This window comes from Lipophrys pholis (genome assembly GCF_963383615.2).
Source record: "Lipophrys pholis genome assembly, chromosome: 3".
Taxonomy (NCBI): domain Eukaryota; kingdom Metazoa; phylum Chordata; class Actinopteri; order Blenniiformes; family Blenniidae; genus Lipophrys; species Lipophrys pholis.
In genome coordinates, this window is record NC_137627.1 from 20,888,751 (window position 1) to 21,029,030 (window position 140,280).

At 42.3% G+C, this 140,280-nt stretch overlaps 11 protein-coding genes across 15 annotated transcripts; 5 read left to right on the top strand and 6 right to left on the bottom strand.

The window, feature by feature from the left end:
• Positions 1 to 510: 510 nt before the first annotated feature.
• On the bottom strand, positions 511 to 11,763 carry LOC308107207 (solute carrier family 13 member 2-like). Its single transcript, XM_080459406.1, has 13 exons — positions 11,580 to 11,763; positions 8,224 to 8,352; positions 7,992 to 8,128; positions 6,655 to 6,908; positions 6,228 to 6,290; positions 5,710 to 5,881; positions 5,240 to 5,362; positions 4,926 to 5,135; positions 4,621 to 4,715; positions 3,316 to 3,431; positions 2,926 to 3,087; positions 1,445 to 1,582; positions 511 to 1,091 (listed from the first exon to the last, which is right to left on the bottom strand). Exons 1-13 carry the CDS (start codon positions 11,679 to 11,681, stop codon positions 963 to 965), a joined length of 1,830 nt encoding a protein of 609 aa, XP_080315532.1. The 5' UTR covers positions 11,682 to 11,763; the 3' UTR covers positions 511 to 962.
• Positions 11,764 to 13,288: 1,525 nt separating this feature from the next.
• Positions 13,289 to 20,956, top strand: slc46a1 (solute carrier family 46 member 1). Its single transcript, XM_080460423.1, has 6 exons — positions 13,289 to 13,615; positions 15,773 to 16,164; positions 16,277 to 16,755; positions 18,304 to 18,387; positions 18,694 to 18,850; positions 18,936 to 20,956. The coding sequence occupies exons 1-6, from the start codon at positions 13,313 to 13,315 to the stop codon at positions 18,985 to 18,987; spliced, it is 1,467 nt and encodes a 488-aa protein (XP_080316549.1). The 5' UTR covers positions 13,289 to 13,312; the 3' UTR covers positions 18,988 to 20,956.
• A 201-nt stretch (positions 20,957 to 21,157) lies between these two features.
• Positions 21,158 to 29,033, bottom strand: sarm1 (sterile alpha and TIR motif containing 1). Its single transcript, XM_080460176.1, has 8 exons — positions 28,176 to 29,033; positions 25,789 to 26,407; positions 25,483 to 25,695; positions 25,080 to 25,171; positions 24,657 to 24,983; positions 24,374 to 24,563; positions 22,963 to 23,084; positions 21,158 to 22,595 (listed from the first exon to the last, which is right to left on the bottom strand). The coding sequence occupies exons 1-8, from the start codon at positions 28,643 to 28,645 to the stop codon at positions 22,484 to 22,486; spliced, it is 2,145 nt and encodes a 714-aa protein (XP_080316302.1). The 5' UTR covers positions 28,646 to 29,033; the 3' UTR covers positions 21,158 to 22,483.
• Positions 29,034 to 30,917: 1,884 nt separating this feature from the next.
• On the top strand, positions 30,918 to 36,703 carry vtna (vitronectin a). 4 transcript variants are annotated; one of them, XM_080459129.1, is made up of 10 exons: positions 30,929 to 31,003; positions 31,749 to 31,868; positions 31,961 to 32,392; positions 33,163 to 33,302; positions 33,385 to 33,541; positions 33,800 to 33,952; positions 34,030 to 34,209; positions 34,258 to 34,596; positions 35,356 to 35,470; positions 36,085 to 36,224. In XM_080459129.1, exons 1-10 carry the CDS (start codon positions 30,943 to 30,945, stop codon positions 36,107 to 36,109), a joined length of 1,722 nt encoding a protein of 573 aa, XP_080315255.1. In that variant the 5' UTR covers positions 30,929 to 30,942; the 3' UTR covers positions 36,110 to 36,224. The 4 variants fall into 4 exon arrangements, with proteins under 4 accessions (XP_080315254.1, XP_080315255.1, XP_080315257.1 ...); XM_080459131.1 differs by having other exon boundaries at positions 34,030 to 34,204; positions 34,325 to 34,596; XM_080459128.1 differs by having other exon boundaries at positions 30,918 to 31,003; positions 34,030 to 34,596; positions 36,085 to 36,703.
• On the bottom strand, positions 36,694 to 45,573 carry scarf1 (scavenger receptor class F, member 1). Its single transcript, XM_080459127.1, has 11 exons — positions 45,342 to 45,573; positions 45,034 to 45,095; positions 44,800 to 44,901; positions 43,083 to 43,623; positions 42,784 to 43,002; positions 41,585 to 41,713; positions 40,586 to 40,692; positions 39,681 to 39,792; positions 39,327 to 39,451; positions 38,430 to 38,567; positions 36,694 to 38,336 (listed from the first exon to the last, which is right to left on the bottom strand). The coding sequence occupies exons 1-11, from the start codon at positions 45,440 to 45,442 to the stop codon at positions 37,213 to 37,215; spliced, it is 2,760 nt and encodes a 919-aa protein (XP_080315253.1). The 5' UTR covers positions 45,443 to 45,573; the 3' UTR covers positions 36,694 to 37,212.
• Positions 45,574 to 46,078: 505 nt separating this feature from the next.
• On the bottom strand, positions 46,079 to 55,519 carry rilp (Rab interacting lysosomal protein). Its single transcript, XM_080459229.1, has 8 exons — positions 54,940 to 55,519; positions 52,850 to 52,973; positions 50,598 to 50,719; positions 49,687 to 49,872; positions 49,192 to 49,358; positions 48,889 to 49,014; positions 48,697 to 48,780; positions 46,079 to 47,943 (listed from the first exon to the last, which is right to left on the bottom strand). Exons 1-8 carry the CDS (start codon positions 55,285 to 55,287, stop codon positions 47,817 to 47,819), a joined length of 1,284 nt encoding a protein of 427 aa, XP_080315355.1. The 5' UTR covers positions 55,288 to 55,519; the 3' UTR covers positions 46,079 to 47,816.
• Positions 55,520 to 57,036: 1,517 nt separating this feature from the next.
• Positions 57,037 to 72,702, bottom strand: prpf8 (pre-mRNA processing factor 8). The gene is made up of 43 exons (XM_080459280.1): positions 72,540 to 72,702; positions 71,347 to 71,464; positions 71,069 to 71,237; positions 70,791 to 70,955; positions 70,471 to 70,689; positions 70,178 to 70,390; positions 69,869 to 69,994; positions 69,630 to 69,735; positions 69,163 to 69,353; positions 68,911 to 69,030; positions 68,645 to 68,834; positions 68,359 to 68,478; positions 67,952 to 68,086; positions 67,664 to 67,793; positions 67,358 to 67,554; positions 66,954 to 67,160; positions 66,458 to 66,621; positions 66,244 to 66,370; positions 65,944 to 66,136; positions 65,610 to 65,797; positions 65,255 to 65,493; positions 64,970 to 65,116; positions 64,651 to 64,861; positions 64,421 to 64,537; positions 64,048 to 64,295; positions 63,764 to 63,943; positions 63,524 to 63,659; positions 63,066 to 63,235; positions 62,763 to 62,892; positions 62,529 to 62,675; positions 62,262 to 62,422; positions 61,918 to 62,109; positions 61,222 to 61,459; positions 60,957 to 61,085; positions 60,632 to 60,745; positions 60,341 to 60,514; positions 59,947 to 60,140; positions 59,567 to 59,806; positions 59,334 to 59,475; positions 58,658 to 58,798; positions 58,388 to 58,527; positions 57,733 to 57,935; positions 57,037 to 57,612 (listed from the first exon to the last, which is right to left on the bottom strand). Exons 2-43 carry the CDS (start codon positions 71,453 to 71,455, stop codon positions 57,458 to 57,460), a joined length of 7,017 nt encoding a protein of 2,338 aa, XP_080315406.1. The 5' UTR covers positions 71,456 to 71,464; positions 72,540 to 72,702; the 3' UTR covers positions 57,037 to 57,457.
• Positions 72,703 to 74,663: 1,961 nt separating this feature from the next.
• Positions 74,664 to 79,112, top strand: LOC308107592 (arsenite methyltransferase). The gene is made up of 10 exons (XM_080460000.1): positions 74,664 to 74,861; positions 75,113 to 75,246; positions 76,001 to 76,151; positions 76,426 to 76,562; positions 76,657 to 76,726; positions 77,338 to 77,419; positions 77,518 to 77,649; positions 77,785 to 77,927; positions 78,105 to 78,227; positions 78,340 to 79,112. The coding sequence occupies exons 1-10, from the start codon at positions 74,826 to 74,828 to the stop codon at positions 78,415 to 78,417; spliced, it is 1,086 nt and encodes a 361-aa protein (XP_080316126.1). The 5' UTR covers positions 74,664 to 74,825; the 3' UTR covers positions 78,418 to 79,112.
• Positions 79,113 to 80,120: 1,008 nt separating this feature from the next.
• aifm4 (apoptosis inducing factor mitochondria associated 4) lies at positions 80,121 to 87,051 on the bottom strand. Its single transcript, XM_080460098.1, has 19 exons — positions 86,895 to 87,051; positions 86,202 to 86,304; positions 86,010 to 86,119; positions 85,807 to 85,916; positions 85,249 to 85,293; positions 85,078 to 85,159; positions 84,797 to 84,909; positions 84,619 to 84,705; positions 84,409 to 84,500; positions 84,016 to 84,146; positions 83,787 to 83,902; positions 83,621 to 83,692; positions 83,083 to 83,146; positions 82,822 to 82,898; positions 82,388 to 82,505; positions 82,179 to 82,277; positions 82,018 to 82,093; positions 81,834 to 81,938; positions 80,121 to 81,101 (listed from the first exon to the last, which is right to left on the bottom strand). The coding sequence occupies exons 2-19, from the start codon at positions 86,300 to 86,302 to the stop codon at positions 81,071 to 81,073; spliced, it is 1,629 nt and encodes a 542-aa protein (XP_080316224.1). The 5' UTR covers positions 86,303 to 86,304; positions 86,895 to 87,051; the 3' UTR covers positions 80,121 to 81,070.
• Positions 87,052 to 91,283: 4,232 nt separating this feature from the next.
• On the top strand, positions 91,284 to 115,849 carry tlcd2 (TLC domain containing 2). Of its 2 annotated transcripts, none has more exons than XM_080460005.1 (4): positions 91,284 to 91,771; positions 92,565 to 92,628; positions 94,898 to 94,980; positions 114,984 to 115,849. In XM_080460005.1, the coding sequence occupies exons 1-4, from the start codon at positions 91,709 to 91,711 to the stop codon at positions 115,362 to 115,364; spliced, it is 591 nt and encodes a 196-aa protein (XP_080316131.1). In that variant the 5' UTR covers positions 91,284 to 91,708; the 3' UTR covers positions 115,365 to 115,849. The 2 variants fall into 2 exon arrangements, with proteins under 2 accessions (XP_080316131.1, XP_080316130.1); XM_080460004.1 differs by having other exon boundaries at positions 91,295 to 91,771; positions 92,546 to 92,628.
• A 5,421-nt stretch (positions 115,850 to 121,270) lies between these two features.
• ccdc92ba (coiled-coil domain containing 92Ba) lies at positions 121,271 to 135,048 on the top strand (the record flags this gene model as incomplete). The annotated part of the gene is made up of 3 exons (XM_080460119.1): positions 121,271 to 121,403; positions 128,032 to 128,079; positions 134,330 to 135,048. 3 exons carry the CDS (start codon positions 121,271 to 121,273, stop codon positions 135,046 to 135,048), a joined length of 900 nt encoding a protein of 299 aa, XP_080316245.1.
• Positions 135,049 to 140,280: the final 5,232 nt, after the last annotated feature.

Here is a 140,280-nt window from a genome sequence, read left to right on the forward strand (position 1 = left end):
CTAAACTATACAAGAGATACTCATAATTGAGCCGCTAGAAAGATGGAGGGACAGTTGGATGGATGGATATATTGGTGGGTGGCTGGAAGACATCTGTTGGGATCCAACTGGCAAAGGTTCATTAGCAGCTTTTATTTTTTAAGTGGAAATGACAGGTGTAAGTCTTTATATGTAGACCTGTAACTGTCGTACATGGTAGTTATGGTTGTTCACTGTAGCTTGTTTTATCATTTAAATTTATTGGTATAACATTATTGATACATTCACTTCTAGAAATGTGTATTTTAATGAAATGAGTATTAGTTTCCGTCTTCCCTCATTCATTTATTTTTTTATCATGACTTCTTGTAAAACAATGGTAAAGGAAAAATGCATGGTTAAAAAAAACAGCAACATAACCCTCCGTTAGTGTCTTTATCAAACACACCCTGTAAATCGGTTTGAGTGATTCATAAAGGTGAGTGTTTTCCTAATAGAATTTATCATAATCACTACTAAGACACACTGTTTGACATGTAAGCAACCTGCATGTTTAATAACAAGAACTCGTAATATCATATTTTACATGGATAATTCATAATATCATTGAAAAACTGCAGACTTTACATTAAATCTCAGGTCCTTGGCGTCTGTCTGCATATGTACAGCATTTAAATATGACATTTTATCCATTAAAACAATCCAAACCAAATAAAAAAAATTGATTTACAAACTGCTGGTGCTTTAACTTCTACTCTCTTCAACATATTTGGTTAAATTAAGAGAAATGTGTTCAACTGAAGCAGCAGTCTGTAAGTTCTCCTCAGCAGATCCAAAACGAGGCAATTCATCTGGTGAAAAGGTGCATTGAGGAATTAGCACTAGCTAAAATAGAAAAGGACGTTTTTAAATAAAAATACAAAGACACCTGCCAGACACACCCAACACTCCTGCTGTCCTGATAAACAGGAAAATGTTTGTATTCAAGGAGCCTTGGTGGCATTAGCCCAACTTGGGAAAGTATTGAGGTCAAACATGGCTACGCCCCACGTGTTGATGGCGAGGTTGATGATTAAGACTCCAACAAAGTTGAGGATAAATCCAGCTTTGGCCTGAAACAAGCAAAAGAATATAACAAACAAAGTAAGATCCTGACCTTGATTTAAGGCAATGCAGTATTTTGCCTATATATAAGTAAGTATAAGTATTTTAATTATATGAATTATTAATCTATGGTCTAATCTATCAGGTCACTGAGGTATGTGTAATCTGCATTTTGGTGCTCTGTCTGTCTTGGCTCAGTTTCAGCGGTAATATCCATTATACATCATGCAAGAAAATAGGTAACAATGATCAGATATAGGGATTAATATAAGCTGCTTATCTGAAAACTCTTATCCAAAACACCGAGTACATATCTCCATGCTCCATTACATGACATTTCCCATTTCACTGAAGGTCTCACCATGTCTATGACTTTAAGGTTGCCGTAGGAGAAGGCGACGGCGTTGGGCGGAGTGGCCACAGGCAGCATGAAAGCCAGCGAGGAGGCCATGGTGCAGGGAAGCATGATGTACATTGGGTGTATCTTAATGGCAATGGCCTGAAAAAAATTCAAATGCACATGAGACATTGAATAAAGAAACATTTATCATTTACTGGTTTGGGGGACTGTGTTTGTTCACCTCCATCTCTCTTTATGTTTCATGCAGACTAACAATGGTAGATTTAATGATAATGGCAGGGTACATGATCGGGGAAGACATTGAGATCTGTGTTGTGCATGAATAAACATATGACATCGCTGATACATATGCTTTTCATAATAATAAACATTATTTAGTTTTGCCTCTTCCTTTAAGTAAATCCCCCCGTCCTCCCAGACAGGGATGATGCATTTAACAGGAAAATATTTAAAAATGGATCAGAAAACTAAACCAAAATCATAAAACAATACTTAATCATATGCACTGTGAATATTAAACCATGGTTATAGAAAAATTTAAAACAAGATTACATTCATATTGTGATTATCAGAAGGGGTAAGAGGGAATCAAAAAGTGGGCATTTAAAAGAGGTCATCACTTTCTCAAACAAAATCTGTTTCATAATGTTCAATACTGGCTAATACTTCATGCAAAGCCGCCACTTACCATAGATCTATATGCATACTTAATGATATTATTTTTCACTCCAAACTGCATCATGTGCAATATTTTTTATTCATTTCCTGTTAAATAATTACTTTTAATGTGAAATACCTCCAACGCCTTTACCTCCATACCCACTGTTTTAAATATTTTGGCACACATTTGTACAAAACTCATAGGTTTATTGTATATCATTAAAATTCTTTATAGTAGAGTGTTTCTCTTTTTCTGTGTATCTTGTCATTCCTGCTTCTTTTTCTCCTGTTGTTTTGCCACAGTGACAAGTGAATTTCCCCATTGTGGGATGAATAAAGTCTAAAACCTCCTCTACAAAAGTTTAAGTCTTAAAGCAAATCTTTAGAAGTGACTTTTAAGGAAGTTCCCGGCAGGTTGTTCCTGAGTGGAGTGGCTTTGACAGAAAATAGATTGTCACTTGCTTTTTTTTCAAGCTCAACTTTGTGATCGTCAGAAGGGCTCAATGTGAGGAGCTAATATGGAGTCATGTACGGGGTTATGCTGGGGGTTAGGGCCAGACATGATTTCAATTTATTAGATAAAACTTCACAATGAATTTTAAAATAACTACAGAGGCAATGCCGAGATACTGAGATTGGGGTGATGTGGGAGGAAATATGACAACTGATTAAATGAGTAAAAGATGGCATCAAGCAACCAGGCACTTGAGCACTTAAAAGTATTTGACTTCATTCTGTCATTCATTGACTGAATGTCACATTCATTGATGATTTCATGTATTCGTGTATGTGAGTGAAAGCTTGAACACATCACGACTCACCATGGAGGCCAGGATGGGTAGGAAGAGTGTTGTGGTGGCTGTGTTGCTGGAGCATTCGGTGAACATCGCCACCAGCAGACACAGCAGGATGGAGATGGCAAATGGGGGGATGCTCTGTAGTGGTAAGAGACATTCTCCGAGCCATATTGACAGTCCAGAAACCTTCATCCAGTGTGGTGAAAACACATATCAGCATCCAATGTTTCAACTGTACGTCTCATTTGAGTAAACATATCTTGTCACAGTTGATATAAAATTACATAAAAGACTATTGTGGGATGATGGCTGTTGTTTTTAGACTCTGCAACTGTATAACCAAGACAATAGAATATTTAAAGTTTAAAATCTATAAATTTTTTCTCCAGTTGTAATTATGATGATCTTCTTTACCTCACTTCCGTGAGCTAATGCAAAACCTCCTCCAAGGAGCAAGAGGATGTTCCAGGGCATTTTTTCATGGACGATGTTCCAGTTGAGAAGGGTTGAATAATCCTCAGCAGTATCCTCTGACAGAATAAAGAGGAAAAAGCAAAGGAAGGAAAAAAAACACTGAAAGACTTAATACCTGACTATTTATTAGGTTGGTACAGTCATAAATAATGGTCTTTCTATACCTGTGAAAATGTGTACCTTTGACAGTCTCCAGATAAAACAGTCCATGAAGACAAAAGGCAACACATGTGAAGCCACCAAATGAGAATTAAATCTTATTCTCAGTTTTATTAAAGATTTGACTTTTCCAAGTTGACGCAAGCACTTTGGCACTTCAAAGTGTGCGTCACACCTTATAATTGAGATCAGTATGTCCCTTCTTTGTGAACTAAACACACTGCTTGTTCACTTTTTGAGGAGTGTTGCTCCTTAACGTCAGGAGGAGAACACGCTCGACTTAAGTTACCGGGAGAGAAGAACTAATCGTTGCACTCATCGAGCTGTTGCACAGGCTTGACCTTGAGGCTATCAGGCCTCAAGTCAGGAAGAAGCAGAGATACGATTTTTTAGAAAGTACTGAATCAGCAGGATGATTTGTCACTGGCAGGTAAAGTTCAAGACTGTGCTTGTGGCAGTAAAAGCACAGATAGAGAGACCAGAAGTCTTCATTAAACCACACTTTTATCTTCATGTTACATCCCGCAAACATAAAAGTGTGACAAAATAAAAATGGAACACTTTCTATTGTGCAGTACAAAGATATTTGTCCTTTTGGAAAGTGCATAGGAAAGATACTTTTTTTTGATAATTTATTTTAAATAACAAAACATGATGGTGCTATTATTATTATTATTATTATTATTATTATTATTATTATTATTATTATTATTATTATTATTATTATTATTATTAATAATAATAATCAGATAATAAATAAACTGAATTAGCTAACAAATTGCAAGATCAACAACACAATATCCCAGTTTAATTTTTTTTAATTTCCATTTTTAATGAGTGTAGAAATAAATGACAAAACATAACATTTTTCAATCATATTTTAATTGTTTAAAAACCACCTGTGCATACTCACTACTGTTACTACTCCCTTCAAACTGGTAACCCCTGTTAAATGTTTTATAATATGATTTCACACCTTTAAAATGAGATGCCAGAAATAGTGCATGATCACTTAATTCTATGCAGTTTTGTTCAGTTGAAGGCAGCTGTTGTAATCATGAAACTATGATGGATTAGCTGACCTACCATCACCGGAGCTCCAGCAGCACGAAGGAAACTTGGACGGGATGCAGAAGAACAGTGACGATATCAGTATGGCCACAGTGCCGTCGGTGACGAACCTATTTAGAAATACAATGTTAAACATACAGTACGTTTCATGTTTTGATGCCACAGACGTAGCTTCCACTCACAGACACAAGTTGCTGGAAGATTCTGGACATATGAATGTTACATTTTAACATATTCCTCGTCATGTCTTCTCACCATGAAATGGGCCTGTTATCTGTTATTCTAATATTTTCAAAGCACCAAACAACAGTTGGACTCACACTTTGTCTTTGTTGAAGAGCACGGTGGCCCAGCCGGGTATAAACCCGGGCTCTCGGGTGAACCACAGCAGAACCAGCAGTGTGAAGATAGTCAACACACAAGCTTCAGCAAAGGTCATCCGGCCCAACTGTTTGTGCTGATTTCTGATGACTTGAAACGCCTCCTGGTCAGTCTCTTTTTTTGTGCCGCACCCAAAGGACTTCTTCAAGCTGACAACCAACAAAAGGACAAAAAACGTAAATCCATTTGATTCTTTTATAACAGATGCTTGTAGAGTTTATAGAGAATGATTGTGTTCTCTGGAGGAACTCACTTAAAGCCCAAAAACATGAATTGTAGCCACAGCCATGAAAATGCAAGCGTCAATACCATATTGGGGAATGCAAAGCCGAACCAACTCGCAAAAGTTATTATTCCACCATTCTCCGGGAAGAGTCTGTAAAAAAATTTTTTTAAATACACGGAGAAATCAGATAAATAACAATACTAACAACTGTCTGGGTTTTCTTGAAAGACGAGCAAATCAACAGCTGCATTTCCATTCTAATGCTGAGTGAAGAATTGGCAATGCATGTTAAATAAATTCCACTGAAAAGCTCTTTTTTTTTTCCCAGTTATTTCGACACCCCTGACATAAAGTAAAAAGTTTCAAACCTTTTCTTTAAATCTAATTGTGTAAATGAAGATAGTAAAAATATGAAGATAGTTGAAAATTGTTTTCCTTTTTTTTAATCATATAAAATGCAAGGTAAGAGTCTCAAGGTAGTCATAGATCTCACGCACTCATCGATCTGGCCCTTCAGGATGACATTGGGAGTGCATCCAGTTAGGGTTGCCGTCCCACCGATGCTGGCAGAGTAACAAACGCTCAGACTCATGCCTTTCGACAACATCTCATAACGCTGCTCCCTCTTCAGCCGTCGCTGCTCCGCCTCTGAACTCTGGTGGCAGACAACTGGAGGGACACAGACGAAACCTTCAGGGATCAAAAGATATCCACAAAGCTCAAGTACTCGGTCTGACATGTTTTGATCAACCTTTGACTCAGTGGAGTGAAAAAAGTTTTATCAAAGTTTGTATTGACATTTTCATATTGACCAATGAGAGCAGGATTCACAGGCAGGCCAATTATGGGAGTGTGTCAGTAAATGTTTTGTTATCAATAGCAGCAAAAACAAATTCTGGACTTCTCTTTTCTTCTACATTATGTTCTGTTTAGGAATTCCTATCTTTATATTTTGTGGGCTTGTTAATATTCGATCACTTGACCAAATAGGTTTCCTCTAAATTTAAAACCTTACCTGCAACAGCATCATTTTCAGTTGTTTCCTTCAAGTCTTTGTCCTCATTCTCTTTATCTGAATCTGCGAACACCATTAACAGCAACAGAAGTGAAGCAACGTCCAAAAGCCAAGGAAATAATATCTAAGTAACTCTAAGTCTCTCTCTCTCTCTCTCTCTCTCTCTCTCTCTCTCTCTCTCTCTCTCTCTCTCTCTCTCTCCTCTCTCTCTCACGCACGCATGTGCACACACATGCGCACACACATGCGCACATGCTTATATACACATATTCTTGTAAATAGTGCTTACTGAGGACCTGATTAAAAGACTCACAAAGAAAGGACCACTAATTCTACTAAATTTAGAAACACAAAAATAACATTTTTAACACACACGCACACAGACACATAGACACACACACACACACACACACACACACACACACACCTATGGTGATGTTGCTGTGCTTGAGTTTGAGCTTTTTGTTGTTGCCTTCTTTGTCGTCATTCATCTCAAATGCCTCATTGTCCTGGCCATCCTTCGCGGCACGCAGCTTCATTTCTCGTTCTTCTGCTCTGGCCTCGGTGTCGGACAGCTGCTGCAGAACAGCGTTGGCGATGGGCAGCATCATGGCGGTGGAGGCTGTGTTACTGATCCACATGGACAGGAAGGCTGTGGTGCTCATGAAGCCAATCATTAGGCTGAAAGTGAAGCAAATGTTTGGCCAATAAGGTTAAAAATGAAGATCTGAGATGACCGATGATTCTGTGCTGTGTCCTCAGATGGCTATTCACATCTCAGGATGGCCAGGCGTAACTGATGCAAGACATTTTCCATGTTTTTTACCATTTCCATTTTTTTTCGGGAGCTTCATCACATTGTTGGCAGTTTTTACACGCAATAATTTGTCACTCAAACCTATTGCATTGCAAAGTATGTGGTTCTGCCAGAAAGTCTCTGGGTTTGGAGGGAGCAAGAACTTGATACCAAAAATGTCAATTGAACCCGATCTGTAACTCAATGTAATGACGATTCAATACCATTTTTTTTGGAGACCGTGGAAGGAAGTTTCAGAACCCAGAAAAGGCTGCACATGCACAGGTAGAAGACATACAGAAAGGATCCTATATAACCACCCAAGACTTAAACCAGAGACTATCTTGCTATGATGCAAGAGTGCTCACCACTATTCCATTGTGCCTCCTTTTCTTGGACGTTCACTTTGTTAGTTTGTTTTTATGACTTCGTGATGCACTGTCTCAAGTAAATCTGCAAAGTAAAACTGCATCAAACCAAGATATATTAGGAAAACTTGTACCAGAAAACATGGCTCCATGGCTAAAGGTGGCAGACTATTCAACAAAGAGTATGACCCTACGTACTATGTTTTGTTAATCATTGCTATTGTAAGAAATGACAATGATAAACTACTGAAAAAGTATTATTTCAACTAAACTTCATTTGTTGCCCAAAGGGGAGAAAAAACATTCATGGACTGTACACATTGTGATCAAATGATCAGATGAACCCCAGATCAGGCATGTGTTGGCCAGGCGTGTGGTTGTTGATAGATTGCTATAAATGTGAAGACCTGGCTGCAGAAGAACTCATCCAGTTCAAGAGCTGATTACCAAAACAAAGTGGCAATCCATTCAATTACAAAGTTTCAGGTTCAAACCACATGAAGAGCAGTACTGTGGCAGTACACTGCATAGATAGGCTGACTTCAGCCTCAGTCCTGAGAAATGGAGTAGAATATGGAGGAGCAGAGTAAAGAAACCTACAGAGAAGGCTTCACGCCCACAATGAGCAAAACTTGAAGGGCAATCCTCTCGTGCAGGTTCCAGTGCTCAACAGCGATGGCAACCAGAAGCCCACCAAAAAACAACATGTTGGAGTCCTTCAGGTACTGGACACAGACCTGGATGAGAAAGAACAAAATGAATCATTGAGAATCATAATAGTGTCAAATAGAGAAGATGGGAAAAAAAATAGCAGTGTGCAAAGGCAAAGTACCTCGGTTGCCTCCATGATGCCCAACATTGGAAAGAGGACGACTGGCAGCAATGCGGTCATAGCCAGAGGAATACACTCTGTGCACCAGTACAGAGCCATGAGGATTATTGCAAAGCCACATTTTGCTTCCTGTGAACACACACCAAGGCTGCTTAGCTTAACATGCTTGTTAAAAACACTTGTTTACTGCATGATGTGCACGACTAGAGCATGTCTGATTGGTATGGATGTTGGCATCTGCTTGTTCCAAAGGAATAAAGACGATGCAGGTAGAACCCTGTAAAACCTCCCCTCAATGCAAGGTCTAACCACTCGCATTTGTTTTTGCTCATTCTAGTTCTTATTGAGTAATTCTAGAGGTACCTCCTGACATCATCAGCCTGTAGCAGTGTGGACGGATGAGAAATTTAGATTTGGGAAAGAATACCAAATAAAACAGAGAGTGGTATGGCTTATGCTGACAATTGAACCAAGAATGTGTTCGCTTTCAAATTTGTGCAGAGGCGCAGATCATTTTGTGACATATGTCCAGCCACATGAACAATCAGATATGGAAATTGGTGTTGTGTTGCTGGGAAGATGCAAAAGTTCTGTGACTGCTGCCTCCAGATGGACAACAGACGAGCGACTCACCATGAAAGTGTCAGATTGTGATGTAGATTTGTGTGTTATGTTGAGCATCTTAATGGAAATATGTGTTTTGTTGATTGATAAACAATTAAGTCATATTCATTTGTGAAATATCTCACTGCTGTGATGCTAAAGACTCTGTATTCTTCAGCCTTGTTGAACTGTTTCTGATGAGTTGTGTTTTACCATCAAAGTGTCCAGTTTGTTAATCATGATTTTCATTTAAACCACCGCCCATGTAAAGGTTGAACTCACAAACCTTCAGATTGTAAGACTGGTGCGCCACTATCTGGATGGTTTACATGAATAGTTTTGTTAAGTGGATGACAGTGACTTGTCGTCAGTATTTTAGTACAGAAGCCTGTCAGACAACACAAGCGTGTTATAAATAGAATTGTTATGATTGACCCAGCAAAACGAATTCAAAACTGACATCATGAAATGCCAGGAATCAAGACACCACCCTTTTGTTAACGTTGGTTTGCAGATATCCAGATGATATGAGAATAAATGCAAGTTGTCAGTTGCTGTATTTTGCAGGTCTGATGACCTGTGTTACTTTCTCAAAACCTGGGAATGGGTTAAACTCACAACCTTCACATTAGGACTCTTCTGTGCTACGCGTCGCCGACTGTGCCAACTGGTCGTCAAACGTTGCCTTGTCATAAAGTGGGTTGATTGTCACCATTATAGCTGTTCACAAGAAAAACAGTAGTACAATAACACCTGACTATCTGAGCCTTTTGTTTAATAGTTTTCTTTCTTAAATACAGGATGAATTTGATGAATAGTTGTATAAATATATTGACTTTCAACAATCGGTCATAATTTTTGCTGAACATGTCTGTCATCCAGGTGGATGAAAACAGTTGGAGCAGACATTAATTAACCAGAAGAATCAACAATGAATAGTTAATAGTTAACAATTTGATTTAAAGAGTAGTTATATTCGTTAATATTTAAAGACCTTGTAAAACCTCATTTTGGGAAATAAATGGTATTTGTAAATATTTATTTCTCTCTCTCCAGACTCTTTCATTTCTTGGCGATCCAGAAAGAACAATGCTTATCCGTGTGTGTCTTTGAGTAACGCCTCTGTTCATTATCGTTCTTCAGCAACTCTGAGAATTTCAACTCACCTATCAGGCACGGTGAGTTTTACAACGCAAGTTTGTGACTTTGATGATCAGAAAAATGACCTTTATACTGCTCAATCCTACTATCAGCTGAGAAGTGGCAGTTGCAGTAGGTAAAACAAAAAAAGTCGTTTTTGTACTCGACTTTAGACTTTAGACTTTAGACTTTGCGTTATTTATCCCTTGGGAGGACTCCGTCAGGGAAATTTAAGTCCCAGCAGCTTAATAGAAGAGGAGCAGCACACAGAGGACAACAAAGATAAGTTACAGAAAAAGGTACAAGGTATGATACAAACTCTTAACTAACCTTAACTTAACTAAATGTAGAAGTGGCAAAAAGAATAAGACTCCGAGCAAAATATAGTACAGAAAATAAAAAATAATATAAACTCTTAACTAACCTTAACTTAACTAAATATAGAAATGGCAAAAAGAATTAGACTCCTAACAAAATATAGGAGTGAAAGTGGCAGATTTTGCACTGTGGTTACAGACAGAATTATTGCACAAGTATGATCATTTGCAGTGAATAGACAATTAGATATTGCACAGTTTTGCATTATGGTATGTGAGATGGAGGATGGTGAGGTGGATGAGGTGGATGGCGGCTACTACTGCTACTTCCTTTCTGTACTCTGTCACCTCCTCCCCCCATACTACTGTTGTACATTGAATAAAATCATGAGAGGAGCAATATTTAATTTTCTCTGCATAACTGCTGATGTTTCAAGAAAAGAATCTCACCTGAAGCTGCACTCACCTACACATCTGTCATAAAAAAGAACATTTAGAACAACAGCAAAACATTCGAGGTCAAGCAATTGTTGTTACAAAGCCAAGTACTGTTTACCCAGTGAAGGACATGATTCAAATGCAATGTCTTCAGAACACTTCTTGCAAAACGATCCAGCATCAGATGAAGAGGAGAAGATAAAGTGGAAGCAAAAGAAGAAGAAATAATAAGGTAGAAGAAAACAAAGTAGATAAGGAGACGACAAATGGGACAAAAGTTAGAAGGCAAAGGTGAACAAAAACAATGTTATAAAGTGTTGAAATTTGCATTATCTTAATTACATTAAATTAAATTAAATTAATCGCATGACAGTGAAGTCAATTAAAGTGTGATGATATGAAATTACTGAACAGGAGGGTTGTTTGTAAGCGAGTTGAATCTGAATGTATTGTGAACTTGACCTTAGGATTCGATTAAACTTCATTTAAAAATACAAGAAAAGAAATAGCTTCTCATCTCATGAGAGGCTACCAAAAGGTAGTTGATCGATGAATTGTGTCTAACTCAGAAGGTAATCCTTGAGTTAAATGTGACTTGATAATGTAATGTATGTTTCTGTGGAAAAGTTCAATTGAATAATTACAAATTAACAAGATCGCTTAATGAAAAACACACCAGAAACTCAGTCTTAGTCCTACACATGTTCAGCAATACTTGCCTGCTTTAGTTACCATCTTGATCAAGCACTGTGAGTTAACCTCATAACCAGAATGTAATTAAGCGTCTGAAAACTATCTAAAAATTAATCCTACAACAAATTAACATACATTCTCTTACACTTGTGTTCATTTTCTTACCAGAGTGGGGATGATAATTGGCAGAGGTAGGAGTAAGAGAGGAGTAAGGATTATTACAAAGTAATTCCTGTAACCCCACAGTCTTCTGAGGAATCCAGCCATGACCCACACAGAGTGATGGACATAAAAAAGAATGAGAATTAAAATGAAAATAAATGACGGTCGAAAATCGACGCACTGTATTAAGAGCGGATCCTGTTAAAGGTCCAGGTATATATAGCTGTCCATAAAGGATGTCCCCCTGACAAAATGATTAAAAATTAACTTTTGAGTGAGGTTAAGTGAGAGGACTGTGGAGCTTCTAGGCGACTCCAGTGAGTCAGATAAGGAATGTAGCAATCCCTTTGATCTCTTTCACGGTGTAATAGAACAAGGTTGGTTTGGGCCTTTCTTTTTCTTTTTCTTTTTCTTTTTCTTTTTCTTTTTCTTTTTCTTTTTCCTCTTCTTTTCTTTTTCTTTTCTTTTTTTTTTGCCTGTGTCAGGGGAAAATGAAGTTTAGGACAGGAGATACCACACATTGAAAACGTACAAGACCTAAATGAAAGAGTTCTTCATTAACTGTGGAAAAAACACTGCAAACACTAATATAACAGCACGCCTGTCTGAAGTGACTTTGGTTTACATATGATTTCGTGACATACTGCAACATCAATGAATCTGCATAATCAATCAATCAATATTTATTTATATAGCCCTGTGCTTCACAGTGAGAAACTGTTCTTAAAACAGCAATAAAACATCACAAAAATATTCATCTAAATGAAATAAAATAAATAATAGTATAGTAATAATAAGTTTTAAGAAGTTTGATGAAATAACAGGCTTGGTAAATACTTTTTTTTTAACTGCTTCATTGTGAGAAAATAAGAAATAACATGATTGAAATAAATAAAAAGAAACAAAGAAAGATAAATTAAAGACTAATTGCATGAGTTGAAATGTTTAATAACAGACATTCATGTGTGATAAACCATATTTATATTATTATAATTATTATAATATTATTTGCTGTTTATTTCTGTTTAACCCTTTAACGTTCTGCTCGACCAAACGGTGGAGCACACTTTGACACAGTATATCTTTAAAAAGACTATTCATTGTTGTTATTTGTGTCCCAAGGAAATAAAAAAAATACAAATAAATAATGTTGCCATTGCTTTTAACTTGGTGAGGACTTTAAAGGATTAAGGGGAAACAAGTTTATTAATTTAATGTATTTAATCTGGGTGTGATTGTAAAGATATTTTTGTGATTTTGTGTGTTTAATATACTTATATTAATACTGTAATATTGTAAATATTACTGCTACTATGTGTATTTCCCCCCATCTGGGTCTCCTGTACTTTCTTGTGTATGTATACATATATTTATCTACTTATATATACATAGTCTATTGTCTTGTGTGCCACTATCCCAACTATCTTGTGCGATGTGGAGCTGCTGATGTGATGACCAACTTCCCCCACGTCAGATGAATGAAGTCTGATCTAATTTATTTTTAAGCTTTAAAAATTATAGTGTAATTCCCCTGTTCGTCCACATGAGGTTACTGAGTCCACGTCTCTTCCTTCATTGAAGCCAGTTCAACACAAAAGAAGTGTTTCTGTGCGCGCTGCAGCGCGGTGGAGGAGATTTGACGAGATGCGCACTTCAGCTGCGCCTTGTGCGCCTCCCGGAAAGGTCTGGTATTCGTAGTTTCGTGTCACCGTGCAGCCTGCCGGACCTGCCGGGACATGGAGGAGCTGGACACCGCTGCGATCCTTCCCGGAGACGCCCTCGGCGCCACGTCCACCCCGGAGGACACGGAGGAAGCCGGGACCGGCTGCTGCGGAGGCGCACGGCCGCCACTGAAGTGCTGCCGGCTGCCGTGGCTGAGCGTGGAGCCGGTGCTGCTGCTCTCCATGTTCTCCTTGTCCATGCAGCTCCCCCTGAACGCCCAGTATCTGTGGGAGCGCATCAGCGAGGACGTGGGCTACAACGGCACCAAACAGTCCGGGTGCAGCAACAGATCCGCGCCCCCCGACCCCCTGGAGGAGGTAGACCCACTCACTCATCCACTAAACGATGCGCGCAAACTCCACGAAACATCTTTGTGTCTTTAAAGTGTTGTTGTTGTTGTTGTTCATTTGACCAAGGTCCTTTGCTCCATGTTGCGGGAGCAGTTTATACCTTTTTTGAATTATTCTTCAGATCTTGATCACCCCCTATTGATAATAGTTCAGTTCAGACAGCTTTATTTGTAATAATAATTATATTGATAATAATGATAATTATTATTACTATGCATTGTATTTGTAATGTATTTCTCAGTGCTACAAGAACATACTCAAAAAGAAACAAAACAAACACTCAATATTACAAATTTATAAAGAGTCTATAAAGTAAGTTAAAAGCGTCTTTTAAATGACTTTTGTGCTCGTGTGCTCTACAAACCACACAGTAAAAATTAAGCAACATAAAACTTAAAATTCCAAACTTAAAGAGTCCTCAGAGTGAGTTACATCCCACAAGGGGCAACACATTTGCTGCTACCCACCTCCCAGTGTACATGCATGCATACAGTCAGTCGCAACATAAATAAAAAAAAACATCAGTCCGTCAAAGACGCAAATTTAAGCAGGAGACATGTCACAACATTGTAAGTTGCCCATGTATATGAGTCATAGAGCGAGAAAAAAAACAGATCAAATAAAAGATAAGGAATATGAGGTAAAAACAAAGCAATATAAAAACAGTGATGAAAAACGAGAAATAGATCATTTCATAGGAGCACAATTTCAATATATTGCACATAGATTGTATTCAGAATGCAGGATGCCAAAAAGAATGGAAAACTTAGTTTCAATCTAAAAGGATGCACACAGCACAGCAGCTGAGGAGCAAAAGAGTTTCAACACAAACTGATGAGATGAAAAGGGTTAACTTTCTCGGAATTGGGGGGGGGGGGGGGGGGGGGGGGGGGTTAAAATGGGTTTCTCATGAACAACTACAGAAGTCATGTCTTATGTAAACACAGTGGGAGAGTGATGGCTGAAGCTGTGAAAGTGAAAATACACACAGAAATTCATAAACTTCTTTTAGGTCAAAAATGAAAGCAATAACCAAAAAGCACCAAGAGACATGAACAGTCCCGTCAAAGAGAAGTGTAGAGCATCTCTGTTTTAAAGTCCATCATCCTGGTGGGAGTTCAGTCGCTGCCGTTGTCGATCAAGATCAAAATAACATGCTGAAGACGTTCCACAGAGAGATGGAGATCTGAAAACACACCTGCTGAGGAGAAACGTGTCACCTGTAGTTGATGCTCTGGTCTCCTCGCTGAATCGCTCCAACTAGAAGCAACAGACTCACTCTGAATCTTTTGGACTTGTTCAGATTGCCTGAAGTACAAAATCAGCGTTTTAAAAGAACAAACATTGTAGAAGTGAAGCCAGAAGCAGTTCCACAAAGAGGAAGAGCGGTCATGAGTGGAAACCAAGGCAGACGGACGTGACGAGCCTCCACATTGCAAAATGTTCAAACTAGTTTGACCGGCGGTCGTCAAAGTGTGCAGTGGGAATTCCACCAGGGGTCTTGTTTCCATTCATTGACTCGAGCTTAAAACCATCAAACAAGTGTTTTTAGAACGGACTATATTGTAAGTATAATCAAGATGTTAAAATCACAGGCTGTGGTGTATATTTCTGAGTGTAACCAGATTTTATATATATATATATTATTTTATAAAAAAAATTTACATATTTGCTAGAAATTAAATCTTCATTCATTCAAAATCATTAACAATTCTGGCATTTAAGAGGCTTTATAATATTTGATGCTGCCGCTCCCACTGTTATGTCGTGGCGCAATATAATCAGGGACTGCATTCCAACTCAACTTATTACATTTATGTTTCACTCAAGGTCGGATGTATTTTACAGAATCTGGGATCTTTATTTACAAAATGTCAGACCCACAGTATCGTTGACGCTCTTGCAGGGATTCCCAAAGTCAACCTAACTTAGATACTTCAAGGATTGACATAGATTTGAGTCTGAATGAAGATTGTATGTGAGCTGTTGTGTTTTTGCTGTGTTTGTTGTTTAAATGAAAATGTAATAACAATATTCTTTTTAAAACAAAAACAATTGTTTGTCCACATTTGGGCTCTGGAGCATCTCTTCTCACGACTGTGGTTCCACTTGTGTGTTTTCCAGCAGGTGCAAATCTTGACGGCCAGGTGGAATCTGTACATCAACCTGGCCGGTTTCTCTGTCGGCCTGTTGACGGTCCCCGTCATGGGCTCGTGGAGCGACCTGGCCGGTCGCAGGCCGGTCCTCATTGTGGTCAACCTGGGCATTGCCCTGCAGACGGTGGTTTACCTGGTGGTGATGTACCTCAAGCTGCCCGTGGCCTACTTTCTGCTGGGGAAGATGCTCAGTGGCCTCACGGGAGACTTCACCGCTCTCCTGGCCGCCTGCTTTGCGTACGTGGCTGACGTCAGTGACAAGAAGTCCCGAACGTTCAGGGTGGCCGTCCTGGAGGCTTGCCTGGGCTGCTCGGGGATGGTGGCTAGTATTAGTGGGGGGAAGTGGCTGCAGGCACAAGGGTAGGAAGAGTGTTTGTTTGTTTGTTTGATTGATTTATTCACTATAAATATCTTCAGAAGAGAGCAAAATATAAATCCATTTTTTTTGTTTGTTTTTTTGTTTCTTCTTCAGTTACATCAACCCGTTTTGGATGGTGCTGTCCACCAGCTTGGCCGCCGTGCTGTACACGTACCTGTTTGTGCACGAGTCCATCAAGACGGACCCGAGCGCCAAGCTCTTCACCACACGCCACCACAAGGCCGTGTGGCGCCTGTTCAGGACGGGAGGCCGCAGCGACATGGCTGCCGAGAGGTTTCACAGGTGCAAGCTGTGGCTGTACACGCTGTGCTTCTTCATCGTGGTGGGCGTGCACTTCGGCTGCAGGGACCTGTACGTGCTGTACGTGCTGACCTCGCCGCTGTGCTGGGGGCCGTACCTCATCGGCATCGGGGCCGCGGCTCAGAACCTGTCCTTCCTGACCAGTCTGCTGGGCCTGAAGGCGCTGCAGCGCTGCCTGGAGGAGTCCTGGGTGGCGCTCCTCGGCCTGGCCTCCAACATCGCCGGGCAGATCGTCATCTCTATAGCCGACACAACCCAACTCATGTTTACAGGTCAGACACGGGGTTCTTCAGTCTTCGAGTAAATTCACCACCGTCAGCTGGGAATTTCTCCAGCAACCTTACGTTTCATACCGCAGTGTAGAAGATATGTAGATGTATGGTATTTGGCTCATTGCCCCTTTTATGGTCAAATCTAAAAAAGTTAAAAGACAATATAAAGCATTCAACCATAATATCATAACTACTTGAGTTACAGTAAGTTACATGATTACATTTACTCTACAATATTTAAAAGACATTTATAAGAAAAGTTCATTAATTCTCGTGTGATTTAATTCTTTAAAATATCATGAGATAATGGAAATTTGATCACCATCCATTTTATCCTTCTTTATTTTTTTTTTTCCCAAATCCAACTTTTTTTACTGTCATATGTTAATAGACACTCACATGACTTTTAGTGTCTCCTGCAGCCATTACACAAAACTGCTGGTGAGCTGTTACCCTTAAGCCATAACATGATGACTCAGTGCCTTGTATAGTCTCCCGACAGCTTTCTATCAAAACCAGCTTTATCTATTGTGGCAGCCTTGATTTCCTGTTGGCTTTTCACAAGCGCACTGCTTTTTTTCTTTTTCTTCCTTGGACAATTTTTGATAGAGGCTGACTGTGTTGGGCTACATTTCCCCCCAAGGAAGTCCTTGGCACAGGATCCTCTCAGGAACTTAAATCACTCTAACTTGATGCTGGACTTGATTGTTTAGAGCGATAGTGTAAAATGACTCAAATAAGAGCAGAACAGTTTGTAAAAGGATGTGTTGTTTTTTGTTTGTTTGAAGGTTTTTTTTCTATAGAATTGTACACAATTTAAGAGCAATTATAAGTCTAATACTCAGTGGCGCTCAGGAGGCTCCAGCCTGCTGCACACAGGTAATAGTCATTTAACGGCTACCCTGGCGACGTGTTAAACATTGACCAAGAAGAAAACAAACATCACAGCAGGGTGCACAACGCCAAAAAAAAAAAAAGCTGTTGAGTTCAATGTCTCCTGAGTTTTATTATCATTTCTTTTTATTGTTCTTTCCCTGCTGCTCCACTGGCAAAAATGATTTTACATTTCTTTCTTGGAAAACTTCTTTTAGGAGGTTTCAGTGAGCAACAGGTCGAGTCGACCTCACACACGTCAGCAACTTTAGTTACAAGCCAATAAAAAAAGAAACACCCGGGACTGCTTTTACTTTGAGCCTTTGGAAATCATTAACTTATTCCAACTTTTTCAGCCAAGCAGGAAAACTCCATTATTGTTCATGAGTTACATTTGAGGTTTTGCCTTTTATCCTTTTAAAAGTAAAACATTCTATTGAATTAAACCATCTTTGACTTATTTATGTCATGATTTGTTTTTCAAAAATTAATAGGAAATCATAGGTTTTAATTGGCCCCAATTTTTTTTTTTTCCCTTCCTGCGACTCTCTGGCCCAGAGGAAGCCCACCCACTCTTAAAAATACACCAGTATGAAATGTTTTAAAGAGTTCTGTTTACTTTCATGTCGAGCAGTTCACTTAATAACATGAAAATGTTATTATTTTTCCCTCCAGGCTACGGCCTGAGTTTTCTCTCCATGGCCGTGACGCCGGTGGTCCGAGCGAAGCTGTCCAAGCTGGTGGACCCGTCAGAGCAAGGTCAGTGCTGAGGATTGTGTGTAAAACAGATGATCCACAGGTTCAAAACGAGAGGCGGCTCAGTGACGCAGCTGCGCAACGAGTCGCTGTGCTAATTAGATCTGCTACACAGCAGCGCAGTTTGATTTGAAGCGCATGTTTGTGTCACGAGGGACAGCAGGCAATGTTTGTGTGTGTGTGTGTGTGTGTGTGTGCGTGTGCGTGTGTGTGTGTGTGTGTGTGTGTGTGTGTGTGTGTGTGTGTGTGTGTGTGTGTGTGTGTGTGTGTGTGTGTGTGTGTGCGTGTGTGTGTGTGTGTGTGTCCCAGGTGTCCTGTTTGCCTCTGTGGCTTGTGTGGAGAGCCTGTGTTTCCTGGTGGGCAGCTCAGTGTTTAACTCCCTCTACCCGGCCACGCTGGAGTTCATGAAGGGCTTCCCGTTTCTGTTTGGCGCCGTCGTCCTCCTCATCCCTGCCGCAATCATCGGGTGAGTCCGCTCATCCTTCGCGGTCTGTATTTTAGTCGTATTCATTAGATTAAAATGCTGGATTTGTGTTGGTTTGCCTCCACAGGGGCCTGCAGTGTTTAGAGCGGAGGAACCACAGAGACGTCGTAGTTTCCTGAGCTGGAAGGAGGAGCAGGGCGAGAGACGTTAAAGTTCATCCTGGTGTTGAGCCCCTCCGACGTGAAGGCCTCCTCACAGCTCTCTGTGACGGGCCGGACGGGTAGTTTTCCAGGATCGATAAAGGGATTATTTTATCTAGTCACACCAAAGAAATTAAATCCAACGTACCAGCGAAGATCAACCCCCCCGATAGACGTCACCGCTGTCTTGGTTAGATTAGGTTATGGACAATGTCGCCATGTGATATCCTGTCTGGCCTAAATTACTGAATTACTGGGGTTTTTTCATGAGGGTGAATGAACAAGATTCATGCCAAGGTTTACATTTTACATTTATGAATTTACAGTTTATGGGAACCACTTTAGGTTTTTACTAAAAAAAAGCTTAAGACCATTTTAATACATTATTCTTGCAAGAAGAGACAAATGTCACAGTACAACCTTGGCGGGAGGTTCGTCTAACAATGAAGTCGTAAAGCGGTTTCTTAAAGGCTGAATTGTTTTGAGAAAGATCCAAGTCCAGACCCAAGATCCAGACACTGAAGGTCACAAAATTGCTGACACAGCTCGTCCTTGAAACACTAAATGTGAAATAACACTTCATTCTTTATGAGACTAAAGCGAGATTCACTTAAAAATGACATCCAACACTGAAACATCTTCTCTCTTCACAGTCGATTATTATTGTTAGAATAGTAATTATCGACACATTAAACTGATGTTTTCTTACTGAAAATAAAGTAAGAAATGAAAATACATCTAATGCTAAAATCAACATCCTGCCAGCCAATAAACAATCTAATAATATGAAGTAAAAAGGGATTTTATTTTTTGATAAGGGAGATAAAGTCCCGACTTAAACAGTCTCAGAACAAAATATGTGAGAATTTTACTCTGTACTTCATGAGACCTTTTTCAGACCGAAAAATTTACGAGGTACATTTAGTAAGCTCTATTTCGCAGCATGTAACTCTGCAACAAAAGTCAAAACGTTTTTCTTTCTCTTTGCTTGAGCGTCATCTGCAACAGACCGTGTCACTGTGTTTTTCACTTTGTATATTACTACCTCATCTAAATCAGTCAACACTGCGGGTCGGATAGTAACGTACTAATGCTACGCTACAATAAGGCGGAAAAAGTAAAGCTCGTAATTTCAGCGTAAAACCTTTTCAGATAATAAAACCGTACAGTTGAGGATTCGTTATATAGAAGTGCATCTCAAAATTAGAACACAATGTAAAAGTTTGGGTTTTATAGTTGAATACAAAGTGAGAGTTTTAATATATATTTTTTTCACATAAAATGACAAATTGAATGACTTTGTTTAATCTTGATCTTGAAGCTTAATCAGAAATACAGTATTTTATAATGTTACACTATTTTATACATTCGGGTGTTTTTGCAATTATATTTTTGGGCCAGAAAGAAGGGATTCTCAAAATGAACATAAATGGTTGAAACGTTCTAATGCAGGGGTCTGCAACCTGCGTCTCTGGAGACACATGAAAACTTTCTCAGTATTGGCTTTTATGAAGTACCCTGAAAATTACATGTATAACAATTTTCATCTTATTTATATCTTTTATTTTTTTTCCATTTATTATGTGTACACCTAAAATTACTATTTACAATAAAATTGTTGTTATGTCAACACAAACATATCATGTTATCTGGTTGTGAGCAGATTGTTGGTCACCAGAAATGTCCAAATACACCACAGCACAAAGCTGAACTGCCCCTGTGGCCAGAGGTCAACCCTCCACCCATCATTTGGCCTCTCCATCAAGCAGAGTAAAGCCCACGTCCCGCCATCACCGACACGGGATAGTCCCACCGCGCAGGCCCGTTAGCCCACATGCACAGGCGGGGTCACGTCCCGGCTGCACAGCGAGGGAACCGAAGCCGCCGCTTCGGCTTCAAACTGCACAAAGGGAAGTTTGGTAGGTTAAGTGAAGTATTTAAATGAGCTGCTGTGAATTGATCGCTGTTAACATCAGAGCTGCAGGTCGGTCGGCTCGGGTGTCCAAAGCCACTTCTTCTGTGAAAAAAATGATTTCTACCCGAGCTCATCGGGAGGATTTTCTATCGTTTCTTCACAAAATGTTCTGACTTGAATAAAATACATTTACACATTTGTGTACAATTAGTTTTATTTTTTTTTATTATGTTTATCATTCAGATTTAAATAACTTTCAGAACACACGATGGAAACAAATGGCTCCTATCCAACAACAACAAAAAAATAAATACATTGAATTAAAGCAATGAGCATTACAGGCAAATTATATTAAGGCAATATGAAATGAAAGCACTGAAAGGTAACCGTATTCTGGTTTTATTTTGAAAAACCACTGACATCCAGTACAATGCAACAAAAAAAAAAAGTCCCAAGTTGTTATGATTCAATAAAATGACAATAATTCTGATTGCTGCCTTGTTGAATGTGTGAGGATAACAGTTCAGTCACACATCGCACATCATCAAATGAAGTTGAATGTTACAATACATGAGATGCATCGATTGCTGGATTTGTTTTTGGCTGACATGATTTTTTTTTTAAGTTGCCAGGCAGACAAACAGTTACTCACCAAAGTCAATACTGTAGTAAAAATAAATCTCAAGTTAACAGGAAGAAATGATAGTTTGCTATGTGACACTGTGGTATTGCCGGTCTGTAAACCATAGGGAGCGGTGCAGGTTAGAGTACTGAATGTTACTGCATGTCAGGGTCACTTTACTGGCAGAGTGATAATGGTAATACTACATGGATATGTTGAATGTTTCTGCTTTGGTTGTAAATGTAATTCTGACTAAATCAGTGGTTTAGTCATCCAAGCGTCACGTCTATCTCGTCTCACTGGGCTGTGGCATTTCACATAATGCACAGTCAGCATTCATTTTCACCTGGAATCATACTGAATTTTTGAAAAGGGTTTGAGACACTGACGATTACCGAGACTTTAGCAAAACATTTGCGATTTAAGATATTTTTGCAAAACAAATTCCCAAATTGTGTTTTGTGCTTCTTGCGGCAGCCCAGTGAGATTCAACCCTCACTCTCGTCATGTCGATGTCTTATTTTGAAACCCTCACACAAAGACGACCGGGTTATCAATAGATCCTCTGACCTGCTTTGCTCCTTTTGACTAAACAGAATGTTTGCATACAGTTACTTCTGTTGCTGGGTGCCGCTGTCGGCCGAGCGGTTACTTTTCCTGAGATACAGAAGGTGTATACTGTACCTGAACATCACACATACAGCAGTATGAGGGAGCGACACATTAAAGGCTTACAGTTTATTATATACAATCTACAATGACCTTTGTTGTTTATATTTCACCAGGTCTAATATTAGGCGTTTGTGTGGGCTTTGTTAATCTAAACACAATCAAATTCAACATGCATGTTTGCAGATTGTGGCGCGCTGCCGCCAGTTCGCCACAGGGCATCAGGAATTTGGCATCATGATTAGTTCTAGCCGAGGTTATGCGAGTGTTTATTTCTTCTTCGGTTCTTTGGCGTCGACTGCTCTGTCCGTTTGGTCCTGTTGTCCCTTCAGGAAACGTAGTATCTTCTCGATGGAGGCCTCTTGGTATTCATGCGACCACCTGTTTGGGGAGATTGCAGCAGCATGATGACGTCCATAATTAATATTAAAGCTCCCTCATGCCCTGTCGCAGACGTCAGCCCTTGTACTGGGGAAAGTGCTCATGAAACATGTCGTTGTCACAATATGCCCTGCTGTCACCTTGCTCAGCGCTGCCCCCTGCAGGATTCCCAACGGCAGACGCAGAGCAGAAACAGCAGCTCATCGAATCCAAGAAACGTACTAACTTTCTACGAAAATATATTCATATGGAGCAAAATTTACAGTTCAGCCATTCACAGTAATCCTAGTTTTCCATGGTTCCCCCCCCTGTGGAAAGTTATTTCCCCATAGTAAACACAAAACGCACTGTCCTATCAGAGACTCACTTGATGCCGTTGAAGTTGAGAATAGCTCTCATGTCCTCTGGTAGAGACATGGGATCAGGCCACAGGAAGTTATCTGTGACAGGAACTATGTTCTTCTTCCCCGCCAGGGCGGTGACGATCTCCTGCAAGACACCATCAGTTCATGACATTTAACATAGTTGCTCTTTTGCACCACTTTGAGTTTTTATCTTCAACTTGTATGAATGTTAATGTGTGATGTTTATTTTGGTGGTGAAAACATCTGAAAATCTAACCTTAAAAAAAGAAAAAAAAAAACTGTTGCATGAACCAATAAAGGTCTGAGCTGCACTGGAGTCAAGGTTTTTTGTAGGGATGTGCCGATCACACTTTTTTGCTCCCGATACCGATCCGATTTTTCAGAATTGAGTATTGGCCGATACCGATACTTTCCCGATCCGATACTCACATTGCTATTGCAAATATACTCAACTATTTTTGGAGCAACTAAGATGTCTGAAGCTAAAAGCACTATTGGCAGAAGCTTTGTTTAGCTAGGAATTATTGTAAAACTCACTTATTGAATCAAAATTCTTCTCAGAATGACTTAAACATAAATGCTCTTAGGCAATGTAACTTCTTTGTGTATTAAATTTCAGTTTAACTTAAAGCAGTATGAGAGGTTTGACCTGAATTGTCACAAAACATTTACATTTCAATGTGAATTATAAACACTTAATTCCACTTCAAAGTGGTAAAACCTGTTTGACAAAAGTAGTCTGAACATAGTTCTCTCAAAAACTTATTCACAATATCCCAGTCTCCCTTCAAACTAGTGTAACCTTCTGGGTTATTTTTTTTCGCCATATCGCTCCCCTGTGGGTACTTGTCCTTTATTTTAAAATACTTTATTTTAAAGCTTTTTCTTTAGTTGTTGTTGTAAACTGAGGGTACACCTACACGACGAAAAATAACAATCTGTTTCCTCCCTGACCTTCTCCCAAAAAACCGTCCACACCTCACTATGAACACATCTCAACTCGAGGCTTCAGGGCATGTAGTACACATGCCAGGCCTTTAGGGGCGCTGTGACTCACCAAACAACAAAAACGCAGAAGAAGACAGACCACAACAAAATTTAGAAGTAGACTTCTGCACATAAACACATAAACCTAACTCTAACATAACTCTAGTTTTATAGGTCTATGTCCCCGCTCCGCCTGCTTCTAGCTTCTGCAGCTCGACCGGAGCTTGTAGTCCGTGGTTGTTGTGGTTATTAGGTGACATTGCGGACCGTGTTTATTTTATTTTTTTAGATCGGCGGGGTGATCGGCTGGATTTGCCGATTCCCGATCACTCACAAATCAGCAATATCGGCCCCGATCCGATATCTACCTATCTGATCGGGACATCCCTAGTTTTTTTTTGTTGTTGTTTTTTTCACATATCTGACCTTATGCACCCAGTCCTTCATGGCCGTGTCCCCCATGCACTTGTCCAGAGCGTTGGCAGACAGGACCAGGATGAAGTTACGAGCCCGCTGTACACTCTGGATCAGTTTGTCCTCAAATTTCCCAGCCTCCAGCTTCTCCACGTCGATGAAGACGCTGTAACCTCTGACCTGCAGGTGCACCTTCAGAAGGCTGTGGGCGATGGAGGGGGGCGGAGAACGACAAAGTCAAAAGATGCACACAGAAGAAAAATCCTGTTTTGACCCGACACGCTCTCCGCCTCACCTGGCCAGCTGGGAGCCGGTCGTTCGCCGGTAGCTGATGAAGACGTCGGGCCCCGCAGGCCGGGCGTCCGTGTGGCAGGGTTTCAGGGGCCGGCGGGTGGACGCCAGGATCTTGGCTCTGTGGACTCCGTTGTTGATGAGGCAGTCGTGCTGCAGCTGCGGGTCGGTCAGGTGCTGAATGTTGTTGCGATCGACTCCTGACTGGGCCAGGCCGTACGTGTACTGGCGGAACCGAGGATCCACCTCCACTAACCAGTCTGCCATGTTGTTTGGGTCGCACGTGGCGTAGTTGGCGTACGTTTTCAGCACACGCAGATCCCTCAGGAACCTGCACAACGACCCACAACACAGGGAGTTACTAAAATAAATTAGATCAGCGTCATATTGCTTATCTTCAATTCTTTGTACTGGATGCTCTCCTTGCCTCTTGCGGGTTAAACCTGCAGTCATGCCCAGATCAGAGCTCAGATCCTGATCAGTGATGTTCAGCAGCAGGTCTCCATCCACCTGAAGCTCCTGTGTAGAAGAATCACAGTCATTTCACAGGCAGACCACCAGTTAAACTGGTGGCAGATTAGGTTTCTTCCATAGTATGACCAAGACTCTCAACCAAGGAGCTCAACCATCTGGAAGAGACTCAAAGTGAGGCTGCCTCGTCTCAGCAACGAGACGAGGCAGCCAGCATTGGAATGGGATGCCCTCTGGTCACCTCCCATTAAAGGTTTGACTGAAACTGACCAAGAACTACAGAAGACTATGTCTTTATATTCCCGTGTGGACGAAGCGGGGGAAGAAAATGGGTGGAGTGTTGGTAATATGTCACCCACCTGGAAACGGTCACAGTAGGTACTAAAGCCGATCTGCTGCAGCCACATCCGAACCTCACAGGTTTTCCAGTTGGGGACGCACGACAGGATCCGTTTTGGGACTTCCTCTCCCATCATGCTCAGCGCCCGCTTGGCGAGGGCGCAGGCCGTGCCGTTGCTGGAGTACATGACAATTCTCTTCAGGCTCTGCACGGCTCCGATCTCTTGGAAGATCTGAAAAAGGGGCCAATCAAAGCTCGGTCACAACAAAACTACCAGCATTTGATGCTATTTGAGGCTTGACTTTTCTGGGCCAGCGGGTTGTACCTTGGTGTTGCGCTGACGGGACTTGATGCTCGCCTCCACGCACAGATAAAACGCTGCGATGCATTTCCCCTCCAGCCGAGTGCCGTCCAGCAGTGGCAGCAGGTGCTGCAGATCAGACGCGGTTCTCCCCTGCATGGAGTCCGTACTGTCCAGCAGGCTGCGGGCAAAGTCATCAGGATCCAGAGAGGCGATGAACGGCTCCACCAGCTCCAACGTGCCCGACTTCACCACCTCTTTCTCGATCTCCCGGTTCGCAGCCAAAACGGTGACCGCCAAGCAGGCGTGGAAGCGAATGAGTTCGTCTTCTTTGGAAAACGCCAGCGGGAAGAGCCACTCGGCCGCCTGTTTCTCGATCATCCACCTCTGGCAGCGGTGGCCCCCGTACATGGCGCAGTTGGCCAGGGCCACGGCGCAGTGACGCAGCACGGTGGGGTCGGTGCCGCGGCACCAGAAGAGCAGGGCGTCCAGGGCCCCGTTGGAGATGAGGTGCACGGCCGTTTCCTCGGTGTGTTTGAACATGTGCTCCAAGATGCCCGAGACGCTGCGGGCCAGCTGGGCGTCGTCCTGCTGCCGAGACAAGTTCAGGATGACGCCCAGGCCGAGGCGAGCCACGTAGTCCCTGTGTTCACACAGAAAATGCTTTCAAGAAAAATGTTTTTTATCTTTGAAGGAGAAAAATATTAATCCTAAAACTCACAGTGATCTGTTTTGTTCTGTGTGTTTACTTTGTTGTTGGTCCGTTAGTTTCTACATGTACCAGCCTCATCATGTGTAAAATAAATCAAGGTAATTAAAGGTTTTCGGTTTAGATAATCTGAAATGTTAAAATGTCATAGAAAATGAAAAAAAAAAAAGTACCTGGAAGAAGTTTTAAGATACATTAGATTTGCAATACCTAATTCTATTCTTTTCAACATTTGGGTTTACAGCAATTGAGATTTTTAGTTTTGGCATGAACAATTACAAAATAAACGTATTACTGTTTTTAAGCACTTTTTTGGAGTACAAATGAAAAAAGTACAATTTACACTTAGTAATGTACTTCTACCTTCAAATCACAAATTGTTACTAAAAACTTTTTCATCTGCATTTTTTTAACTGTTAAGTTTATTGTTTTAACAGTGAAAATTCCTGCTTCATGTCTGCAGTTCTTTAACACAATGTCTACATTTTATATCGGTTAAAGAATGATTTGTCTGGGAAATGTGTTTGTGAATAAATATAAGTCATTTCAATCAAATTCCCACTGCTGGTGAGTCAAGAATGTGGTTTTAACTAATTCACTTAAGGAATGTAGTCGTGCTTGAGAATAGATTATTTTGCCTTTGCTTTTACTCTGATGGTATTTTGTTGAAACAACAGTGAGTGTCCACCAGTTCTTCTCGGAGCCCAGAGCGTGGGAATGAAGTGATTAAATTGTGGTCCCTCATTACTGATCAGTTATTGCATTCCCACGTCTTGTTAACTGGTGGCCACGACCTGATTAGGTCATTCACTGGCCTCATTAAGTTGTGGCCGTGCATTAGTGAAGCTTGGTAACTGTAATGATCTGGACTGAATGTCACTGAACACCTTCACCATTTAACATACTTTGAGATGATGGAGAGATTTTTTCTTTTACCACAACAAAGCCGTAAGGAATTTGTGTATTAGCTCAATAAAATGTGTATTTCAGAGACTTTGGGTCTGTTGTCGAGTTCAGCTTTATCTAAAAGTCTACGGTGGCTCAGAAGGGCCAACGCCACAATACAACTGCAAAATCAATAATCCTACAGAAAAAACAAAACAGTGAAAAGCCACAACACAACAGTAAAAACAACAAGACAACAGCCAAAAAGCCGCTGGCTGTTGGTTTGTTTGTTGTTTTTGCTATTATGTTGTTGTTTTTGTGCTTTGGCTTTATTGCTGTTGTGCTATGGGTTTTTGTTGTTTTATGGCTTTATGCTACTGTGATGTTTTTTCTGTGGTGTTGTTATTGTTATTGCGTTGTGGCTTTTTGCAGTTGCATTAATGGATTGGCACTTCTGGGCCACCTTCATTCACATAGTTTGTGTCAGTAGAGTCCACCAGGAGCCTATGTCTGGGTTTGTTTGTTTGTTTGTTTGTTTGTTTTTTTGTTTGTTTGTTTGTTAGGTCAAATCAATCCATACTGTTGTGGTTTGATGGATCTGGCTCATTTAAGTCCCACATCAAGTTTTAAGTATCTGAATCTTGTTTAAAAGCTGTTTACATTTTAAGAAACCCAGTTCTTGTTGAAGAGTCTCAAGACTTCAGTTTGAAGGTCATGTTGTTGTAGTTGTTGATCTTAAAGTGCTTTCAGATCTTCCCCCTGGTTTGTTTGTCCCCTCTAACATGTCCGATGGAACCATGAGGTTTCTCGGCTGTACCTGTTCTCTGCGATGAGGATCTGCTCCAGCAGCTTCGCAGACTCATAGGTGATCTCCACCGCCGGGGTCTGCTGCAGCTGGAGCAGCATCTCCAGGCCTCCGTCCAGCCGGATCCTGTTGCAGATCTCCTCGGCCACCTGCCGCCCCACGGCGGGTAACACCCAGGCCTCCTCCACCAGCTGGTAGATCTCGGCGATGGCCCTGCGGGTCTCCTCCGGCCCTCCCTGGGGTGTCTTCAGGCTCCTGATGGCGGAGCGCAGCGCGGGCAGCGAGGCGTCCAAAACCGCCTGCACGTCCGCGTTGATGCCCGGAGACACAGCCCGGGGGTCGGAGCCGCTCCCGGAACCGGAGCCGCTCCGGCCCCGCTGCAGCCGGCTGACACACTCCGGGACGGTGAGTCTGTCCGAGCTGAACATGTCGGAGAAATGCCGGTAGAGTCTCCAGAGGAAGAGCGCGAGAGAGAAGAGCATCGACCGTCGCGTGCGTCTGTTGTCAGGGCCGACAGTCGGTCCAGTAGGAGAGTCTGAATGGACCGAAAGAACTTAGGAAGAGGAGCTATATTCTAAAACCGGCTTGATATTCAGCAAAAATACAAAATCTACTGTTGTCTTCTTCAGTTTTCCAGACAAAAGAGGCCTGTTGTCCTCATTGTTTATCCCTCCGCCGACGCTCCGCAGCGGCTTGCTTTCCTCCAGAGTTCCGCCCGGCGGACGCTCCCGGCCTGTCGCATCCTCCGGTCAGTGAGCTGCTCGCATCTTCAGGGGCCCTGCACCGCCCAGCGGATCCTCCGGATGCTGCCCCGAGATGTGGAGTTGAAGTAGCCGACCTCCCTTTCTCCCCTCCACTCACTGGTCTTCTGGCGGTACCCGGTGATCAGCGCGCCCCCTGCTGGAGGAGCTGCAGAAGACCCCAGGCCGACACAGGACTCAAACTTTATCACATTAAATAAAACTCTAGTTCTTTCTTGACAAACATCCTGTTTGGATAAAGACACTTTATATCAGGGGTGTCAAACACATTTCATTTCATTGGTCATTCACAACCCAATCTCATCTTGAGTGACCCGAACCAGTAAAATAGTGTCATAATCACCTATTGAATTGAATTCAATTGAATTGAAATAGAAAATATTTGATCAATCCCAGGGAGAAATTCTTGTAATAGTGCTAGAAAAGAACATAAGATAAATAAAACAGGCATTCAAATATCAATAAAGTAAAGTACAGGTAACATTCAATAAGTCATATTAAATGTTAATATATAAGCAGAAAGATACAAAGACTATTTACAAGAAGGATTAGTCTTATTGACACAGGCATGAAGGGTCTCCTTTGGTGCACTTCGGTGAAGGTGTTTCTGCTGCTGACCAGGACATCACTAAATTTAGTCTTTAAAGTTTTTCTCTGTGGTGGTGCAGAGTAAACATGAGAAACAATGTCTGTATTTGCCCAAAATAATCACAATTACGACTTAAAATGACTAAAATCCCAACATAAGTGTAATTTTAATAATACCTTCTTGTGCAAAATACAGCGGAATATCCAAAAAAAAACACAATCGAAAGTCCAAAAAATCGTTTTCTTTTTCATTTTGACAATTTGCTTGGTGGTTTTGGCGAGCTGGATTGGAGCCAGTTTTGGTACAGGGGCCTTATGTTTTGGCACTCTTACTTCAAGATCTGACTTCAGTGGAGTTTTCCCAATTTATTCGCAGCATTAATAATGTTTTTAATGAACATCATCTGTAGTGGCTATGTGTCTATAACAAACAAAATTAAACAAACTTTTCAAATGGCCACTGAGGCTACGTCACGGGTTGGCTTTACGCAGTTGGACAAATCAAAATTAAATCAATATCCATACCAGAAAGTCCATTTGAGGTGTTTACTTAATCGTTGAAGCAAGCATACAGATGACATTTTCTGCAGCCTCCTTGTCGCCGTGTTAAAAAACCGTATGCCCTCCACTCATCTTGACCCACTTATATAAATGTACCTCTCGAAAGTGACCAATAAAAAAGCAGGTAAATAATGACGGACTTTAGCAAAAAATAGCATAAATCAGCATAAATGCAAAATAAAGCAAATTAGCTTTAGCAAAAAAAAAGAAAGAAATTAGGCTGTAACTAAACTTCAGTCTAAATTAAACAAATCACAAATAGCTCCACCAGCATCATCTGATGAGCTGCACAAAGCTGGAGCAGCCGTCAGCGTTCTCACCTCATAGCGAGAAGTTCTGGGATCTAATGCAGACAGGTCAGGCCTTTCTGTGTGGAGTTTTGCATGTCCTCTAGAAAGATTGTATTAGGAAATATAACACTGCTTTTCTGGGACTGTAAAACATCCAACGTCTCGTGAGCTCAGTCTGTATTGAGACTGTGCAGCAGATCGTCGCTGAAGCTGAAGGTGACGGTACAAATAAGGAGAAACGGGGTTCAGTTTGACCTCAATGACTAACAGTCCGTCTCAGGAAGGTTGTGATATGAATGACACAGAGAAAACCACTGTTCTTAGATATGTTTATTAAATTACCATGAAAATCTCCCCAAACAATCTTGTTGAAGGCTCACGTGTTTTCATAAGTTTAGTTTCTTATTGATCGTTTTTTCTTTCTCCTGCCCCTGTTTATTTTCAGGGGGAAAGAAGAGGTTTCCTGATAAGATTAAAGCAAACAATGAAGAGGGTTGACTGACACATGCTTCCAATGATTGGAAACACACAGTTTGTCATTACTCTCTGACTCTGTCCTCCGACACAACCAGAGGCAACATGAGGCTGCCAGCCGTCCTGCTGCTCTGCGTTTTGCTCGCGGACTTTTTATCAGCCGATGGTGAGTTTTACATCAAAAATCTGCTTTAAAGTTCAGGAAGAGCTTGTTTTAATTCGATCATGGAGGAGTCAGAGGAGTATTTCTCATTTTGTTTTCTGCATTATGCTATCTTGACTTTATTTTGAGGCCTGTATCCCGGGCTGCATCCCATGGGTAGTGACATTTTCTTTTACAGAAGTAACACTAGATCATTAATGTTAAATAATGTTCTGTAGAATCTGATAGCCCTGTTCTAAACATATGTATTTAGTCACTGTTTGTATGATTAATACATTGAATTTTGAAATTTAATGCAATTATTGCATCAGAAAAGATTACTTGTGTTGTTTTTCTTTAGGCACATTCCTATTCCACTGCTCTTATTGACTTTCATTGACGTGTTTTAAGTGTTTTATTTTTGTTTTATTTTTGTTTTTATTCATTTTTATTACAGTTTTTTGAAGTGTTTTATTGCGATTTGTGATTTGCAAATGTAAAGTGCAATAAAAATATAAATGTATTATTATCATTATTGTTGTTGTTGTTGTCAGCAGGAACCTTCTCTGTTGGAATTGTGGGCATACTCAGTAAAGACTGATTATTTTAAAAGTAATTTACATTGTGGAAACTATGAGTAAGATTATTTACCTGAAAAAAAAAATACATATATTCTCAATATACTACTTGATTTGGAGTGTTTTGGACTCTTCACTTCCCTGTACTGCAGTGAGTGAACTTTGAACCAACTGTGTGCTTCCTGTTGTAGAGTCCTGTATCAATCGCTGTGAAAACGGCTTCGACTCCCAGAAGCCGTGTCAGTGTGACTCCATGTGCAAGTATTACAAGTCTTGCTGCTCTGACTACGAGGTGACCTGTGGTATGACGAGTAAGAGAATCTTTGCTTCTCCCATGTTGTGAAACACTCCAGATTGGACAGAGAGAGAAACAAGGTTGCATCAATGTTTTCTCTCCTCTCAGCTCGAGGAGACACTTTTGAGTTGGCCGAGGATGATGATGAAGAGGTGTTGCTTACAGGGCCTACTCCATCGCCCGTACCCTCAGCGGACAACCAGCCAGTCACAGCCAGCAGCCGGCAGCCAAACCCCACACGCCGTCCTCTGCCAGACTTCAATCAGAGACCCCCGCAACGTCCACACACCTCTCTGGAAATGACCAAAGCCCCCCGCCGGACGGACACCAGTAGAGCCGATGTCACACAGAAAGCCCCCATTTCCCCCACAGTTCCCCCCACAACGCGTGAAGCTCCTCAGACTGATGCAGCAGTTGAGACCACGACTGCTCCCATAGCAGCCACCACTGAGGTGCCGGACCCCGACGCTCAGGTCTGCAGCGGGAGGCCTTTTGACTCCTTCATGCAGGTGAAAAATGGCTCCATCTACGCTTTCAGAGGTGAGTGAGAGGCTGAGGGTCAAAGACATACAGACTCTTCCTGCTGCCTTCACATGTCTGTCAGCTCACAGGATTCAGACAGTCTGACTGATATCAAGCTGGAGGCAGAAGACTGATGAACGTCATTCACTTCTTATAGATTCAAGACTGAAGACTTATTTAGTTTCCATTGCAAAGACACAACAAAATTCAAGCACACTATAGTGAGACGACAATAATCCCCATTCATACCAAAAAAATAATGTACCACTCCCGTACGTATACATGCACAAGCAGTGCCAAACATGAACAGATTATATAAAAAAAAGTCATCATCTAGTTATGCAGTGGCTTCCTTCAGATCTATTGTGTGAATTCTATGAATGTTCTGTTTCACTTTTCCAACAAAATTTCGCCAAGAAGGTTATGTTTTCATCTGCGTGTATGTATTTATTGGTTTGTATGTATGTATTTTAACAACTTTAACAATAACTACTCAACTGAATTGCATGAAATTTTCAGGGATGATTTGTCGTCATCCAGGGACCAACCAATTACATTTTGGGTAAATTAACGACTAGCTGTTTCCAAATAAATCCCCAAAAACTGCAAGAAGTGTTTCCATTCAATGCGGATAAGAGGAGATCAAATGAGATCAGCATCTGTTGCCATGGAGATGCTTCCTGCTCAGTGTTTCACACAGTGATGTAGCTACATGACCTACACAGTTAGCATCAAAATGAGCTAACGGCTATCATACTGAAGGTCACAGTTTTATAAATTTGTTCCAGGGGAGTACTTTTTCGAATTGGACCAGAAGTCGGTGCTGCCCGGTTACCCGAAGCTCATCAAAGATGTGCTGGGCATCAGTGGACCCATCGACGCTGCGTTCACCAGGGTCAACTGTCAGGGAAAGACCTACATGTTCAAAGTGGGAGCATTGAATTTCACCTAGTTTCAAAATGAACACCCTGTCTCCCTTCTAACTCTGTACGTATTACCTCTCTCATCAGGGAACCAAATACTGGAGGTTTGACAACGGCGTGCTGGATGAGGACTATCCTCGTGACATCAGCGTCGGCTTCGACAGGATTCCCGACCATGTGGATGCGGCGTTCGCTCTGCCGGCTTCCAGCCACAACGGGAGAGAGAAGGTGTATTTTTTCAAAGGTATGGCCAGACGTCACACAGTTTATATTTTGAATGCTTGCACTGTCGACAGGATTTAAGATTAGGTGATACAACAAGTGTACTAAAGTCATAGGTGTGACTTCCGTGCCAATATGTCGGAGGGTTTCCGCTTTTAGGGGACATGATCAAGACATTTGTGCTTTATTGTTTAACAATTATATGGTTTTCTCAAATGACAAGAGATGCCTCCCTTTGAATATCACGTTTTATCTGGTATTTTGTTGGTTTCTTTTCCAGGGGAACAGTATTACACCTATGAGTTCTTGCACCAGCCGTCCCACGAGGAGTGCATCAGAATGTCTGCGAGGTCTCCGTCCGCACTGTTCAGGCGCTACACCGACGTGTACTACCACAACTATGAGCGTTTTTTAAGCGAGCTCTTCTCCGACTGTGAGTCAGTGCTGTCAAGTCATATTATGGTTGAAGCGGATGCATGTTTCCAGCTTAATACCCTCTTTCCTCCGTAGTGCCTCAGCATCATGACAATCACCACTTTATCAACAAGGACTGGAAGGGCCTGAAGGCGCCTGTGGACGCTGTCATGGCGGGAAGAATGTACGTTCCTCCGTGGAGGTCACGCCGCCGCCATGACTACCAGCCCGACCAGCCCGACCAGCAGTGGGGTCGACAGCAAGGTCAGCAGTGGGGTCAGCAGTGGGGTCAGCAGCAAGGTCAGCAGTGGGGTCAGCAGCAAGGTCAGCAGTGGGGTCAGCAGCAAGGCCTGCAGTGGGGCCAGCAGTGGGGTCAGCAGTGGGGTCAGAGGAGGAGAAGCCGGTCAGCTTACTGGAACACCATGGCCGAGCGAGGAATGGCCATGGGCCAGGAGTTTGCTGAGCGAGGTATGGACATGGGTATGAGGCTGGCAGAGAGGAGGATGGAGATCGAGGAGAGGCTTGGACGAGACTGGGACAGACGGTGGGATCAGGACTGGGACCAGGACAGGCGGAGAGATGGGTACCGACAGAACAACAACAGAGGCAACTACGACCTCCAGAGCGACCTGCCCATGCAGAGCGTCTACTTCTTCAAAGGAGGTAAATGGACATTTGTAATGTGTACTTAAAGGTGAAGTACATACATTTTTTATCCAAAACACCACCAAAAACTCATCACAACTTTATCGTACCAAATCTAATCATTCTCCTAACACTCCTTTGCACCACAAGATGGTGCACTGAGTCACTCTACTACTTGCACTCTATTGAGTTCAGGTGAAAAAGACTCAAACTGAACAATTTTAACAATCTTCTAAATACATTCGTTCTCGTTAACGTTCCCATGTACTTTTTTGATGCGTTTTGCCATTGTAGCCGCAAAGCATGTATTTGGGTGTAGCACTGATCACTACTTCATCTCATACTGCGTTTCTATTGGTCAGTTAGTTGGCGTAGGTCGCAGCAGCAATCATCGCCCCAAACTTTTGATAGTCAAAATTTAATCGCAGATTGTCTTTGGTCACAAAACCATGACAACGACAGTCCTCGAACCGGTGTCACAGTGCAACGCAGGACCACCGATTTAGAGCCAAGAACAAAGATATCACCACAATTCTCACACCATCGTTATCTTTCGTCCGGGAAAATCTCACAGCCTGTAGCAGCCTGTTGAACAGACCGTCTCTGAAGTTCTTGACTAATTCTAAACAGTGACCCACTACTGCCACCCAGTGCACAAAAGTATCAAGACATAAATGATACTTCTTTAATATATAGGAAACAGGAACTGATAAAACATTAACTCGAAATGGCTTTCCACTAATGCAAAGGTGACTGGCTTTTTTGCGTGTTTTCCAGATAAATACTACAGAGTGGACCTCAGGACCAAGAGAGTGGATCCCGCTGTGCCTCCCTACCCCAGATCCATCGCCAAGTACTGGCTGGGCTGCTCAGACGCCACGGGCTCAGAGAAGTAAAGCGCTGCACATTGAATGAACATTTTTCTCTGAAACAATCTTTGTTCCATTAAAAGAAAAGAAGTGCCAAACATGTTCAGTGTAAAACTGCCTTCTTGTCAAGTAAATACTGGAGATAAGTGAAAGTTCAGCAGGAGCACATGGTCAAAGTTCGGCAGGCTGATTTTTTTATTTTTGTTATCTCATATGTTCCCAACATCAGGTGACCAACCTTATTTAATCCAGCTGGGATGATAACAGCTGCAGCCGTCTGCACACAGCCACTGAGCCCAGGGTTTACTTTGACCTTTTAAAATGCTAATCTGCAACATTACAAGGTTGAATGTTTTGTATATTCACTGCTTTTCAAAGCTTCGTTCCCACTGACAGAATAATCCTGGTTTTGTACCTTGTTTTCAAGAATAAATCACTCATATTTACAAAATGCAACATGTTTATTTCTCTCATTTTTCTTCTTTAACATACATATACAGTCTATAACAACATGGAAGAAAGACTTAACGGCAGTTCTCTCTGCTTTGTGTCACTTTGTGTTCATGTTCATCTCACAAGGTGACAGCAGGTCGGAGACGTTTACGCTTGAAATTCAGCCCTTTGTTTGTCATTCCAGGTCGATTTTTGGCGATACCTGTTGACTGACAACTGTTCAACACTGAAATTCAGAGTAACGTCCGGAACTATGACACATTTTTACAAGATAGGGGAGGGTGAAGATCCGGTGAGGACCAAGATGATGAGAATGAAGACCAGGAAGCAGCGACTTGTGATAATGTCTCAACAGAGGGGGGAAACAAAACAAAAAAACAAACAGCCTGCACAAGCATGCAGAATAATCAGTCAGTTATCAACGCTGGCATTTCTTCTGAACAGTAAAAGCATCAATATATTCCTCCATACTGATCATATCAAAATCATTCACATTTGAACAGTATTTTCCTAAATTCCTTTAAACCTATAACTTAATTTTGTCTGTTCATTCTTAATGAACCGGCATCGCCTTTCCATCCAACCGCTCACATTCACACCGAGGAGCAATTTAGCGAGGAAATCCACGCACGCACAGGGAGAACATGCAGACATGCTGTACTTGGATGCATTTTTTTTTTTTTAAGCAAATTAAATAAAAAGAGTACAACTTGTAAATATTTCTTGCATATTACACGAAATATCTGGTTTTGTCTTTGGTTCAAGTGTATTTTCAATAAAAGATTTATTCAACGTTAGTGTCTAAAATGAAAAGTGGAGTTAACAATATTTTTGTTGCTGGATTAAAGCAACCTTATGAGCTGCTCTCACACAGACCAAATGACAAAAGTTGTTTTGATTTTTAATTTCTCTTGGGGCCTCGAAAAAGAAAGAAAAAAAAAAAAGTTTAGTTTTTTTTAAAATCTGCATTCAAACTAAAGGTGCTAAGAAAACAAAAATCACAATACTGAGACTAATTTAAATTGTTATTTTTGACATTTGAATAAGATTGTCATCTCTCTCTTAAACTTTTGAAATTACCCCTCCAAGTTTAGATCTGTTATTTTCAAAGCAAATTTAGTTTTTCTGAAAATCTTGAATCCAGAAATTAAAATCATCCTTCTTTAGTTTTGTTTTTCCTTTTTGTGATCCTCATTAACTGCTCATCTGATTTAATGGAGGAGTGTTTGCATCTGGAGGAGTAAGGCTGCTCAGTAATACACATGCAGTCATATTTCTATCAGACCTGCTGATGTAGTTTCTGCTGACGAGGTTATGAGTGTTTAATCAAGACGTTTTCATAGCAGGGTTCATCTGTCATGCTGGCAATGGCTCCTTCATTAGTGATGACCTCAGTCAGACTGGCGGCGCCCCCTGCTGGCCCCACAGTCAGGTAGTTACTCTCTGTTTCTGCTCCACCGTGGTCCCCGTCCTGCCTCCTGTCTCCTCCAGTGCTCTGATCTGACCCCGGGGCGGCTGAGGACAGCTCCGGGACGCTCTTCAGAATGGATGAGAGCGGCCGTTTGGGAGTGACGCTTTCTGGGGGCGGAGCCTCGCTGGGACTTTCTGTATCAGGAGGGTTGTGGGAGGCCGGCTTTCTCCTGACCGGCTTGCATACTCCCGCCTCCCCTCCAGACGGCCCGCCCTGCTCCCACAAGCTGGCCCGAGTGCCCAGCTTCCTCCTGGGTGGTTTGGCGATCCCCTCGCCTCCCTTCGGTTTGGACTTGCTGGGCTCCTGCTCCCTCTGTCTCTGCAGGCTGCCCAGTCTCCTCAGCATGGCCTGAACCGGACCCTCGGAGCTCGGTTCTGTCTTGGTGACGGGCTTGCCTGCTTTACCCACAGTTACGTACACTGTCGTGACTTTATTGGAGGTGCCTGCCGGAGCGTCAGATCCAGATGTTGACTGCTGTGTCCCTTTATGAGCTGCTGTGTTGGACATAGTCCGTTTTCTTCCCGACAACCCGGAACCCTGCGAGGTGGCTTGAGACGGGTTTTTGTCTTCGTCCTGGTTCACTGCGTCACACTCCGACTCCTCGTAATCTGTTTGGACATCCACTGCATCCTCCCTCTCCTCATTCTCACCCTCCTCCTCCTCACCAGTTCTGGCTGCAACTCCTTGGCCCTGCAGGGCCGACAGCATCAGGACCCCCCAGGGCGACTTGGGTTTGCCGCGTGGGAGAGAGGCGGGGTCCTGAGCGGAGCCCCGCCTCTCTTTGGGACTGAAGCGAGTCCCCTCGGCGAACGAGACGGAGGGCCGCTTGGATTTGGCGATGCTGGAGGTGCGAGGGATGTTGAAGGGCGACGTGATGTCCTCGCTGCTGAAGCCCGAAGGGTCTAAAAACATGTTGCACTTTGAGCTCATCTCCTGGAACTCTCCACCCGCCACCGCCGGGATGTCTGTCCAAGAGACAAAGAACAGGAAATCAACCGCATCCAGGACAAAAACCCAAAAGAGGAGCGATGTAAAGTTCAACGTAGAACTGTTCCCACCTTCTCTGGGAGGGACGCAGTAGAGAGCTTCCCCCTCCTCTTCGTCACTGTCAAAGGACGAACCCTCAGTCACCCAGCCGGAGGAGGGCGGCTCAATGAAGCTGTGGTTGAAGGTCAGCTCTGGGTCGTGGTGAGATACTGCGTGTGTGTGTGTGTGTGTGTGTGTGTGTGTGTGTGTGTGTGTGTGTGTGTGTGTGTGTGTGTGTGTGTGTGTGTGTGTGTGTGTGTGTGTGTGTGTGTGTGTGTGTGTGTGTTGTGTGTGTGTGTGTGTGTGTGGCATAAAAAAAGGACTCAGTCACATGAAAACAAGGCATGTAACTTCAAACGTTTCCTGTAATAAAAATTCCATTATGTTGGGAAAGGAATCTGGAAATCAGTCGAACATCTCAAACAATGAATTCCACGTGAATGAATCAAAATATTTCACCTCCTCATCACTAAGTTATGACCTATTTGGATCAATACAGTTTTCTCTTCTTAATTATATTCAGTTGAGAAGGTGAGTACCAAATAAATGTAGATTCAATATGTAAAGATGATTCAGATTTTAAAAAGATGAAAAATAAAGATTTTAGTAAATACATTTTCTCTTTTCATCTCAGTTGCAATATATCCTAATCTACAGACACAAATACTCAACTTTATACCCTGGTATTTGCATCTGCACACAACAAAAAACAATTAAAAATGTTGTAGTATACAAAGAAACCATTTCTAAGGAAGAGCTAAATGATAGTGTGTCATGTCACATGGGTTTTCAGTGACTAATCTAATCAAGGAGGCGATAAATAGTTGCGTAACTACACTTCACTTTCATGCTGCCACACCTTTTACCGAGTTATCTGAACGGTGCAGTGTGACTTCATAACTCGTGCTGTTTGTGTGTGTGGGATTCACCTGTGACACGCGGCAGTCCAGAGGACCAGTCAGAGACACAGGGCAGGGCGGCGCCAATGTTTGCCAGGACACTGTAGACGTGATATTTCATCCGGACTGACAGGCCGCCATCAGCCACCGTCGCTCTTCAGACACAGAGAGAGAACTTGTCTTGATTAAACACTTTATTTCAGTTGCACAGTCAGAACCCCTTTAAGTTCAGATCTGTGATGCAGTTTGATTTTCTTTCTAAGGAAGTACAAAAATCATTCAAACTGTTTTTCTATTTGTTTCTGTTTCAGTCTCTCTATTTAAAATCAGTCCTTGCTGTATTTTAGGTTCCTTTGTAACTTTGAAAGTTATTACGGTTATCACCTGTCTTTGCCATGAGCTGGTCCTCCTCCGCAGCACAAACAGCAGCACAGCACAGCGAGAAGCACCAGCAGCAAAGGAACCAGCACTCCGGCCAGTATCGCACCTCGGCTACCTGATACACAAACAGATGACATGTAGGCCGGGACCCAGGTCCACTGCTCGTCTCTTGTGCTACCTTATCGCCACTATTATTTCCAGCTCGCCTATATCATCACAAGTTGATACCGACCACTCCCAACTCTGGGCCGTTTGCTCTCGGGGGCCACAAGACGTCCTTTTAGGGGAATGTTTCTGGCAAAAATTATGTAAATGAAAATATTAAGGTTACTGCAACTGCATAGACGGTCATGAAAGTATGACATTTTGCATTGAGTGTTCTGACACATAGGGGAGACTAGCAAAACCAGAGTTTTTGGCCGTGCTACCTTTCTACTTTTAAATGTCACCTTGAAGATACACAAAAGGACAAAGAAATGTCTGCGTCTGACAAGTTCTCATCCAAAGAGATTATTTTCAAGCACTTTATGTCACTTAATTTTTAGATAGAAAGCCCATCTTGGCTTTATAAAGTGAAGCTCATAACCTTGAAAAGGAATTTTTATAATCTATTGGGACAGTGACATGCTCAATAAACCGCTTGGAAATAATAACTTTTAATGAGAACTGGTCAGAAAGTGGAATTAGATTTAAATTGAAAAGAAAAAAAAGTGAAAAAAAGGTAGTAAAATCATCCTGAGTTCTGCACCTGGCTCCCAGACTAATACTTCAGGCCCATAACCACACACACACACACACACACACACACACACACACACACACACACACACACACACACACACACACACACACACACACACACACACACACACACACACACACACACACAGATGAATGTGTGGACGTACTGTTGGGGCAGGAGCCAGTGACTGAGTGGCAGGCGACTCCTTCCCCACAGCCGCAGACGGAGGAACAGTTCAGACCAAACTGCAGGGTGGGGCAGCTGCTGTTACAGCTGGAAAGAAAAAAAAAAAAAAAGAAAGCAGAAAATCAAATAATTACATCACCAGGATGAACAAAAAGAGCCTCTGTATGAACGCTGAATCATCATCCATTTTTAAAATGATGACTCTGACGTCACAAAGAGGAGAATTAAAGTGACCACAGCGGAGGTTTCAACCTGGGGAGTTCCCTTTTGATTCGTTCTGAAACTTGTATTATTTCGATGGGACAGATTACAGAAAGCTCCTTGTTTTAAATGCTTCCTCAAGTTAATGAATCCAAATCATATAATGTAATGGTTGCCATGAGATTTAACATATAGAATCATGGTTAATGACTGCCATGCTGTTTGAGCTTGGTTGTTTAGGGGCAGAGTGCAGAGCAAAGAGACATCATTGGTCTTTATACAGCAATGGAGAAGTTAACTTTCACTTCTACACTCAAAATATACATGCTAGAAAGTTTTCGGTGTTTTTTGTTTTTTATTGAAAGAAATCAGGAAAACATCTGTTTTAATGAAATATTAAAATATTTTCTCATTCCTTGTTTTCGATTGTTATAATCTAAAGGAGAAAATTACAAAGAAAAACAAAAAAAAGACTTGAAATGTTTCAGTTCATGAGGAATAAATGTAAAATACATGGGATTTTCACTGTCTGAATACATTATTGGAAAAAATATTATTGTATGGTAATTTTGGGGGATTCAGCTTTAATGGTCTGATATTGTGATAATCCAAACATTCAATATGTGGAGATGTGTCCTATAATGAAATTAGTGACTGTAACATGACAGTCACAATTATTTCTTCAGTATAATACTTCCTCAGTGTATGAAGCACCCCGATGTCATGCAGACTGGACTGTGTGTGAATTTGATGTGAAACAGTGGTTAGTGTGTGTCACCTTTCTCCCTGAAAGCCCGGCTGACAGACACATCTTCCTGTGACGTGATGGCAGTTACCATGGATACACGGGCTACACAGGAAGTGGCATGCGTCTCCAAATGTCATGTCGGGGCACGGCTCCTCACACCTGCATGACAACATGAAATAGTTTGTGAATACCGCTCTCAGTAAGACTGTATTTCTATATCTCAGGGGAGTGTCTCACATTCCTGTGTTGGAGATTTTGGTGAGTCTTCTGCATGGCTTTAAGAGTTTTGGTTTTGTATTTCTGATGGTTGCAGCAGAATCGTTTGGATCCGGTGAACCGACATATGTTACACTACACCACTGTGTCCAGAGATTCATCAGTTGTTGTGTGAACTATTCCTCCTTATGCGTCGTTTTCAGTGACTCAATAAAAAATCTTGTGGTATCACAAGACCAGAGGTCTGCCACCTTTATGACCTAAAGAGCTGTCAGCATCCTTCACAAAATAAGATTCGTCTGGAGCCCCAAAACATATGAATTAGGTTAAATTAAGCAAAAACTTCAAAAAACTAAAATCACTGAACGTACAAAAATCTGGGTTGTATTCATGAAGTGTCACAGGTACAATTATTTAGATATAAGTGATCACATTTAGCTTTTGTAGCTATTTTTTAAGATTTTCTTGAATTTTCCTGTTTAGACCAGTTCACCCCCCCCCCCCCCCCCCCCCCCCCCACACACACACACACACACTTTTTATTTTTTACAAATTTTTATATTTTTCCTTTTTTTTTCGTCTTGTCTTTTGTTTGTTTTTATCACTGTCTTCTTTCCTTCTCACTTTTTAATTTTTCTCATTATTTCCTGTATCATTATTTTGGAAGTATTTTTCCACCATTTAATTCATTTTTAGCAACCCCCACTATCCTTACTGTTTTTTTTCTGTTTTTCCTAATCTAGCTTTTCGTAGGCTGGAGATTATTTGAAAAATCATTGCGGTATGCAAATAAAATAAAAATAAAAACAATGATTATTTGAAAATAATTATCTGAAAGCTTCAGGGAGCCGCCACAGAGGAGCTGAAGAGCCACATGTGGCTCCAGAGCTGCGGCACCATGGAAAAATCTGCTGACTTTGGTAGTTATCGCAACTGCAGCTTGTCATTTGAGGTCATATGCTGTATACCTGTATTAAACTAAATCTCATATGTTATTCATATTTCGTTCTGACCTGGGTCCGGTCCATCCGGGGTCACAACTCCAACATTTCCCAGCTTTGGGGTCGCAGGGTTCATTATTCCTGCATCGGGGGCATTTCTCCTTGCAGCCGTGGCCGTAGTGACCAGACGGGCAGGTGCGGTCACACCGTGTCCCGTTCCAGCCGGGCTGACAGGCGGCGCAGGCGCCATCGGTGGAGGAGCACGGCTGCTTGTCTTCACAGTAACCACAGCTGGAACCAAGACATGCAGGGTTCTTTAAGTGCTGCTGAAAAGGTTACTAATGGAAACCTTTACCTCCGTACGTCCATACCTCTTTTTACAGCCATTACCAAAGTACCCAGCTTCACAGGGGGTGTTGCAGAGGTCGCCCGTATAGCCCGGGTGGCACACGCACTGCCCAGACGTCGGGTCACAGCTGCTGTGCGTGAGGTCACAAGTGCATCTCTGGTCACAGCTTGACCCCCACCAGCCCACCTCACACTCGCACAGCCCATTCCGCTGATTACACGGCGACTGGCTGCAGTTGCAGGTGAAGGTGCACTTCTGCCCCCAGTGGCCGCGGCGGCACTGACAGCGGCCCGTTAGCTGGTCGCAGCTGGCGCTCGCGGACCCGGCGCTGGAGCACTGGCAGGGCTTGGCGCACGTGGACATCCACCAGCCCTCGTCACAGGTGCAGTTTCCATGGGCGGGGTGGCAGCGGCCGTGGCGGGTGCACTTGCAGGTGTTCTGGCACAGCGGACCCCAGCGGTTGGGGTAGCAGGTGCACTCGCCCGTGGCGGCCTGACAGCGACCGTGTGGGTAACACGGACACACCTGACGACAGTCTGGAGCCCAGAACTCAGGAGGACAGCCTGGTGGCAGCCAAACAAACCCAAAAAAATAAAGAAATGCAACTGTTGAAAACAAATACATTCATGCAAAAACTGGACTTGTGTGTAAATATCTAAGTGTCAAAAGTCTTGTTCAGCGTCAGATGGAACCATAATCAACCGTTATACCATTAAAGATAGTATGTGTCTTAACTCAGAACGTTCCTGCCGCTCGCTGCGGACTAGAATTCCCTCCATTTTGTTTTTCACCGTCCGCTTTGACTGGTAAGTTTCTTTGCGATTTCTTGCAGAAACAGTTTGCCGAATCGATAACAAGGTCATATCACACTCCTAGGTGCAGAGCGAGTTACACACTATGACTTGAGTTAATGATTCAGCAAAACCGTTTACGCAAATATTGCACAAAAAAAACTGTGGAAAAAGTGGCCAGTCAATGCGGATGATATTTTGGTGAAAACCATAGTTATACCAGCCTTTGTGGTATGATTGTTTCTGGTGTCTTGGTATATTGTTACTTCTTGAGATTCAGACTGTTTATTGACTAGACCAGCGACCTTTTGGATATTTTAACTCATTTCTACGAAGCAAAAGTAGAAACAGCACTGAAAAGTTGTGGTTAAATAAAAGTGCTGTTTGATTGCTCAAATTGTATCAATTACACAATAAAAAAAAAACACAGTCGGCTAAAAATCCAGTAAAATAAAGAGTACACAGAGCGCTTCTCTAAAACTATTTAAAGTGCTACTAGCTATCTAAATATAGTATTGCATAATCAGTAGAGACAAATAAATCCTGAGCTACAAACGTGCAGATCAAACTCAGAAGTGTCTTATGATTATAGAAGGAGCAATGAGTTTACGAGGTGTGAACTGTAAGATCACATACTAAGGAAAGTACTCATCATTGTGTATTTGTAATTCATCTTTTCCAGAAACATTTAAAACAGCCTTTAATTGCAAATCTAGTGATCCTTAGTTTCTAAATGACTTCTCTCTCTGTGTGTGTGATGGACTGTGAATGTACAGAATGTACCCTGACCCTAAGTTGGACAAAGCAGATGAATGGACGGATGGATTATTGTTGTTGTTGTTGTTGTTTTTGTTGTGTAATCTGTACTTTACAGAAACCTGAAGGAAATGGGTTATTTTTCTATCTTTTTTGTCGGCCAAACAGCTGCTGGTGTTTACGGTGACTCACGTGTTTTACACTGCGCTCCGAAGTAGCCGGGCGGGCAGCGACACACACCAGGGTACACACACACCTCGTCCTTCAGGCAGGCCTGCTCTCCCTCACACACAGCTACACACAATCACACACACACACACACACACACACACACACATAAGACAAGAGCAAAAAAAACCCCAAAAAAACCAGCAGTCATAAAGGAACTGATAGAGAGACTTCAGTCATTATAGTCTTCAAGCTCACGTATTGTGCACTGGTTTCCTTCTTGATGCCATCCAGTACAACACACCATGGAAGACGGGTCCCTGAGTGACAACATCAAACAATCAGCCTGATTTATATGACACAAATCAATATGTATGAAGACAAGGATTTAGCCTTGATTCACACCAAAGGAGCTGTTTGGGAAAGTGTTAAGCTGAAGAGAAACATCCTCAAACCAATCACAGAAGCTGTATTCACACATTGATTTGATCAAAACGGTGCCACATGTCTTTGTTCTGTAAAAGTCTGGGCCATCATCAGTTGTTGAAAGTGAAAGTGAAGCGTACCTGGTGTTGGGGCAAACATTCTTGCCAGCAGGATCCAGAGAGAGAGCAGACAACAGCCAGCAGCAGAGCAGAGCAGCCAGAGCTCTGAGGAGAAGCTCCATCTCCAAACACCAAACACCGCTCTGTCTTTACCTCCCCGGCTCTCCTCTCCGTCCCAACTTTTGTCTGTCCTCTCTCTTCACTCTACAATGAGGGGCACAATCTCTCCCCGTCGACCCTCCACCCTTCCCTCCTTCCCCTTCCCCCTCTCTCTCCCTCTTTTTTTCTGCGGTGAGTCGTCTTGTGGCTCCAGCACAGCCAGAGAGGTCGAAGCCCCTGGGTTTCCTCTTCCCATATCCTGGGGAAGCTTGAGCCACTTCCTCCTATTCAGTCAGACACAGAGCTTTTTAAAGATGGTCGAACACTAAGGCCCAAAGCTCGCTGGGTGCGTACAAACACAAACATACAGCCCCGATGCTCACCTTTTTCCCAGAATCTATTGTTGAATGTCCTCGGGGAGGGGCTGGGTGAAGAAAACCTGCATCCTCCCTCTAAGTCGGCAGGAATACAGTCGCATGATGAGTTTTCACTCCGACGGCATCACATGAAAGATTAGACTCTGTAAGAGGTGACTTTTTTTTTTTTTTGGAATGTGACATGAAGGTTGTTTTAGAATATAGATTGGGAACACTTTCACTGAAAAGTGATTGTTCTTATCAATAAAGGGGGGAAAAAACAGAACTGAGATGATTTTGTTTCATTTAAACGTTCATGGATTTTATTGAAATCTCAGAGTTTCAGGAAATCGTCGCGTTGGTTTTTACAAAAACTGTACACAAAATACACTGCGGCGGCAATTCACATCTCACATGTGTTTTCATTTCAAAACCGCTCTATAACAAACATGCTTAAATATATATATATATATATATATATATATATATATATACAGTAACACAGATTTTCAGAAGGTGACGTTGTGATTGGAGGTTCGTATGTCGTCGATAAACAAGTACCACTGATCTGAGTCGTACTATCATCAGATACTCAAAGGAGAATTGGAGGATGGCTTTAGGGTCAAATGAAAGGGGCGGGGCTGAAAGGGTTCCAAAATAAAGCATAGATTTCCACTGAGAAGCACATGATTACATGTTAAAGAGCCAGTGTGTGACTGTTAGCAAACTGATTCCAGGATATAAAGAAGACGTTCATTACTAGATCATTACTATTATTCATCCATTATCAAACTAAAAATCCTTGTTTTATAAATCGAAATTGTGTCTTTTGTGTCTTCAGTCGAGGCTGCAGCTCAAAGCTGAAACTCTGACCCTTTCACCAGTTTCATGACCATCGTACAGCGACTCGAAAAAAGGAGCATCATTAAAAAGTGAATTTCTTCTAGACTTAAAATGTAAAAACTATAAAGTGTCTAACATGTCTTGAAAGTGTATTTGTGATAATGACTGATTGATGTTATGAAAAATGGTTTTGAGTTTTATGACTTTAAAGTTAAAATTATTACAAATAAAACATTGTTTGAAAACATTAAATTATAAGCAAATTAACTTTTCCATTGTTTTCCAAATGTTGTGCGATGGTACTTAGATGGAAGTATTTATTAATATTCATCTAGAACAATATTGCTGGATATTCTAAATTCTCCACACTGATTCTTAAAATTGTTCAGATCAGTGCAACTAATCCTCACATAATCCTCACAATCCTCTGGCACGACCATCAACTGCACACCGGCCCTGTACTTTGGCTCTGACTGACTTTTAAAAATATATATTTCTCACACAAGCAGCACATTAAGGCATCGAGGGTTAAATTGCACTGGCTGCTGGAAGAGGAAGACTCGTACTATAACTTCTTTTTTATACTTTTGGGTTAAAGTGCTTAACAAATACAAGAGTAAACACATGGCTTAAAATAGTCCTGATGAGGTCTGAGATAAAACTCTCTGTGACAAAATACTTTTAAAATGAATACTTTATGGCCCTCATTGATCACATTGAGAGTCAATCATAATATACTTGTTAGTATTGTCTTTGGTTTGAGCTAAACATGTTAAAGCAAAACAGTTTTTCATGCAAAATAATTTCAAATGTTACCAAATATAAGAGCTTATTTAAAATAGTGGCATGATTGTAGTTTCAATACATCAATCAAATACTATAAAAAAAGTGTCCCTTTGATACTTTACTGAAATGTACACGCTGTTGTTTATCACCGCTTCATGCCTCATGGTGGGACTGAAAGAAGCACAGAGAGGAATTAAAGTAACCTTGATTGAAATAAGTGATGGTTTGGTTTGAAAAGCCTCACTTCTCTGTCCCCACAGTGTTTATGTGATACACACTGAGTTTTACAGTCCGTTTGACCTTTTTCCCGAACCACGAGGTTTTCCGCTACGAGCCGAGGGACGAGTCACAGCCGAGGACGCGAAGGCAGTGGGACGCACCCGGGAGAAGTCTCACAGTGTAAACTCGGCGGTCAGGGAGAAAGCCGGTGCTCCGCCTCCCCGTTGGCTTCCGAGTCTCCGATGATCTCCCAGGCGGAGGTGGAGCTGGTCATGTGGGTGGGACTCCGGCTGTTGCCAGACCGCGACAGGAAGCCGAAGCTGCAGCCAACACAGAGAAAGAGGCACGGCCATGAGGTCAGACCTGGAGTCGGGGATTACTGCTAAATATAGAGCAGGACTGAGGAACATCTCAGTGCGGCGGCAGTGAAAGGGATGAAATTCAATTAGTGCTGAGGCTGAGGTCAGCAGCATTACTTTATTTATTCATATTTTCTCATGCTTATCATATAATCAAAGTTATGTTGAAATGATCTGCAGTTATTACTGTTTCTCCACCTTTACTTTGACTCCTTTCAACAAACAATAGATACAGTTTATAAGTTTACACATGCAAGAGGAGCCAGACAGATAGATAGATAGATTTGTATTTTATTTTGTTTTCATTTTTTAACAATCACAAATATTTTGGTCCTCGATTTTACAGTGTAATCTTATATACAGACTTAAATATCTTATTTCAAGATTTCTTATCATGTAAAATTTACTATAATTTCACTAGTTTTAAGTAATTTTCTTCTAAAATTTAGAGTTTATATCTTATATTTTGGCTACTGTTGTTTTGCAGTGTAGATATTTTATTCATCCAGGATTTCATTTCAGGATGTAAAACTGAGGTAAAAAGTTTACTAAGAATTGAAGCTGGTTTATGTGCAAAGGGCAGTTACACTATATAGTAATTGCCTATTTGTGGGGGTGATAAACAAAAATAACTACTAACACCTGTTCTTCAAAAGAGTTGTTACTGTTTTACATATTTATTACATTTTCTAGTGTGACTGGTGCAGTACTCACAAGTTTCGGATGCGTGATTCAGCCGGCTTCACCATGCCGTCCACTTCTGTTTGTTTGAAGAGAGACGTCCTCTCTTCCTCATCACTGGTGAATAAAGAAAACTATTAGTGAATCTTCCTCTTTGAACACGTTTCAGAATCTTTCAATACTGATAACTCTGAGTAGGAGGAACGTGTTGTGTGTAACAGAGACCTGCTGCTGCAGTCGTTTGCAGGGATCCCGAGCATCTTGGCCTTGATGAGCTTTCTTCTTTTCTTAATAGTGGATCGAACGGCTTCTAAAAGGAAACCGGGACACCTCTCCTCACTCAGTATCTCCCTGCAGGGGTTAAAAGAACAATTAATTAATTTACCACATAAAAACCTTTGGTGCATCAATGGGAAAAAAAACAAAACAAACATCACCCATGTAAACAATGATTCATTTGTGCCTGAATTGTTCAGCTTGGTAACAAATAGAACAGAAGACATGCGCACAGAGCACACGAGATCGTACCGTTGATAGTAGTTGAGCTCCTCCTGCACCAGGAAGAGGTTGGTTTTCAGTTCATTCCTCTCAAACAGGATGTCACGAACCTCCTTCTTGGTGAAGCACGGCTGATCTGGGTCTTTCTGGTCAGGAGGCTTTTTCTTCAACTCATGTGTGATTTGAGTTGGACCGGACTGATGGGAGGACAGACAGACATCAGCCTGATCAGACTACTAAGACATGAAGCCATGGGCTGTATAGACCATCTAGTTTAGGGAAGGCGGAGTCAATTAGTCATTTTGAAAAAGCTTAAGCTTGTGTCCTCTACCCATACAAAACGATTGCAATCCTATTGTTGTTTTCTTTGTTGTTTTTACAATTTGGGGAAAACTGGACTTCCTTCGTGGGACACATTTGTTCCCCGTGCCCCATGTTTTACGCCGCTACTTCAGAGTTCATTCACCAGATGAAGTTAGTGTTGTAACCATGCATGTAAATCTCATGTGTAAGAGGGCTGCATACCAGGCTGTTCCTGTTGGTTCTGTCCAGCACTGCCAGAAGGTTTTCTATCTCTCTGCTTTTCTCCTTCAGGTCGGCCTCCATGTCGGCCTTCCGCTCCACGGTGCTCGTCAGCTGGGCCTGCAGCACGTTCTGCTTGTGTCGCAGCTCAGCGTTCATTTTCATAAAGCGCTCCAGCTGCTCCTGGAGCTGCTCACACACACAAACACAGAGAGAGAGAGAGAGAGAGAGAGAGAGAGAGAGAGAGAGAGAGAGAAAGAGAAATTAACTTAAAATGTTGAATTTGTCTGAGAAATAGCTGGTATTATCTCTACCTCAATGGCTGAACATGTGGGGGTAGCAGAGGGCAATAAACAACACAGTGGCCAGACAAGTGCTGCATTCATTTCCAGGATGAAAAATATTTTAGGAATTTGTCTGACCATACAAATGCAAAAACAATCCATGCTCCATGCTATAAACACTGACCAGGAAGCAAGAGTGCATGTCACCTGACAGGGACTAAAGAGCGAAGCATTAACAAACACACCCAGCTGGGCCTGCTATTTCAATCATGTGGGTTGACACACATACAGACACGTGCCAATGCTCAATCAAGAGCACACACACACGCACGCACGCACGCACGCACGCACGCACGCACGCACACACACACACACACACACACACACACACACACACACACACACACACACACACACACACACACACACACACACACACACACAGAAACTGTGTGCAACTGCAAACAGTGCCTTGGCTTTTTTTCTGAAGTGCAGATTAAATCCTCCACTGGAGACTACGAGGATAATCTCTGGCCTCTTTTTCTCACAGTCAACACACTGCATGCTTTCCCCTGTTTGTCGGTGCACTTTACATGATGAGTGACTCTGCTGTGTCTGAGGCGCTCTTACCGCCTCCACCTCTTTGGATATGGTACCAATCTGCTGGACTTTGGCCCTCAGCTCATCCCTCTGCTTGTCCACGACGTCCTTCAGCTTTAACATCACTTCCCGCTCCTGTCGCTGGACGCGGTCTAACACACACACACACACACACACACACACACACACACACACACACACACACACACACACACACACACACACACACACACACACACACACACACACACACACACACACACACACACACAAAGCAAAACCAAAAAGATAAAGTGAACAACAGGGGTATTATTTCAGTGAGAACTTTTCTGTCCCTCTTTGTAACAATTTGTCCAACACTACGCATGAATACCGTGTTAATACCGCTGCGATACAAAATATTCAACATCGTAACGGGGTTATGGTGAGAGGATGAGCTACACACTCCTAACTCACCTCACACCAAACATGCCATGTCTTAAATCAAGAAGTACCTTTTGGTTGAATCCTGTACTTCCTTTAGTTTTGCACATCATAATATATTGTTGGCAGACGAAGAGCTCCACAGGCAGTAAAAAGCATAACTCTTCTTAAGCAGACCAAATACTTTTAATTTACAAATATTTGGTAGGTCCTTATCTGTTATCTGTTGAACTGTTAAACTTTTAGTTTTGCGTCAAAGCTTACTTCATCATTTTGATTCACTACATTGCATTTACTATAAACTGAGTTCTGTAAATGTGTGTTTTAATACACACTAAATTATAATGATATGAAGCAATCACCAGCAATATTACACAAATATAGAAATTATATGTTTCACACCATGAACAGTAGATTTTCTTGAGCAAAGACGTCTATGAAAAGGTGCTGTATTATTGTGTTTTTAATATAAACAGACAAACAGGTGACTCCCTGCTAATGTCTATTGTTTTAGGATAGCCTCTGAGGTATGTCTAAACTCGGCCAATTAAAAGTGAGCTAAACGTGAATCATTGCATGAGATTCTTATGAAATGTCTCTTCAAACATACAGACAAATACATGGTGTGTGTTTATCTATATACACTTCAGTTCCTTTACATAAACTGGCGCAGTCTCTGGGAGATTTGATCACATTAATAACATAAAAATATAGAGCTTCACCTGCCTCATCACCTCCTGTCAAATAAATCACTTTCATATTTAAATTAAATCTTTTTCCTCTCAGGAAAGGAAAATGAAAGTCAGCAAAGAGACTCCACCCTTTGACACTGATTAACATGATGAACCATAAACAAGCTGGAATCCGTCAGCGATATTAAACATATTTTTTTCACTTTTACTTCATGATCAGTTTTTTCTTTTATGATGTTATGATTTGAGTTTTGTTTTTGTGTTTTCAGGGTAAACAAGACATTCCGGGCCTCTTAGAACTCAACAAACAACAATACCAGTTGGACCACTTTCTGCCTCGGGGCATGTGAGCGTTCACCTGCCAGCTTCGTTCAATGTGGTGAAGCCACAGTCAGTACTTTGTATTTCCTGCTGCAGTGTTGACGAGAATCATTACTATACCCGAGTGGTTTGGAGACCAATCTCTGGGTCAGCTTTGAGGCCGTTTGAATGATCAGTAAGTTCAGTCACATTAAATTTGAATGACAATTTGTCTGTAGGAATGAGTTCAGGAGTCCCCGCAGTTTAAACTTCTACCAAAAGGGAATAGTTTATGAAGCTTTTTAGGTTTGTTGGCAATATGAACTACTGTGAGCCATCAGTAAGTCACCCAGGCCTGAACATCTACGGTTGATTCTGTTTTCTAGTGTCACGTCAATGTCGTAAACTGGGAATTGGGACTTTCTCAACCAGTAACTATTCCAGTTTCCTTCTGCATGAACACAGGATTACTGAATTCTTTAAATATAATTTCAGGCTGGACTGAAAAACACAAACAACGTATGGAGGAGAATATAAGGCTGACTCCGCCCCCTTCAAATGACTTTTTAATTGGCTGAGCAGGGGTAAAGATGAGTTGCTAATAAAATTAGGCTGCTGACATGTTAGGTAATCCCAAATTCACCTGGGGTTTTTGTTCACCCCATCATCTGGGTGTTAATCTGGGGGAGAGTTGCTGCTTACAGTCTTTAAACTCCAAAAGGATACAGGAGTTTATTCCCACATACAAGAAGCCTACGTAAGCATTACAAGGGGACGAGGAGTCGATATTAGATTTTAAAGCTTGCAGGGATAATTTATGGTACAGTTCATTCGAGTAAACACGAAGAATTTAATCTGAGGCCATACCATCCTGTGCGTTGTTGCCCTTTAGCTGGCTCTGCAGCTCTTCTCTGTCCTCTTGAAGCTGCTGGACGTGAACCTGCAGCTCCTCACACCTCCTCTTCCACTGCTGCTCCTCCTGCAGAAACTCCTGTTAAAAATGGATGAGAGCCAGGCTGTAAAACCATAATGTCAGAGGCCCTTCCCTAAATAATCGAGGGAAAAAAAAAAAATGATCTGGTGTAAATGCTCAGCAGAAAATCTCTTGAGTGTTTAGAGATCCAGATTCATGGAGCCGTGTCCAAACGGGTGTGTCTTCTCATTGTTAAGTCATCACAGATGTTCCAAAAAAACATGCAGTAACATGTACTTTGCACAAAAGCAACACATCTCTTTTTAGTAAGAGAGTCTTTAGTAAGAGAGTGTGGCTGTATAAAGCTGTATCAGGGTCAGCAGTTGAGCTGCTTCATGGCATGTTAAGCAAAACATTCCATGTTAGACATGGAATTTACTAGATGAATATTTAGTACAAGTCACACCCCACATACACACACACAAACACACACACACCACCGCCAAGTGGTGCAACTAGCAGATCTAATTGCAGTCAAACCCAGAATGCATTGGGAAACAATCGCTGTGATTCACATGTAAAATTACATGTTGTGACTTAATGGTTGACATAAAAATAAACCAGCTCTTGTGCGTGGCAACATTTGACTTATAATTTATGTTTTGTGATTCATTCAAGTTACTAGCAAGCAATGACAATGGCTGTGAGTTCATTAAACAAAGTCTAATCTGTAGTGACGTACAGCTACTTTATGGGTATCATCTGTCGGAGGGCTACTTGATGGGTATGACCTGCTGGAAAATAAAGAAGCACTGGACTTCCCACGCTCACTAGACTGATCAGAATGAGTGTTCGAAGGGTTTTTATTTTTACCCTCAGATGTACTTCTTTTCCACACTGTTTGACCATCAATAAAAAGTACAAACAACAACACATGTATGTACCAGTATGACATGAATGCATGAAACAAAAAATCATGTTTAGCAGTCGTTTCATTATTTCTGAGTATTTAATTTTAATCTCCAGTGTGTGTTGCTCTGCGGATGTTTGTAGACTTGTTGGCCACATGATAGCTTCTTCGTTCTATTTTTCGTGTGAGCAAAGGACCACTATCACTATCCATAAAGCATGGCATGAATGACAGTTTCCTTCATCCAATCAACCTGCACCCAACATCCCTATCAGTCAAAATCGTTCATGTACTCTCACGAGAGAAAGCTGCGATATATAAAAGGGTCAGATCGAGCTCTGTTTGTTTAGGTTTTTTTCACAATATCTTTTAATAGATTTAAAGGCAATTTAAGGGAGACTGGCTACTGAGAATATGAGGCGATGAGTCCTTTAATAAATTATACAGTTTGAGCAGCAGTCTTATTTTTGGAATATTTTGACATTTAAATATAATAAAAGCTTAAACTGATTTTCAAAATCATGTTTATATTGAAGTAAAAAAATCACCACCCCTGACCCCAATATCGTTTGACGGTTGCCACCCTTCTGGAACTATTTGCCCCCTTCCCCTACTCACCCCCCAGGGGGTAATTAAGCAAACTGCCACTATGTAATAAGTCAATGGTTGCCATGACTACAAGCGAATAATGTTAATTAGATGTCATGCCACAGCCAGGGTGTTTTTGTTCCCCAAATAAAGGCATGTATAGAACTATTGTCATATACTTTGCTTTCATCTGCCACTTGTAGCAAAAAAAAACAAAAAACGTTATATATTTACAATGTGTGAGCCAGTGTGACAGTTCTGTTAATGTTATAGGTCGTTAAACCTGAAACGCTCGAGTTCCACCCTGCGGGCTTGTTACACTGCTGTCACGTTGTCGTTACACACACACACACACACACACACACACACACACACACACACACACACACACACACACACACACACACACACACACACGCACACACACACTCACACGCACACACGCGCACACACGGGGGGAGTAAATACAGTATGTTGGTACACTGTTGACAAAATGGTGGTAGGACCGAGCGCCCCTGCGTCCTCCCCCAGTCCCGCTCCTCTCACCCGGGAGTCGTGTTTGTCGGCTGCCCCGTCGCCCTCCCTGCCTCCTCCTCCTCCCCGCTTCTTCTGCTGCTGCAGCTGGATGGACTCGAAGGTCTTCAGCAGCTCCTCCTCGCGCTGCTTGTGAGCGTCGTTCCTCGAGGCGAAGCTCTCGAGCAGCTCGAGCACCTTCACCATCCGCGGCACGAGACCCTCCACGCTCTCCCTGCCATAGACGTCGATGAGCTTCTCCACCTCGGCGCCGACCAGCTTGGCGATCTCGTACACGTCGTGGACGGTGAGCTCGGAGACGGTCCTGTCAAAGCAGGGCTCCAGGCTGCCGCCGCCAACGCTCCCCGGCTGAGTCTCCATGTCCGAGTCCCCCGCGAGCTCCTCTTCACATGCTCCGCGTTCACTATCGAAAGCGATAACGTGAAGTTCACAGCGCGTCCATGGCTGAGCTCCACCCGCTCGGACTTATCCACTCACTCAGTCCGCGTGCTCACGTTACAGCAGCTCATTAAGAAGAGAGTGCACGCGCAGTCCCGAGCAGTAGCGCGTTATTACAGCTCGGGCCAGTACTGAGCAGTGTATGTGTGTGTGTGTTGTGTTAGAGAGAGAGTGTACCCACTGCAGGATCCTCCTCCTCTCCTGACCAATGTAATGCAAGTACACACACACACACACACACATGCATGCATGTACAAACTTGCCTGCCAAGTCGTGCATGCACGCTTATGCAAGCAACAGAGCACGAACGCTGTATTTCCTGTGTAGAGCTTCACTGAAAGAACAAAAAAAAACTGTCTTGTCAGATGAGAAATCAGGTCACCACGAGTCATTTTTATAGTTGGGATGCTTTTAGGTTTAGACCTTTAATGCACTGAGCCTCCTTCTACTCCCTATATAGTCACATCATGCATCAGTATTGCAAGTCGACATTTGAGAGGAGAAAGCACAAACTACAGAAAAGAGCAAAAGATGCTGACTTCGAACTTTCAACAACTTCTTCTGTTCTCTCTCCCCTCACTCCGACAGGTGCAAGCAAAACTGGGTTCTCTTAAGTTGTCCGCATTGCATTTGAATAGACTGAAGATTTATGTCTTTATTCTTACTGCAAGAATAATTAAAAAAAAAAAAAAAGATAAACTTCCAGATTTACACAGCAACTTGAGCCCCTCCCCAATGAATCCACAAGGTGGGAGGCAAGATGAGAAGAATCCCTATTTAAGAGAAGTGGCGTCCTCTCAGATATTAAAGTTTCCCATGCAAATACTGCACTTGTGGAGTTTGCATGTTTTCCTAGTTACTTCAGTTTCTTACCAGAGTCTAAAAAACACTCATATTTGGTTCATTTGAGGACAAATGGATGTTAAAGTCAAACTCAACATTATTTTTGACACCAGAAACAACCTTTTAGCTGCCTCATGTTAAACTTTGACCAGGAAACCACCTATTTTTTTTTCCTGTTCCTGTATTTTATTTGTAGAATTTACAACCACATGGAGGATCACAAAACGTCAGTGAACAAGACTAAAACACAGGGTGGCACTGTTAGAGGCGGCCTCTATTCTGGTATCAACAGTTAAAGAGCAAAACGCTGAAACCAAATCATGACTGATGCATTAGCGCAAAGCAAAATCAACCTTTCTTCTCTAAAAAGAGGGAAGCAAGCCAGTAAAGTTCCCCAGTCGGGCCACAACAAACTGAAGTACTTCAGTTCCCTCCTGCTTACGTCACACATGCGGCGCAGCGTGAGATTTTTAGGACGATTTCATTTTACGCGACAACGTGAGATTTTCTGATTGGCTGCAAATTCATTCCGCAGCCGAGGATCTCAACCACACAGTAATAAAGACGACCTTCAATATTAAAGAAGAAGGGGTCCTGGAACCGATAGTGTGGCTCCGAAGAGATCAGAAGATCTGTACATGTAACGGAATCAGACACCAAGTTGAGAAAGCAGGGGAAAGGGCAACATGACCTGCTGGGTAAACCCCTCAAGACTGAACCGACACGTCACCGTTTAACTTGTTCCCACTCTCACACCTGCCTAAAACTTTTGCACGATTCTGTGAATCTAGAAGGGGAAAAAAAAAAACGAAAAACCCCATACCAAAGTAATGTTTCTAAAAATTGTGATCTTTATTTAAACCTCACGCTACAGAGTCACAGGATGTATACAAAGATAGCAAGAGGGCATGAAAACACAGCTTTCACTCCGACTTCTCATGACAAGAGGAAGTGAGTATTTTCCTTTAAGAAAGTATGTCAACCATCAAATATTTCAAAGTTCTGTGTATTGCTGCACACTTATGCACATTAGATGTACGAGAAGCCACGTAAATCAAAGGAAGCTGATGTCTAATAAAAACAGAAACACATTACGACATTTGTAGAAAAAAGAATTAATAATTTTGAACCAATCCCCTACGCCTTCACATTGAAAAAAACTTCCACAGTTACAAGTGATCAAAGGAAATATTACAGAGCCTGTTCTTGGACTAGCTCCTCGCGATATCTACAAAAGACGCGTCAGCTCTCAGGCGTACATGTCCTCGCGGTCGGCGTTGTAGATCTCGCCCTCCTGCAGCGAGGCGAAGTTGAGGAAGTGGGACGGCCGATGGACTTCATGGTAGAACTCTTTGGGGTTGGCCAGCTGCAGGTCGTACTTCATGTTGGGGTCGTGGCGCACGCCTGGAGCGGGACGAGCCAGAACAGAGCGGAAACGTCAATGCTCGGGGTCACGAATGAGGACAGATCTGTGTCACAGCCGCAGCTCTGCCAATAACAACGATCGAGAAACTCTGCACTCACCCATGAAGTTGTAGTTCCATGACACTTGTCCGGGGACCATGAAGAAGCCCAGGAAGCGATCAGACAGCAGCATCTGCACCCTCTCGTAGTGCGACGGCAGGTAACCTTTGGGGTTGTTGCCCTTGTCCGTGTTCTGACGACCCCATTCGTATCCGCTGGGCGTCAGCTTGTAGGCCGTGAGCGTGCACGAGCCTGGGGTGAAGCTGGAAACCACAGACGCATTTCATTCAACCATCACTTCATAACAACTGAACCACGGTGGGCTTTACATAATAGCACAGGCCCTACTTTTTAAAATGAGTGAATTGACGAGTCTTTACAGATTACAAAAAACTGCCCTCTTCATGCTTGCAACATCTTGTTGACAATCCAAGGAGTTTTTGTGTATTAAATCAAAGAACGTTGGGTTTCCAAAGTGATTTAATGGTCTAAAACAGTCTACCAGTGTTCTGTGCTTTTGGACATTTTGCACGGGGATCAAACTCCAGAGAATCAGCTGTTGTGCTTTTAGTTGTATAAAAATTCTTAAGTTGAGAAGGAATACATATGTCCACCTGGAAATGTGTTATTATGGTTACAATCCTGGAGAATTGCATGTCGGATCAAAGACGCGCTCTCTGGCGGAGACAAGCAGACGCCTCCTCAAGAAAAATACCTGCAGGTGATGATGATGGTCTTCTCCCCATCCCACGAAGGATTATCCGCCATGATCTTCGCGTGGGTCGTGACGTCCTGCGGGGACAGCTGTGGCGACTCATTGGGCTGCGTGTGGATCCAGCCGAGGGGCTCCATTTCCTATTCACCACAAGGAAACCAAACAAAACATAGACTTTAGAACTGATAGAGTTTAACAAGTGCAAGTCAAAAGTATTCTTCCTCGACTGTGCAGTTCAAGTTTCTGTATGAGTGTGTCTTTGTGTCTTACTTTAAGGTATTCATGTCCGGGCAGCTGGTTGGGCAGGTGGACAGTCTGGTGCGTTCCCCACTGAGGCACCATGACGATACAGCGGATCTCCTTCACCTGGGGGTTGTCCGGTGGGCTGGTGCCATACAAGTATCCAGCAATCTGGAACAAAACGCCGTGGTCAGTATGTACAGGTGCAGACTGGTTTTTTTTCTCCTCTTGGCAAATTACATGAATAAATATCTTAAAATAGTGGTAGTGGCTTTGTAAGCTGCGGGAAAAATAAATTAAAGGTGAAATTCATATGTCATCGTTGCATATCATTAAAGTGGTGCCCCTCTCCTGTAACCTGTGCTCCCCCACCCATTACCTCTTTCTATGGAACCTCCTGGAGGATCTCTGGCTGTTTAGCTGGAGCTTTGGAATCTGTGCTTCTCACTCCCATTACTAACCCTCCCAAGTCCGCAGCTTGTTGATTAATTTGCCGTTAACCTATTTGTTCCCTCTTATTAACCACAAATTCCAAGCAGTGCAGCAGGAACTTCTGCCATTTAAGTCTAGATCTGTTGTTAAAAGTGAGTTTTTCCATTCTACTGTCACCTACGATTGGCCTTATGGAATTGTTGGGTTTTTGCCTGTATTACATTCAAATGAACAATAAACGGGTGTTATTATAAATAAACTATCGACAACGTGCCTGTGCTCGTAGATCTGAGATGCAAATGAACTTCTTGAGGACGTTTTTGGGCAGGATGTAGGTGTAACCCGTCTCCTTGATGTCATCCGAGGACACGTAGATGTGGTTGGTTCGGAGATGGAGGTTGGCAGCAGAAATGGCCCTTAAGGAAAATGAACAGTGACGATAAATAATAAATATGTGGCTATTTGCCAAAGTGAGTTGATGTTTATTTGGTTCATCTGCCAGCATACCTGACTCTCCACTCAGTCTTGGAGGAGAAGGTCTGGGTCTCGTAGTTGGAGGTGGTGGAGGTGATGATCTCGTCTCCGTGCTTGTTGACGGTGCGGGTCTGTGTGGCGGTGAGCTGCGACTGCTCCTTTGTCTGCTTCTCAATCTCAGCGATCTGCTGGCGCTGTTGTGACGGAGCGGAGATTTCCATGCCGAGGATGATGTCACGGATCTCGGACTGCGTCAGTGAAGCCACATTCACGCTGAGTGGACAGAAAAGAAACAACTATCAAACGTTTGTCTGGTCTGAGTCAGCTGCACTGAAGACCATTGATAGAATGCCAACAGCTGTTTAAGCTCCACGCTGCTGTAGCTTTATAAAGAGAAAGAAAACTCAACTTACTTGTTCTTTTTGCCATAATCAGCCAAAATGAGATCCTTGAGCTGAACTTCCACTTTGATCCATTCCTCATCAGTGAGCGTGGGCCAAATGTGATGGGGCTCTGTGATGGTGGTTTTATCGGGTTTCAGGATCACCTTGGCGCGGTCGTTATTGACGTGGAGCGCTCGGAGGATCAGGATCAGTCTGGAGAAAGCCTAGAGCAAAGCAGACGACCAAACAAACTATTTACACAGAAGAGTAAAGTTTAATAGTTGCGTCCTGATGATTCTGACCAGAGCTTCATCAACCAAAGTCACAATCACAAAGAACTGCTTGCCTACAAGTCAATCATTTTTTCAGATGAATAATGTTCCACGCAGATGGTTCCTAACTTTCAGAAAAGAGTGAAACTCACAGTGTAGGACGAGATGGTCTTCAGCCAGTCGTCATAGAGGTTGAACAGCACCATCTGTGGCTCCGTCGCTTTCAGGATGAGGTCCCCAAACTTCTCCACCTTCAGACAGGCCTGGAACGGCAGCTGCAGCTCGGAACCCTTGATCACGATGTTGGGGAAGTCGAGCAAGTGGACCTGCACAGAAAGACCAACAAGATGAGAAACAAACAAAGGGGTGTGCAGTGCTTTTATTTTCCAGGAACCACACCAGGGTGATGCGTGAAGCAGGAATGATCAAAACGCGAGTCCTACCTCCAGAGGATCCAGCATGCCCTTCCTGGTGACGATGATCTGTTTCGGCTGCTCTTCCACAGGGAGGGAGCGAATCAGGGCAGCCACTTCTTCAGCTGTTTTCCATTTTGCCAGCTACAAAAAAGAAATCTGCATGTTTAGTGAACAAGAATGTGCGAGCATTGCTGTGCTATTATACTGAGTCCAAGTGGCCATTGAAGTAGTTGATGGCTAATAGAATCGGGACAAATTGATTTTATTAAAAAAAAAAAATCTCTCTCTATATATATATAACTAAACAATCAGTGGCACAAGCTGTCAGAGTGAGAGGAAAGCCTTTCTGTACCTGTCCCAGACGCTTCTGTCCAGCCCACACAGACGTGTGAATGATCTTGAGGAAGAGCTGACCTGTCCTGGGGTTGAAGATAAAAATGGCTCCATTGATGGGCTTCGTGGTCAAGTTACCCTCAAAAGTCTGTTGGGAAAGATCACAACTAAATTCAACGAGTTTTATGCAATTATTTACAAAACACTCGAGTTAAATCATCATCATCAAGACAGTCTAATAATCAGTGTTCCATTTGTGAGAGGAATAAAGTGTCAGTCCTCACCTTGTGGATGGTGACTCTGTAGACGTTCGTGTCGTCCACGAACCAGATGATCTGGTTGGAGAAGAGTTCACCGTAGTTCTGGGAGGAAAGGTACGGCTCAGTGGGCTCAGAGGAGTACAGCTGCAGACCTTTACGGATGCGCTCCCTGAGCACGTACAAGGCGGGGTTGGCCTTCATGATCTTGGCCATGGCCTGCTGGATCAGAGGCTTGCTTCCAGGGAACCAATTCCCATATGCACTGCAGCAGGAAAACAATCAAATAAACAGTTCAGGGCCAAAATCACTTTTTTCCCCAAAGACACATAGACAAAAAACATGAATCTAGTGTGCAGCTGATAGAAAACGCCATTGGAGCCACTTGAAGTAATTCAGACAGCTGTGTCCATGTGCAGTTATTTGTGACACTAGTGTGAAGACTTAAGAGGTGTCTGCAGAACATTCGTGATGACATGAACGAGTAAGTGTGAAAACCCAGGCAAGACCGTCAGCATTTGACTTTCAGTTGTAACACTTGAAATGCATTTGGACTCTTTGTGAAACGGATTGAAAATCCTTTTTATTATTTTTTTTAAAGGCAAAAGGAACATGAAACAAAAATGTTAATTTTAAGTCTAGTAAAGGATGAATGTATGACGTTTACATGATTCCTGTAACTACACTAACAACTCTTGCATTGACTCATGTACACATTCTCACCTGTGGAGGTTGTAGGCCAGGTCGATAGCGATGAGCACTCCAGTGGGGGACGGGTAGATACTCATGTTGTCCGTGGTGTAATCCAGGAATTTCGCTCTGGCGTAGCGCTCGATGTCATGGGAGTCGTAGTCACCCCAGCGTAGCTGAATGTCGATCCAGTACTTCTGAGTGGTGGTGCTGTCCATCACATCCCTGCAGCAGGAGAGGAAACATTTAACTAGAGCGGTGCACAGAAACAATATGGCCCAGCTGGTACAACTTCTAACAATCAACAATAATAAACCCCCACTTTAAATTCTGGAATCAAATTTCAAATTATGTCTATTTTGCTTGAAAGTTCATACTTTGAGTCAGCAAGCAGAGATGGCCGAGAGACGTTCCACTTGTAAGATGCAAAGAGGAGGATATCTGCACAGGAAGAGTTCATCTTGTACGACTTCCTGGGGTGAATGGTTTCCTTCTGCACAGTCTCGATCTCCAGAGCGTCCAGCTCCTGGTCAAACACCTGGAAAACAAAGAGGAAACCATTGGACTCAATGTAAGGAGGGTGACAAGCATTTCTCCGACCACACGGTTGCATAAAACCACTTTATTAAACCAACAGGACCGACCTGACAGAGATCCATGACGATGCTCTCATGAATCTTCTGCCACAAATGGGCTCTGAAGATCTGAATGAGGGAAATCTTCAGCGTTGGGATTTTTCCGTGCATGAAGATTCCTGTCAAATCAAGTTGCACTTGGAAACCCACGTACACCTAAAAACAAAATGTTTGAGTCAGTCGCAAGTTTGAGCTGGAAAAGCATTTTGTTTGATATTTTTCCCAGCTGCTGGTTGTACTGACGTTGGCTCTGTTGATGGTGGGCGACCACCAGAGAGTGAAGCGACGGTTGGGGATCTGGTTGAGACCAGACCTCTGGGCATTAGTCAGCTTCTTCCACTTCATGGACTCCTCAAAACCACTGGCCTTCTCCCTGAAACCACGACAGACATGTTCTGTTTTCTTAATGCAGTCAATACAAAGCACCGCAAATTAATTTTTAATGGCAACGACACGCTCAAGTTAATTATTCAAACCGACCGGCAAGCACCACGAGGCGCTCATCAAATATTTCGAGTACAAAATCTATTCTCATCTTGTTCTCACCAGAAGAGACCCTCCCAGGTGGGGAAATAAGTGCCTTTGAACAGAGTGTGCTCCAGGATGCCTTCCACACCTCCAAGAGCCTGGATCATGTCCGTGCGGTAGTTGTTCAGATTCCACAATTTGCCGTCGTGCCTCTGGTGAGTCCACCAGAACGGATTCTGCTTCAGCACCTTCAATGGCAAGACAGAGAAATCAAACGATCAGAGGTTGCAAAGCATTTTTGATATGTGAACAATAATTAATATGAGTCAACATCCAAACATTCATCTGGTGTTGCATTGTTGGTTAAGTCAAGACGGCTTGGTCAGTGTCAAACTAATAACGTCTATTACTATTTTTATTAATTACTTTCAGGATGGCAAGACAAAACATTCCAATAGTGAAAGGCACTCTTAATTTTAAAGTGGCAAAATGGTTTTAGGACATTTTCAATGATCCAGGAAGTTTCTCCATCATACCTGGTACTGTTTGAAATCTGTTCTGACTCTCCAGCCTTTGTCATAGGCCAGCGTGTGTCTGTCTTTCTGGAAAAGGGTGTTGATGCGAGGAATTCCTCTGTCCCACGAGTCCTCCAGATCCTCCAGAGTCAGACGCCTACATCGCAGATAACACACTTTTGAGTTTTAACTCCTAGCAATGTCTTCAATTTTATAAAAACAGCAGATTCCACCAACACTTTGCTCTAATAAAGCTCATACCTGTTCTGTGCAATAGCCTCCTGCCTCTTGAGGGCGTACTCGGCCCAGACTCTCTGGGAGTCGATGAACTCGCTCTCCCACGGCTGGATGTAGCGATACAAGTTAGGAATGAGCTGGTCTTCTTCGTGACTCATTCCAGACCTGAAGTGAGTGATTCCCACATCTGTCTGCTTGGACCAACTGGTAAAGAAAAATAAATCACAATGTGGTTAATTTGCCGAGACATCATAGCTGAACAATTATATAAGAAGTCAAGCAATCACAAATTCGCAGATCAAACTTACCGCAAGTCTGATTGGGGAATCAACACATGACCCATGGACAACATGCCGAGACCTCCCAATTCTTTGGGAGTGTAGAAGACGACAGGAGGGAAGCGACTTGGCATTTTGGAGTTCAGGCCAATCTTGATACGCGTCTGAATCTTGTTTTCACACTTCACCAGCAGGTCCAGGAGCTCCTGAGTGTTCACCACAGCCTCGCGGAAGTACGTCATCAGACCGATCAGAGCCGTGTTCCACTTGTTCACAATCTGGAGGCATCAGCAAGACATACTGAGATATTTTGGCAAAGGAATCTTCTTTCCCTCGTCTTTTTTATCCATTCATACTTTGATTGTTTATACTAGTATTTCCAGTAAGAAAAACTTCTTCTAACCTTTGTGAACGTTGTGGATCCGGAGGCCATGAGGATCTGACGCACTCTGTTGTGGAAGCGCTGCATTGATTCATCATCCACACGCAGGAAACACTGTGCCGTCCTCTCTTTTGTTACCTGCACAAGCCAAAATAAAAATTAGCTTAAAGCAGAATTTGGGGGGGAAACCGACAGTACAGGAAGTCTGAAATGTAAAGTCTGTTTTCTTTTTGTTATTTTTTTAAATGTACCTCATTCTGCAGATTCCAGACGCCATCCTTGTGAGTGAACTCTTCGTAGCTGGTGCGGCACTTGGGGAGGATTCGGCACTCGAAGCCGCACATGTTGAAGAGCAGGTTGGGGTTGTCTTTGCTGTAAACCGACACAAAGCTGTTCTCCCATTGGACTGTGGTCACAGACCTGGGCAGACGATTCTTGATGTCCCAGAAGACGGCACGCCCACTGAGAAAAGTCAGATAAAGCACATGTTGGAAATGTTCTTTGATTGTAACGACATCTCGCTGGACAATTCAAAACAATGTTGAATTAAAGACGTGCCGGTTAACTCACAGGTTGACGTCGTGCTTCATCAGTCTCATGCGAGCGTCACGAGGCCAGCACTTCTTGTTGTTGTAACCCACGATGTTCTCATTGTTGGGGTCTGGATGCTCCGTCAGGTATCTCTGGATCAGGTCACGGGCTTCATCAGCAGAGAAACTGGAATAGGAAAAAAGGAAAATTAGATTAATCTGAAATCAGTGAAAATGTCATAAAAAAATGGCTTAAAGTTACAAAAACCCTCTCTTCTAAAAAACTTGATGAAACTGTTGCACACTCTGCTGGTGACAGTCATACCGGAAGAAGATGTGAATGCGGTCGATGTAGCGGCAGTACAGCCGAATTGGATGGGCGCTCTCTGTGGCGGTGTCTTGGAAGCTGAGGAAGTCGTTGGGCATTTGAGGCGGGCCGGCCATCTCGCTGGCGCGGTGCAGGCCGAGCACAAGCAGGTCCATCACCAGACCGTAATACTGCACGATGAACGAGGCAAACTGGAGCCCCCTGATGATCCCGTAAGAGTTGGTGTGGTTCATGTCCTATTTAAGAAAGGACTATTTACTCAACAACAATGAAACTGAATTATCTAAATATGTCCATATCAATCCTAAAACTAGATCTTAAAAAATATTTAAAATAAAAAGACCCCACTCACTTTGTAGTTGATGACCACGTTGTTTTTGGCTGTCATGTAATCAGCAATGTTGTGGTCCACAATGAGACGCAGCAGCCTGTTGAGAAGTGTCAGATCAATCTTCTCATACATTTTCTCATAGCGGGACTCCAGCATGACGTTGCATTCTCCCTCTGAAGTTTCCCACACGTCCTGTAAGTTGTTTATGCCTGAAAAAAAAGAAACAGTTGTCAAAGGCCTAAAAAAATAAAAAATCAATAAATTAAAGCAGGACTTCTTGTGGAATATGTCACCACAAAAATGATTAGAATCACTATCAACGTTCTATATGAGGAGAAACCTATTAAAGACCGACCTTGGCACCACTTGTAGACCAGCAGTGGAGGTGGCTCAGTGTCGGCGGGTTTGATCCAGGGTGGAAACAGGCGCCTCTTGTCTGCTTCGTACCACAGATACTGGTCCAGGTAGGCGTCAGTGATCTTCTCCAGGGGCTCAACATCGTACACCGGCACCAGGTGGCTGTACAAGTCCATGAACTCAATTCCCACCTGCAAAAGAAAACAAGGTGAGTAATCAACTACTTTGAAAGAAACCAAAACCCGTTTGAGTGAGGAAACAATCAAACATTGTGTTTTCAGTCTTTCAATCCGCCGACCTCTTTGAAAGCTCTCTGGGTGAGCAGGTGACGCTTGATCCTGGAAAGAGCCTCGTGAGGATTGTCGTAGGCCTGCTCGATGAGCCCCAGCTCCTCCCTCTGACTCTGGTTCAGGCGAGACTTCACGCTATGGAGACACAGAAACGCACACTGAAAAATGCACAAAGCCAAGTCTGCAGATGACGACGGGCGGTTATGTGCTCAGCATATTTACCTGTACGCCTCTTTGAGCCTCTCCAGGGCCAGGATGAGCAGTTTGGTGTCGTGTTTGTAGGACAGCGGAGGGAAAGGGATGGGTGAGAAACGCCGACTCTCCAGCCAGTGCACAGTGGTGGTGTAAATCGCTACAGCCTCTTCTGCAGTGATGTAGGGACCATCCTGCAAAGAAATGGACACTTGAAAATGTGGCAAAATGTTGAAGAACCCAGGCAAACGTATTTTAAACATTGAGATGCTTGTAGGTAAACTTGTAATAAATTCCATTGTTATAAGTGATTGAAAGCATTATCTGAATAGCGAAAAGCAAACTGCAAGTGCAGCCAACAATAAAACAAAACGCCATTCATTTTATTATTCCTCCAGTTCTTACGCACAGGCAAGCAAACCAATGCAAGTGCGCCTTTGTAAGAGGACTACAAAAAAACTTAACACTCCTTAGTGGTGTGTATTTAAGGACCAACTTCCTTTATGAGCCTTCTCCTGTGTGTTACCTTCAGGTAGTTGTGCTGTCTCTCCTGCTCCGCCTTCAGGTAAAGACGGGTCAGTCGGCCCAGGTTCTTCTTGCAAACGGTTTTGTCCACAGTGGCTCCGCGACGAATTCTCTCACGGTTGTAGTGAGCCGTGTTGGTCCACCAGTCGGCTTTGGCCTTCACGTATCGCAGGATCATGTTCTCAATGGGAGTGGGCAGACCGGGCACCTGTCCAGGAAAACATAACAGTTTGTCATTCAGTCTTAAAAGTCAAATGTCAAGCTTACACTTCAGCAATTAAGTGACATATCTTGATATATCATAGAAAACTGAACAATCTCAGAGTTATTCAGTCACGTTTGTGCACACATCAGAGCACTACCTGCCTGTATGAGACTCAGTCACAGTGAAAGTGATGTACTGACCTTCCAAGGGATGTTGGCTTTCCAACACCTCCAGGACTCGCTGAGATGCTGCAGGATGGTCCTGGCCTTGTTTTGTTTGATACCCTCAGGCATCATATCCAGGATGTCGTGCATGACCGCAGCACGCAGCTCCAGGTCGAAGTGCGACTCCACACGCTGTTTGGTCACAGTCTTTGCCACACCCTTGGAGTGTCGTCCTGTTGAAGCGGTCAAAACAATGTTACTGATCGGAGCCAGCACAGTTCTCTCCAAAAAACGCATTTGATTTCATGTGTCACAATTAAACCCTGAATCAATGAAGCGTACCTTCAAACTGCCGGGCCAGCAGATTTCCCAGCCACCTTTCCAACAGAGGAGTGATGCCCCTCATGAAGAACAGCCACACTCTCCAGCCGGGAGCCCAGAAGCCACAACCAGGACCTTTTCCCACAGGACCCTGATTAAAAACACACAATAAGCATGGAATTAACCAAAAAAAAAAAAAGTGGATATTCCATTTATCATTAAGACACCTACTTCAAAAACAATAAACCTTTCATTAAGTGAGGACATTTCAATCTATAAGTAAAATAAATACATCATGTGTTTGCTTACGGTGTTGAAGCGGTAGTAGATGAGATGTTTCAGGTCTTTGCACATGCGGATTTGTCTCATCAGCTTGTACTTGTAGCGGTACATGCCAGTCAACTGGCCCACGTGAGCGAAGATGTACTGCAGCCCATCAGCCAACTGCAACAGAGACAAAACTCTGAGATTAACCAAGTGTAAGATCATCAAGTGATATTAAAAAGATACGATAGGATATGACACACAGCCAGAGGTGATCTCAACATCTCCTCCATAGCAGAAAGGAATAAAACTACTTGGTTTAGTTAAAATAAAAAAATACAGACAGTCGTAGAGTACCAGTGCGCTTATCTCCTAACAGTAAAATGTTTTCAGAATTGTCACAATGGGTCTTATAATGAAATGTGGACATGTTGCAATAGACGGTTGCCCACCTGGAAAGCATCAACATTTCCCAGTCTGTACTGCACATGACTGTCCACCACCAGCTTGCTGAGACGCAGCACTTCTCTGCAAAGATGGAAGGCATTGCCGAATCTGGACTTCTTTCGCTCCTGTGGGGAACAAACAAGAACACAATTTTAGATGAAAATTAATTAAATGTGGGTTTACTGTGGGGCATAAAAATACATTCGGCAACAACAAGCTTCCCAATGCAGAACAATAGGAAAAGTTCAAGAAGCTTTATATGATCAGATCAAAAATAACTGTGGCCTGTACCTTTGTGGTAAGTGTCTTGACAGGCTTCAGGTTGAAGTTGTAGTCCAGATGCAGGTAGTTGAGGTTCTTACGGTGAATAAGCAGATTGAGCATGTTGTAGCCCTGCCTGCACACCTGCAGGCCCACTTCCACCCAGTCCAGCTTGGTGGACTGGAAGAACTTTGTGGCTTTAAATGAGCGGAACAGATACCTGAAAGACAGAGGGCAAACTTTAAGTTTAAAAACCAAATCCTTTATTCCCAGACACTTCACATGATGACACTGACCTCTTCTTCTGAGCCTTGGGTGGTCTGTGTTTGAGAGCATTGAGCACATAGTACTTCAGTAGTTTCTGGTAGGACACACGCACTTTAACGGGTTGTCCTGCAGGGCAGTGCTCACGGTACCTGCAAAATATACCATATATCTCAAACTGCATCGTGTTACCTCAAAATGACACACAAATTTTACATAAAGCTCTGCCTTGAAATGATGAAGACTGACATAATCCCTCTTCAACATGCTCATAGTTTCCTCACCAGTTCTTGATCAGAGGGATATCAATGGCACGCCTTGTGCGGCCAGATCGGAGGTTGAAGGGTCTTGGTGCCCACAGCAGAGCGATGCCATTGGCCGTGTTGTCTGTGTAGAGTGGGGTCTCTTTCAGGAAGGGCTCCACATACTCAGGAAGCTCAAACTCCTCATCATCATCCGGCAGAGGCTCCTGACTCTGAACATGTTGGAAAATAGAAGCGTTTATAAACACTGACTCCTTATGAACCACTTAATTCATTGCATAACACATACTTGGAAGGATTATCTGAACAGTGATGAGTAAACTGCAGCTGCAGCCATTAAAGAATCATAAGTCACCGTTCATTTTATTATTCCTCAAGTTCTTACGCACAGGCAAGCTGGCCAATGCAAGTGCGCCTTTGTAAGAGGACTTCATTGTATTGCGTAATTGTTTTCCAAATGCAAAATGGGGTCAATCTGCACCACTGACCTTGACAGAATGTCTGTGTGAAATGGGGTTGATCAGTGGGTCAAAGTAGAAGGCTGGAAGATCTGGATCCTCAGTCTTGATAAACACCACATTTGGTGTATGGTACCTGCAGAATAGAAATCACAAGTCTCGAAATCCTGAAGCCACAAGGTAAAACAATCAGCAGCTTAATGAATAAATAAGGCCACATTGCTAGAAAAAATGAGTAATGAAAAAATCTTTCAAAGTGCACTTTTTACCATGTGAGGTGGACGTGGTGCGGCAGGTTGTTGTACAGGTAGGGGAAAGCGATTTTGTACTCTGTCCTGATGGGCTGTCGGATGATGATTTTGTTGATGTCATTGAACTCGTTCCAATCTTCATCCCTGCACAAGGAAAAAACAAAAGCAAGATCTGAGACACAAATCATCCAGCATCTCTTATTTATTTTTGTCCATAAGACACTTATCAAGTCATTACAACAAATATTTACAATCAACAAAATAGATCAAAATGTAGATTCTTAAGTCATCAGAGTACATCAACTCATGTAGGTTAAGAGTACTTACTGCAGGTTGATGTCTCTAACCAGTGGCTCAAACTTGGGTCCTCCAGGGATGGCCATATTTAAAGCCTTGGAGGTGAAGAAGGCTTTCAGGTCAAACAGATAGAAGTAGTTTAAATCCACCAGGTCTGTCAGAAGCTGATTGGCCAGTCGGTACAGTGTGGACATCATGGGCAGGGTGAACTGCCAGCGGCGATACGTGGTGCCATTTACAAACCTGAGCAGAGACCAAAATGGTTACACAATGTATCCAGCAATATGTCAGCATGACATGTTATGTTTAGAGTGGGGGATTACTTGGTTGTGTCTTTGAGGGGCTGATGTTCGTAGAGCCACTCAGCAACAGAAGAGTCTTCCTCGTTGTCGAGCTCCATCTGGATGGCCTCCAGAGGCTCCACATCAAGGATGTTGTCAGCATAGTCCAGCGGCGGCTCCTCATCATCAAAAGGTGGAAAACGCATCCGCTTGAAGTGTCGTCGGTCACGCTTCTCGCGACGCATCATGATCCACATGGTGCTGGAATTCAATAAGGGCCATCATCGATTATAACATCTGCTTCTGGGGTATAATGAAACCAGGTACACACGCCTGGCATAAATGTAAAGCATAGGCCTTACCCCCACTGGGCGATGTAGACTGGCTCTATGACCCATGGGATTTCATTCACAAAGGAAATGGCTCCAGTGATGTGGTAGAGCACGGGCACATCACGAATCTGCTCCCAGGGCATCGGCATGTTCTCCAGGAGTTTCAGCACTGCGTGGGGCATGTACTTGAGGGCACTGTTTCAACAAAATCAAAGAAGAACAGTTTGCAAATAAGTCTTATAAGTACATGCCAAGCCTAAAAAAAATTATTATTTCAGACTTTATAAAAGCAGGATATGTTTGGTTACCCCAGGTACACCCTCTTGTCATGGCGAAACTTTCTGTTGGTCATATCTCCATGGTCCCTGATGATCTTGCGCACATGCTCAGGAGGCATGTCTTCCTTCTGAGCATCCACAAAGCCAAACTTTCTCTTCTCAGAGTAGCGCTTTGCCTGTAGTTGCTGCCATTTTCTTGCTGTAGGATAAGAGAATTATATATTGTTATTATAAGTTTTACTCTCCTGGAGTATATATTTTCCATCTTGCATCACAAAGAAGCTACAATAATTGAGACAATAACAAACCTTTCTCTTGTAGTTTCTCCTCAGACATGTAATCTGGAATGGAAACAGGAGGGGGCACGCCGGGTGGCATCGCTGCAGGCACCCCTCGATAGGGAAAAGAAGCTGCCATGGTGTCTCACTGCTCAAAACAAAAACAAAACAGAATTGGTTTTTTTTTACAATTAATACCAAGTACAAACATTTTCCTGTAATAACATTATTTACACTCAAATAACTGGGATTACGGCAATGCAACACATACAGTAACCATGCACCACATTTTGCACTACATCTCATAGTTTCTTGTGTTCACGGTTAAGCCTCTTTAAGGCTTGTCTATAGATTTACAAGCTAAAGTCTAAATTCAAAACAGATTGAAATTAAACATTTATATACTTTGAAGTTTATGTAAAAATAAAATAGCTCCCAAACAACTGTTCATTTATTTTGGTATTGCCCAATTGTGAAAGGGTTCTGGCAAAGGTTTTGCAGTGTGATCCATGTCAAAAATTCATGATCCTTTTGTTTTATTTTGGAGGAATGTATTGCTTGGTCACTTAGTGAGGGGTTTGCATAACAATTCTAGCGTGTACTTCATAACTACATTTCTTGTTATGGCTAAAGGTCATATCCATACATGCGAATTTACAGGAAGAAACCCTGCTTCATTGAATTCTCTGGCGAGTTCAGGAAGTACATCCACCCCACCCAGGTTTTTCCAAAAAACAAAAAGCAATTAAAACCGTGTCTGTGTGTAAAATGTTCATGAAGTTGACAAAGATAACCCCCCCCCCCTTTGTTAATTTCTTTCTTTGTTTCTCTCGTCTCCTTTCCCATATTGCACTTGCAATTGTACTATGTGTTTGTTGTAATTGTATTTGCTCTTTTTCTGTAATATCACTAACTTAGTGACTATGTGCAATAAAGTTTAGTTGGAGGGGAAAAAACGGGTTACGCTGAATTTTCTCAACATGGCTTCCTCAAAGGCACAAACTGTACAAGCATGGAAAACCTCGGCACCATAATTGTTTGATTACGGTCTTATTCGATAACGTTTGCACTAAAACACAGATTTATAAAAACTATATATTATCTTAAAACAGTTCACATTCGACACACGATTGTGTAAAACGGGACTTCCGAGCAAGGCCGAGCATGGATGAAGCTAAGCTAAAGCGGCTAACGCCTAAGAGTTTAGTAACAACCACACGTACCCGTGCTGCTTCCGTGTATACTGTTATTGAACGTTGAAACAGCCTCAGTCCCCACACGCACATTCAGCTACCACCACATCTTTCGTCGCAGAGGCCTTCTATTATTTAGTTTTTCGTTTCTGCCTCTGTGTCCTCATTCAACTAGCACACGCACTGACGACGGCGGCCACACGATCCACGCACTGAGGCGGAAGTCACAGAAAGCAAGTACGCAGTGTTTACGTACGCGCTAACGGCAAGCTCCCTACGTTGCTGTTCATCTACGGCGATCATTTACGCAAACGTAGCACAGGCGCAATTGTGAAAACCCCGGATGATCATGATTTGGACGACACTGCCCCCTATTGTTTCGGAGTATAACTACTACTACTACTTCTACCACCATAGACATATAAGTACAGGTACTTCTCAAAAAATTAGCATATTGTGATAAAGTTCATTATTTTCCATAATGTAATGATAAAAATTGATGATTTTGGCAAAAAAGTAAAGAAAAACCAAAAATCCCCATCTCAAAAAATTAGCATATCATGAAAAGGTACTCTAAATGAGATATTAACCTAATCATCTGGAGCACCACACCCACCCTTGAATCAAAGAATTAACTCTAAACACCTGCAAAAGATTCCTGAGGCTTTTAAAACTTCCCAGCTGTTTCATTACTCAAAACCGCAATCATGGGTAAGACTGCCGACCTGACTGCTGTCCAGAAGGCCATCATTGACACCCTCAAGCAAGAGGGTAAGACACAAAAAGACATTTCTGAGCGAATAGGCTGTTCCCAGAGTGCTGTATCAAGGCACCTCAGTAGGAAGTCTGTGGGAAGAGAAAAGTGTGGCAGAAAACGCTGCACAACCAGTAGAGGTGACCGGACCCTGAGGAAGATTGTGGAGAAGGACCGATTCCAGACCTTGGGGGACCTGCGGAAGCAGTGGACTGAGTCTGGAGTGGAAACATCCAGAGCCACCGTGCACAGGCGTGTGCAGGAAATGGGCTACAGGTGCCGCATTCCCCAGGTCAAGCCACTTTTGAACAAGAAACAGCGGCAGAAGCGCCTGACCTGGGCTACAGAGAAGCAGCACTGGACTGTTGCTCAGTGGTCCAAAGTACTTTTTTCGGATGAAAGCAAATTTTGCATGTCATTCGGAAATAAAGGTTCCAGAGTCTGGAGGAAGACTGGGGAGAAGGACATGCCAAAATGCCTGAAGTCCAGTGTCAAGTACCCACAGTCAGTGATGGTCTGGGGTGCCATGTCAGCTGCTGGTGTTGGTCCACTTTGTTTTATCAAGGGCAGGGTCAATGCAGCGAGCTATCAGGAGATTTTTTAGCACTTCATGCTTCCATCTGCTGAAAAGCTTTATGGAGATGAAGATTTCCTTTTTCAGCATGACCTGGCACCTGCTCACAGTGCCAAAACCACTGGCAAATGGTTTACTGACCATGGTATTACTGTGCTCGATTGGCCCGCCAACTCTCCTGACCTGAACCCCATTGAGAATATGTGGGATATTGTGAAGAGGAAGTTGAGAGACACCAGACCAACACTGTGGATGAGCTTAAGGCCGCTATCAAAGCATCCTGGGCCTCCAGAACACCTGAGCAGTGCCACCGGCTGATTGACTCCATGCCACGCCGCATTGAAGCAGTCATTTCTGCAAAAGGATTCCTGACCAAGTATTGAATGCATAACTGAACATAATTATTTGAAGGTTGACTTTTTTTTGTATTAAAAACACTTTTCTTTTATTGGTCAGATGAAATATGCTAATTTTTTGAGATGGGGATTTTTGGTTTTTCTTTACTTTTTTGCCAAAATCATCTATATTAAATCAATAAAAGGCTTGAACTACTTCAGTTTTGTGTAATGAATCTAAAATATATGAAAGTCTAATTTTTATCATTACATTATGGAAAATAATGAACTTTATCATAATATGCTAATTTTTTGAGAAGTACCTGTATATGTCTATGTATTACCACTACCAATAGCACACACACACACACATTGCCACAAGACATATATTCATCTATGAATATTCACCCTCAAATGTATTTGCGTTGTTGATCTTATTTACACAAGTCGAGAGGGGGAATAGAAGCATGAGCAATGTAATAGGAAACGTTGCTCCACTTTTATTCTGAAGTAGTGGAAGTTGCAGCTGAAACGGGGAAGAACTGCAGACTTTCCTTTGCCTCTGACCCACATTCAGACAAAATAAAAATCGTCTGAGAGTTTCGTTCCTGGGCACACTGTAGTTTACACTTTGATTCACGTTTCGCTGCAGAATGGAGACGAGTGAAGATGTGCGGGACAATGTGAAGGTACTGACCCTTGTTTGGACTTAATAGACTAAGTTAAAGACTTTGTTCGATCAGTATTATGCACGAGAGTCTCGTTTTTAAAGCGTTTGATTTGAGTTGTTTTCTTGCAGTAAGTCAAATAGGTACTTTGTATCAATGCAAACTTAGTCACTGTTAAGCTGCGTTGTAACGATGCGCAGTGGTGTGTGGCTGGTGGAGTGCAAAAGAACATGTAAACACATTTGAACCATGTTAATGTGTCACATCTGCAGAAATACTATGGCAACATGCTGGAGTCCACCTGTGATCTGCAGACCAATGCCTCCTCCTGCAGTCTGGCAAAGAGAGCCACCAGCAGAAGTGTCACTGAGGCTCTGAGCCTGGTTCACCCTGAGGTAACTAAAAGGTACAGGAAACCTCCAATCACTCTTCTAGTCACTTTATTAACAGAGATCTTGATTGCTCAGTGGTATAGTGGTGAACAGCCTCAACGTGGCAGTGGGAAATTTCTGGTTTGAGTTCCAGTCTGGACAGCGGTCGTGTCAGATGCTTTTTGAAAACCTTTGTCAACGTTGAAATATGTAATGGAATTTCTGATTAAACAAATATATGAAGAGATTGCTTTGCCTCTATATAAAATGCAATCTCTTTTGAAACGTGATAAATTAAGTTTAATCTGAGCAACAACAAAAAGCTGAAATCTGGTAAGAAAGATTAACATTTTTCAGAATAATTATTTATTGAAATTTTTTGATTCATGCTGTCTGCAGCCTCGCGTTCACAAACATGAACTATAAAACTTGAATCCCTCACGCTTTTTTATATAAACCTTAGAGAAAAGTCTTCATACATTCTTTTCTTAGATTTAATTTTATTATCATCACCTTCTGTTTTTCTTTTTATGCCTATAATAGTTCACAACACTCGGTCTCCATCTCTTTGTCCTCGTATAACCTGTGGCTGAAGTTACACGTCACCACATGGTTTATTAAAAGCTCCAACCCAAAACGATTCCAGGTTAAAACAACGGTGAAACGATATTGCTCACATTTCCTGACCCTCTCTCACCCGCAAGTTGCACATTTGTGCATAACGTGTTAGAAGAACAGCACATAGTATCTGATAACATCTAATCTGTTACCCCCCCCCCCATCCTGCAGATTCTTTGGCTGTGGTCTTCCATTCCCTGCGAAGCTGGAGGGATGCAACCTCCTGGACCTCGGCAGCGGCTCGGGCCGGGACTGCTACACCTTCAGTAAACTTGTAGGACCGAACGGACACGTCACCGGGATCGATATGACCGAAGAGCTGGTGATTGCACACATCAACTTGTCCACACAGTTTGGTTTAGTTTTTCACTGATTTAAACAGAGTTAGGTAGGAATTACATGTAAATACTTTGTTACAGCACTTCAGTGATCTTCCAGGGTTTCTGTATTTATTAAATCCATTTCACTTTCATCAGAAACAGAATTAAAAGGAAATGTTTTAGCTTGTTGACACAAAAAATGTTGTATTACTCTTTGCTTTGCTTTTTTTTTTTTTTTTTTTGAGCCATTTCATGTGCCAACGTGTATCCCTGCAGATCGCAGTGGCTCGTCAGTACGTCGAGTATCATCAGAAGAAGTTTGGCTATGACAAGCCCAACGTCACCTTTGTCCAGGGATACATGGAGAAACTGAGCGAAGCCGGCATACCAGGCAACTCCATCGATGTTGTGGTGTGAGTTTGAATGAAACCCCCTGTTTATTTAAAAGAAAAAAAACTATTTTGATTTGTATAAAAAGACAAATTTTCTGTCTTATTATTACTTCAGGTCCAACTGTGTGATCTGTCTGTGTGCGGATAAAAAGCAAGTGCTGCAGCAAGCCTACAACGTCCTGAAGGTCAGTGGGAAGATCGACGCTGTGCAAACCAATACAAAACTAGTTATTAATGAGTCACTAGTAGTATTTGGATTACTTTCCGAGTTCTTGGAAAAACGTAACACTCTTCACTTGTGCTGTTTTACAGTGTTGCAGTCAGAAGTTGAGGGTGATCGATCAACCAATTTGCACTTTATGGAGCGAAAAAAAACAAAAATGTATTCACTAATTAGAACAAGATAAACAACAAATGTGCAAATATTAACAGTAATGTTTATTACTATCAATGCAAAATTCTAGATATAGCCTAATCGTTATTCTGTTTATAGTCAGACGTCCTATATGTTTGTTAAAGGGAGATTTCTGGATTAAGCAGACACGCTTCTTCCAGGAAACGGTAGTTTTATGAAAAAGTAACCGTCAACCGCTTTAACTAACGTTACCTGCAACCGTCAGCTCAGCCGACAAGTCTCAGGAAAGTTGGTCTCTTATGAAAACGTTCTGTTCGTTTCACAGAGAAATGACAACATTATTTACAAACTCTGCCGAAGAATTTCTACAAAATACGGGCAAACTGACGTGAACTTGTCCCGTAGCACAGCGTTCATGGTTCCTCTCGTTCCCAAACACAGGAGGGAGGCGAACTTTACTACAGCGACTTGTACGCCAGCAAAGTCATCCCCGATCACATGAAGCAGGATCCAGTCCTCTGGGGTAAAGTTTCTCTCCCACTGATGTTTGGATTGTGGATCAGAGAAGCTGCCCCGCTGACACGTCGTGGCGACGATCCTTTTGTGTTTTTTTTGCCGCAGGTGAGGGGATGGGAGGCTCTCTGTTTTGGCAGGATCTCATCTCTCTGGCCCACAGCGTCGGCTTCAGCACCCCGCGCCTGGTTTCGGCGAGCCGCATGGTGGTCCACAACGGCGAGCTCATATCAAAAGCAGGTGGCCCGCTACAGACCGCACATTTAAAACAATGACGATATCATCGAAAAGTCAATCTTTTTTTTGTCGGTTATTTCGACACGCATCCATCTCACGCCGCTGATTGAGGAGTCTCGTTTTTTGTTTTTTTTACAGGTGACATCAGTTATGCGTCGGGCACCTACAGGATGTTCAAGCTGCCCGAAGGCGCCGCCAAATCAAAGGCAACTGTGACCTACAAAGGAACGGTGGAGGATTTCCCGGATCAGCTGAACTTTGATTCCACTCAGTCTTTCAAGGTATCAAAGCCACTTCAGATGAAGCCAATTAGGCCTTTGTTGATTTATTCTATCAACTCCACTGGGATCATTTATTAACCCGGGAGTGTTTTGTTTCCGTTAAAACATTCTGCTCCTGTTGCAGTTTGCACTTTCACAAGACGTCCAGCTTTAGCGCTTTGCTTTTACCTCACGCAGAAAGATGTGGCTGTCGAAGTCGACGGAGAAATGGCCGCCATCCTGCAGACTTCCCGTTTCTCCTCCGATTTTATGATACAGATGTTGGATTCGCCCGAGTGTCAGTCCAAGTCGACGCCACAGGTACGTGTAATTATGTACGTGTAATTATGTACGTATGTATGCGACGAAAACACAACAAAAACAACAGTACACATTTCTTCATGTCCGCTCTTCGTGCCTCTTGTTTTCTCAGTACTGCCACCTGAGTCCATTCCTGCTGGCTGACAAAGCGGGATCATCTGTGAAACAATGCTCCAAAACCTGCAAATAAAAAAGGGCAGCTGAACCGGCGGGAAGCGGGCTTGAAGACTTTGGATCAGAGACGGAGGAATCGTCCTGACAACAGACGGCCGAGGTGTGATGTGGCACTGGGGGGAAAATAAAGATATCAAACGATCGTGGCTCCGCATGAAGTGAAAATAATCTTTATGTTAAGGTTAATAGATCAGCATGTTTATCTTAAAGGATTATTTCATAAATGTGAGTACTTACAATTGTTAACACTTAAAATTCAGTTGTTGAAATAACCCACTTATTCAAGTCACTTTTGAATCTACTTGTCTTTGGAGACGAGAGGAGGGACCGTGGTCACATGTAGCCCAGAGCTGCGTCTGTCCACTTTATTCACTGCACTAACCTTTTCATACTTATTTACTGATTTAATTTACACTTTTTTTTCTTTGTTTAAATAAATGAATGCAATGTTGTCAAACAATCTCTTAGATGTCTGACATATGTCCACAGTGAAATGATGGCACATGTGTCACTAAACTTTACAGACTTTCAATAAAAAAAACTTTCTGCAACACAATCACATGAGGTGAAATAATTCACAATTTAATACCTGAGCTGTGAAGATAAAAGCTCCATTCAACTTAAATAAATTCAAAGCGCGTATGAGTAAACTAAGGTCTGTCTTGTGTCTGATGGATAATTGGTGAAATAAATAAATAAGATTTCACAGGAATATTTCTGCTTGTTATCGTTCCTGATCAGTCGGTCTCTCCTGGGTTTAAGTCTTGACCTTGTGTGTGAGGGAGCCGGGCTCCGGGGTAACTGCAGTACAAACACTATCTAAGGCTGCAGTGCAAGCGGCGATGACTTGCTGTTTCAGCTCCTATCAAAAGGGAGCAGCGGAAACAACAGTGTAATGTTTACAAGAGCTTTTTTTTTTTTCTTTTTCTTTTAAATCATTGGTAAGCTCAATTTAAAAGCGAAACGTAACAATCACACAATAAAAGTCTCAACTGGAGATGGAAAGTTCACCGACAGCCGACTCGGCGGATAAGAGTGATGCAGATGAAGCTACAGAGATTCTGGAGAGGGCAAGCAACAAAACGCCGCAAAGTAGGAATGCATTCAAAAATAAAAGTGCCACACTATTCCATTATGGATCTTCTTTAGAGTTTAGATCAGGGGTGTCAAACATATTTTAGTTCAGGCGCCACAAATCTCATCTCGAGTGGCCCAAACCAGTAAAATATTGCCATAATAACCATTAAATGTAAACGTTAAGAGTTTTTCTCTGTAGTGGTGCAGAGTGTACGTGATGGAAATGTCTATATTTTCATAAAACCAAACAATTATTTCAGATAATGTTTACATTCTTGTGTAAAATACAGTGAAAAATCCCCCAAAAAACCTCATTAACAAGACGGCATTCAGGCTAATTCTAGTCTGCCATCTTTCATCGCAGCATCACAGATATCTCAGCAAAATGTTAAAAAAATAAATCAGTTTTCTTTAAAAATATATTGTATTTTGCTTAATAGTTTGGCCGTGGACAGATTGGAGCCTCCTGCAGGCTGGTTTTGGTCCACGGGCCTGATGTTTGACACCCGTCTTAGAGGACATTTTATGTTTGGGGTGTGTCCTCCTATCAAATGTCTTTATGTCACTACTTCATGGTTTACAACACACTTTTATAGTATGACCCAGTGATGTATGTTGACACTTGAGACTGGAGACAGAAATGTTGAAATATCCAAACACACATTTAATACCTGAGAATTCATTACATTTCACAAAAGCAGCAGCACTTTTTCTTTTCTTTTTTTTAGAATTAACAAAAATCTGCCCACCCTGATGGAATCCTGTGTTTTATAATGATTTCAGGCATGTAAAAAAACAAGTTGGCATCATCTTTAATGTGTCCCCCTTCAACCTTATTTGATATGAGAGACAAGCATGAGCATACAACAATAGACACCCATCGTCACTGCCAACGTACAGAGCACAAACACAATGAAACAACAATAACGGTCCCAGTTTCTGCCAACGAGTAAAGCTTAATTTCAAAAGCTTTTACAAAACCAAATACTTCCTGAAATTTTACATCCAAATATGGAGTGTCTGACTATTTACCAGTTTTAGGCAGGACAGAATGTCAAGTACCTGTTATATGTGAGCAAATAAAGCAGAATTCTTCTCATTAACTCTGTGAGAAACAAGTAGCGTTAAAGATTAAAAAAACAAACAAAAAAAAATAATCAGTGGCCACAAACTACCAGAAGATCTTGATCTTTACAACATTTAACTGGATTAAAGAGTATAAAATGTGTTTCTAAGGTTGCAGCAACTACAAAAAAAACAACTAATCAGAATATGTATTGCGCCTTATGACGTAAATTAATTTCTATTGCCTCATAAAAGCAACCTGTCTGTGACTGATCCGAACAAAAGGTGCTCCTGATAGCGGCAGTTCGAGCTTGAATGAGATACACGGCCTATTGTGCTCTTTAGAGATCGATCAGAGGTCACCAACAAGCTCAATAAAGCCTTTTTTGGCTGCCATGGCAACAGCACTGTTCTTTCGGAGCAGAGCAGAGGGTCCGACTGGTTTTCCAGGAGGCCGGAGGCACTAAAGAGAGCCGCTTGGCTTTGGCACTGTACGAGTAGAGCGAGAGGACACGTCCCTCGTGTGGTTACATCTGGAGCCAGCTCAGGTCATCAGCTCTGAACGGAAGAGGAAGAGAAACAGCGAGTAATCAGAAACAGTTTGCGTCCAGCTTCTTACTCCGATTTTATACTGGCATTTAAATCTTTAATAGAAAGAAAACATTCACACATATATAAAGGTAATCCGAGTATGTGTGTTTGTCCAACAATAATTTCCCAAATTCAACAGTTTCATCCGGTTGAACCACGAGTGTCTCGACTATGATCCATTACAGTGGTGAAACCCCTTTCACATATTACAGTACCGTCATTTCCGGAGTAATGAGTGCACCTGAATGCTGCACCCAACAAATAATTTTTTTTTTTTTTAAATTAAAAAAAAAAAGGAAAGTTCGGACTTACGTGATGCACCTGAACGCATCACTGGCATGAAGCTCATAACCTTAACATCCATAAATTAGCGACGTCATTGTTTAAGCAGCAGGGTTCAAAGTGTGTGAAAAAGTAGCGGCTTATAGTCCAGAAATTCCGGTACCTTCTGCTTCAAAACATTAAACAGGGATTGATGTGAGAAAGGAGGATACAGGAGAGTGTGGGTAGTGGAAGGAGAGGAAACTGTGGAAAGAAGCAGCGTTTCTCTCCAGACAATGTTTTTTTTTTTATCCTGCTTCAAGACGCATTAAAATACATCCATGGAGTTCTACGAGTTGAATTCACAACCACCTGCCTGTGATAACTCAAAGGACCCATGAATTCAGTAGAGGAGTGGATAGTAAAGCTGTGACTCACTGAGCCTGGGCCTTTGTTACGGTGCGTCCGGTCGCCATCAGCTCTGCGATACGAGCGACAGCGGGGTCGAACATCAGGCTGGCGGCAGCTACCACCACCTCATCCCTGGCAACAAGAAAGAAACGTCCCACCAACGTCACGAGTCACCTCTCAGCCGAGTGAGAGGTTTTCTACGTACACTCACTTTATGTAGAACGCCAGGAACTTCCTTTCTTCCACGGAGCCTTTAAATATAATTTCAGTGTATCCTTCACCGTAGCCTACAAAATGGAGGACTACGATTTAGTATACCGATATGTCAGTATTGTTAGGTTAGGGGACGTTTTCCCACAGAAAACACACGACCTGTGTATCTGATGCTCTTCCCGAGCAGCACGGTCCAGAAGAAGGGGACCGACTGGATTGCTGTTGGCTTGTTCATCATGTTCAGAGCCGCGACTCTGCCTGGTGAGGAAGACAAATGTGGGAAAATGTGACGCGCATGGCGACAGAAAGGAGAGACGGCCGGACAGAGCTTCGAATCAGAGCTGCGTTTCTATGTTTCAGCCTCTTACCTTGAGCTTGGGACATTTGCCAGTGACCAATGTGGACGCGTTGGTCGTCCCGAATGGTGAGAGGGAAGGACGTCACATCGCCCGCACTGAAAACATCTGCGAGGTTGGTCCTCATGAACTGTGGGACAATAAAGCTTCGACTTTAGAGGACGACGTGCAGTACGCAGTACAACTGCAGTACACCGTTTGTGAAAGTTCATCGCAATACAGGAGGCTCGGAAAATGAAATGAGTGAAGAAATGGATTGTTTTGTTGGTTATTTTAAAATGAACATAGCAACGGGTAAGATTCCAGTCAATTTAATTCTAATTGTGATAATCAGGGCCTCAAATTTAAAAAAGAAAAAAGTGTGACCCCCCCCCCCCCCCCCCCCCCCCCAAAAAAGGGACAATTGTTTGGATGTGGGATCTGCTCCCCCCGAGAACCATGTTTACCTTGTCGACAATCACAGCTTTCTTTGAGTCCACTTCCACCCTGCTCCCAGCCAGGAAGTGGGAATTGGGGATTACACCTTTAAAAACACATTTAACACGGTTTAATATTCGCAGAACTGCTCAGAGAGAAAACCCGAAATACTTGTAGATCTTACTGGTGGAGTCGCAGCTGAATGTTTGCAAATTCAGACAATCTGAGCGTGTTTAAGATTTGATCATTACGACAAAAAAGGAGGTAGAATTTTTTTTTTTTTCGTATACCTATTCCAGCAATCACCACATCAGCTTCCAGGGTGGCTCCACCTTTCAACACCACCTCCTTAACCTGCATAAAGAAGAAAAGATTCAACTCAAAGCTTTACGAGATACCATAGGACTGTTTTTCTGCAGTAAGATGTCACATCAGAATTAGAATATACGGGAAACTCAAAAGTAATGTTTTAAATGTTTGACAGACGTGAATTCTGCTTATTGTTCAGACATGCTCAGTATCGAGAGTTTAAATTGCTGCAATGGCCGATAACCGATATTTACCGATATCTCGCAATATTAAAAAAAACGTCTCCAAAACGCAGCTTTTGTTGATCCTGAAAAATAGACATCAACAGTGAATTTGAACTATGTTTCTTTGTTTATTTCATTGCAAAAAGAAGTGTTCTGCACAATATTTATCAATAAAATATGGAAACTGAGCTATTTCCCGAGCTATTTGACGCTGGCCTCGCTGGAACTGCTGGTAAACTTCTTATCGAGATCTCTGCCCGGAGGTGATCGACAAACAGGAGAAAGGCAGACTCACCTTTCCGCCCTCGCCTCGGAGCTCGGTGACTTCGTCACTCATGTAAAACTCGACATTCCGCTCCTCCAGCATCTTCACAATAGAAAGGCGATTTTTGTCTCGACACAGGCTGAGAGAATCGATCCCACGGCTCAGTGACATCCATGCTGTTGTCTTGGTGTCTTACCCGCATGCTCATCTTCCCGATCTCCAGCCCGAGAGAACTCTCGTATGGGAATCTGGTCCTCCCGACAACCGCCACAGCGGCAGCTTTGTCTGACAGGTAGGAGGCCAACTCCATACCTGGAATACAAGATTGAAAGATACAAAAGCACCATATCAACCTGGTAATCCGGCGTTTGTGTTAAGAGAGGGACGACGCCCGTTCCAGTGGGTAAAAGAAGAAGAAGACGCACCGATGAAGGACGCGCCGACGATGACGGCTTTCTTTCCCAAGCATGACTCGTGAATCTCTTTGGCGTCCTCGTGAGTCTGCAGTAACTTCACCCCTCTCAGGTCTGAACCGGGACAGCCGAGCGGCCGCGCTCTGACAACCACAACAATAAGAGATACCATTACATAACTTACTCAAACTAAATTTAGCCCCATATGCATATTTTTGGACTGTTGGGGGGGAAAATAAAAAGTATTCTCAGAGAAGCTATTCATGTATTCGTGAACCAGGAGCCTCCACCGAAGCCCAATCAGACCTTTGTATGTAGATTACGCTCCATTTTTTTGATCATTTTAAAAACAACCAGGAGCTTCCTTTTATATATAGAACTGAGTGAAAAGATGATTTGTATCACCTGCAGCCTGTTGAGATGAGAAGTTGGTCATATAGCTGCTCAGTGCCGTCACTCATCTTCACCACCTTGTCAGCAGAGTTTAATGACACCACCTACAACACACGCACACACACACACACAATTATCATATACAACATAACAAACAAAAAAAAAACAGAGACTGACCAGGATGGTGCGATGACATAAAAAGCAGAGTATATAATTGGTTACCTCTCTCTGAGTCCACACTTCGATTCCGTACTGTTGATAGAAATCAGCTGATCGCAGGAGGATGCTGCCGCTGTCCACGTTTAAGGCCTGAAGCAGGTACAGATCAGCGCACTCAGAACTTCAATCAGGTGGCGAAAAAAAACAAAAAGAAGAACACGCGCAAGTCCCATCCTCTCACCTTACTCAGTTTGGGCTTGTCGAACGGAGGCAAAGCGTCCTTGGTTATGATGACGATTCGGCCCTGGAAGCAGTTTTGCCGAAGAGTCTCGGCGCAAACTAAAGCGGCAGGACCTGCAATCATCAACACGATGCTCAGCGCGTCGGCTTTCACCCAACGACCAATTTCACCGTCTCTCCTAAACCGTAGCATTTTGTTTAAAAAGGGGGCGGATCCACAAAGTGCCAGTCGGTTCACGCAGAACGACCCTTAGAAAGTCACGGCCACATTGCAGGCCTCACCTCCTCCGACCAGCAGGACGATGCGTTTGACGTCTGGTGACGTCCTGCACATCGCCTTCACGCGCTTGGTCAACGTGAGAGACTGTGGAGAGGCCACCATTTAAATGTTAAAACGTCAAACGAGCAGAAACTTTTGACCATTTTAAGCGACTTTTACTCGACGTTGCTCACTTTTTTGTTGATGGAGACATAAACCTTACCATCCACCACTTTGACCTGTTCAGAAAAACACAAGGCGAAACATCAGTCACGGTTACATAGAAAGTAGTAGAGTTATCACTTCCTCTTAAAGGACTTCTGGGGAAACAAAAGAAGAGGAAAGAAAAATGTAAAAATGCTTGGTGTGTGTGTGTGTAAGTATGTAAATGCATTAATGTCTCAATCCTGTATGGACGCCGACATGGTTGAACTCATTTGAAGGTGTGCAATATATTGGAAGACTGTCAACACCGTATGTCTTTGTGTGTGTAGCCCAGCTGCTCATCACTACGTGGGAGGTTGTCAGACAAAGTCGGTGTTGACATACGAGCCCACAACTTTATGGCAGCCAGTAAGCCATCCCAGTGGCTATGAATTGCTTTGTAATTATTAAAGTATACAGTGTCCAGTGTGTTTTAAACTATCTTATTGTAAAAGTCTTGCTTCAAAAATGTCATTAAAATTAATATGTGTGTGATTGTCTTTACTCGTGCCAATATTTCAGTAAGTCTCAAGAAAATGTATTTTTACCTTATAGCTGGGCAAAGAGTCCAGACCTGGATACTCCTCGATGTCTCCAGTTTTAACACTGAAACAAGCCCCGTGGAACGGACATCTCACTCTGTCGCCCACCAGTGCGCCTGTAAATACATATATACTGTATAAATATATATATATACGGTGTGTATAAAACAATGTAAAATAATCTGAAATTTCAAGGGAGGAAGTTTTACCTTTAACCAGAGGCGCATTGTAGTGGGAACACTTGCTTCCCACAGCAAAGTACTGACCCTGGACACGCACTAACAACACTTTCTGCTCGGCCACGCTGACTTCTCTCATTCTTTCAAACACACAAATAAACATAGAGAAGGTATGAAGCTATTAGTCATAAAGATTGATAGTTATAAAAAAAAACAACTTACTGTCCATCTTCGAGGTCAGCCTCCTCACACACCAGTCCTGTCTCCTCCTCCTCCTCCTCCTCCTCACCTCCATATGAACAAGTCTCCTGTTTCAGAGACATACCTGAAACAAAACACACAAAAACAAAAACCACCCCTTATTGTTTTACTGTATGACTTGGATTTCAACTGTCTCGGTGCGAACGGGTTTTCACAAGTCAACCTACAGGCACCACTGTATAATGATCCTATAGATGGATTTGGTGAAACATTCATGCACAATATTCCAAGTTTTCCAGTGAAAGTAGACGATTTGCAGCAGATGTCATCTTGTTTGCAGATGGACTTAAAATGACACCGTATGAAAAAGACGATTGCACAAACACAAAATATGCTGATATAAATATACAATAAAATGCTGTGTCATTGTGATAAATGAATTCTTCAGACGCCTCCAAGACAAATCAATTAATTGTATCCCCCCCCCTCCGACCGCAACTCTTGTTCATTGTGCATCTTTAAACGAAATTCTTCTCATCATGCAATTATTAGTCATTACTTTTGAACAGAAACTCGGAATTGTCTATGAAACAACTAAATTAACACGTTCCATGTACAGTGAAATTTGCTCCATAAAATAAAATGTATTTAGTCTCAGGCGTCACAGCAAAACTGAACGTAACAGGAATGGAGTTGAAGATATGAGAAGCTCACCTGCTGCTGTGTTGTTGATTTTGTTGTTGTTGTTTTTAAAAGGGTCAATAAAGCTGGACGCTCCTCCTCTGGTTGATCAATGCCGGTTAAAGGAATCAGAAGCAGAGCCGCCCGCGTAACAGTCTGCTCGAGTCTCGAGCCCCGACCACATGACTCCGCCCACTGCCTACGGAAGCCGACAGGAGGCTGTTTTTCCTACGCCTATTGGAAAAGGAGATATAGTTTAGTCGTTTTTTGAAATAAAATCACTTAGATTTCATACATATTTGAAAAGGTCGGGATTGGTGAGCAAAGCTTTAGATTTATGAGACAAAGTCATAATTCTGAGACATTTTGACGTTTTTTCTCTCGATTTAAAGTCAGAATAGAAAAAAGAAGTTATTTACCCGACTTTAAGCTCATAATTCAAAGTGTAAACGTCAGAATTACAAGAAAACAACAGGTTTAACAACAGGTTGCCTGCCTACATGCCGAAGTGTCCTTGGGCAAGACACTGAACCCCAAACTGCCCCCATTGGAGTGACAGAGCCTTGTACGGCTGCAGCTTCCAATGGTGTGTGAATGTGTGTGTGAATGGGTGAATGTGATGAGCTATGTAAAGCTCTTTGGGGCTGTTGTCAGTGAAAAGGCGCTACATAAGTGAGTCCATTTATTTATTTAATTTTAGAGCTGTAGCTTGTGTTGCATTAATGAAGTTTAAATTACAATTCAGAATAGTAAACATTTCATGACATTTCCAGCTGTTATTGTAATTTATTTTGGACAATTTTGACATTTTAAAATAGAATAGAAGTACTTTATTCATCACAGAGGTACATTTCTTTAAGCATTGCCCCACACAGAAAAAATAGAAAGAAAGTTAAATATCAAATAAGACAAGATAAGAATTGAATAAGCATTTACTTTTTTTTTAATATGTACAAGGCTTAACGGTGACTAATACAAGCACAAAAAGGATTAAATAGGGGGATATAAAGAGTTTTAAGTTCACAAGAAGGAAGGCCATTTTATGTATTTAACCATTTTATCTCTTTTCTAAGCAGCTTCACTTCCCCCCATTTGTCTATTTTTTTCCTTTTTAGAAATTCTTGTCATTTGAAAATTTTTAAAGCCCGATTTTAAATCCAAGAAATAAAACTTATTTTGAAAATTACTCTGGTGTGTAAAATAAAAACTAACATAAAATCAAAAGTTTATTCAGGTATAATTTTCTGGAAGCTCTTAACTATTGAGAAAAGCGTTACAGTACAGGGACATTGAAACGTTTATATTTGTGACTCTGCAGTGTTGTTTATAACCGCACGGTGTCGCTGTGTCCTGAGATAATACAGCTGTCATTCATGAATGAACTGCAGACCAATGGTGAATGAGAGCTGTGTTCATTTGGTTAGTCTCTCTTAAAAAAACCAGAATGTGACTATTAAAGTTTTCCTTAAGCCCTAATGATTACTCCAACACCCAAATGGCAATAATATATGATCAATGTTGTAATAAATCAAAGTACCACGCTGTCTTTAGACGCTCTCTGGCTACACTTAAAATAAACTACAGTTCCCATAATTCAACAGTAGTAAGTGAGCCAATAAGGAAGGTCAGAAGTAGTGTTGCCCTTTAAGAGCTTTTTGTAATTTACAATTCCTGGTGAAACAGTATTTCACAACACATTTTGGAACTTCTTCCAATGTTAAGTTATTGAGTCTTTTTTATTTGGGAATTCAAACAAAACAAACCCAACAAAGACTTAGAATGAAAATGAAAGCTATTCCAATATGTCTTTGCCGTGCCTTTTTGTTCGAGAATAAGAAAGTAAAAAAAAAAAGTATAAAACAAACAGCGTTAAACAACCCTAAACAAACACGATTATCACTGCAAAATGTAAATACAATAAATTTGTGTGAAGTTAGAACAAAGTCAAACACATCAAGTGTTGAAATGTTAATGAATATGCCTATTAGGAGAAAAAAAAATTAAAGGTTTGGTAGAAAAACAATGAGTTGTAAGATTATCACTGGTTAACACGGTTAATGAGTTTAACTGGCTTCCAATTCGTTAGATGTTTGCATATAAAAGGAGCATCCCAGTGAGGCTGAAGCTGAGAAATGATGTGCAGATAAGCGGTGCAACAACAACTTTAAAAAAAACTAACAAAAAAAAAAAAAAAACTCCTGACAACAGAGTGAATAGAATTACAGGCAAATCTTCAAAAACACGAGGGACATTGTATTTTTCTTCCCTATAATTTGATTTAAACTGTGAAACTTTCATTTATTTTAGATGTCATATAATTCCAAAGCACAGTTTCTCAAAATGGTGTGAAATATTTTGACTTCAATGTGGTTTCAGTCTGAGACACTGTGAGTAGGTCACACTGCTTTGGCATTGAGAGGAGTTGTAGACTCTGATCTGAATGACAGCAGATTATTCTGGTGGCTGTTGTCTTTACGAACTGGGTTGACTGAAGCGATGGGAGACGAGGTTGGAGTTCTATTTGGAGCGGCAGCCTTACAATCCTGCATAAAACCTCCTGCGCAGCGTCAAAACCCTGACATCTTTAGGCTCTGCCTCACAAAATTCCACAACTGGAATCATGAGAACCCATTCAATACAATTCAAATCAAACTTTATTTCTCTAGCGCCAAACACAACAGACATATCAAGGCACTTTGACAGAGGAAAACCCAACTATTCCACATGAGTATGCATAAGTGTGGTTAAAAAAATAAAAACGCCTTTGCAGGATCAGGCTGAGTGACAGAGGTGGAGACTTTCTGCTGTTCTGGTTGGGGTTAGGGCGGGGGTGTCAAACATAAGACTCGTGGGCCAAATCCAGTCTGCAAAAGGCAAAACCACCAAGCAGATTGTAAAACAATTTAAAGAAAACAATGATTTTTTTTTTTAAAGACATTTCTTAAGAGTAGTAAACAAAACACTGATACCCAAGTTAAGATATCAACATTAAAGCTACCTCATTGTTCAAAGCCATGCTGTCAGTTTGTAAAAACATGCGTAATGCATCATCTGTCGGAGACATTCATTTTTGACATTTCACAGTATTTTGCAACAGAAGCTATATTTAGAATTGGCTGTATGTGAATTTTTTTGTGAAAATATTGACATTTTCATCACGTATAGTCTGTGCCACAACAAAGACAAACTTTAAAGTTTAGATATAAAGCTTATTATGGCCTAAAATGGGGGATAGAAAGAGCGAGAGCAACAAGCAGCAATCAGGTTGTTAAAAAGAGATTGTCACAATCCGCTTTCTGCAGATGTGATGGGACAGTGTAGGTCTCCCACTGGTCTGAGGCCCCGTTTCCACGCAGCAAAAACTGTTATTTCAATGCGATTGAGCTTTTTGTTTACATGTACTTACCTTTTGGATACATAATGAAGCAAGAACTCACCTAACATGATTATATCTGAAAACCCCAGCCAAAGTGGAGATTTCTTCACCTTTGCATGCAGACACTCAGGAGAAGACGGAGTTTAACGTCACAGTGTGCGACAGAAGCGTCATGAGCATCGTGTGTGTACGACCTGTGTTTGGCTACTGTGATGACAATGGATGCTGTGAGAGCAGCGCTTGTTTTTACACTTTTGGCCTGTTTACATTTACGATCACAACTGCTCTATTATGTATCTTTTATGTAAAAAACACATTTAATTATTTCACTATTTAATTGATTATTTCATCATAAATATATTTTATCTGTCAAACTCACCCATCAAAGTCAGTGGGCGGATCCTTACACCTGATTGGTTCCCCTGCACATCTTTCAGAACAGATCAATCCCAGATCATGATAATTAATATCCATGAAGCAGTGCAACACCAGACCATGAAAAAATTAAATAGTGAAGTAATTAATTATGTTTGTTGCATAAAATGAATTCATATTTCAATTGATTAATGGCCCATATATATATTTAATTCCAAATGTAATTAATTAATGACACATTTAATTAATTGTTTAATGGTGTATTTTTTATTTATTTTTTTGGCACATTTAGGCAATGAAATAATAAATTAAATAGTGAAAAATGTGTCTTTTACATAAAATGAATTGGTATTTTAGTTATTTTATGACACATTTATATATTTAATTCCAATTTTAATAAATTAATGACACATTTAATTAATTATTTAATGCTGTATTTACTTGTTTAATTTTGGCACAGTCAATCCTCCGTAGTTTGGGGCTCTAATTAAATGTAATTGTATATAGAATAAGAAAAAAGTTGTGTCTTTAAGGTTGCAGAGGTTTTGGAATGCGGTGCTAAGATTTCCTACAGCACGTGAAGGCGTCGCGCGGAGCGTGTGTTTTCTGGCCACGCCCCTTCATAGTAGGGCGGCGAGGAGCGTCCGCGTGAGTGTCGATGTGAAAAAGTTACACAAGCGAGGAGACGAGGTTTTACAACAGGGCGGTTTCACAACAGTAAACACGGCGGCTCCACGCCTTCCTCCTCCCAGCCAGGTCACCTCCACCCCCGGGCTTGACAGAGGACAGAAAACCACTGGAAACATCCTTTTTGGTCCACGCCTCCTCCTCCGCGGACAATAGACAAGAAGAATCATCTTTTTGCGTTTTTCCAGCGTGTTTACAATCGATCACTCCGACACGTCAATGTGAACGTGTCGGTCCGCGTCTCTCCCGCGTCAGTCACCGTGTTTTCACGCGCTTCTCTCTCTCTCTGAGCCATGGAGCTGAGCTCGGTGCTGCTCACCACCGCTTCTTCCACCGGCTTCTTCAGGCTCGTCAACGCCGGGGTCGGGAGCCTGCCAGTGCCCGAAGCCGCCCGCAGGAACGCCTGGAAATGGAGAAATATCTCCACATCGTCGGTGCACAGCTCCATCACCGCCGTGTGGGCAGTGATGTGGTGAGTCCCGGCGGTCCTCACGCCAATGTTCTTTTATTTTGCAATGTGATATTGAAATGGATTCTTCTTTCACCAAGAATATATGGTTACAGTATACATTAATCCAGCCGCCTCACAAGCTCTTCTCAATGAACATTAGTTTTGGTAATTAGAGAAAAACTTGATGAAAACAATAGTCCAAGAGGTCTTTATGTTAAAATGACTGAAGCGGCTAAAACTAGTTTTTAAACTTACTCAATGCAACGTCGGCTACGGTTTTAGTTGATATAGAACTAAACTACACCAAAGGTTAAGAAGCAGTGATACATTTGGAATGAAATGGTTAAAACGAAATTTTTTTTTGTTTGAATTTAATGCAGCAAAAAACACAGTTTTTATTAAAGAAAAATGCAAAGTCGCCTTTGGTTTCAAACATAAGGCACGTGGACCAAAAGCAAGAGGCTCCAATGTGGCCAAAATGCAAATTGTAATTTACATGTTTATTTTAACACATCTTTCTGAAGTGTGTGTGTGTGTGTGTGTGTGTGTGTGTGTGTGTGTGTGTGTGTGTGTGTGTGTGTGTGTGTGTGTGTGTGTGTGTGTGTGTGTGTGTGTGTGTGTGTGTAATATAAATGTGCCACTCAAGATGAAATTGGGCTTTATGTGACCCCTGAAACCAAAAGGTGTTTGACAGCGATGTTTCTGTAATGGAACTGGGATTTTGTCATTTTTGTCTGCCTCCATCTGAGCTTGTCTTTTCTTTGTACCCCCCCCCCCCCCCCCCCCCCCCCCCAGCTTTTTCATTCACCCACAGATGGCCGAAGACCTGATAGAAACGCACTCTGTCTTTTCTCATGCTCTGGTGTCGTTTTCCATCGGTGAGTAGAAACCTCTCCAGCAGTCCGCGCACAGTCACTAATGGCACGGCTGTGGGTTGGAGGGCAGCCTGCGCTCGGAGTTGTTGCCATCCCCGGGGGAAAGTGAGAAAAGTCATATTATCCATCCCCGTTGGCTTAATTTCCCCCCGCAGGGCAGCAGAGCAGGTTTAGGTTTATGTGGCAACTGAACTCTTGACTGTGTGAGTCTGTATTACCTGGTGTCGTTTCTTACACCGAGCAGAGATGGCCAGTTGCTCTTTTAATTTTTTTTACTTTTATTATTATACAAATGACAGGAATTGGTATTGTTTTGTGAAAAAATCAAAGTATCCCATTCCCTTGGATTACAGCGGGCGGTGCACGTTTTAAGGTCTCAAGCTTCTTTATGAGTTCACAATTTTCAGTTGAGTTAGTTCGCCGTAAACACACGTAGGCTTTAGTTCTAAAACTCACCTGAAAACATAACTTTTTAGACAAGCTTCTTAAATCTATTTCGGTCTGTGTTTTCGCTTAGTTTTGTTGTTACTTCGATGTGTTTTGCTTGTTTTTAACTGCAATTGTAACGTGTGACGTTGGGTTATTTTGAAAGGCACTTACAAATAAAGTGTATTATCATTATTAGTCAATTTCACAAATTATAAAAACGTGCATGAATTAGATCCTGTCTGATTTGATACTTTAGGGATTTGTCAGACCTGGGTGTGCCGGCTGCTCCACATTCCCAAAATAGCAACTCTCCCTCCTTTTATTAAAGCTCGACAGTGTTACAGGGCGACTAGTCACACGTGAGCTCATCCAAATCTCACTGATTCGTCTTTGGGATCCGTGACAGACAATAAGAACTTGCAGAGGGATTCCCAGGATGTTTGGAATTCTTCTCGGAAGCCCGCGCTCTGGAAGCTGGCAGAGCCAGATGCGGTGTCGGTGCGTGAAAGTGAATGAGGGGCATTATGACCGGTCCCAGGCACCGGGCGTTACCCCCTCGCAAGTCACGTGACCTCAGCTTGGGCAACAACGGCACAAAGTTGTTTGATTTATGCACGCTGCCCACATCAGATACCGGTGGAGAGGGAGAGCGAGGGAGAGAGAGGAGTGTCCCACACTCAGAATGAAGCGCTCCTCCCAAACCCCTCCCTCCACAGAAGTGGTGTGATGAGAGGTCTCGGCAGGATTTGAGAAGTTCTTGTGACAAATATATTCATCAGTTCACACTCTGCTGCCCAACCGGAGACCTCTGGGTGACCCGCGAGGTCGTCGTCAACCTGATTTCATCCGTTTTTAATCCTCACGTTTCTGTGCTGGACTGATTCACAAATCACCTGCTCATTTTGATATGTGGGTGTCCACACACACACACACACACACACACACACACACACACACACACACACACACACACACATCCATCACCCAGATAGAAATGACACACAAAAGGAAAACAATGGATCAGAGAGGTATTAGGTGGGTCAGGCAGGTGTTTGACCTCGGTGAGTCATTCCAACAGAGACGTTGCAGTCAGCCTCGAGCCTCCTGGTTTGACTAACTGGTTTCACACTGGAATTCTCTGCTGGCAAAAAGCCAATTTCTTTGAACTTTAGATTCTTCGCCGTTGCTCGTCAAATGCTGTTTGATTCTCTTGTTTTAGGTTCGCTCATTCTTCATAAAGCCTTTATGGTCAATGGATCCCTAGAAAAGATGCTGGTTAATAATTCACGTTCTATTTGTCCATGTCCATTACTTGGAGTCGAGGTAATTCACATTGTACATTTGACTTTTTTTTTTTTTTTTTTTGGCTCTGCAGCATGAGGTATTTCTGCACATTGCCACAGGAACCCAAACATGTCGTCACGTCAACAGAAGGTTCCTGGTGTCACATTTCCAACACAATGGGGCCAGCCCCACCAGCGCCCCACCAGAGCCCCTCCAGAGCCCCACCAGAGCCCCAAGCTTTATTGCCCCTTCAGTCCCCCATCCTCAACCTTTCATCATTTTTCCTGTGATCAGAAAAGCTGTCGCCATGGATACGCTTGGTGGTGGTGGTAAAGGGGTGGGGGTGGTGATATGAATAGCCCCTTTCCAAGACAGACGCATCTTGGTTGCCGTTGCTGTCGTCATGGAAGCAACCCCCCCCCCCCCCCCCCCCCCCCGACACACTTGATAGGCTCTAGACTGCTCTTGTCAGGAGAATCTGTTTTGAGTTTTGGCTGCTTAATGAATCGCTGAACTGAAAGACGACATTAACCTTGACCCAATGTGTCTCACCCCACAGGCTACTTCATCTATGACTTCCTGGACATGGTGCAAAACCAGAAACTGAGTCAATCCTGGGAGCTCCTCTTTCATCACATCGTGGTAGGTCTTTAGAACACCAGTACTGTGTGTGTGGAGAGATTCTGGGTAAAAGAGTTTAATGTCTTCACCTTGAGTGTGATCGAATCTTTTAATTTGGTGCTACTGCTATGTCACCCTGGGATTTATTAAACCGTTGCTGCTCAGCAGACAGTAATCCCCCTAAAAGCCCGTCACACCTGCCAGAACAGACGCACGGACATGAGTGAGACAAAATACCCGTCTTTCTCGTCTCGTAACAATGAACAAGGGAAGGAGGGACAATGACGCAATCAGTCCAGTGCCCCCCCCCCCCCCCCCCCCCCCACACACACCCCCACACACCCCCACAAGCTATGCATTCATCCTTTCACTCCTTAAGAGCATTGAACTCCACCCGACTCCCTCCGTCTCTTGTTTTCCACTAAACCACAAAAGGAGATCCGTCAGATTTCCATGAAAACCGCCTGTCTTGGCGGCCCCCAGCCGATCTGCAGAGATTTCTCTGAAGAAGCAGCGGCGTTGGTTTCAGCAGGACGGAAAACAAACAGGGAAGTGACCCTGAAGTGTCGCTGTAGAACTACGTCCTGCGGAATGAATTTCTCTCTCTGCTCCTGACTCGCACGACCTCCATCCAAACACCATGCTGATGTTTTCCATTGCTTTCCCATCACCACACCTGTTTTTACTCCTCCCCTCCACGAGAGCCGTTTGTCAGATTTTCTTCTCATAATCTTGAAGTTAGAGTAGATTTCTACGGCTGCGGTCCATGCTTGTATCGATACGCTATTCAGTGCCGTTTTCCACGCTTAGATATGTACAAATATTTCTCAGCATTACCTGCTACTTTTAAAAAAAATGTCATACCTCGCGCACTAAACCAGCTTGAAATGCGGGTTTTAACACGCTTGATATGATAACCTGCAAAATCAGCGTGTCTCTATTTCAACAGATAACCATACGAAGGTTGTCATTCCTGGGAAACTTGCCTATCAGGGTTTTTCCTATCAGATGTGCTCATTTAGAGGAATCCTCCCTCCTATGACGGATCACTCACAATATTGCAAAAATATATTGTTGAAACATTTTTTTTTGTTTGTTTGTTTTTGCTGGAATGTTCACTGAGTTTGTCTTTTTTTTTTTTTTTTTTTTTTTAAAACAAGCTGTCCAAAATCTCATCTGCTTTTTACACTGTATAACATGAATTTTCCCTGAAGACAAAGGGTTTGCATTGAGTTTTGGTCATTCCTCTATCAGGTCCAATAGCAATGTATCTTGCGGCTGTGTGTCGATGATCGTTCAAGCTTGTAACATTTGGATTCAGTTTTTTTTTTTTTTTTTATGGAGAATATTGAAGACAAAAGTGTTTTTTTCGCCACGTGATCTTGTTGCGTCGGTGCCAGATTTGCTCACATGGTTTCCTTGTTGGCCTTTCGGAAACGGCTCCAGCAGCTTTGTTGGCAGTCTTGAGAAAAACACCGTATAAACCGATGTCTTGATGTAACACCATTACGTTAGAGCGGAAGTGGCAAACATAAGGCCCGTGGGCCAAAATCCGGCCCTTCAAACCAACAAGTAAATCGTAAAAAAAAATTCAAAGCTGTTCCAGTGCTGCTTGTTCTTGGGATAATTTGCTTGTTTATCAGTTCATTTCTTGGAAAAGAAGGTTATAGCCTGAGTTTCACATGACTGCTGAGAATACATCATGGGACTACCTGGATATCGGCTCTTAATGAAGACCTAATGTTGACTCAGACAAACTGGGATTGCGCCACTATTTGACTTCCAACTAACTCATTTTGCTTGAAATCGGTCATCACACTGACTCACAGTGTTGAAAGGTCATGTTTTACAGCAAGAGCATGAATGCGGGACTTTCCTTTCCAAGTAAATGACGGCAAAGTCTCAAATAAAAACTCGTCCTTTTGGGTTTTCGTTTCAGAAAAGTTTCGTGTCGACACAGCAACTCTCAGGAAACACTGAAAACGTAGTTTGTATGTGCTGCTGTTTGTTTTTGTTAAGGAAACCACACGCATACAGGTGCATAGAGGACAATACCATATAGATATTAACAATGGCGAATACACAGACATTCGTGAGGACAGACAAGGAAGTTGGATTGTTATTCCGGGTGACTCTCAAGTATAAAACTACCAAGTCCCAGGAGAATTTGGACGGGGCGTCATGACGCTCTGGGGGCGAACATTGTTCTTTTTGTCCAGTTGTGTTTTCAGTGACTCCGAGCACCTTTGTCATGTAAACGGACGCCCAAAAACACAACAAAGGCTTTGTGTTTTTACTTGAAATCGTTGCCATGTAAACCGGCTCACGAAGTAAACCCTCTATAGTTAAAGAAGTAACTAATAACTACATCCAAGTACTTTTTTTTTTTTTATTTTGTAACTTGTCCTGCACTGTTTGTTGGTGGGGAAAGGCCCCGGCAGTTTGACAGAAGATAGTTGTACTTTTATTTATTGATTTATTTCTGCCCCCGCTGAACGTCTTGTCTTTCTCCCCTCCACTTCCTGGAAGAGTCCAGTGAATGGGCTTCAGCCAGGCCAGCTGGCTTTAGATTGTCATTAGAGTGTGGGAGGGACAGAGACTTCTTGTCTCATTCGCATGGCTCGCTGTGCTCCTCGGCTCGCTGTGCTCCTCGGCGCGCTCTCTTCCTCCTTTACTCTCCGGTCGCAGCGCCACCAGGACTTTCATTCATGCTTTCACACAGCGTTCAACATGCTTGAACAGTGTCGCCATCTTTTCCTCCACTCCTGGGCAATCTTCAAGATCAAGATTCAAGATTCATTTTTATTGTCATTCTACTTTTCAGTACAACGAAATTACTTCAAGCACAGATGGAAAGAAGAAGACAACATTGGGAGAGGGAGGAGAAAAAAGAAGTCACATTGCGGACAGTACTCCTTAGAGTAAAGTCTGGAATATAAGAAAAAAAAAAACACCTCAGCACATTTAGCATCCAGCATATTACAACATAGTACATGTCACAAGACAGAGCACATAGGATTCCACGGGGTGGGGTGGGTGGGAGGGAGGGGGTTTGCAGGAGAGAGGTTGTACTCATCTGAACCGTTTTTTTTATATTTGTTGTTTAGTGTATTATTTTTTTTTCCTGTTCTTCTCACACAGCTGCTATAATTCAGTTCATAGTGTTAGATACTTATAAAGCAACACAGCCAAGTCGGGGACTGAGTTACAGACAATGGTCATCTCATGTCTGCAGAGTTTGGCCGGCACTGTGGTCCAGCTGGTCGGACAGTCAGGAGCAGAAGGTCGCTCCCGAGTTAATCTTCACCTCATAGAGGTCGTCAACATGACTTATATATTCTTCCACACCCTTCCTCCTCCTCCTCCTCTTCCTCCCTCTGGGGGCTCCTCTTTCTGCCTTCCAATACATGCAGAAACAAACTTCCTTTAATGCAGATAGAAAAATGCATTTTAACTTTTCTCATTAATTTAATCGCATCTTTATGTTAAAGTTTGATAACCCAGCAAACGTTACGGTGTGTATTTACCAGGGGTTTGAAAACTCTACGACCAAAAGAGACATTTTTGTCGCTTTCCAGCAAAATCCAATTTAACTGCAGGAGCAAAACAGATTTAACCTTTAAAATGAGGCGAACACGGTTTTATATATAGTTTTATGAACATAAACTCGTCTTATGTTACGCTTGTGAAATTTAACCTACAATTTAGGATGATAAACATTTCTTCACATTTTCAACTGTTTTTGTACCAGAAGCAGTTTTGTAAACCTTTTTTCAGAAATACTATTCATTTTAGAATTTTGTTTTAAAAGTTGTTTTAACAGTTTTATTTCCCTCGTTTCTTATTGTTTCGATATTTTTTTCCCCCATTTTAGCCATTTTAATTATTCCTTTTTTAAAAGCTTTTAGCCTAGAATTAAAAACGAAAGCAAAACCAAATCTTTCTTTCGGTACAGTTTTGTGAAAGGTTCAGGGAGCCACTAACAGAAGGTCCAAAGAGCCACATGTTGCTCCAGAGCCGCCATCGACTGAAGGTGTGTTTTAGAGGGGGGGGGGGGGGGGGGAGAAAACTGTGTCAACATGTTTTATTGTTATACGTGGAGTCTTTTGACAGGTCTAAGCCATTTTATAACGCAAAGCTTCATTGAGTTCTTTTACTTCACAACAAGGTAAATCTCTTTTAGCCCGCCTCTGAAAACACTTAAAAAAATAATGTTCGCTACCACTTTTGTCATCCTGCCTTTTTAAACTGTGGCACAAAATGTACCAGTGGAGGGGAACGTAATTGATATAGTACCATTAGTAGTTACATGACAGTAGTTTATAGTGCGGAGCCTTAAAATAGTCAGCATGGCGAGTCTCAACTCCATGAATGGCCGTCCAGGGAGACCCAACGTGTCGTCAGCCTTTTATGTCAACGCCTGTTTGGCTTTCAGACCTCTTTGAGTGGATCAACCTCTACATTGTGCTTCTTGGTGTCTTCATTTAAAGAGCATGTAGTGAAGCGGCATGTAGCGTCAAATAGATTTGCTGACTTTTCCTTGTCGCAGTCCAGGAGAAATAATAAAGTCAAACATTCCACGGAAAGATCTTTTCCCCCGTCTTATTGACTGAAGATTACAGCTTCTTATTTCCTGCTGGGGGAAAAATGTTGACCTCACTATCGGCCCCCTGTGTGACTTCCACTGAAGACCTTAAATGAGTATTCATTTATCTCTACTTTTATTTATTTTTTAAATAAAATATGATCTTGAAAATTGAAAGTGGATAATTATTTCTCAACCCCTGCCGACTGTTTGAGATGACGAATCTGGAAAAACAAAACCGTAATCTCCACCATCTTTCGCTCGCGACTGTTGGAAATACTGAGCTTATTGGTATTTAAAAATGGGACTCAGAAGGGAGGAAAGACAAGCATAGAGAGAAGGGAATATCATTTTTTCCATAAATTCCACAAGGAGCAGCATAGCCAGCAGTTCTCCTTTGAGGCGTCATTGATGATACGCGAGTGGAAACCTGGAGAATCGGTTTTGCCTTTTTGCTTTTCTGGTCGCATCTCACGTGTTTAAATCAACGGAGCATTTGTCATGTGCATCTTCATAAATGCTTGTCAGTCCAAACTCATTAGGCGCAATTCAGTTTGGAAGGATAAATTGGAAGCGGACGAGAGCATCACAGTTTGTTGATTGAGGAGTAACATTGATTCTTGGCTGTTCAGTGAAGTCAAATATATGGAACTGTCAAAGGTCAAAGCAAAAGCTTATTTTCTGCCTATACGACAGTGTTTTGCTTTTTTATCCATTATAACCTTCGCCATGTAAAAGTGCAAAAGAAAGGTTTGTTTTATTTCTTTGAGAATTTGTACACAAATACACATAACCTGACATGTTCAAATCCAATAAGCACTCATTGTTTTTACAGCTTAGAGTTGGAAAATACGCATTAAAATGACCTGTAAAGATTTGCACTTGTTTTGGTTGTTTAGGGGAATCAATTATTTTGTCCATAGGACTTGTGCTAGTCCGAAATTGCAATATTCTTCTTGCAATAACTCATGCAGTGCTCTTGGTGAATCTTTGGCTTTTCAGCCCTTTAAATGGGCCTCGGGTGAAGGAGTCACATCAGTACTATTAGAAAGTGTATTGAAGACTGATTCCGAGTGATATTAGCATTACTACACTCATGCAGGCAGAAGTGCCTCATGGGCACAAAACCGCTGGACTACACAGCCTCTCTGAGGAGGTTCAAGTGTATTTTTAATTGTGAATTAGTGAAGTTAGTACGTTATCACCGCAATAAACGTCACACAAATCCGTCTGTGTCAATGAGATTTAGAAATCCTCCAAAACGTGCATTTGAATTCAACCTCAGGCGCAGCGTCTTGGCGGTTAAACGTCTAGCAGCCTCAGATATGAGTGGAACTTGTCTCAGTTTACCGGGGATTGAGAATAGATACTTGTGGGCGGAGCTTCGGGGCGCTCTCACGTAGCCAACAGGGAATGTCACTTTAGGAAGCGCAGCACACGTTTCTGGAACGCTATGTTTGCCAAAGGGGCTGTTTTAGTTCTGCAGAACATGATAAACCAGATTATCCTGCACACCAGTTACTCCCTTACTTCACCTCGTCTTTTATCTGCTTTTTATAGAAACACTATTTTCCATCAACCGACGGGGAGGTGCTTTGCTTTTCCCAATTCATCCTTGTGTATCCAAAGTTTTACTTCCTCTAGTCGTCAAGAATATTCCCAAATTATCTGCTTTAAAAAAAAAATAAAATTAACAGCCAAAGCACAGATACATTTCCAGTCTTCAACACTCTCGAGGCTTCGTCACTTCTTAGTGACACACCTTTTGCCATGACTCACCACGTGGAGGAATGCTTCTTTTTCTGCTTCTGCGCGAGCTACTGAAGCTTCGGGGTGTTGGTCAAAGCCAAAGATAATACAAATACATCCTATTTGGTCATTCCAGCCATGTGAGATTACATTACTCATAGAGGAAGTGGGATCTTATAATATTACATATAATATTGCACAAACACAAACAGATGGCAACATCATTCAGACCAAATATTTGTCTTCAGCCACTCTCACTGCCCGGAGTCCAGAATCTATCAAATACTTTGGGGTTTTCCTGTTTAATGGTTAGCGTCACTTTTTATAAGTAAAGTCTAAAATATATCTCTCCAGCTTAGACTTCATTTCTAATTTCATGGTTTTTGTATTTGTTTATACGTCAGATCAGTGTCTTTTCCTTCTCACTACTTTTTTTTTTTCCTGGCTCTTATCATCCGTTTTTAATATCCTTTGTCCTGTCAGTTGTCTTCGTAAAGGTTTTTTTGGTTTGCTTCTGTTTCTTTTGAGTTTAATCAGTCAGTCAGAGTTAACATATCAAAATGTCTTTTTCATTTTTCATTATCATTGTATCAGTGTTCCCATAAAGCTCGCTGGATAAAAAAAAAAAAAAAAAAAGCTCTGTATTTGATTGATTGTAAAAGAATATGTGAAACCTGAAAATTTATAAGAAACGGACCTTTAATTGTGTTGCCACACGACATATGAAGCATATCAGTAACTAGTGAGATAGTAAACAAACTATCAAACTTGCATATATGAGTGTCCCGGCTGGGATCCATTCTGAGTTACATATTTTTGGCGGGAAGACCGGCCACAATCTCGCCTCATTCTGTGTGTATTCAGACCAGACATCTGGTCTCCACACGGCCCTCCGGCTCCACACACACACACACACACACACACACACACACACACACACACACACACACACACACACACACACACACACACACACACACACACACACACACACACACACAAACTCTCCAGCTTCCCGAGAGGCCTTCTGCAAATGCGCTTTCTCTCCGCTCCAAACGTGTCGGTGTCCATATATCACACACGCTCCCTTGTTCTCCACCCCTCCCTCTCCTTGTATGACTTTCGAACATCTACCCTCCGTCCCCACTCGTCTGCCCACTCGCTGCAGCTCGTGCGGCCCCCGCACATGGCTTCAGACCAATGCGAGCCTCTGTGCGTTTGTAATGCTGTGTCTGTGTTTTGTGTGTCGAGGTTGTGGAGGGGGTCCTCCCTCATGGTATGTCTAATACCGAGGAATTTCCTTGTCTATTGTTTTTGTGTCCGATGGAGCTCGCACCCATCAAATAGGACCCCAAGAGAAATGCTATCCAGTTGTAGTATATTTAGATTCATCTTCATTTCCTCAAAAGACTGTTAAGATATATTTGTCTGGTTAATTGATGGCGCTCTACCTTAGCAGGTGTGATTGACCGTGTCCTTTAACCCTGTAATGAACCGGTGACCAGTCCATTGTGTTCCAGGCCTTTCGATCAATGTCAGCTGAAGTAAGCCGAATCCCGCTGTAATTCTACTTTGCATTAGGGATGTTCAGGACATCTCGTAGGTAGCGGACATCCTAACCCATATAATTCTATTCTGCCTTCGCAGTCGGCATTTGGCATGTACACATCTCTTAACTCTAAATCTGAGATAGCTCACGATATCTAGAAAGTTCAAAAACTACTAGATAGCGGAGAAATCTAGGCATGTAGTAGTGATTGCACTCCAACTTTCCAATCACGTTAGCAGTCATTTATTCCAGAACTTGTGCAATTCTTCAGCAATAAAACCAAAACGAATCCTGTCTGTCTATCCAGTCATCGGAGGGTTAAAACAAAATATGCATTTAGAAAACCAGTAAAGAAAGTGTGCAGAATAGCCGTACACAGAGTCAATCCTGTCACAGAAGTGGATCAAGCTTAACAACTGTGGAACACAAGTGTGACGTGTGAATGAGCGATACGTTACACTAACAGAGCAGACGAGCTACAAAATCATCTAAGTTTGGTTCCAAAGAGGCTGGAAAAGCCGTGTCCTAAATAAATAAAGTTTAAAAGAAGAGAAAAAAAAAGGAGGGGGGCGTTTGTTTGGGTTGGTATACAAACCAGGAATTCTGTTTGTTGAGGCTGTCGTCTGTCAGCGGCTTTAGAAAAGGCAGAGAGAGAGAGAGAGAGAGAGAGAGAGAGAGACGTCACCTCTGAGGCGCGAGGTGGGGCAGAGTTCAGGGTGTGTGTTCGTACCACGCCTAATGACCTGCGGCGAAGACATCAGATGAAGATTTAAGGGGCAATCCTGGCTCTGATCCATCTTCTGTGGGAATACCACAGCGCATACGGTACGGACATGCGATTCCAAAAGCAGCGTGTGGGCGGACAGGCGTGCGAGCGAGCATGTGAGAGTGCAGCTTAAGAATAACCACACCTTCAACGATTGAGCGTAGTGCTTTAAAGAAGAAAAAAAGAATGAAATCTGTGATTATGTGTGCATGGGAATCATTGGAATTAAACAAGTAATAACAGCCAGTGGTTGGCTCTCTGTCTTGCACAGCATTGATAACAGGTAGCAGAAACTCCTTTAAAAGAACAAAAAAAAATGACCAATTCATTTCTGACATGTTGCATATACTGTGGTCTTCTGGGAAATTTAGTATACAGGTGTGAGAGTGGGGTCGACCGTCACAGATAAAACCCACTCACAGGAAAGCAAAAATAAATTTTCCGAAAATATTGAACCGTTTCTTTGCCACAGAGGAGTGTTGACTGTATTGTCAGTGCCGTTACAGATAAGAAGTACTCCAACAGAAGGAGATTTACTAATCTTGCAAGTTTTTGTTTTTTTAACTTGTTCCACAGTGTGAAATTGATCTCTCAAAGAAAGTTTGACTGTACGGTGACATCAATAAGCAAGAATCAGAAGATAATGCTGTACGCCATCCGGTGCCTTCGTGAGATGATTAAATGAAGCAAGCAGATGGTACAGTAGCACTTCTATACTAGGAAAAGTTTTTCCAGCAGACTGAGAATGGACGCGATCCAACACTTTTTTCCCATTTGCTGTTGTTGTTTTGAGGCCACACAATATCGGCGTGCTTTATAGCATCAGTTAGAATTCTATGTGGCGCACGATTGTTAGTCATGGAATTTCTGACTGTCAGAACATTTTCTCAAGCTGCCTTTCATCGAAATAACATAAGTAAGTCGGTACGTAAAAATTAATTATATATCACCGCTCAGAGATAAAGATCACAAAGTGATTGACATCATTATTGGCAAAAAGGTAAAAACAGAAATAATGTCAATTAAAAAAATATAGCAAGGTATATGTAGTATTTGGGGCATAAGAGTGAACCAGTATTTCAAAATGAACACGAGACGTGATGGGGAGCCAGGGAAGAGAGGATAGGACGGGGGCGAGGCGGGATCTCCGGTTCGTTCCTGTTCAAAGAAAAAGAGGAAGAGCTGCATTTTGAATGGAACCTGTCCAAGAACCCCTCTCACTGTACCACATAAGACCCTGTTCCAAGTCACAACAATATACAACGTTACAATCGGGCATCTGTCATCTGAGGAAAACAATGTGTATGCAGTAGCACTTTCACAGTGCAGAACCATGAAATATCATCAGATCTTAATAAGTCTTAATTTACACGGAAAAAGGAATTAATTTATTTTTTTAAATCCATTTTCCCCTCTGAGAAATGACATGATTTATTACACTGGATGTGTTACAAACCACTGCTCTGCCGTTCACGTGGACTTGCCGAGTGCCTCAGGTTGGCCAGGATTGAAAGAACTCGCCTCGTGTTCCACGCGCGGATGTGGAGGAACACCGTCTCTTGGTCTGAGCTTGAAAATGAACGGCCACCCAATTCCGATTAACAGAAATGGCGCTCAGTAATTGTGTTTGTGTGCATTTCTGAGCAGATGTTTTTGACCGAGAGGCGCTGCTCTCAGCTGACCTGAATTTATTTAACGCAGGTCGCATGACCGCCATTCGGTCCGCCGTCACTCCGTCCCTTTTCAAACTGCGGGCCTCGCTGCATGTTTGTGTGATCGCCACAGTCTCATGTTTCGCTGCTGCACATCTTTTCCACCGTTTCCTCTTGTGGACTTTGAACTTTTTCCTATGAGGCCCTCCCACCTGCCCATCACCCCACTTATGGTCCTCCTATCACCAGACGGCAAGCGTCTCTCGCGCTATTTCCTGTCTTCCAGCCTCACTCTGCCATTTCCTGTTACTTTATGACTTGAGGAACCACTGCTCTTCCGCTAATAGGCTTTTAGGCAGCAAAACGCTGTTACGTGGTCGAACCTTCGGAGCTCAACAAGAGAGGCATTTCAATGAAGTTAAATCCGGAGTAAATCCGCTATAATACACACATTGATTTAGTCTTTGTTATTCAAGAATTATTGTCTGCCACATTTACTTCCATCTGAATTTGTTTTCCTATTCAGAGGCGCGGACGCAAACAGTAAAAACACTTCAATACTTTGGTAAAGTAGACTTTACAGATTTTCAAGGTTAGTTTTTCACATCCACCATGTTTAGCCCTCATGATCAAACCTCCCGGCACACAATCTGAGCTTTTATCAAATAATCAACAGAATCCTGAAAACTTTCATGGAGAAAGTAAACGGGAGGTGCAGGTTTGTTTTGCTTGATTTACAGTTTATTCACATTAGTTTACAAACCAAAAGTCAAAGGCAGACTTCAGTGAAGCGTCTCCATGGTTTGAGAGGGGTTCTTTCTAAATCTAATCATCGACCCCCCACGCACATCCACACTAGGTCCACATTTACACTGCAGGTCTTCATGCTCAGGTTGGATTTGCTGCGTAATTCCAATTTTTTTTTTTTAACCACGAGGTTACATGTATTTTATCAAGTGACCCATATCTGATTCTCACTTCACTTTCCTACAACGTCAGAAGCATCTCGCATGCATACTTTGTAGTGTTTACAATCTTCGGGGCGACAGCTCTGCCCAGCACAGTGCCACTTTTAATTGCCGCCGTTACCAGAAGGTGGAGATGTAGTAGGTAAGTGTTTCATTTGCTTTTGTTGAGTCTCATAACAGCTCGCGAACACATTCAGTCACAGGTGAGGCCCGGAGGTCATTGACCTTGCTCGTCTTCCTTTTTCTTTTCTTTTTTTAACCTGACTTCAGAATCACTCAGCGCTCGGCGCTGATTACCAAACCTGAAATTCTCCTCCGACTGAGCCGAAGTGTTATCAGCTGAAGAAACTGGTTTGGCGTGGAAATATTCAATAACCCTTTGTCTCCAAACTGTACGCAAGTGTTGGACAGGAGAAGAAAATGGGCTACTCTAAAGAGGCCTGATTATTAACACGAGTATATAAAATCCCAACGATAAGGGGTGAAACGTCTTTTGAGTCACATGACCAAGTCCAGTTGACCTGATTCAATTTGCCTCGAGGTATATAGCGTCTATAATTCCTTAAGGTGTGTATACTCGTGTGTGTGTATATATAGGTGTGTGTCAGTTAAAGGCAATAAACATACCGAGCAGAGCAACACCTGCAACTGTTGAACTGAAGATAGAGACAAAGGCTGACTGGCCCGGGGGATGAAAAGACCCATGAAGTCCACTAAAATCACTTCCATTCACTTGATCTTCACCTTGATGCCAGTACAGTCGTGACCTGATTCATTTGGACTTCTGCAGGTTAAACTAGACAGTCATTTTCATCTCTTTCACACATCTACAAGTATTTCCAAGTGTTTTACATTAACAAACATGAACGGCGGCAAATGCAGAATAATAACAAAGACGAGAAAGGACATTTTTTTCTGCCTGCCTCCTGCTGCCGACCTATACCCCCTAAATACTGCCACTACTAGATGAACTGGAACAGGAAAGAAAGAAAGAAAGCTCTAGTTTTGCCTGAAAGGGAGTGGGAAGAAGAAAACTTCCCACTCCCGTTAATCCCACCCCCATTTTCAATTAATATTCCCATAATGACCGTCACAGTTACGTCTTCCTTTTTTCTGTAAGTGTTGATTCAAAGCTGAATGGCAATCATCTATACTCATTATTTCGTAAATCATACAGCAATAGAATAAATAACACATACCAGCAATGGTAATCAACAAAATACCAAACAATTGTAAGAAAACAAAAAAACACATAAAATAAATAATAATATTCATAGAGGCAGGCACAAGAATAAGAAAGTTGATTGAAAACAATCTGAGGTATTAAAATAATCAATTGAGTTTAAGGTGAAATCAGTACAAACCTGACAACCTGAGAGATTTGGATGTATTTTTGGGGGTCAGCCAAAGCTCTGGAAATTAGTAGGACGGATGTTCAAGACAAAGTCTATGTGATGATAATAAATCAACTAAATCTGAACGTAACACACTCAGGATAGGATACATAATCCTTTTTTATGACCGTTACAAAATGTGACCCCTTATCTCGTCCTGGAAAAAAATCCACTTTACATCTCAGGTGAGCTTCATTTTCGCCTTTATCGCGGGACTAGAGATGTATACGGCATTGATTGTCGGTCACATGTGACTCTAAACATTAACATTTACTCTACTTTCTGCCCGACCCCGGACCAGTTTAATATTTTCCTAAAAGTGAACATTAGACAGTGAGGACAGTTGTCAGTGAGCTTTGTTTCCCTTCTCTACAAGAAACATTGATTAAAAATGGGATTAGGAGGTGTTTGAAACACATTTTCATCAAGACATATGTTTAGAACTGAACACTTCTTTGTTGATCATTCTGAGAGGTGGGTAGATTAATCATCCCCTCGTGATGACGATTGAGTGTTTTCACCAGAGAGGATGAACACCTGCATTAAGGACCCTGGTATTGCAAGTTAATGTTGTTATTGTTGGATTTATTTATTAATTTGTTTCTATAGCAGTGCAATTTTTTGGGGGATCAGTTTTCACCGTTCCCATCCTAACCTGTACTCGCCCTGTCGTCTTTGCACCCGGAGTCTCCCCCTGAAAGTGGGACGAGGGTGAAGGTCCCTCACCGGGGTCTAGAGAACGTCTAATTAAGCCCACAGGGAGGAAAAGCACCGAACAAACAAACACGGATACTGCCGCCTTGTTTTTCAACCCTTCATCTGGATTTCACTCGGGTTAGCTGAGATATGTGGATGATAAACTTTGTGAGACTATTGTGTAACGCCTTTATTTTATATTCAGAATCACCTTAGTTGTTTTTTTTTTTTTACAAGTCGCTTTGCAATAATATGGCAATGTTATGATAAAATACGATAAAATATACTGTCTTCTAAAGAGGAAAAGGGTCAACAAATAACTTGTTGCTCTAAAATGTATTTGATTATAAAGTTAGAAAAGTAAGGTTTTAGATTTCTGGACGTTTCTGTTCTTTTAGCAAACAACTGCAAACATTTCATGGCCGTCATGCTTGAACTGATTTTGTTCTTTGCATTTATGTTTAAGCCTCCTTTTGGAACTACAAGTACCCCGAGAAAACCGGAGATGGTACGACTATTGAAATTCATGCCGTTAGTTGTCGACTAACTGTGATAGTAAATAACAAAATCTGAACCGTGAAGGTTGAAAACTGACTTTGCTTAAGGAACCAAAAACTGCTAAATGACATATGCAATAAGAGAACATGGTATAAATCCATTTTGTTAGTCTGTCCACCTTTGTGTCAATAATGTGTACACACACACACACACACACACACACACACACACACACACACACACACACACACACACACACACACACACACACACAAGCACACATAATCATACATCAGTTTTTTTTCCTTTTCATAAATCGTCTAAACAAGTTCACAACAGTAAACTATTTCCAGGATTTAAACCCTTTAAATATTTGTTAAGTTATTGCATTGTTTTTGAACAAAAGCCACCAAAAAAGTGTCCATTTCTATCTAATTAACCGGTGCTGCTGTAGGTAGCAGTGGACACTGAGGAGTGACCAAATCCTAAAAGAGCAGGTGGAGAAGATCCACCACTGAGCCTTCAGCAGTGGTTTGGACCGGCAGGCGCTCCTGCAGGGTGGTAGAAACAGCAGGGAAGATCATTGGGAATACTCTTCCAGAGGTCAGCGCTACCTACGCCTCCCGCTGTCTGAGGAGAGTGCATCACAACATGTGTGATCAACACCGCCCGGCGCATCACTGTAGGTTTTTTGGTCCGTTTTGCTTTGCAACGTATGAACGCTTTTCAACTAAATGTTATTATATTTGTTACGACAATTAAGGAAATCTCCCGATTCAGGATCTTTTTGGCGAGTCTCGGATATCACCATTTGTTTCCATCATTCTTTTTTTATGTCGGACAGGCCACTCTCTCAGGAAACCTTCATGGCAAACATTCGTACCATTACAGTATTTAGAAAAAAAGTACATTCTTTCTACCTTTTTACTGGATTCGACCAGATTCAGCCATCTACTATTGTGGATTGTACTCATGAAATACTTACATTTTTCCAACCGTGTTGTGGAGCAAAGGTTAAAAAGCAACGCATCAGTGAACTGTGTGTTATGTCTTAAAGTACGTGACATTGAATTTAAATAAATAAAAGATCTTTGCAAAATGAAGGCCACACAAGCTTCAACGGAGTCAAAATAATCAACAAATCTAACATGAGGTTGAGACAAATGTATGAACTACTAGATATGTATTTATATCTATATACTTTCTCCCAGTTTGATAGTTTGCTAGACATTATACCCTTTTCTGTACATTACAACACTTCTATTGTGTTGATTGAAAGATGCGACAATGGTCATTCCTGTGCGTTTGTGTCTGGCTTGTTGGGTGTCGGGGCTTTAGCTCCGCTGCCGTCGGTGAAAGCCAAGTTTCAGCCGGGCTTATTGTGGCAAATCCACATAATGCTGAATCAATTCCACTTTGGTAGCTCCAACCGGCTGGTGGGGGGATTACCGCGAGTCCCCCCCCCCCCCGCGAGCGCAGTGCTGACGGCATGACTACGAGTGAGAGTATCCTTGAATGGATGTGTAACAGCGAGTCCGTCCACACCGACTGTTGCTGCTAGACAATACATTGTCCTGATGGCGTCTTTGGCTTTTTTCTGCTTGTAGTTTTTTTTCTGCTTTGATAGTTGTACATTTACTGCGAGCAGCCTTGAGAATGAAAAATGTATTACTGATGTTTAGCGGCCCCCGAGAGATGCTTCACTATCTGTGATCCGGGTGAGATAAGGCCGCCGGACGACTTTGATTGGCTGAACATCAATGAAGCAAACATCAATAAAACCGCCATAAAAGTACGTGCACGTGCTGAGAAATGGTGAGATTTCATAACGGACCTCCTGAAGCATTACATGTAGAGGCAGGAGCTGGAAGAGAGCCAGTTCCTTTATGAAATAGGAAGAAATGGTCTTTGTCCCGTCCTCCTATCATTGAGTTGTGTAAGGGTTTGTTTTGACCCGACCTGAGCAGCACCCTGTGTGTGTGGGGGGTGGGGGGGCGGGCGTGGGTGTTTTATCGGATGACGAGGAGCGGGGAGCGGGGCGAGACAAGCCCCGGCATGGCATGTCCCACCGCCAGAGAGAGGAAGTGGCTGATATGAAGACGATCTAGCAATGGTTAGAAAATGCTGGACTGACAGACAACATGGAGGCTCTGAACATGGCAGCACAAGGACAGGCGCTAAGCTCACGGGCCGCAGCGGCGAGAGTCCACCTGTCGGTCAGATCCAAGGTGCCGGCTGTGCAAAGCTGGCCCAGCGATGTTCCAGCACATCACCGCAGGGGGTAGGATGCAGGCAGGAGAGGGTCCACAGTGGGATAGTGTACGGAAACATCTGTGCCCTGTATGGACGAGATCGGAGGTCTTTTTCTTTCTTTCTTTATTTTTACTTTCTTTTTTTTTGCAGGTTTTTCACAACAAGAATTACATGTATATCTATTAAAAAAAGAAAAGGAAAACTAAAAAAGGACAATAGAGTATGATGGTATTATTTACATTATTTTCTAGGGAGGGGAAGTTGAGTGTGGAGTATATATCATATGTTCCGTCTTCATGGCTGTAATGTGTAACCGAGTGGGTTGTATCATTGAACTAGTCAGTAGGGACTCGATCAGAGGTCTGCAGTCTGCGCCTCTTTGGCCATTTTGTAGTGGCTCCCTGAAGCTTCCACTAAATGATACCTGAATGAACACTTTATCTTAGTTTGGTTTTATTTATACACCCGAGTCATTCTCAAAATGACTTTTATATCTTGAATTTAAAAAAAAAAAAAGCTTTAAAGAAAGGCGAACTATCGCCTCAGTATCAACCTATTGCACTTTCTTAATTTGTTTTACATAATCCAAATTTGATCTTTTCAAATTGTCTATAGTAATCTCTATAGAAAGAAATCTCAGTCTCAGTGGGGTTTCTTCCTGGTTAAAGAAAACGCTTAAATAAATGAACAACATGGCTGACATGATTAAAATGTCCTTCCTTCATGATTTTTTGGGTGCTGAAACAAAAGAAAGCCCGTCTTTAAAACTATCTGACGTGCGGATTATTTGTGAGCAAAATAAAAAAACAAAACAAAGACAAAACATGTCAGTCGGGGTTGTTTTTCAACTCCGTCACCTCATGCAAGTGCCGGTCTCACCACATGAATGTCACAATGAGCCATCCACATCCACACCGGTGTGTGAGCTCACACACTGTGTGTGTGTGGGTGTGTGTGTGAGAAAATGTCTGTTGTTGACATAACTCTCTCCACCCATATGATGATGGACTTGGTGATGCAGGTTGTTTGTTGCTAAATACGGCGCTTTCTCCGTCGTTTGTATTGGCTGCCACTGGTCACGTCGGTCATTCTGAGCTGTAAACGCTTTCATTCCCTCTGATTGGTCGATGAGTGAGTCAGTCCCAGTACCACTGTTTTCATTGCGTACTGGAGCACATAACAGGAAACATTAAGCAGTAAGGCTGTATGATATGTGATATCTGCCCATCATATTGGTTACAAATCAGTCATTTCCTATTTGAATTAATCTGGATCCTTTGAGCAGCCGCGGTTCAGGATGTCTCCCAAAACTGATGTTGGTGGTTTGATTCCCAAACAATGTGCAAGTATTTCAAACTGCAAACGTGATCAAAACGAGCCTTTCATTTCATCCGCTGACATTCAAACACAAATGTGTGTACGCGATACTCATTGCGTTCCTAAAACTGCTTGACGATTTACAGCGAGAGGAAAGGTTTAAAGCTGCAGCTTGTCAAAACTCCAAAGTTACACCAATTACAGCTGTGCGCAAAGACTTCCTCTTTCCATTTACAAAAAATGGACAATGCGTCCAAAAACGAATCCATTGCGAGGGAAAATGTAGATATTGTGATGCAACGTGTTTTCTGGCTCAGAAATGACTTTAGATATCAACAACACTGATTGATAAAAGAAGAAGGTATTTGAATGGAAACCACAGCTTCTTATGTGGTATTGCAATACATTATAGGAAGTAATATTAAACAAACTGGCAGATTAAATTGCGCTATCTGCTTTGATTCTCAAGTTTTTGTATTATTGGGGGATTTTTGCAGAAGTGATTTGGCGAATTGTTAACAAAAGTTACAGCGCACTATTTTTCAATAGAACTTTCAGCACATTTTGATGTGCTTTTTGTGTCCGCGCTCCCATTTTCACCAAAATCGCGTTCACTTTAAATAGACAATTTTTCTCTGGTTTTTGTGATTTTTGCCGATTCAGTTTGCTGAAGGGTTCGCAAAAGTCCTAGTGCACTACTCCCGCGGTTTTTGTTTCTACTTTTTGACGTGTTTTTTGTGCTCGTGCTCCCAATTGTGAGGGATTTTCCTTCAAAGGGAAAAGAAAAACTGCGCCAAGGATGGAGAGGATCTCTGTGCCTCTTAAAGAGGCAGGCACACAGAATTAAACAACTTTGACGTTTGACGTCTCACCGTATCACAAACAATGGTTATTTTGTGTTGCTTTGCTGTTGCCTCAAAATATATAGAAGTTAAACACTCATGTTTACATCGGGGAACAAAGGTACGCGTTTGCCACAGATATGCGAGTACTTTTGCCACCATGTGGATTTCATTTAGGGAAAGTAAAGACCGCTGTGGTCGGATTCCCTCACACGCCTCGGCGCTTGACTTTGCGCTGCCCGTCACTTGACTGTTTACCAGCGTGGCGAGATGCCTCCTCTGTCCTCACGTGAAACCTCACAAGATGCTTCTCCGACTGAGGCTCGTCTGATGGTGGAGGCCAGAGAGTTGACGTTTCTCTTTGTTTTCATTGGACAGGAGTGTGAGGATGTCGGAGTGTGTGCTGAGTGTGAATGTGACGATGTGGCTCAGCTGTTTTGGTACAAACACATTTCAGTTATAAAGCCCCGGCCGGCCGGCCGGCAGCGTCTCCTCTGTCACAACATGTCAGACACTCTGAGTAATCCTTCCTCCACCAGCTCTTCAGTGCAATAATAAGCAGGCAGGGTTTGTTGACTTGTCTGTGGTGTGATGGTTTGTTTTTGGGGTTTCTGTAGTTTGGTTTCCAGCACTTTGCTGCCACCTGCTGGATTTTACTTGTTAGTTAACTCACAGACTTGAGTCAGTTAAATCATCTCCACGCTGTAAAATCAACATGTAATATTAGGTATTACTATCAGAAAACATTTCAAATGAAATCAATAAAATAGAGCAAAACATTTCAATTCAGCAAATCCTTAAACTTACATATAGAAATATAGAAAAGCCATTACATAGAGTGAGATACGGTCCATAACCCAGGGCCATTGCAGTAATAAATAAACATTGAAGTATTGACTTCCCTTCATTTGTCACTTTTAATATGTGCAAAACGTCGACTTATACAATCTGTATTATTATTATTTTTATTTTTATGGCCAACTTAAAAAACACATTCAATTGCTGCTATTTCTCAAAATAAAAGACGCTTCTCTTTTTAAACGTATATAGTCCATACTGTCACTGCTGACAGAAATTGTCATATGTACACCTCATAACCCTAACTCATCGACTATTAATCACGTCTAGAAAATTCAAACAACATTTCAGTAATTATAGAAATAGACCTTTGCACCCATATACCTGTTCTTATGTTGGTCACTAGCAGATCTGAAATATGAGCATCCAGTCAGAAACAAGATTCATAACGTGACCTTTTCAATAGCACCAAAAACACCGATATAGTTTGGAAAATTCATTTTTCATTACAATTGACTCGTTATTATTTGTCTAATCCGTTTTTCCTTTCCATGTCACGTCATATATATATATTTCTTACTCATGTACATTCTGTTTTTATATGCCGATTCCTTGTTTTTATTTAGTACTTTGTTTTTATGTACCATTTATTCTAATCTTCATCACTTTCTTTTTCTCAATTTGTCCATAATTCTATGTCTTTTTTTCCAATTGTGTTCTATTTGTCCAATCACAAGAAAAACTGATGATAAAGAAGTAGAACACAAACAAAATTAATTAAATTGTTATTTTACAAAAAATGTATATTGGGAAAATAGAAGAATAGAATTGATTAAAAGTAGGGGAGGACCATAAAATAGAAATTTAAGAAATGATGATTCACAATCTTTTATTGATTGCATTGTCTCTCTCTCTCTCTCTCACTCTCTCTCTCTCTCTCTCTCTCTCCTCCTGCAGGTGATCACCTGCTTCGGGCTCTCCGTGGTGACCTGCCGCTACGTGGGCTTCGCCGTCGTCGCCCTGCTGGTGGAGATAAACTCTGTGTTCCTCCACTTCAGGCAGATGCTGCGCATGGCCGGCCTGGCCGCCGGCACGCTGTACCGGGTCAACAGCATGATCAACCTGGGCACGTACGTGGTCTTCCGCATCAACACGCTGGCCTGGATGACCCGCTGGCTGGTGCTCAGCAGGGACAAGGTGCCCCTGTTGACCTACACGCTGGGCAGCGTCGGGATGGCCATCATGACCGTCATGAACATCATCCTCTTCTGTCGGCTGCTCAGGAGCGACTTTTTGAAGAGCAGCACGCGGGAGGCCAAGAAGGAGAAAGAGATGTAGACGGGAAAGGTTGCAAGAAGGATTACACACACACACACACACACACACACTCACACATAATTGTACAATAGCACCACGTGGCTTAGTTCTGGTACCGTTTTTGCCTGTGCCGTCACACCGTCGAACCTCGAGGACCTCACTCGAGGCCTCACTTCACACATCCAGTCTGCTGGAAGTTGCATTAGCAGGTCAGTTCTTTCTCTACGATCGCCTTCATGTGGACGACGCGAGGCCTTAGGAAACGATTCTCGTCATTCAGTCATCGAGGACAGCGTACGATGAGTGAAGACACAGTCCATGACGAGAAACACGTACAACTCCTTTACAAATGTACATTTTTCCCCAGAATTTTCTTTTCTTTTTTTTGGTTATTTTAGCTTATAAGCCATTAAAAATTACTCGAATCTTCCTCAAATAATATATTTGATAAGACTTCATAATCTTTTTTTTTTCTTCTGTTCATAATGAATGTAGAATCAACTGACAAAAAAAAAAAAACATTTAAGAAATTATTTCAGAGACGCATCTCTCTCTCTATTTATATATATATATATATATACATACATACATACATACATACATACATACTCTGTTATCAGATGTTTTTACTCTCACCCAGAGGTTTTTATTTTCTACTTTCAGTGTAATTCAAACTCCTTTTTGTTCAACACTCGCACTGCAGAGGGTGAATGTCTTCCCCCCCCCCCCCGGAGTTTCCTGGACTAAAAAAACCAACAAAAAAAAAACCACCTGCTACCTCAGAAAACACTTCTTCGCCTCTTTCCAACTCGCACTTCACTTTCATTAACATTTAGCTCGCCTGTTATCCACTAAGAAAGTAGCACATGAGATCCTGCCAATGCCAACGCCGGCTGAAAGAGATCCGGTTGATAAATGAATGCTAAATTGTTTTTGAGGAGCACTTGAATACTAAAAAAAAAAAAAAAAAAAAAAAAAACTCATTTCAATCAGCATTCGAAACAAGATATTCAGCATATTAATGCTTTGTCAAATTCTATTAAAATAGTAGGAAAACATTACCATTCTAAAGTAGATTCAACTGTAAATTAGACGGTACAAATCCAACAACTTGTCCGTTTCGGATGTGGCAGCAACACTGTTCACGGGGCTTTTTAGTGTTGGTAGAATTTGAAGGAACTTTAAGTAGATTTCAACTTGATGGACTTCTGGATCATTTATGACGGAAGTAGAGAGAGAGAGAGAGAGGATCCAACAGTCCGTGTCAGGTCTCTCTTTCACAACACGACATGCACCAATGTGAAATGACAGGAAAAGTAGAAAAGCTTAACGGGATGTGTTCCTACGTTCCTTATACGATCGTGTCTTCATGTTCGGTGTGCAGTCGGAGCTTCAGACAGGCAGCAAACGTCGCCTCAGTGACCTCAACCACGCCACGGATGCTTTCGTTCGGTGACCATTTCTCCGCGCCATCCTGCCTTTAGTTTGCCCGTTGCCAAAACTCACAACGTGCAGAGACGGTCGTTACGGTCGATGTTGGAACTGGAAGTCTGAAATCTGTGAATCCAGCAACCTGCTGCAAAACGGCCTTTTTCTTTTTTTTTTTTACACACCTCCAATCAAGGCCTGGAAATATTTGTTTTGTTGCTTATTTTTTATTTTGTGTATATAATCACTGTTTGGTTTGGTTAATTGTGTGTCTTTAAAATTCATTTTGGATTAAAAACTCAAATTGTGTAGTAACGATGAATAGAACACGACTGGGTGTTCCTGTTGTAAAAGAACGATGGACGACGGAGCAGCTGATACGACCGTGTAGATCGCGTTGTGTATTTCTTTATTCCCTCCAGCCAGTGTTTGTGAGGTCCAGTCTGAGTCGTCTCGGCCACGATCTGCTCATGTCGGCGTGTCCGGCCGCGTGACACATCAGCGTGTGAACTCGATACGGTCGCGAGCGGCTCAGAGGAAGCGTCCCAGCCAAACTGTCGGCGCGGTCGGTTTTAAGCACGAAGAGCTTCAGCCCAGTGAGTGACCCATATCCACAATACTCAGTCCTCCCTTTGTCTCCCAAGTACCACTGCACTCATGAAAACAATACATTGTCGATGTGGCTGATGAGATTAAATCCCTTTTCATGGGGCTGTTATGGTCGCAAAATGACGTGTGTGTGCGTGCGTGTAATGTTATTTGGATGTCTAATGAGATCTGTGAGCGTCTACTGTGCACATACACAGATTGGACACAAATTTCTTTGCTATTTTATACTCGTCTTTTTTTTTTTTACTGTATGGCATTGATAACATGTTTATAAACAAAAAATCGGACCAAAGGAAAAAAAAAAAACATCCTGCAAGTCTAAACTGAGGGCAAAGAATTCTTGGAATAATGTTTGAATCAGAGGCCCACTTGAGGAGGTAAAGACAGTTCCAGATCCAGATCCTTGCAGACTCACACACATACACATTGTATTGAGCACGCACAGGCCTTAAAACACAGGCGCATATAAATCTGTGTATGCACAAATCAGAAGTGAATAATACTGACACACAAATATGACAAAATAACGCACACAGGAACACGCACAAGTCATTCTGCTGCTGTGTGACGGCCTCAATCCTCTGATTTTTCGATCGTTTTTCTTCCCGTCGTGGTCTTAGGGCAGCTTTGTGGTTTTGTAGTGACGACATCTGGTAACAAGTGAAGTTGTTTTAGCAAGCTGACCGTTGTGAATGTGCTTGTGCTTGTAAAAGGCTGTAACATGTTTGGTCTCCTGTTTGTTCATACTGCTGCTGTGACTGAACCTGCAGTGCAGATGCCGCTTCGCGAACGTCTTAATGACTCTTGGGAGACCTTGGCTCATAACTGTTGGTTATATGCATCTCTGCACTCCAGTCTTTGCCCCCCCCCCCCCCCCCCCCCCCACCCCCCCCCCCCCCCACCCCGTGCGATGTGGACTTTCAAACTTGACTGTACTAAGGCATTTTTGTTTCTATTCCTGTGGCCGATGGACAATAGAAAAGCTATTTCAGGGTGCCGTTTAGTGGAAATAGTAAGCTGTTATGAAGTAACATAAAGTGATCGGATGTACTGATAATCCTTATTTGATGGTTCCACCTGCAGAGAATGAAGAAAGACCAGATTCTGTATCACAAACGACAAAAACTAACCACCTATCATGTGTCCTTGCACATACTTCCATCAACTTTTTTTTTTTTCATTGTGACTGGTGAAATAAAAAGTATTGGCGACTTCTGACACTTGTCAGTGATTTCCGCTGCTTTATTGAGTCGATCCAAACCAGCTGAGGCCCTGAAAGTAACCCTCACCCGCTTTCTCCGGCCCAACAAAGTCACATTTGAATATAACAGTGTGTGTATATATGCATATAAATATAACAGTTTTATTTTTTCATGTCTTGAAAGAGATTGTTTTGTAATTAAATTTCCCGTTTCTATGTTTATAATATTTGTTATGTGTCTAAATAAAGATCAACGAAATCAAAGTTGTGTTTCTTTGTGTTCGAGCTTCGTGAACCGATATTTAATTTTCATTACATAAGATATAAGATGTTAGAGGCAACATGTTTCACTTTTTTTTTTTTCATCTTTGTCTTGGATATTGAATGTGAACGGCATTTTGTTTTTTATTTTAAATGTGTTAAACTATGAATCATTCATTAATTAAAAATAAAAGGTATTAAATTACTTCATTGCCAGCCATCAAACACCAGATTGGTCAGGGATTAACTAGCATTACTTGCGGTTTGGAAGAATATTTTTCCAAGCTGTAATTCCACTCTGTACATAATGTAATCTACATTTACGCTGCCATTGAATGGGCCCACTAATGAGCCCCTTTGATCCAGATTTGTGGTCAGCAGCTTGAAAATTCCAGCTTTATATTAATGTGTGTTTGCAAAATAAATGTGTTTGAATGTAAATATACCATATTTAATATTTAATGATTAGTACAAGTACTTTGAGAAGTGAACTTAAATGGTGCTTCAGATGAAAACACCTGAAATGTATCATATATTGGGATTCCATTTATGTTTAGCTGATGGATGAGATGGTTTCATAGTTTGATTTTGTGTTGAATCCATTAGTATGTATGTGGATTTACTTATCAGTTATTAGATATCTTTGGTCCATATGTTGAGAAGGACCGCAGAGATCCTACATTACCTCTATCCATGGTGCTGGAATCAAATCTATTCATCCATCGGTCCACTTTATTGGTGCATCTTTCACTGTGGCTGTTAAATGTCATTTGAATAAATGTAAACATGTGAGATGATTCACAGAGTTGAATATGTGTGAATCAGGTTCTACCCTGGATAGGTTGTCTTCACATTCATGAATTATCGCACTCACATTCACACCTACGGTCAATTTTAGAGTTAACAATTTAGGCTTGTAAGTAGATTTGGAAAAAAAAATGTAATTATATAGATTTTTTCCCCCCCATTTATCTATTTATTTATTTATTTATTTATTTATTTATTATATAATATATCTCCTGTTGGATATCCTAGTACTCTTGTCTTTTTTTTTTTAACAGAACTTTATTGAACAAAGAATTTTGCAAACACAACTAAACGACCATGACAGACGTGTGCTCACAATAGTGACTCAAATTCAACAGTTTTAAGTTAAATGTTGTGTAAGGATTAAGTTTTTTAAAATAAAGGACAAATGAAATATGTAAATTGGGAGTAAACATGACTACAAACAAATAGGACAGAGGGAGCAACAGATGTCATTGTTTTTATTCATATATCATTTACTGTTTTAATGTTTTTCTCCTAATTCAACAGAGAACTTAAAGTTTGGTTTTATTCTTGCCAATCTGCATTTGTGGAGGTGAAATTTTCCATTTAAACCCTCAGTTCTGTAATCGTAGTAAATGATTACCCTCCAATCAATTTTAACGTCATCTTTTAGTTTTACGCAGGATATAGTTTTTTCTATTTTATTTTGTGCACTCTCTGAGATTCATCCTGGATGCGTCGCAGCGCGTTGACGCACAGACGCACGGTGGTTTCGGGATGGGCCGGGTCCCTCCCGCCAATCACATTCCGCTCGGACTCCGTCGTACGACGTTCTCGCGTGTTCTCATCGCGGTGGCTTGTTTTCGTCACTCCCCCTCCTCCTCCTCCTCCTCCAGCTCGTCCATCCATCCAGCAGCTCCCAGTCTGTCTGTGGGCGACCGAGAGGAAGATGCGCACCCTCAACCTGGAGTGCGCAATTTCGGCTCTGATCGCGTCCTCCTTCGGCTGATGTTTGACGCAGATGTTGCAAGCGATTTTCTCGGAGGACGGGTTGACCTTTTCTTTCTTTCTTTCTTTTTTTTATTTACCCTGCAGCCTCTTCCTCTTCTTCCTCTTCATCGTCTTCCTCCATCCAAACGGCGTCACACGCGTCCGAGAGGCGCTTCATCGCTCTGGAAAAGAAGCGTCTGAGTGAATTCCGCAGCCGGCAGCGTTCGGATCAGCTCAGGCAGAATGCACCGACCCCAGGATGTTTTTATAACGAATCACATCTCTTCCTGTTTCTTCTACTTGACAGCAATTTAGAGGTAAGCAAAAACTACTTAAATGGACTTTTCTTACAGTCGAACGCAAAGCTCTCTGAGGTTATTGATCTGGATGCAATCTTGACAGGATGTGCGTGGTTTGTGCTTTTTTTTTTTTTTCTTCCTGCTGATTTCTCTGGTCATCAATACCTTATTTATAGCGTCAACATGACCTCAATTCAGAAGAAGCGCTTCTCTCGGTGGCTGACTTGAGCGATGCTTACTGGTGTTATCTGAAACTCACAACAGACGGGCTCTGTTCAAAGAGAGAAGGGCGCTTGTGGGAGTGAAACACCATGAGCCAGTCCCATCCTCCCTCTGACTCTGCTCCCTCTGTTTCTCCAGCCTCTGCCATGGGGGATGAGAGCCGCCTGCCTCGGCAGATAGAGAGCGTGGAGAGGAGCGTGGTCTTCCTCCGACAGGAGCACCTCACTTTGCTCCACGGCCTCCACCTGGAGATCCTCTCGCTGCAGAAACGATGCTCAGGTGAGGGTGACACTGCTGCTGGTGTGTGTGTGTGTGTGTGTGTGTGTGTGTGTGTGTGTGTGTGTGTGTGTGTGTGTGTGTGTGTGTGTGTGTGTCTGCGTGTGTGTGTCTGCGTGTGTGTGTGCGTGTGTGTGTGTGTGTGTGTGTGTGTGTGTGTGTGTGTGTGTGTGTGTGTGTGTGTGTGTGTGTTTGTGTGTGTGTGTGTGTGTGTGTGTGTGTGTGTTTGTGTGTGTGTTTGTGTGTGTGTGTTTGTGTGTGTGTGTGTGTGTGTGTGTGTGTGTGTGTGTGTGTGTGTGTGTGTGTGTGTGTGTGTGTGTGTGTGTGTGTGTGTGTGAGAGAGAGAGAGAGAGAGAGAGAGAACTTTTGTGACCCCTAAGGACTCACCAACAAAATGTTTTCCTATTTACTAATGCATGGATTGAGCTGAGCTGAAGGCAAGAATAAAAACTAAGAGGTGCATATACTGCTTATCTATCTATCTATCTATCTATCTATCTATCTATCTATCTATCTATCTATCTATCTATCTATCTATCTATCTCGAGAAGCATCCTTCAGGCTAATCCTCTTTTGGCATCGCTGGCATATTATTTGGAGCTGTTCATTAATCAGCATGGACTCCTATCGTTGACCTTTTGCCCTCAGAGAAAGGATTTACAAAGAGTTTGAATAGCAGGCTTAGCAAACTGGAATGAACACCATCCATTGGCCTTTTTGAAATGTGTTTTTTTTTTTTTTTTTCCTGGTTTTATAATAATCCATTAAGCCTGCACTCAGATCTTCTCTCCAGGTAGAGCTTCAGTTTGGATGATTACACTTTGTGTTGAACCACAACACTACATTCTGCACTGCATAATGCACTTTTGTGACTCTTTGATTGCAATTGTGTGTTCATGCCTCATTGTTCATTAAATGCGAGTGTGCAGCATCCATCAGTGCCAGACAATACTCCACTCCACGGTGATGTCATGCTACGATTCCTGTAGATTGCATCATTTCCTCTTCAGGGCCTAATGGACATGGCTTCCATTTAATCAAAACATGCATGTGTGTGTGTGTGTGTGTGTGAGATCACACACACATGCTGGGTTTTTGCTAATCCCACGAGGATTGCCTGTTTAATTTCATTGACATACGCGAGGAGCTCGTCTCTCCATTGCTGACCTCTACTCCAACTCCAACCTAAGCCTCCTAATAAGTAACTTAACCCCCCCCCCCCCCCCCCCCCCCAACCAAAAAAAAAAAAGGCCCTGTAATTATCAGATGTGAATGGAAGATGAATCCAGCGCAGTAGCAACCAACACACATCTATTGGTTTATTGTCACACACACAATAAATCCCCAGAAAGACGCACACACAGATATCCATCGTAGTTAATCCATAGATTTTATAGCTTTAGTAATCCATAGGAAGAGGATTGTGTGGTGCATGAACAGGGTAGGAGGGGGGGAGGGTTTTCTATCTGGGTATGTGACAGAGGACGATGGGGGGTGGGGGGGTGGGGGTGCGGGGGGTCTCAGAGTCAGTTGTTAAAAACGACTTCCTCCACCCTCCTGGAGTTCCCCTGCACTGTCACATCTGCTCAGTCCCACTGTGTGTGGCAGGGACACAGAGGAACTACTCCCTCCTTTGTACTTTGACTTTTCCCTTTTCTTTCTCCCTCCTTGAGGCTTCCTGGTGTAATTACGCTGCTCAGCTCACACTGAACTTTAACAGATTTTTTTTTGGTCAAAGTAGAGCTGCACTTCTATTTGTGTTGTGTCTCTTGAAAAAAAACAAAAAAAACAAGATAATACATGACGAAACCTTCAGGAAGGTTTTGTTTTTTAAATAAATAAAATAAGTACATGATGTGGAGCTTCAATTGACCTTTGGCTAAGCCCCGCCCTCAAACACACACGAACCAATGGCATTTAACTCCCAACTGCCTGGACGAGGACAAATGTTCTCATGAGAGCTGGTGACACTTTTGTTGTTTTCTGTCCTATCTAAGTCATTTAAGACGCAATAATGGTCGAACGAAGTGCCTGGGGCGCATGCACAACGATACGAGATATCCTGAAAAGACAAAGTACAGTGTTTACTTTATCCCATTTCCCAAACAAAACATGGACAAATGTTTCCTGTGGATGAAGCACAACTATAAACAAGGAATGGAGGTCTACATTTGTTCCAAAAGTAAGACAATGTCTTGTATAATCTAAGCTGTGCGCCTGTTGCCGTGGGATTTCTACACTGACAGCTGGAATTTAAACCTGCGGTCTGCTGTGACGGCTTGTCCAAGTTAACAAAAGTAACTTAGGGGCGGGGCTTAGCCAGAGGTCAGTTGTGGCACGGGGCACCACCGTGTGTGTCCCCTGTATCCCCTTGACCCCTTCATTAAACATTCACTGGATCCACTCCTGTTTTAGTCAGAAACTAACCAGAACTGTTGGGTACAGGATGGAGACTTAGTGGGCATTTAAACCAGACGATCGCAGTAATGCGGTAATGCATTAATGCAGTAATGCGACGTCAAGGATGAAAGCTCCCTTTGGACACTAAAAAATAAGTGAGAAAGTGCACATGAACACAGGCATGAAACTTGAACGTAAACAAACCACAACATGAACGAGACATTAAACACAAGCAACCACAAACAACAAAAGAAGTAAAAAAAATTAAACATAAAAAAAAAGAAAATTTCATATGAATTTTATGTGTGCCTGCCACTTGCATTTTGTGTTTTTCACAACAAATCCCATCTCCTTTATCTGGCAAATTTTTTGCTATGTTTTGCAATTTTGTTTGCAGAAACGTTAACAAAATCATAGCACACTATTCCCAAGTTTTCCTCACATTCTGTTATGCTTTTTGTGTACGTGTTCCTACTTTCACCAAAATTCCATCCCCTTTGAATGGTAAATCTTTTTGCAGTTGTTTTGCGGAAACTCGTTCCCGAATTGGCAAATGTTATAGCGACACTATTCTCGAATTTTCCACACATTTTGATCAGCTTTTTACATATATATATACGTGCTCCCAACAACTCCGAAAATCCGGTGGAAGAAAAATAATGATAATTAAAAAAAAGCTGCCTAATACAGTAATCATTGCACCTCAACTCTTAAGGAGGAAGACCCACAGAATTTGAATAACAAATGAACCAAACACAGAATATTTGCTATTTAAAAAAATAACATTAACGTCCTACGCCACATTCTACAGGCGATGTTACCAGAGATCGGCAAGCGTCATGCGGCGAATGTACAAGCGAAAACAAAACAAAGAATAATGACGGAGGCCATAAGTTCAGGAAGCTGTCCAAATGTAAATGAGGCTGGAAAACTGGTTATAGGCTAATGCAGCTTGTCGGAGGGATCCGTGTTTGCTGCCAGCTCACGAATACGTACGGTTACTGCAAGGTTGAGTCCAAAATGTTTTGTGTGTGTTTTAGTTCTGTGTTTGTAGCGTCAACGTCTTCCCTCATCAAACCACACGCTCCTCTGTCTCCTTGAATTGAATGAAAATTAGATTTTTCAAACTCATAACGTGTTTATTTTGTGTCACAGCAAATAAATTAGGAGCATGTGACTTCCTTTGCCCTTGAAGATCATCTTTGCAGCCTTCAAGGTTGTGCCGGTGAAAGAAAAAAACCTTGAATACTCAGTTAAGCTGCAGGAGATAAGCCTGAGATATGTGAGGTTTGCGACGTGCAGGCGGCCTCACTTTCACTGTTTCCAGTAATATTCATCACAATGGGGTTCCTGTGGTTAAATGAACTTCGGTGAATCCTTGTGGCAGTAGCAGGGGAGGATAATAACTAGAAGTGAGAGTTCTCGAGGTCTCCCTCGTTTGGCAGCCGCGGTTTAATACTATATCCAGCGATCGCAAAGCGTGTCTCAGTGGAGCGGCTCCCTTTCGCCTTTCCTCCCTCCCTCCCTTCTTTTTTTTCCTCCCTTACGTCTGTCGTCCTCCCCGCTTCTCCTCATGTGTCCGCCTCTCTTCATGCCAGCTGCATGGGTGGGTGTGTTACGCTGACTGCAGAGGGAAAAAAAGAAAGGGTGTGACAGGGGGAGCAAGAAGAGGAGGAATGCGGTCTACAACTAACACGCATCGCTCTAGTTTCACCCAAATCATCTTTTACCTCATAATTACCTCCTCTTCACGGTTCATTATGTTTGACAATGATCGCATTATATTCTTAGTTGGGAAGCAATAAATCTCTACTTGTCTCATATACTTTGTCTTGAGAAACATTAGATATTATCTTTAATTTTAGGTAGACGTATTCGATGTAAAGCAGGAGTGTCAAACATGAATCCCAAGAGCCACAACCAGGCCAGAGGGTCTAATCTGGACCACATTATGACCCCGGTATACTCAAAGAAGACATTAACTGCAATTCTCTGATAAAAGTAACCACTGTTTTTCATTTGTCCCGTTCAATACGCACCGTTTTCTGAAAAATAGCAGTCATAAGTTAAGACAGCTATTCTTAAGAAAGACTTCTCCTTCCCCCTCGCATAACAACGCGTTGCAAATTGCAAATTTAGTATCCAAAGGCCACGGACAAAACTCCGTTAGGCACCAAGCGAGCGAACTTGTCCGCCATGGCTAACTACACACCAGAATTTGTTGTGATGCGTCAGGATGCGGTTTGATGAGGTCATCGACTGTGCGCCGGTGAACATCTCAGGACCTCCAATGCCAAGCGTTTATTCGCACAGGCAGTATTTTACTGACTTATTTCATCTGATAACGATATTTACAGACATCATGTTGATATCGGTCTGGAATTATCAGGCCTCCCTCGTCATAACACAACATTCAAACCCAGAATGAATAGCAGATGGTAGTAACACCTATATTAATACAGTAGTATATTAGAATGAAAGCTATGCTGTGGTGTTGAGTTTGTGAGAACACCCTGAAAAAAATCAACAACCACACATTTCATCTGGATAAAAACAGGATATCAGTACATGGCTGGAACTAAAACGAAATTGACTGGACTGATGAAGGCCTTAGTTCGTGGCTCTGTGAACAAAGATGCAAAGCAAATGGACACAAACGTGCGTGACTGTGCTGAAGTCTGCGCTGAACAAGCTGAATGTGTGGATTTCCCCCGAGGCTTTGAATGACCATCAAGATGACTGACAGGCCTGACAACATCAGCAGTCGTTCCCCCTTCACCGTCACTTCATCCTCTAATATGGTCTCATGACAGTACTGCAGAGTGGTCAGACACTAATATGGCATCAAATCGTCTTTGAATACAACAGTAGGTATAATAATAATAATAAATAATAATAATAATACTATAATACTATCATAATAATTGTAATGATCTTGGTGAGATCCTCAGAGTCCCACCACTCATCACCCCTGCTGCTTCCCAGTCCTGCGAGAAAGTGAAACGGCTTTGATCAAAAAGGGTTTCGTCATCCAAAACACGATACGTACAAGCCGCTGAATGCCCAGCGCCTCTAAACTCGCTGTCTTTTTATGGCACTGGTGAAATGCATTCCCTAATGTAGGACATAAAAGCTCATCTGCACTGTCACAGGGATTATTGCAGCGTTTTTACGAGGGGCGCAGTACACAACCCCACTTGAAACTGCTGCAGAACAAGTCAAGGAAATGTATTTTTCAAAAGAGGCTCTTTGCGGATTCATATATAGATTCGCAATGAAACGAAAAGACCACATTTCCCTCCTTTTTTGTGGATTTGAATGGCCCGACTTACTACAAACCATGAAAATATCCGGACGTATAGATGCCCCCGTCAGCATTAAATCTAAATATAATTATGTTATGTTAGTCAGCACATGTTTAAGTGCTCTCATAAATACACAGCACAGCTTTCAGGCTGCCTCCTTTTATTGGAAACTACTTCCTCGGAAAAAAACAACTGGGTGGGAGGATTCTGTAAATTACAACATGTCAAGAGAGACAAACGGTATGGATGCCTCCAGTGGAGCTGTTCTTATGCAAACAACATTGATTATGTCATGTCTCTTTCACAAGAACGGAATTAATGGTAGCGAATCAACAAACTAACAACAAATGGGAAGTTGCACTCCGGTGTAAAACCAGCTCAACCAACCTTCCTGTAATCACCACTGTTGGCTTGTATTGGTGTTGTTAAAGCTTGGGCTTTATAACGTGACGCCACCAGACAGCAGGTTGTAGATGATTTGCTAAAAATAGCTGAGATTACATTGCTTAGCATTGAGCATTTCTCTCGGCTTATTTGGGTTTCTTTTTTGTTTGTTTCGCACGTCTACTTGAACCACATTGCTGCACTGCTATTTTTATCTAATTGGATCCAGTGAGTAATGCTAATATGTCTGTACAGCCACTGTAAAAGATGATTTTTTTTTTCCCCTCGCCGTCTGTGACTGCAGCAGGACACCGTTGGTCTCCTCAGTCTTTGATGTAAAGTTTCAGATTTTGTTTAATAAATTATGCATGTGACAAAAATGTGCCGGAGACTGCATCGGGCATCTGTTATGCTCACCAGCAGCAGAAAACAGAAAAAGTCAGTGTACAGTGCTATCGTGTTGCCTATGTTCAACCTCAAATCAAATCATTTCTTTCTCTGTGACGCTTCTTTCATTTACGTTTTTGTCTTTCCCTTTTCAGAGCTGACGAGTGAGCTGAAGGTGAAGCCTCCCGGCAGGAGCCAAATCGGTACGGTAAACTTCCTGACATCACGCATCTGATTTTCTTCATTAGTGCTCTCTCTAAATAATCACTTTCTGTCTGTATTTGTGCTGGAGGGTTTGTTGTTGTCATCTTTAGTTTTAGAGACACAATGGGCCCGCTCAGACCGGTGAACGGACAACTCATCCACTAAACTGCAGCCCCGGACATTTCGTCCACGACTACTTTTTCCAGCATTATTGATTCGAGGGATTGGATTTCAAAGTATATTTGACACAAAAACATTAGATATTAAGTATATTTGACATGTTAATGAGCTGCGGGGCTCATACAGTAGCTAACATGCTAAACACTTGACGTATACTAGATATATGAAAAATATATAAAATATAAATTAGAAATAATATAGTAAAAGTACATTGTACAGGATTTATTTTCTCCAGCAGAGACTGACGGAGGCTATGGAGCGCTCTTACTGCGCATCTCTCCCTTGTCAGGCTGAACAGTTGAGATCGGATTGTGTTACTACCTCTACGTCACTTCCGCTAAATGGCATGGTTACGGTTTAAGATGCGTCTCTGACCACCTCGGGAAGTGGTTTGAGTGCCTGTTCACACTTGTCTTTGACGCTCGCCACATGTAATCAGATCACCCGTTAAAGCCAGGTGTGAACGGGCCCATGAGACAAACGCGTGTTTACATCTCCCCAAGCAAGTTTGTCCTTATCACACTAAACATTTAAACTGTCTCTCTGCGTCACATCCCTCATCCGTCCCCCGCTGGGGACAGATCCCTGTCAGCCTCCCTCCTCCATCTTCTCACCCACGAGGGGAGCAAAGTCTGGGACTATCAGGCCAGATAATGAGTGCTAAGCAAATCTATGTTTAGGCTCTTCTTTCACACGTGCCATTATCCTGTGTGAATTCAGTGTTCTTCGGCCACAAGGGGGGGACTCACGGTGAAGGTACAAACAGATACAAAGGCAGCGCAACATGTTTTGGTGTTTTGTGGCATCTGCATGCAGGAACTGGAAGATGGGCACCATTTTTGTCACAGCAAATTAGAACCAGAGGAGAAAGGGAGCGCTCAAAAGTGTGTGGAGCGGAGGGAGGGGTCGTGCTCGGCTGCATTACTCAGCTATTAGATCCCATCTCCTTTTTCCAGGACAGGTTATCCCCTGATCCATCAATACCAGCTCAGCCCTCTGTTCTCCTTCCACCCGGACAAATTGATCCATCCTCGTTTTCTTTTCCTGCTCTCGTTTTTCCTCGAGGTCCCAGTGGAGGTGTCCGCTTACAGACTTTGCTGAAAACTAAAGAGATATAGTGCCGGGGAAAGCGGTGGAAGGAGAGAAGTGGCAGGAGGTGGGGAGGAGTGTGATTAAAGGAAAAGACAGGGCGTCTGACTGCGGTCAGCTGCGGAATGTGGAGGACAGTAGAGGCATATAAAGAGGTATAAAGATCGTATTAGGTACTTTATTGTTGGCATATGAGCTTATCATCCCTCCGAAGAGTCATCCAGGAAAGTAAAGAGGGTGTTTTTATATATTCAGCATGTGATAAGTTGGGGAGAAGTGGGTTGTGTCCATTTACCTCACCTTTATCTTTATAGCAGGGAGGAAAGTTGAGAATCAGAATTTATTTATTTTTTACGAGGAAACTTACATATAAGGTTTTCATTGTTCAATTCAATTCAACTTTTTAAGGCACGTTTGCAGAGACAACCTGATTCATTGGCAATAAAAAGCAGAGTAAGTAAGGTGTGTTACTTTTCTCACTAAGTTACTATAGCTCAATTTATAATTTGGATTTTTCCTCATTGCATTCACATGACATTTATTTGTGGAAATATGTGTTTTCACAAAACAAATGTCAGTTTCAAACTTCACAATATTTCGTCATACTTAAAAAGTAATAAAAGAAAACCTTGGAAAAGAAAGCCTCTTAACCCTTGTCGTCAGATTTCTTCACATTTTCACCTGTGCTTTTAAATAAAAAAAAAAAAAAAAACACAGTGAAAAACAAAAGTTAAACAAAACAAATTAACCAAATGTTTGAAAAGGAGCAGGACGATGTATATATTTATAAATTCCTACCGTCTTCTCACAATAAACATATTCGTTAACAGAAACACATCACCCTCTCACCTAAACCTCAGTACCTATATAAGAAACCTTAATTATGAGTTATTCAAAATAAATATACAATGCAGCCCGTCAGCATATAACCCCTCTTCATTTGAATACATTCCTAGAATGGTCCTCCTATACCTCTTTTTAGTGCTTTAAAGTAGTGCTTCCCTTCAACTCCTCACCTGCCTCTGGGATTCTCCCAAACCCCCCATCATCCACCAGGATTCTCCTCCCAGAAAGATTTGTGCAGGCAGGAGGGTCAGAGCCGGCCTCTGAGGATGTAATCTCCCTCTCCAGCTCCAGCTCAGTCAGCCTGCAGGGCTACCGCACTGAGTCAGGGCTTTTTATCCATAACTTACTCTCCTCCGGGGAATATTGCTGGAAGCAAAGAGGACAAAGGTTGTCCGCAGAATAAAAAAAACAAACAAAAAAAAAACACAAAGGAAAATAGGCAGGATACTGTGGTAAAGCTGACCTCGGTACAGACGAGCAGAAAAGACCTCAGGTAGGAATCTGTAGCTCTGTAGGTGGGAATATACTCTGTTACTGCTCCGTGAATCTATTTTAATGAGTGACTATAAGGACTCTGCAAACGCTCATGGTGCAGCTTTAAATGTGCCTTGATATTAAGAAGTAAAGCAGGTTTGAACTCCAAACATCATTTCTCAATGATCTGCACTGTCTGCTTTCTTCTCACTTTCTGCGCTCCACCTACTGCATAGAAATACTGCACATGGCCGGCGCTGTGTGGAGACGCTCAGCCGATCAAAGCGTGATATTAGAAATACCACATGACATGGGAACCTGGGTGCCTTCGTCTAATAGGAAGAAAACTGAACTTACAAAACATATACACACATAGACTCTACGTTCTAATTATCAAACTCTACTATATCTTTCCTGATATGGATTGCATGCAGGGTATTTGGAACAAAAGGTATGCCACATTGTTTGACGGAAATAAAAGTTATAAGCCTAAAGAGGGCTAAATTCAAGCATTCACACCATTATGTGTCACTCTGGCAATGCTCATCCTGTTCCTCTTCTTTCTAGAGACCAGGTACATCATAATACTACTATTTGTGACATTTACCTCAGCGGAATGCAAAACTGGTGAAATATTTGTCAGAAAAGCTGAGGTGGAAACAAATGGCCTCTATTTTTTCAAGTCATTTGTTTACTTTAGATAATCTCATTATGTTGCAACTCAAATTAATTTTAAAACCAGCAGATTATCAGGACAGGGGAGACAGACACTCACACCTACAGGCAATTTAGAGACAGAATTTTTCTCTCAAATTATATTTATGGACTTTTGGAGAATTTTGTAATGGAGAAAAACTCCCACACGCACAGGGAGAAAAGGCAACCACCACACCAAAGTGCTCCAGCCCTGGTTTCAGACATGAGATATCCTGTCCATGAGACAAGGGGTTACCTTACACATGTTAAGTTTGTCTCTGTGAATCAGGATCATGAATCTGCAAACCTTGTGGCTTCGTGAAAATTAGAGACGAACTCCATCCTCTTGAAGGATGCGAAACAGATTTTGGGGGGAAATTGTCAACAACTGCCGGGACCGACTTCAAATTCACTGTGTTATTTTCTCTGTTACCAATCATCCTTGTCAGATTTTGAGAGGAAACTGGAAATTATCCAGATTGTTGCTTCTTTTTTTTGGGGGGGGGGGGGGGTTGTTAGCTGCTGTCATTGTCTCCTAACACAAATATGATGTGAACCATCTCTGAGTAATGCTTCTTTGTGAACACTCAGCGCGGTGAAAGCCAAACAAAGGCTCAGCTTCACCACACAGAAGAGACAACTGCACTGCATCATTGGATATGTAGTTGCTGCTGTAAATAAGATAAGATATCCCTTTATTTATCTCGCATGTGGAGAAATTCGCAGTGGTACAGCAGGATAGTACAGAGAAAGAAGCACACATAGCAGAAACTAAAAAAAAGAAGATAAAATACAATATAATAGAAAAATATGCACACGGTGCCTATAAGTGTGGACATGTACAGAATATGGGGGTGGATGTATTTTACATAGTAAATACGTTCTTATAGATTATTATAGTTATTGCACCACTTCTTGCCCAGTTGGAGTGGAGTGATATTGTCCGGTGGTGGTGTGCAGTGGTCTACTGGGAGCAGGCTTGGTTGAAGAGTCTGACTGCAGCAGGGAGGAAGGACCGGCGGCATCTCTCCTTCAGACACCGCGGGTGGAGAAGCCTGTCACTGAAGGAGCTGCCCAGTGATGTGACGGTACCATGTAGGGGGTGGGAGACGGTCTCCATCAGGGATGAAAGCTTCTTCAACATCCTCCTGTCTCCCACCACCTCCACAGGGTCCAGGGGGCAGCCCAGGACAGAGCTGGCCTTCCTCACCAGTTTGTTCAGTTGGTTCCTGTCTGCAGCCGGAGTGCTGCTGCTCCAGCAGACCACTCCGTAGAAGATGGCTGATGTCACCACTGAGTCATAAAAGGTCCTCAGGAGCGCTCCCTGCACTCCAAAGGACCTGAGACTCCGCAGCAGATGGAGTCTGCTCTGGCCCTTCTTGTAGAGAGCTTGTGTGTTGTCAGACCAGTCCAGTTTATTGTTCAGGTGAACACCCAGGTACTTATAAGAGTCCACTATCTCAATGTCCTTTCCCTGAATGTTCACCGGTGTGGGGGGGGAGTGGGTCTCCGCCTGCGGAAGTCCACCACCAGCTCTTTGGTTTTACCCGCATTGATCAGGAGGTGGTTCCGCTGGCACCAGTCCACAAAGTCCAGGTTGAGTTCTCTGTACTCCGCCTCGTCGTCGTTGGTGATGAGGCCGACGATGGCGGAGTCATCAGAGAACTTCTGCAGGTGACAGGTGGATGTGTTGTGGGAGAAGTCTGCAGTGTAGAGGGTGAAGAGGAGGGAGCCAGGACAGTCCCCTTTGGAGCCCCCGTACTGCAGATGACCAGGTCAGACACACAGACCCGTGTCCTCACAAACTGTGGCCGGTTGGTCAGGTAGTCCAGGAGCCAGGATGTGAGGTGCGGGTCGACTCCAGTGTGCTGCAGCTTGTCCCCCAGAAGCGTGGGCTGGATGGTGTTGCTGGTTTTTGTCACACATGACAGGCAACGGTGGAAATCTTTCTGACACAGTAAGCAATGCTCCTTCACAAGCAGTCTGAACTAAACATGTTGTCTACATGCATTTTAAAAGGAATGCAGGGTTGCCAGCTATCATGCATTGAGGCCGAACGCTTCGCTATTAACTTCAGGAGGAGTTGAATTGGGTTTATTCATGATATCCTAATTTTGTTGTAAATAAGTGTTGGGTGTTCATCAGTTACAGCAATTATTATGGGTGGAGTTAGAGGCTTTTACTTTGGACAGAGTGGGTAGCGATGCAACGTTTCGCCAAAGAATCGGCTCTTTTAAGTGAACGATGAGAACCAGTGGTGTTCGTTCGTATGTGCAAACTGCCCACGCTTTCTTCACATGTCACCTGTGGACCCGATGAGTCTGAGTTGTCCACACTCCAGTCACGTGAACGCAGCTTTATATGCTCAGTTAATCTAGAGGAGACTGGAGTGAAGCCACATTTACCACTTTACCATGGAGGAGGAGATATTAACATGAAAAACTAACAGACACCGTAGTAGTATTTGAATAACCTTTTCTAGGGATGACCTGCAAGGTGGAGCACAATGCGATATTTGTCAGGAAAACATCTCTTTAGACAGCTACATGAAAACTCAGCACCCGACAGTAATAGAGTCAGATGTCAGAAAAGAACGGACCGACTCCGGCACTAATGAAGGTGACGTCTCCGTCAGTCCCTCTTCCACTGATTCCGCCTGGAAACACAAGCCAATAATTCAGAATGAATCTGTAAATTTGATTGAACTATTTGGTATCTTCTAAAAAAAAAAATTGATGAATAGAACAACGAGCCAGTCTTTTGAATGGCCCCTTTGAAAGGAACGGCTGCTGAAGAGCTGGCTCCCTTCAACAGGAAGTGGGTAAAAGAAGTATACCCATCTCCCAGTCGAACACAGAACCTTTTCGTTTCCTCACACCCCACCCTGCATGTAGCAATATGAAAACACACGTACTCTCAGTGTTTCCAGTCAACATTTGTTTTTTCTGCTCTTTTGTGTGTCAGAGCTGCAGGACGAAGAGGAGCGACTGGAGGCGCGCTGTCGGGACATGGAAAACAACCTGTCAGAGGAGGACTGCACTTTAGGCGAGATTCGTAAGGAGCTGAGCCACAAGGGGGCCTTGGTCGGGGCCCTGAGAGCCAACCTCAAGGAAAAGGAGCGCCATTTTCTGGAGGAGCTCAAACGCCGCAGCCACTGTTCCACCGTCCTCAACACGGAGCTGCAGAAGCAAACGGAGGCGGCGGCGTACCTCTCCTTTCAGCTGCATGCCGCCAGGCAGAAGCTGCACCACCAGCGGATGCAGCAGAGGCAGGGACTCCTCGCCAGGGCCAACTACCAGGGGGCCCAGTACGGCGCCGAGCAGAACTGCCTGTCAGCTCAGACGCTGTCTGGAGCCTCGCCCTCCTCTCCCGTGGTTAAACCCAAGCGCAAGAACATCCGCGTGTCCTCGAGAGTGGAGCGTTCCAGAGAGTGCGTGCCTATAGAGAAGGTGTTGGGCCCTGCGGAGCCCATGGCCATGCCGGACCCCGCCCTCTTCCTCCACCCTCGCAGGCACAGAGTCCGTCCCAGGCACAGTGCCGCACAGAGACCGCCTCCACTGGGGCTGGAGCGAGAGGATGAGGAGGAGGGAGGAGGGGAGGGGCTGGTGGAGCCCCAGGAGGAAGCTGCCAGACTGGTGTCCTCTGCAGCGGCGCCCCCTGCTGCCCAGACCAAGGCAGAGTAATGACCACTGTGACAAGTGCTTTTGGACACTGTAGGAATATTTCCTGTCAGACTGTTATTCTGCACCTTGACTGAGCTCGTCTGTGACTCCTTTTAGCTATTTACCCGTATTACTCCCACCATAGACACTTTTTATTATATACTTTGATATAACTTTAAATAACAAAGTCAGCACACCTTGAGTGGGTCTGAAATTAGAAAGTTGTTTACGCTGCTGTCAGACGTCCAGGGCCTTATTTCAGAGCTGCCCCTGGGCTGATTTACGGTAGTGGGGTGTTTGAGCAGCCATTTAAAGACCGTGAGCCCAGTTGTGTGACCAAACCAACTGTGACCTTTCAAGGCCAACCATATATCGCCTCATGTGGCCAAACGTTTGTGGAGCTCACATCGGAGTCACCGCTGAAAATGCCAGAGATTGTGGGAACAAACTTGCAACCGATTTATCCATCAAACATAACTGTTAATATTGCAATTTACTATTTACGCCAAGAAACTGCAAGTTTGTGATTGATTTGCAGATGTCTTATTTGTTTAATATTTTCAGACTGATTTCCTCTGCCTTTTTTTAAATTTTGCAAATGGACACAGTAAATGACAAAAAGCTCTTTTAAGTCACTGTATTATTTGACTCTAGCAGCATCGATGACGCCTCCATTGGCTTTATCTACTAAACAAAGAATTCCAAATAACTATTCCTCTCTTATCTACTGCTCCTCATATAATGGATATTAATGTATTCACTTACTTTTAGTCAGTAAACTCTGCTACTATTATAATAATATCATTAGTGGTGAAAGAAATGTAACTGTAAGACATACTTTAACGTAACGTCACAAAATCAGCTAAATTGAAAAAAGTAGTAACACTATATATGTAAATTAAACTAAAAGCAATAAAATAGATGACTAGAATAAAAACGTTTTTTAAGTGACGACCAGAGATGATCACAGACAGGATCCTAATAGCAGATTATTAAAAGTGACCTGTCGTCATCATCCTGCACCACAGTTCAACAGTAATAATAAAATCTTTAAAAAACAGTCAATCACATTATGAGATTTATACATATTTTTCCACTGTGATTTTCTTAGATCAATGCAGTTGATGGAATTGAGTACACCAAAAATGTGTCCAAGAAATAGTTGCATTAACTCTCCTGGTAAAGGGGCAATAACCCAATTTAACCCAATCCTAACCGTTTTAACACTACCTACTTACTTCAATGGATTTAATGTCCATAAGGGTAATATATCGGCTAGTTCAGAGTGTTTATGTCCAGAGGTCTTTTCAGTTACGTCCATCTCAAACAACAAACAAAGAAGATGAACAAAGGTCAGGTAAATAAACAACAACAAGATAACATTGAATTAGACAGAAATCATTACAATCATACCCCTCACATATCAGTGACACCAGCCAATCACTCACATTTATAGAAGGGCCCTTACTATGCTCATGTTTTTCAAAATATTCTCCAATTCTACTAGAAACATTTCTCTTCAGAAGCCTGTTTGTAATTTGACTCCTGCCTCACGTTGTTCCCTGCTGCTGCTGTGTCTAGTGTCAGTGACCGTATTTGGAAATTCCTGATGTGCTGAAATCAGTTGGTGGAAACATGGTCACAGCAGTCCGAAGTTTTCTTTTTTAATAGGATTTACTTAAACATGAAGTTAACTCTTTCAGTCCTTTCAATTCTGAAGTGATTTCACATTTGTACTTCTCATAACCAAAACTCCTCCAGAGCTTCTGGTCAATATATTAGTAATTTGTCCCCAGGACTTCCTCAGTAAGACTGTCCAATCAAAGACAAGATTTGCCAGCATGTCAGAAATCTGTGCCATCGAAAACACACAGTAATACTAAAGAATATAAGAAAATAACTGATCATGAAAGTTAAAGTTGTCTTTTTGAAAGAAATAGAAGCATTTCCTCATGACTGATTATCTGACTGTCCTACAACCATAAAATCTAAATGTTCACTTTTTTAAAATTCTGACCTATTTTAATATGAACATCCATCTATCGTCTTTAGGCTGGCACTTGATCTGACTTGGGGCTGGCTGACGCTGGCTGGGTGTGATCCCAGCTGATATTGTGCAAAAAGGAAGGGAACACCCCGAACAGATCCCTAATCACAGGACAACCTCAAAGAGATACACAATCACACCCACAGCCAATGTAGAGACACCGGTTGACCTAAAACACGTGTTTTTGTACCTGGAGTGGGGAATGCCATGCATGCATGAGGAGAAAAACCTAATTTAACAGGGAAGATGCCACAGAATGTGGAACTGAACCAGGGATATTTCTGCTGTGAAGCAACACTGTGGCCACTAATCCATTTGAGCATCCAATTTAAATGTAAGACCTGAAAACACAGAAGAAATCATAAGTCTGCTTTAAAATAGATCACATTTTTCATTCCCATTTTCCATTTGTTTTCATTATCTGAAGATGAAATGGCAAAAATGGTAAAGTAAATAACCTTTCAGTGATTTTCTTCACATTCATTGACATTTGCCGTTTTCATCAGTGCCTGTTTTAGGGCGTTAGACAGCTTTATTGTAAAGTTTGCCGCTTGGGCGAAGCAAAACAAATGATTCAATATGCGGTGATTCACCGAGGTACGTGCTTTTTCCTTTGTAGTGACTGTAGAGCTTATTTGTACAAGGGAGTCGCATTCAGGTGATAAGAATGAAAAGGACCATGCGTTTCACTCAGGTGGGGTTTGCGTACCAAACACACATATACATATATATTCACACTCGCAGACGACTGCTGTGTCAATTCAGTTGTGTTCGAGGTTTCTTTTCACCTCAGGAAAAATCGTAAGGTGACTTGTGCTGCGTCTCGAAGTTTCCGGGTATATTCAATGGACCGTCCATCTGCAGTGCGTCCTTTTTCCATTTTCACACGTTTTACAAACTCAAATTACAGGTAGCTGCATTTCAAATGTGCACAAAGACAGTGACAAGCATTTTGAAGGACGAGAAAACAGCAGAGAGCCGCGTGTGTGTGTGTCCTCTGTTATCAAAACACACGCGCGGGGGCCTCTTGTGTAACGGCAAGTGCACGGCGTTAAGACGGCAGCAGAAGAAACATCAAACAATCCCTTCAGATGACAATAGTATCTTAATGTAGGACTCTTAAAAGGCTTTTAAAGATTCACTGCAAACAGGGCACCAGAACTGTGGAAGTATGATGGTGTGTTATTTTACAAACACTTTTATATGCCTCCATGTTTGGGCATTGCTCATAACATTTTGATGTTTTATTTAAGTTTTTTTTTGTTTATTTACTTGAGCTACGACTTCATTGAGCATCAGAAGCTGCAGTTTCATTGTAATTAGTTGCTGTGAGGCTTCTCAGGATGCAATGTTTATGTTTTAGGAGTATATCATCATAAAGCAATATGTTTATATGTTATTAGTCGGCCAGCTCGGCTGGTTTAAGGACACTTGAACAGTTCAAGTGAATTTTATGATTGTTTGTATATTGTATTTCTACTGACTCACCTGGAGGTTTTGCTAAATATTTTACTCGACTGTCTAATGCAGGGGTTTTCAATGTGTGGGAGTGTGAGCCCCCGACCCACACACCTTCAACCACATTCAAGTCACATGCTTCGTCTCGCACCAAATCGTCAAATGTTGGACTTTAGTTTGTTTCTGGCAATGTGGGATCTTTAGTTCCATCTGCAATGTAGATGGACTTGTAACTTATATACGTATCATTTTTCACATATATTTTATCTTAGTCCCCCATTATATTCACAATAATTTTGTTCAAAAAATGTGTTTTTAATCAAATCTAAGCATTCAGAAAAGCATTAATATAGCAGAAAGGAATCCCTATGACCCCCAAATGTTTCCTGCTTCAGGACCCCTCTGTGAACCACAGCAGCACCCTCCAGGGGAGGCTTGTCCAACACTTTGTAAACCACTGGCCTAATAGATTGTGTCATTTTACAACTTTGAAGTGTCCCTATTGGATCCATTACAGTTTTAAGGCCCCATATTATACAGTTTTTCAATAATTTAACACAGGTGTCAGAGGTCCAACAACATTGTATTCAGTGTATTTGCCTAAAAACCGGCCTTAGAATTTATAAAAAAAAAAAAAAAAAAAAAAAGAAACAAAAACAAAATCAAAATCTAAAAGTCCCTCTAGTGAGTTCCACTGAGAACAGGCAGTTTCTGTGTCTGTACCTTTGAATGCTAAAGAGCTGCATCTGTTTTCTGGTAGCATTTGCAAGGAGAAAAATTGGTGCACGCTCATAATTTTAGAGGGCAAAGCCCATCTACCGGTGGGAGGGTCAAAGTGAGTATCCACTATCAGAGAGAGTGGTTAGTTCCCCACATGATGTCATGAAGGGAAAATCGCTGCCTCACCTGTATGAGCACACATTCACTAAAAGGTGGAGCAAGCAAGTGAGGGAGATGACAGACTTTCTTCACTTCTGGGGCCTCATACACAGGCTATGGGGACACATATTACTGTCAGAAAACCATCACAAAGAGAATCTTGCATACTATGCGACCTTTGATGGGAGGCATATTCAAGGGAAGAATTCAATGATGTGCTGGATGGGAAGTATTGTCAGGCAAATAATGTATTATAACAAAATAACTGAAATCTGTCTTCGTTGTTTTTCACAAACTGCAACTGTAAAGCGGGTTTTCATTCACCTCTGCTGGTGTGCTATTAGCATGACTTCTGTGCACTATTCTTCCTCCAGCTTCACCAGGCAGTTGGTGAGAGGAGTGAAAAACTTTACTAAAAACATGTTCCCCCTGCCAAAAGGACAAATGAACTTGAGACTGTCAAAACTCCATGAATTTATCCCTCCATCCACCATCTAACGTGGTGCAGCAGGTTGATTAAATTCCACCTTTAGTTCAACTCTCTTCTTTCTTGGTTCATTCTTGGTTGCAATGTGCATCTTTATTGCGTTACGTGCAATTCAAAGACTGATGACCTGTTAGCGTATTTTCAAGGAAAATGACTGATGAGCCAAAGAGTGTTACTATTGAAGAAAAAACAAAGGACGGCCTTAATGAAGATGTCTTCCTATGAGTATTTTAACATAAAACCTTAAATCGGCATCATTTCTACCTACTTTTTACCTTTATACCTGCTTTATACCTGCAAATGACAACATATCTGACATTAGCAGGCCAATAATAATTCCCTAACGCCTACTGAGAATGTCTTCTATCTTTCTGATATAATC

Coding starts and splice junctions, on each gene's coding strand:
- aifm4 (XM_080460098.1), bottom strand. CDS start 86,302: ATGTCTCTGAAACAGGAGACTTGTTCATATGGAGGTGAGGAGGAGGAG. Junction 82,278..82,387: donor GCAAATGTCCCAAGCTCAAG/GTAAGAGGCTGA, acceptor CTTCCTCACCAG/GCAGAGTCGCGGCTCTGAAC. Junction 81,102..81,833: donor GTAACAAAGGCCCAGGCTCA/GTGAGTCACAGC, acceptor TCTTCCGTTCAG/AGCTGATGACCTGAGCTGGC.
- rilp (XM_080459229.1), bottom strand. CDS start 55,287: ATGGAGACTCAGCCGGGGAGCGTTGGCGGCGGCAGCCTGGAGCCCTGC. Junction 52,974..54,939: donor CCGACAAACACGACTCCCGG/GTGAGAGGAGCG, acceptor CATTTTTAACAG/GAGTTTCTGCAGGAGGAGCA. Junction 50,720..52,849: donor GGGCAACAACGCACAGGATG/GTATGGCCTCAG, acceptor TGTGTGTGTTAG/ACCGCGTCCAGCGACAGGAG.
- LOC308107207 (XM_080459406.1), bottom strand. CDS start 11,681: ATGGCTGGATTCCTCAGAAGACTGTGGGGTTACAGGAATTACTTTGTA. Junction 8,353..11,579: donor CAATTATCATCCCCACTCTG/GTAAGAAAATGA, acceptor GTGTGTTCACAG/GAAGCAAAATGTGGCTTTGC. Junction 5,363..5,709: donor CTGAAGGGCCAGATCGATGA/GTGCGTGAGATC, acceptor ATTTTTTTACAG/ACTCTTCCCGGAGAATGGTG.
- sarm1 (XM_080460176.1), bottom strand. CDS start 28,645: ATGCTCTTCTCTCTCGCGCTCTTCCTCTGGAGACTCTACCGGCATTTC. Junction 26,408..28,175: donor ATCCTCATCGCAGAGAACAG/GTACAGCCGAGA, acceptor GTGTGAACACAG/GGACTACGTGGCTCGCCTCG. Junction 25,696..25,788: donor CCCGTCAGCGCAACACCAAG/GTACAACCCGCT, acceptor CCCCTTTTTCAG/ATCTTCCAAGAGATCGGAGC.
- LOC308107592 (XM_080460000.1), top strand. CDS start 74,826: ATGGAGACGAGTGAAGATGTGCGGGACAATGTGAAG. Junction 76,563..76,656: donor AACTCCATCGATGTTGTGGT/GTGAGTTTGAAT, acceptor TTATTACTTCAG/GTCCAACTGTGTGATCTGTC. Junction 77,928..78,104: donor ATTCCACTCAGTCTTTCAAG/GTATCAAAGCCA, acceptor TACCTCACGCAG/AAAGATGTGGCTGTCGAAGT.
- slc46a1 (XM_080460423.1), top strand. CDS start 13,313: ATGGAGGAGCTGGACACCGCTGCGATCCTTCCCGGAGACGCCCTCGGC. Junction 18,388..18,693: donor GGTGGACCCGTCAGAGCAAG/GTCAGTGCTGAG, acceptor TGTGTGTCCCAG/GTGTCCTGTTTGCCTCTGTG. Junction 18,851..18,935: donor ATCCCTGCCGCAATCATCGG/GTGAGTCCGCTC, acceptor TTGCCTCCACAG/GGGCCTGCAGTGTTTAGAGC.
- prpf8 (XM_080459280.1), bottom strand. CDS start 71,455: ATGGCAGCTTCTTTTCCCTATCGAGGGGTGCCTGCAGCGATGCCACCC. Junction 69,354..69,629: donor CACACAGACATTCTGTCAAG/GTCAGTGGTGCA, acceptor CAACATGTTCAG/AGTCAGGAGCCTCTGCCGGA. Junction 62,423..62,528: donor TCGTCATGGATCTCTGTCAG/GTCGGTCCTGTT, acceptor TTTGTTTTCCAG/GTGTTTGACCAGGAGCTGGA.
- scarf1 (XM_080459127.1), bottom strand. CDS start 45,442: ATGGAGCTTCTCCTCAGAGCTCTGGCTGCTCTGCTCTGCTGCTGGCTG. Junction 44,902..45,033: donor AGGAAACCAGTGCACAATAC/GTGAGCTTGAAG, acceptor GATTGTGTGTAG/CTGTGTGTGAGGGAGAGCAG. Junction 43,003..43,082: donor GGTAATGGCTGTAAAAAGAG/GTATGGACGTAC, acceptor TCTTGGTTCCAG/CTGTGGTTACTGTGAAGACA.
- vtna (XM_080459128.1), top strand. CDS start 30,943: ATGAGGCTGCCAGCCGTCCTGCTGCTCTGCGTTTTGCTCGCGGACTTT. Junction 31,004..31,748: donor GGACTTTTTATCAGCCGATG/GTGAGTTTTACA, acceptor TTCCTGTTGTAG/AGTCCTGTATCAATCGCTGT. Junction 33,953..34,029: donor AAGCGAGCTCTTCTCCGACT/GTGAGTCAGTGC, acceptor TTTCCTCCGTAG/TGCCTCAGCATCATGACAAT.
- tlcd2 (XM_080460004.1), top strand. CDS start 91,593: ATGGAGCTGAGCTCGGTGCTGCTCACCACCGCTTCTTCCACCGGCTTC. Junction 92,629..94,897: donor TCTGGTGTCGTTTTCCATCG/GTGAGTAGAAAC, acceptor CTCACCCCACAG/GCTACTTCATCTATGACTTC. Junction 94,981..114,983: donor TCCTCTTTCATCACATCGTG/GTAGGTCTTTAG, acceptor CTCCTCCTGCAG/GTGATCACCTGCTTCGGGCT.